Raw genomic sequence first — 121,896 nt, 5'->3', positions numbered from 1 at the left:
AAATGCAAACACGTCACACAGCTGCTGTGGTCAAAGCTACAGAAGCTGTGTGAGGTTTGTATAAAAAAAGGAAGCACAGAGAGGCCACAGCCAGAAGAAGCTGAGAGCTCTGCTCTTGTCTGTATTAAATGCAGCTTCTCATCATTCTGCATTTTTTATTTATAATAAATATAATTTATATTAAGTAAACAGTCAGATTGAGATTGGCGAGGATCCAAGTGGGGCACGGCTAGATTTGAAGATGGGATACACTTTGCACTGCATAACGGGCTTATTATTGTGTAAGTACATTTCTAGCTTCGTTTGAATGGCACTAGTTAATAAAAAAAAAGCTTCTAATCTGTGAGCATTATAGTCTATAACTGGTTAAAACGGTTTAATTTTATGATCCTTAAGGAAAATGTTGCTGGTGCCTTTGCTCAGTTTAATCTGGAGCATTATGTTGGATACATGGTTGTTTTTCATTGCTTGTCTTGTTTGATTTTCTGACAGTTTGATTCTGATGTTTCAATCTTTATTTTAGTGCTCAGTACACTCTTCTACATAAATACTGATGGTGAGAAATTTATTTTTCTTTGCTTTGCATTTATAGAATATGCATGACATTGCTTTCCAGATTCACACCCCCTGTACCACTCTAAATTATTTCTTAACACATTTTTTAACAGTTTATATAACATTTTAAAATACTAAAATCTGATGCAGTTGCAAAAATTGTCAGGAAAAAAGACTATACATAAGATGGACAGATAACAAATAATATTAAATACAAATTTTCATTATGTTAAAATGTTGGAACACTTTAAACGTCCAGAACCAATTAAATTCCCTTTTCAACAGGCTCATAAATATTACATATTTAACTTTTCTTGTGCAGTGTTGTTTCGGTATTTTCTTTAGTTGTGGGGAAATAAATAAAACACATAACACACAGATAAATAAATACAAGCAACAAAGTTTTTATGCTTCTATTTGGATTTGTAACTGAATATTTTTATGTGAACATTTGCTGTAAGGAGAATTTTGTTATAGAAATTATCACACATTCACTCAGTGATTTGTTTGGTGCTTCTGGCACATTAGACTGAGTGTCTTCATACAAAACTACACTACAGATTCCCTCTAATTTATTCTTCGTCTATTCATAGACCACTTAAATCAATTCAGCTCAGTTAACAGTCAGTAAGGTAAAGACCCTAGAATAATAGAAAGTCTAACTAATTTGATGACACAGAAAACTGACTTTAAGATCAACATTGCTTTCTAATCCACCAATGTCAGCTTGTAGTACACCTGTTGGATAGAGCAGTAACACTGATGGTCACATGCTCTACCAATAACAGAAATAGTACCTACAGTGTTCTGAATCTCCCTGTTTTCAAACAGTGTGTGAAATACTGTTTTTGTATTTTATGTGATGTTACTGTCATTTCCATATGACAAAGGCAAAGGGAGAGTAGGCTCTGTGTAAATATGATGCAGCCCCCACAGGAATAACAGACACCATTCAGTGTCATGTTACCTTTGAGTGTTATTAAAGGATAATGTAGAGAGGACACAAAACATCTAAAAGTAATTTGTTTGTGCAGCATTTGTCTTTGAATAGATGAAGAATAAATCAGAGGGAATCTGTAGTTTTTGCATGAAGACATGTGTCACATGCAAGTAAATATTTTCTATTTGGTGCTAGAAGCTAAATGACTGAGTGAATGTGTAAAGTGTGATCTTTTCTCAGAATACTCAGAGCTGACTCTTGTTTTCTCAACATTCTTGTCCTTTTGGATGTGAGCTCAGCCTTCGACACTATCTCTCACGCCATCCTTCTAAACAGACTTTCCTCTCTTGGCATCTCTGACACACTTATTCTCACTCAATATTGATGACTCCACATTTTCCCTTCACCTCAAGTTAAGAGCCTTGGTGTCATCCTAGACAGTTTATTATCTTATAAATCTCACATCAATAATCTCACTTGTTCTGCCCATTTCCATCTACGCAACATTAACCGATTATGTCCTATGTCCTATGTCCGGATAGTAAACAAAATTCTTCTGCTCACCTTCAAGGCCCGTCATAACCTCGCTCCTCCCTAACTTTCTAACCTGATAAGCACCACCTCTTCTGCCTGCTCACATCCAACTTGTTGTGCCTTCTTTCCATCTCAGCACCATGGAAACCAGAGCTTTCAGTTGATCTGCTCCCAGGGTGTGGGAATCTCTCTGTCTCGAAGTTGTTCTTCATTTTGTCATTGTTCTATTATGTGTTTTATTCTATTGTTGTGTTGTTGGGTATTTGAAAGGCACTTTTAAAAAGAAGTTATTATTATTATTTCTATAACAAAGTTCTTCCTGAAGCAAGTGAAAATCTGATATTTCTCTTTTCCTGTAACCTCAACAGCAAGTAAATGCAGAGCCACACTGACAGCACAAAGTTCAGTCATACCAGCAGGGGGCAGTGTGACACTGAACTGCTCTGTGGAGGGCTCTGCTGGCTGGAATGTTTATTGGTTCAGAAGTGATTCAGTCTCCTCTGAAATCCAGCTCATAAGAGAAGGTGAAACAAACAGAGTTATTAGTGTCTCACAAGGAGGTCTGTACCACTGCAGAGGAGGGAGAGGAGATCCAGTTTACTTCACAGAAGAGAGCAATGAAGTCACCATTACTGAAACCGGTAATTTCCAAAAGTAACAAACTGAAAGACCTGAATCTGTTTGTTCTGTTTCTAGAGTGGCCTGAGTTGAATTTTTAGTTTTCTGTTAAACTGAAATGGATCATTATGTGATCTGTGCTAACAACATTCTCTGTAAACTGTGAGTTTGTCTGATAAGAGAGACCCTGGGTTTCTGTTCCAGAAAGACAGTTAACTTACCCTAACTCTGAGTTAGGTTACCAAGTTACCATGGTAACAGGCTTCTGACAGGTTTTCTTTAACAAACTCAGAGTTTCTCCCTGACTCATCCTCTTCTGCTCCAGTTGAACCAGCTGACTAACACTGGGTTTCAGTTCCTCATTCACAAAATCAAACCTCAGAGTGGAGCCAGTTAATCTGCAGTAGTTTGTGTTTTTAAAAGCGTGAAAATCAGAATTCAATATTAGTTTGCCATTTTGTGTACTTATTAAGTGCTTTTACATTAATTCAGAATCTGAACATGTTTTCACTGAAAATCATCTATATCAGTGTCTCAACCCAGATAACTGTGACACTGATCCAGGTCTGTCTGAAGGTGTTATAGGCTCTGTAATGGAACAGAAAACTGGGTCTGCATCACAATGGAAAGGGCCTTCTTTTAACACGTTTGTCTGATGCAAATTTGCATTAAGACTTGGAAAGCTGCACTTTTGAGCTAAATGTGAAAGTTACTATCTGTGAACTCTGACTATTAATGGTAACTTTGTTCTTATTATTATTATTATTATTATTATTATTATTATTATTATTATTATTATTATTATTATTATACAAATATATAAATAAATACATGGGTCTGCATCAGATGCTATTCACAAGGCAGGAAAAATCCAACACAGGACACAAAATATCTAAAAGCAATTTGTTTGTGCAACATTTGTATTTTGTGATGTACTGATGTACTTTTTCCTGTCACCTCAACAGCAAGTAAAGCCAAAGCCAAACTGACAGCACAAAGTTTAATCATACCAGTAGGGGGCAGTGTGACACTGAGCTGCTCTGTGAACCCATCATCATCATCTGGATGGAAATACTACTGGTACAGAGATGAGAAATCCTCTGAAGCCCTGACCACACAAGATGCAGTTTTCCACTCAAATGGACAAATCAGTGTCTCACAGGAAGGACTCTACAGGTGCAGAGGAGGAAGAGGAAACCCAGTTTACTACACAGAGGACAGCCAGTCAGTCAGGATTAGGAAAACTGGTCAGTTTGTATTCACCAACAATGTTAAATAGATTGATGACTGAGGATTACTATGAAGGAAAAACAAAATTATATTTCACGGTAACGGCTCTTATTGGAAATTGTTGAACACGAACAGTCATGTAAAATGTAGAGTCCATGGGAACTGACTAAAAGTGCTCTCTAGTCAAGTAAAATATATTAATTTTCACAAGAATACAAATATGAAACATAAATATCACAGATTAACAGAACATAAAAAAGGAAAACATATTGGGGGAAAAAAACACTGAGAAAAGCATTGAGAAAAAACGGAGAGTGAGCCTGACGAAATAATATTCATTACTTTCCAACAGGATCTGTCCTCACTGTGTCTCCATCATGGCTGAGTCCTGGAGCCTCAGTAACTCTGAACTGTGAGGTTGAACATCCGTCTGCAGGATGGAGCTTCTACTGGTATAAAGCTGTTCCTGATCTATCAGAGAAATCCTCCAGTTATGAGCTGCTACCTGATGGCAGTGGGACTGCACAGGACTCCTACATCATTCATGGACAGATACACACAGCAGGATATGTGTGCAGAGCTGGAAGAGGAGACCCAGAGTATCACACTGATCACAGTCGACCAAAGTTTGTCTGGTCTGCAGGTCAGTTTGATTCTGTCTAATAAGTTGTGTCATCACTGTAATCCACGAAGGTTCAGCTCATTATTTTTTTTCTAATACTAATTTGACATTTTTTGTTCCTAACATCTGTGAGCTTTGTCTCTTCACTGCATGTCATTTCCAGATGTTCATTCAGCAGCGTCTCTCACAGTGAGTCCTGACAGAGTGCAACACTTCACCTCTGACTCTGTCTCACTGACCTGTGAGGGAAAGTTCGCTGAGTGGAGAGTGAGAAAGTTCTCTGAGGACGGCCGACTCTCTGACTGTAGCAGAATGACTGGATCCACATGTGACATCAACACATCAAAGTCAGATACTGCAGTGTACTGGTGTGAGTCTGGATCAGGAGAGTTCAGCAGTGCAGTCAACATCACTGTACAGAGTATGTTATTATACACTTACTACTTGGATTTGGATGATTTAGATGTCACATGAACATTTGTCCCAGCTTTGCTGTATGTGAAGTCATTTCATGTGGGAAAAATAAAACACATACAGCAGTTTTAAATACACAAGATCAGATCTTCATGATGAACATTTGTACAATCTGTTCTTATTATTGTTTGTCAGCTTTTTCTAAAAGTGTGCACCAGCTGATGTGACTGAAACAATTGTGTGTGATTGTGTCACAGATGATGGTAATGGTCCTATCCTGGTGAGTCCTGTTCATCCTGTGACTGAGGGAGCTTCTGTTAGTCTGAGCTGCAGTTTGAGAACACAAAAAATACTTTCCAATGTGTTTTTCTATCACAATGACAAACTTATTCAAAATGATCCCCGAGGGGAGCTGAAGATCTCTGCAGTGTCAAAGTCTGATGAAGGTTTCTACAAGTGTCAGTACTCAGGAAGAGAGTCAGCACAGAGCTGGATGTCAGTTAAAGGTGAGCAGGATCAAAACATGTGATGGATTTTTATAAACCAATGACTGAGAAGGAACGTTAGATTGTCTGATTTAAGTCTCAAAGTCACTTGGCTCCATTTTATGAATGTATTTATTTATAAGATTATAATCTATTAATTAATTTCTGTTTTTTGTTACGTAACTGTGTCAGGAGCTGACAGCTCTTCATCTCCTGTGTGGTTGATGGTTGGACTGGTTTGTGGAGTCTCTCTCATTATTATTCTCCTGCTCTTGTTGTATCGCTGCAGACAGTCCAAGTGTAAGAGCCTCTTCTTTTCATGCTGTATTACAGAGTTTATTTACTACACACACTTTAATTATTCACACATATACTAATACTACTGTTATCTTTATGTAATCACACAAGTTGAATACAGTGAAATTGGTGTACTCCAGTTTGAAAAGCACGCAACACCTAGATATGAAAAAGGTGTGAAATTTAAGAAGACTATCTCGTGATATGTTTATAAACATTTAACTTTTTCTTTGTCTTTTCTTTTTTTTATTGCAGTTCCAGATGAAACCCGAGATGTCACATATTCTCTCATTAAGCTTAAAGATTTTGAAAAGAGGAGTATGCAAAGCACACATTGTGTGGGGGAAAAAATTGTATTAATTATTTTCTTTTGTGAATTAATCTGATCATCTTAACAGGGAAGCATCACAAACCAGAAGAGTGTGTTATTTACTCTGAGGTGAAGACGGGAGCTGCAGGTACAGTCACAACAGTCTCATTCAGTGTTTGTACTTGAATGTGTCATCACATCATTATATTGCAGGTAATTATAGGTCAACATGGAGTTTAGTTATTCACTTACTGATCAGTGTTTCAGCTTTACTGAATCACAGCATCCACAGATTCTGACTCAGACCTCAATCACAAAACACACACATGCAAAGCTGAAGTGTCACAGGCAACAAATGATTTCACTTAGATTTCTTTCACTGTAGTTGCAAAAAGTTTAAATTCCATGTGTATCCAACATGTTTGTATCATATATGTGCTGAACAAATGTGTCCTGAGCTCTGACGTCTCTTTTAGAGGACAGTCTGATGTATGCTGAGGTCAAACAGCCCAAAAAAGAAAAAGCCAAGAAAAACAAAGGTGAGCAAAGTCTGCCATCATCTCCACTGAATATTGTTCAACATGTTTATCTGCTCTTACAATGTAAATCTGTTTATTTTACAGTTTATATTTATGTATTCACAATTCATCAGCTGATTAAAATCTATCATACTCAATTGTCTTTGCATCAGTGGAGACATCCAGTTTCCTCCTGGTTAATGATATTATTGTTTTCAATGATCTTCTCTTCATTCACAGGAAAATCAAGTCCTGCAGCTGATGCAGCAGTTTATTCTGAAGTCACATCAGAAAGTTCTCTCAGTAATTCTGCTGCCATGCAGGCTGATTTATTCTTCACATTATTAAATGTCTTCAGCTCATAATATCTTTACATGTTGGAAATCACTTTGTCTCTTTGTGCTTGTCTTACAGGTCAGTGAGGAGAGCTGTAGCAGCAAAGCCAAGAAGAAGCTTGTTATGAAGCCACTCTTGCTCCTCTGATATTTTTTATTTAAATCTATGCTCTCATTTTTATGAAGATTATATATATATATATATATATATATATATATATTCATTGTTAAAGGTTTTGTATAAAACTTTGAATGTATCCTGTTCCAACAGCTGCAAAAAAAAAATAGTTTGAAATATGTGATCATATATTTAGTTTCTTATATAGCGCAACTTAAAGTCAGAGTTGTTTGCCATGACTTTTGTTGCCATGAAAACAGGATACTGCTGGACTTCAAGCTTGCTCTGTCCATTTTACTTTAGTTATTTTGTTTGTCCTGTCTTAGTTTTATTATATCTATTTGAGAGGGATTTATCTTTTAGCTCTTTTTAGAGTCATTTTATATATTGTGAATAAAATAAATGTTTTTATTTGCTACTCTTTTGGGTGTAAAAGGCCTTTATTGGCTACTTTCTATTTTGCCTCTGGCTTATTTTTATCAACCGAAAAGCCTCATGATTTCCCCAAAATGGGGAAACTAAGCATGTGGTTTCAACGAAAAGCCTTCTGTTTATGAGATGTCTTTTTTCATGGTATCAGCACATAGCAGAGAGTAAACAAGGAGTTCAGACAAAAAGCACAGTGGAAAAATCACTTTGATAATTATCACTGTTACATTTAAGAATGCATGACACTGTGAAAAGCAATGAAAAATAATTGTGGTCATTGTGGTGCTGAGACATGGAAGGTGGAAAAAAAGCAACAAAAAATGTGACATGTCGTAAAACTGAAATTCCTCACACTGAAACAGCCTGTATGAGTCTGTTTAAAAAAATAAAAATAAATCTGGTCTTTTCAATATTTTCCCCATGTTTTTTTTTCAAACCTTTATATGTCAAAGCCACCCTGCTGAATAGCTATTGAAACTTGTATAGGCAGTATATAAACAACAAATAATATACCATAAACAGCAGGTTACATTAGTGTATTTCCCCATTTCTATTGTTGCCAACAAACAAACTCAAACATCACCAACAGCAAAAATCAGTCTTTGGAAAATCTGTATGTTTCCCTCCCTCCCCTACTTGCTGGCAGCTGGATTGCAGGTTGTGTCAGATAGCTCAGCTATTATTATGCCAGCAAGACAGCATTTAAGTCATTTTGAATTTGTGTTTGAAAAGGACAAAGAAGAACACCACAGTGAAATGCAAACTGAATCTATCTTATATGAAGTGTCTCTACTTTTAACCTGGAAAATTTCCTGTTAATACAATCATACTGTGATTTTCATGCCAGATTTCAGTCTTGTCCTTGTATGCAGTTTCTATAGTCTTTGTGAATATTTAGACATTATGTATTTTTATGATCATATATTCACAGTCTTCACAATTTTAAGCTGACAAAAATTATTCTGGAATGGTTCTGCGTTTTGTAGATATAGTTTTCTGCAAGTTGGTGAAACTCTGCCACTTAAATATTCTCTAAATATTCTCCCTTAATGCATATCTAAGGAGACAAGAAGTAAAAGTCAAAAACAGCTTTACTGCTGAGCTCCTTAATAAATACAACAAACAGCAGGTCAGGTCCAAATAATCTGAAACTACACCTCTTGCAACAAAACACAAACACAAGGACAGACACAAACATAAAAGAGAACATGGCAAAGGATAAGGAAGACAGGTGGGAGGACAGCTAAAACCAATCACAGATGACAAGATGGGGAAGTAGAACTAAACACAAAGCACTATGGACACAAGAGATCAAAATAAGACAGGAAGATAAGATGAGACCAGAAAAAGACATACAAGCTTGGCATAGAGACAGAAGATAAACAAACAAGGAGACAAGACTGGAGGGACAGAATGGGAATGCTAAAGGGGATAAACAATCATTTAAATAAAGAAGTCAAGGAACTAAAGGCACTGATAACAAACTCATAAGGAAAGCACCCCCCCCCCCCCCCCAAAAAAAAAAAACAACAACTATCATTATAAACTAAAGACTATCAATATATCTATCATGCAGAACATAGTACCATTATACAAAGATTATAAAAAATACAAAACTAGATGAACCATAAAAATCCTATGAAAATCTAAACCCTGTGTCCAAGACATAGAGATCATAACAAATATTTGAACAACATAGTAAAATTAAATGAAATATATCACTTTAAACAACTAAACATTTAAGCATGCTTGTTTGTAAATAATATATGGATTTATAAGATTTTCAAATCACAATTCTCTCTTTTTTTGAATTTACATTCCATGCAGCATTCCTTTTTTTTTTTTTGCAGATGAGTCTGTAAAACTGAATCTCCTTATTCACTTAAATTTAGCACATGCCTTAGAAGTGTGATGACCCCTTGGCCTTTTGTGCCCTCAGTCTTAGATTTATGTTGTTTGTATTGTGCTTTGTTCTGCTGGAGGCTAACTACCTGCATGAGCTGCACCTGGACCCAGTGAGCTTGGCTATGAAGGCTTCTCTCTGTCCTGACTTTGGCATCCACATCCTTACTTGATCTTGCTTAACTGCAGCATGATTTCTTTGATGAGTTATTTTGCTATTTTTACACTCTGCCACACATACATGCATGCTTTACACTACTCACCTGCTGGCAAACATGTTTTCTTTATTTATATTGCCATTAATCTATTCTTACTTAGTTATCACCTCGGTCAGTCTCCCTCTCTTGTTGGCAGGGTTGCCAGGGTTTCCATGGCAACAAAAGTCATACATGCTCTAGAAACCATCATAGCAATACAGTAAGCATGTACTCTGTCTTTTATCAGCCGTAGCTCACACATCAGCCTGGCTCTGTGTGTGGTTAGTAGAAAGTTCTGAGTTTATTTAAGCTGCTATAGTGAGTGATGAATTACTGTTGTGGTGAATAAGCTTTATTTTGCTTGTGATTATAATCAGTCTGTTTGTAGCACATCTCCCACTGTACACACATACAGTCTCAGACAGTTTCCTTCCAGAAATCACACACATATCAGTTCCAGGCCTGCTACTGTGTAAAACAGGATAGAATATTAGTGGATGCCTAGCAGTTGTGCTGGTCAGCCTCCTCTGGCATTCCCCCTGAACCCACTGCACCACCCCTTCCCTGCAGCTGAACCACAAACCACACCCAACCACCACGGACTGAAACTTTGCTACCACTTATTCCACTGAACATAATTGTTGGCTGAGGAATTTTATAAATGAATGTGCTTATTTGGTACAGGCCTTTCACAGAGTTATTATGCCTGTGAAAATAAATTCAAGTGCAACTTAAAGTAATTGTGTATTGTGTATCTGCTAAGTAAAAAACACAGTGACTTTATCATTTTTTCTCTGGCCTACTAAACCAAAAAGAGGAAGAACAGTTTGAGCTGAATTTGTACAGCCTTCCAAAGAACACGATTGAGCCCTGACAGCTGATAGCAGAGATAGATCATAGGCAGAACTCAAGATACCACGTTTTTAAAACTCCACTCTCATCTGTCATCACATTGCTGCAGACATTAATTACTGACTAGCCACTCCCTTTTTTCTGTTTTATTTTGCAAATGATGTGCTTTAGTTACTATATATAATAATAATAATAATAATGGATTGGATTTACATAGCACTTTTCAAGGCACCCAAAGCGCTTTACAATGCTACTATTCATTCACTCTCGCATTCACACACTGGTGGAGGCAAGCTACGGTTGTAGCTGCCCTGGGGCAGACTGACAGAAGCGAGGCTGCCATATCGCGCCATCGGCCCCTCTGGCCAACACCAGTAGGCAGTAGGGTAAAGTGTCTTGCCCAAGGACACAACGACTAGGACAGAGAGCCCAGGGATCGAACCGGCAACCTTGAACCTGAGCCACGGTCGCCCCAAATAATGCCAATAATGTCTGCTATATAATTCAAAATAAAAACTGATTGCACATGCACTAAACACATTTGTCGTCTGCTCGCACATAACCCCTAGTGAGTATATGGTGGCATCTTATCCCTGACATATCACATCTTTTTTTTTGTGTAAAGGGGAACAGAAAATTCAGTCAACCATTTAGCATAATGAGGCAACTCATCTGGGACTCTCCTCAGCTCTTACTGGGACAGTGGCGCGGCTGCCCCTCTGTTGGTCTTCCATGGTCTCTTGTGTTCTGGGGGCCTCTGGATGTCTGGAGTTTTGATCTCCTCCATACCCGCTTCACACCCTGGAGGACGGGGCTGTGGCCCCCCCACACTCCCTAGCAGATCATTACATGGAGAAACCTTTGGAATGCAAGCATGCTGATCCACACAGGTATGCACACATGGGTATTCACAGACGCGGACTAAAGCTTTCTTGGCTGCTGCCTCAAAGCACACTGTGCGCTGTCTATCTTGCGTGCTGCACAATATCGTTTATTACTTAGTAAATACTGATATCTATGACTAGCTAGTTTATTGTGATGGTGCTTTGTTTTCTCTATTATTATGTTGCTCTTTGTTGTTTGCTGTCTCCTCTGTTTGTTTTTGTTTGTTTGTTTGTTTGTTTGTTTTCTCCATACAGGTGACCCAGGAGTTTTTTTTTTTTTTTTTTGTCTCTCTTCCCCCCCCTTCTCACCGTCTCTTCTCCCCTTTGGTTTTCTTTCTTTCTCTCCCCCTCTCTCTCTCATTCATTCCCCCTGTCCTATTTATTAAAAAAAAAAAAAAAAAAAAAAAGCATAATGAGGCAATACATGGTTTTTGCTTTGTGTATTTCTCAATATGCTTTCAACTTTTAAAGTTAGTACTGCTATAAAATTCAAAAACATACTATTCAATAAATTGTTAATAAAGTTCAAATCTTTTAATAGTGTTGGATCTATAAGATCCTGATTTTTGGTGGCTGCTTTAGAGTCGAGAACCTGGTACTAGAAACTACCTTAGAAGTGCAAACAAGGAACACGTGAACACATGGTACATGGTAGAATAGCAAAGAAGCATGGCAATGGCTTACTTTACTGAGTGCCATGCTTTGTTTTCAGTTAAGAAATATATAGTTTTTGGCACAAAGATATTGATTAGTGTGTTTTGGTATTTTATTTGGCACATTTACCCACCAAATAAGGTCTGTGTGCATCTGTACCGTTGCAATTTAGCAAGCAAGAAAATGAATTTGTGCGTTGGTTCATTTATTCCTCTGGTTTGTAAAAACTGCATCTCATTTCCATCAGTTCAGCCACATAAATAATCCGGTCACAACCACCTTCTAACCAAAATTCAACCACAAGATGAAAACATTTACATATCAAAGCAGAAGTGAAAGGATGTTTTCCATTGTAATAGTCCAAAAAACAAGCTAAAAGTCTATTTTTTTCCTGCAACTTAAAAGGGAGTATCTTAACCTTGTTCCCTGTTATAGGCATATTCTTTGGTCTAATTATGTCAAAGCAAGTTTGTTCACCTTAACTATGGCCCAGCATGTTTTGCATGAACCTGCTCAGGACTGGCAGAAATAAATGATATGCTGCCATCCGGCCACTGACAGTCTCAAAAACCCAGACAAATATTCCAGAATTATAGCAATCCAAATGTATGGGGTTGTATGACTTTTTTTGTATGGGAAAAAAGTGAGTTTCTAAAGAAGACAGAAGTAAAACTAAACCTAAATGAAAGCTTTGCCTGACTTGAAGTAACAGAACCGTTACTTTATAATGCAGAGAACAAGCTTGAATGTTCTGAATGGACAGGAAACGTAAACACTGATGCGGTTGAAGTTATAGCAGATGGTTGAGCTCAGAGTAAAAGGGAAGGAAGCATGGAAGCCACTGAGAAGAAGAAGTTATGGTCTCATCTATATTAAGCACAGCATCTCTTTCTTCTGCTTATTTGTGAAAGTAAAACACTGAAAGCTTAGCTGTGCATCAGAGAGCTGCAGAGCTGGAGGTGAGGATGAAGCGCTCTTTGCTCTGCATGCTGGAGTTATTCTGTAAGTACATCACTGACTTTCTCTTGTGACCAATTTAAGAAACTATATTGGTGTAAATTAAAGTGTATGAGGTGGTTAACAAGTCTCTGAGAATTCGAATGGTATTACCTTGTGTCCATTTAAATCAGGGTATTGCGTTGGAAACACTGCTGTTTTACATTACTAGTTTAGAGCATATAAGCAAAGAAATTTGAGGATGAGTCTCTGATCTGAAAATTTACTTTAACCTCCTAATTTTATGACAGTATGTTTGCACTGAAGCACCGCAGCAATTTCCTAATGTTGTAAACCTGCTCAGCATTTGGCAATAAAACCCTTTCTGATTCTGATTCTGATTCTGATTCTAAGACCCGAACTCTTCCACAGCATGCATTTTAAAGTTCTCTTTGATATTTGGTTACATTGGGGCCAGATGAATGTAAAAACAAAGAATTACCAGATTTTTTTTAACTTATTTTTGTTTTTAATAAAAATAAGAGCCACTTATGAGGATATTAGTTTAAAATTTTGGTAGAACAGTAGCAGTATAATATCGTAAGTGAATATCAGGCCCTTGTAGAGCAAAATTGAGTATTTTGGTCTAAATAACCCAAAATGTGATGGGTTATTTAGACCCATCACATTTTGTGGACGCCAGGTCCTAGGAGGTTAAAAAATGTTTTAGTTCATAGTGAGTTGATTTGCTGCTGTTTTGATGATGTTTCAATCTTGATTTCAGTGCTCAGTACACTTTTCGATGTAAATGCTGAAGGTACGACAGTTTTTTTTCTTCCTGTTTACAAAGTATGAACAGCATTGATGTATCTCCTGTATCTTTCTGTTTATGTGTTGTCACGGCTGAATCAAAATCCAGACACAGACAAGAACTGACAAACTTATCAGGAGTTTACTTTCACAGACATCAGTAGCTGAGAGAAACAGGTGTCTATGGTAAATGTAGGGGGCTGATTATCCATCAGGAGAGAACCAGCTTTCTGATTTGGTGAACAAAGCCAGGAACAGGGTGAGTTAGAATTGATTTCAGTTGACTGACAGGAAGCAGGAGCGAGCGCTGCCCAGCACATGATGATAGAAGAATATCCAGGAAAACAGAGATAAGGCTCAGTGAGAGCCAGAGAGAATCAGATACACCTGAATCTGTCATGTGGCAGTGTGGAGATACAGGTTCCCAGTATTTGGGGCTGAAACTCCAGTGGCCCCAGCACATCTGAAGCTGTACCTGTACTGGAGGATGGATGGGGCTTAGGGAGCTGAACTAGCAAATGTAAAATATATTTAAAATTTCCTAACACATTTCAGTCTTAGAAATGCCAGGTAAGAGCCAAAGAGTGTGATTAACTGATACAAATGTGTATCTTTCTGTGCATTTGTTTCATCACCTTTACAAATAAAATTAGTGATCCAGCAGAATCCACTCAACAAGGATTAAACACCATGGGTTAATACTATTTCAAACAAGAAATAGTATTAACCCTTTCTACTTTAGCTATATGAAACATTTTAAACTAATTAATTACCATTTCTGTTTTGCAATGGTTACAGTATTGCAACCATAAATTATGACTACTTAACTTATTTTGTATATTCAATCATGTACTAACCCATATTCCAATATAAATTATCTTCACAAATGTATTTTATGGTGTGTGTGAACACACATGACCTCTCATACACACAAGAAAACATTTATTTTACTTTACTGAAACATCTTTACAAACATAAAAAATACAATGGTACAGCAATAACTTCTTACACGCAAACCAAGCTGAGCTATAGCTCACACTTAAGACAAAAATGTCCTAAACAATTAAATATATTCCCTTTATGAAAAGTAATAAAAATAAACATCTCCATCACAGCAGTAGCATATTCAAATTCCATCAGGTGAAAACACACACACACACACACACACACACACACACACACACACACACACACACACACACACACACACACACACACACACACACACAGTTTCAACCCAATTGTTACACGAGGAACAATTTTCTCCTTTTGTTGTATTTCTAACTTACAGAACATGACAAGGCTGTTGTGATAGCAAACAACAGAACGATACCAACAGGGGGCAGTGTGACACTGACCTGTGATGTGAAGAACTCTGCCAACTTAAAATATGAGTGGTTCAGAGAAACCTCATCCGAAAAACCGTCAGCAATGTCTAATGTTTCAGAGAGAGTTATCTCTGTCTTGAAAGGAGGAAACTACACCTGCAAACCTTCAGGGGAAAATGTCATCATAACAGAAAGTGACTCAGTCACCATTCAGGAAACTGGTGAGTTTGAATATTTAAACAGAATAAAATAACAAATTATTTTTTACACATTTACACATGTAACAGCAGTGTGTGGCGTATTTATTAACCATTTCTAAATCATGTCTCAAGAAGTGTAATCAGTGGGTAAATGATTACTAATGTTCTTCATCTCAATATGAAAGCAAATATAAAACATACTAATTGCAGATAGCCACATCTGTTTTTAAGATCCCAAGTTTAAATATTAAAACTCTTTTAATTTTCAATCAGTTGGCTGAGACACCAACACAGATTCAAGACTGTTATATTATATTGATATTTGAGTTATCTTAGATTCCTGCAAACAAAAAAGAACATTTGTTCACCTGCTACTGAAAAGAGTGATGGTTTTCTTTTTCAGTTAGTAACAGGATCACAGTGACGCTGCAGCACAGCTGGTCTCAAGTGTTCAATGGTGACACAATCACTCTCAGATGTGAGATTCAGGGAGGTGAAGGAAAGGTGTGGAAATATGAATGGACAGCACCCAACACAAACAGCCCTCCAACATCCAGTGAATACAGGATCAGCAGAGTTTCAGTGTCCCACAGTGGAGACTACAGATGTCAGGGTAGCAGTGACTATCTCTTAACAGGATGGAGTGATGCCTTCAGACTGACAGTTTCATGTGAGTTGGACCATGATTCATGCTGACATTTAATGTTTTCATGTTTACATCTGTCTTAACAGGAAAACTCCAACAATGATCCAGCTGTCTGCAGGCAGCTCAGGACAACAGTTTTTCTCACTGTGCAAACAGAAAGGAGAGACACCATGGAGGCTCTTAAAATATCAGCAATGTAAAGAGGAATGTACAGAGATGACAGTTTGATAAGAGAATGATAAATCAGTGAAACCTATAGTGACGTTTTGTAGGCAGTGTAATGTGGAATAGGCAGAGTAATTTCTAATTTCCTTTTTGGTGTTTGTAGATAAATTATTAAAAAACTGTTTAGAGTGTGATCAGCACTTAAATTAGGTCCTGAGACAAGTGAAGATTTAACGTTTTACTTTTTTTCTGTAAACTCAACAGCAAGTAAACCCAGAGCCACACTGACAGCACAACGTTCAATCATACCAGCAGGGGGCAGTGTGACACTGAGCTGCTCTGTGGAGGGCTCTGCTGGCTGGAAGTTTGACTGGTTCAGACGTGATTCACAGTTTTCTGGAGCTCAGAAAATAGGAGCTGGAACATCAGAGCACACGATCAGTATTTCAGAAGAAGGCATCTATTACTGCAGAGGAGGGAGAGGAGATCCAGTTTTCTCCACAGAGGACAGTGCTGCAGTTACAATTCAGAAACAAGGTGAATGTTTATAGTTTTTTTCTGAAATGCAACAAATTCATGTTTAAATTAAAGTAAGACTTAATATATTTAAATGTATTTTTGCTCCCACATGATTTGTTTCTGTTTATTTGTTTGTTGAACAGTTCGGGTTGCTGTGAAACTGCAGCACAGCTGGTCTCAGATATTCACTGGTGAGACAATCACTCTCAGATGTGAGATTCAGGGAGGTGAAGGAAAAGTGTGGAAATATGAATGGACAGCACCCAACAAAAAAAGGCCTCCAACATCCAGTGAATACAGGATCAGCAGAGTTTCAGTGTCCCACAGTGGAGACTACAGATGTCGGGGTAGCAGTGACTATCTCTTAACAGGATGGAGTGATGCCTTCAGACTGACAGTTTCATGTGAGTTGGACCATGATTCATGCTGACATTTAATGTTTTCATGTTTACATCTGTCTTAACAGGAAAACTCCAACAATGATCCAGCTGTCTGCAGGCAGCTCAGGACAACAGTTTTTCTCACTGTGCAAACAGAAAGGAGAGACACCATGGAGGCTCTTAAAATATCAGCAATGTAAAGAGGAATGTACAGAGATGACAGTTTGATAAGAGAATGATAAATCAGTGAAACCTATAGTGACGTTTTGTAGGCAGTGTAATGTGGAATAGGCAGAGTAATTTCTAATTTCCTTTTTGGTGTTTGTAGATAAATTATTAAAAAACTGTTTAGAGTGTGATCAGCACTTAAACTAGGTCCTGAGACAAGTGAAGATTTAACGTTTTACTTTTTTTCTGTAAACTCAACAGCAAGTAAACCCAGAGCCACACTGACAGCACAACGTTCAATCATACCAGCAGGGGGCAGTGTGACACTGAGCTGCTCTGTGGAGGGCTCTGCTGGCTGGAAGTTTGACTGGTTCAGACGTGATTCACAGTTTTCTGGAGCTCAGAAAATAGGAGCTGGAACATCAGAGCACACGATCAGTATTTCAGAAGAAGGCATCTATTACTGCAGAGGAGGGAGAGGAGATCCAGTTTTCTCCACAGAGGACAGTGCTGCAGTTACAATTCAGAAACAAGGTGAATGTTTATAGTTTTTTTCTGAAATGCAACAAATTCATGTTTAAATTAAAGTAAGACTTAATATATTTAAATGTATTTTTGCTCCCACATGATTTGTTTCTGTTTATTTGTTTGTTGAACAGTTCGGGTTGCTGTGAAACTGCAGCACAGCTGGTCTCAGATATTCACTGGTGAGACAATCACTCTCAGATGTGAGATTCAGGGAGGTGAAGGAAAAGTGTGGAAATATGAATGGACAGCACCCAACAAAAAAAGGCCTCCAACATCCAGTGAATACAGGATCAGCAGAGTTTCAGTGTCCCACAGTGGAGACTACAGATGTCGGGGTAGCAGTGACTATCTCTTAACAGGATGGAGTGATGCCTTCAGACTGACAGTTTCATGTGAGTTGGACCATGATTCATGCTGACATTTAATGTTTTCATGTTTACATCTGTCTTAACAGGAAAACTCCAACAATGATCCAGCTGTCTGCAGGCAGCTCAGGACAACAGTTTTTCTCACTGTGCAAACAGAAAGGAGAGACACCATGGAGGCTCTTAAAATATCAGCAATTTAAAGAGGAATGTACAGAGATGACAGTTTGATAAGAGAATGATAAATCAGTGAAATCTTTAGTTTGTTAAACAGTCTAATGTGTCACATGCAGGGAAACTAATTAATTTTTGTGTTTGTAGATAAATTAATCTGTGAATGTTTAAAGTGTGATTAGTGCTGTAAGAAATGTATTTTTTATGATGATTTAATTTTTTTAATGGTTTTGTTTCTTCAACAGCAAGTAAACCCAGAGCCACACTGACAGCACAAAGTTCAGTCATACCAGCAGGGGGCAGTGTGACACTGAGCTGCTCTGTGGAGGGCTCTGCTGGCTGGAAGTTTGACTGGTCCAGACGTGATCCAGTCTCTTCTAAAGCTCAGCTCATGAGAGGAAATGAAGCAAACAGAGTTATTAGTGTCTCACAAGGAGGTCTGTACCACTGCAGAGGAGGGAGAGGAGATCCAGTTTACTACACAGAGGACAGCAGTGACGTCGCAGTTCAGCAAACTCGTGAGTTCCCTCTATTATTTCAATGACTGAAAGATCACCCTCTTTGTTTCTGCATCTGTTAAATGAACACTTTGTTTTTCTTTAATGTGAAAGTAAAATTTTGTGGATCGTCTTCAAATTTCACAACAATGTATTGGCGTTGTGGGACATAGGTTGGCTAAGCACTTGAGTTTGAAATTCATTTTTGGGCCCAATGTCAAAGTTGTCCTTAATATATAAATAAAAAATAATCTAGAAACCATTTTTAGTAACATATAATATGAAACAGCATTGAGACAGCTGTACAACACACTATAATTTTTTTTAATACAACACCCTGTTACCACCCCATACATTTTTGCAGCTTCACATGCTGCATGAATATATCTTTAAATCTCAAGTTTTTACAGAAGCCACAGACTTCAGCCAATTCTGCTGCAGTTATTTGGGTAAAGAATAATACACAATTTTCTGTATAATGCATCAAGGTCAAAGGTCAGGGTCCCACTTTTCTTTTTCAATACAACATAATATGACGTCACAATGGCACAACAATATATTTATATGCTACACTATATTTCCATATTACTAATGCTGACATCAGCATAAAACGTTAAAGTTTTAGTACAACTCTTGCCCTTCAGAGGGAGCTGTGATCTCCAAGTGCTCTTATTATTATATGAAACAGAAATCATGATGCACTTCTCTTGACTTTGATTCTTGTCAATGGATATTTTTCTGTGAACAGTTCCCAGTAAGCCCACTGTGACCCTGAAGCCATCCTGGACTCAGATATACAGCGGTGAGACAGTCACTGTCAGATGTGAGATTCAGGGAGGTGAAGGAGCTCAGTGGACGTATGAATGGAGAGCAGCCAAGTTAAACACACCTCCAACATCCAATGAATACAGAATCATCAGAGCTACTGAGTCTGACAGTGGAGGATACAGCTGCCGGGGCAGAAGGGACTATTTCTTCTCAGAGTGGAGTGATATCATCACACTGACTGTATCATGTAAGTTGAACACATATGAATTCATAACAAATGAATCTGTGAAGTGTATTGTGATAATATCCTTTGTCTTTCAACAATACTGCAGCTTTTGTTTTGTTTTTTAGCTTACAAATAGCTTTGAATGTGGTTCCAAAAACAACAACACTTACAATGAAACATCTGGAAAAGGAAAAGAAAACCAATCTGTAATTTAAGGAGAAGTCAGATTATCTCAGATCTTCACCTATATATTTATTTATTTATTTATAAAAGTTGGTACAGATAGATGAAGGTGATGAGTTTTCAATGTAAAATGTTATTTGGTCGTTGTTGCAAGTCTATGAATTATTTAAAATGGAAACATTAAATCACTGTAAATACCTTCTTTGTCACTGATGACCAGTGTTGGGTAAGTTACTTTAAATTAGTAACTTAGTTACATTACTAGTTACTTCTATCAAAAGTAACTCAGTTACTTCAAGTTAATCGTTACTTTCAGAGTAACTAGTTACTAGGGAGAGTAACTTTGGTTTTACTCAGAATTCTCTTGTTAATGTGTTGCTTCCATAACTGGATACCCAGCAAGAGTGCCAGTCTTCTAGCTTGCTTACTTGCCACAAGTGCACTGTGCCACCTACCAATAGAAAGGAAAAGATAATGTGCACATTTCCACGAGAGAAATCCCACACCTGATTCTATCCTAGCCTGCTTTTTACATCCAACACAAAAACTGCAGTCGTGGTGCTTTCGATTGTACTCAGAACTCGGAAATTCTGCCTTCCGAATGGGAAGATGTAGGTAACACCAGACTGCAGATGAGCTGCATACAGGGCTGGACTGGGACAAAAAAATCATCCTGGGCATTTTGACTAGAGACCGGCCCACCATTATAGGAAAAATCATAAAGCCTTTGAATGAAAACAAACACTGTTATGACAGTGATGTACACTGTTCTGATGGTATATATGCATCAATCTATCAATTGTTTGTTGTAAGACTCAGATAATTATTTTTTTAAAAGTGAGACATTTTAAATGAGAATAAGAAAGTATTTCCTTGTGCCCCCCTTTCCCTTTTAATGCCCTACATGGACCCCTGGCAACACTTTGCTAGATCCGCCCCTGCACAGTTACCAGCTGTCAGCTACTTAGAAAAGGATCCTGGTGTTATTTGTCTCTCAGAAACAGTTCATAACTTCCCTTCAACTCATTCATGTCACCTAAAAGGTAAACCTGTTTCTCCATCACCTGTTCAGCTCTGATGATTCAGAACCATATCATGACCAGCAGCTTTACAGCTGTGGCTCCAGCAAACATCAGCTGATACTAGAAATTAATATTAAATAAATTCTAACAACAGCTGATCAAGCTTAAAAGTGCTGCTGTTGTTTGCATCCGCTGGTTTCCTGTTTCTGGCGCAAAGTGGGCGACAAATAAACAAGAGAGAAAAGCCGATCAGCTGATCATTGATCAGTTTCATGATTGAAGTAGAAACAGGAGAGGGAGGGTGAGAAAATGAGAGAAGAAGAGGCAGCTGTGCAGCGTAAAGACGCAGAAAAACTCCAGCTTTGTGTCTTTTTCCATTCTAGCTGAAGTCCAGGACAAACTGTGTTCCTTTCACCTCAATACGAAACGTGTAATATTTTCTCTGAATACGAGACGATTCCGTTTTTTACGGTTGGCAACTCTAATAATTAACCTTATGAACAAAGTAAAGTTCAACATCAGTAACATAGCACCCACCCAGCTGTATAGAAACTCCGTCATGCTAGCTAGCATGCATTACGAAAAAGTCAGCATAACGAAAATAAACTCCATCTAAACTTGGTTCATATCTGACCCAGATGGACTGCAGGTTATAACTTCTTACCTGAAGTTCAGTTCACCTGACACTCTCGAACCAGCGGCCGCTTCAGGTCTCTCCTCTTGCCTCCCTTTTCCTTCATCCACCTGCTGGCTTCCACCACTTGCTAATGTTATTGAATCTGTGGAAGCTCCGCGATAGCCACCACACGAAGTAACGAATAACGAGCCTATCTAAATCCCAGTAACGAGTAACGCGTTCCTGATTTTGGCATAATAACTAGTTACCGTGCTCGTTACCACAATAATAACGTAGTTACTTAATAATGCGTTAGTCCCAGCACTGCTGATGACTGACAATCGGTGTTTAGTGCAAGGCTTGTTATCTTCCATTCCCAAACAATCACAGGGTATTTAGTTTGTAATAGTTGTTGTAGAAAAATGACTTTATAAACTCTGATGAGGACAAATAGTCTGGGTGTAAGAATAATGACACTCTCCCACGCCAGCAGAAAGAAAAGAAGCAATTCTGTGCATTGTGATGATTAAAATATGAATCAAAAGGAAACTGAGATGATGCAGTATTCAAAACTGTTTTATTTGATATTTGTCTTTCGGTCAACGAATAATAAACCACAGGAGTAATTAGTCCTGATAAATTACTCAGCGAGTGTTTAAAGTTTAATCACTACTATAAGAAATTTTCTTCGTGAAAAAAGTGATGATCTAATGTTTTACTTTTACTCTAAACTCAACAGTAAGTAAACCCAGAGCCACACTGACAGCACACAGTCCAGTCATACCAGCAGGGGGCAGTGTGACACTGAGCTGCTCTGTGGAGGGCTCTGCTGGCTGGAAGTTTGACTGGTTCAGACGTGATTCAGAGTTTTCTGGAGCTCAGAAAATAGGAGCTGGAACATCAGAGCACACGATCAGTATTTCAGAAGGAGGCATCTATTACTGCAGAGGTGGGAGAGGAGATCCAGTTTTCTCCACAGACGACAGCAATGACATCATACTTCAGCGAACTGGTGAGTTTAAAATTTTAATTTGGAACAAAACAACAATGTCTGCGCAGGCATAGAGTAAGGAGTTCATTCTTCTTCTTCTTCTTCTAATTAATATTACAGTGTTTGAAAAATGTGATTACCAAAAATGTGAGTGCTTGTTATTGAAAATTATTAAATCATGTGTCATGCAGTCTAATCACTGGAGAAATTATGTCAAAAGTTATTGATCTGATCAGAAAAGTAAAATTACAATTAAGATTTTAGGTTGGATTTTAAAAGAAACTTTCTTTTTTTTCATTCATTTTGCGAGGGAACCAAAGCAGAGTCAGCTACAGAGGTCTATCAAAATGTTTAAGTACTTGGGTCAAACGGCTGAGTGTCTGCACACTGAATGAATCATTATATAATATTATATTATATTATATTATGCAAATACTATATAATATTTTAGTTGCTTTTAAACATTCCTGCACAACAAATCAGCATTCAAATAATTACGATAAAAACCTGCTGCTGCATGTTTTTCTTTGTTAGTTCGTAACAGGATCACAGTGACCCTGTATCACAGCTGGTCTCAGATATTCACTGGTGACACAATCACTCTCAGATGTGAGATTCAGGGAGGTGAAGGAAAGGTGTGGAAATATGAATGGACAGCACCCAACACAAACAGCCCTCCAACATCCAGTGAATATAGGATCAGCAGAGTTTCAGTGTCCCACAGTGGAGACTACAGATGTCGGGGTAGCAGTGACTATCTCTTAACAGGATGGAGTGATGCCTTCAGACTGACAGTTTCATGTGAGTTGGACCATGATTCATGCTGACATTTCATGTTTTAATGTTTACATTTACATCAGCTGATTTAAAAACTCAAGCACAGCCTGTAATATTGATTGATAATACTTTATTCATCCCAAGGGAAATTGGGTTAAGGCTGTCAGCCTTGCCAGTGCCATCTCACCCTTCCAACCATACATACATTGCACAAACATCACGGGGAAGACAGGTCAGAGAGGTATAACAATGGAAAATGCACAACATGGTGATAGACGAGGAGAAAAAAGAACTCCCCCCAGACTGAGCTCCAACAGGGAGAACAGTTTGAGAACAGAAAAAACACCTCAGCACAAAGCATATGAATCATCACATCTCACAACATAGAAGACATAAGGTTTGAAGGTGTTTGGAGGGGTGGGGTTGAGTGTAGGTCTGTGTCAGTGTACATGCTTATGTGTGTGTGTTCCGTATTCAGCCGAGAGAAAGTGTCCCTTCACTCAGTCAGGCAAAAGTCAACAATCTTGTGTCGACGTAGGTAGTGTTGAAGGAGGGGGGAGAAAGTCACAACAACAGTCTTGTTATCTAAGTAGAATTTTTGTTATTCCCATCAGCTTTTGCCTTGAGCATCCAATTGCGCTGGGGGGGCGCATGAGATGAAGGTGATAGTTGTTTTGGTTAGTGCGAACAAACTGCATCCAATTTTACAGTTGGTCTAATGTCCATCACTTAGGGCTGCACAATTAATCGTTAGAAAATCGCGATCTCAATTCATACTTACGTGCAATCTCATTTCCAAATGACAACGATTTAAAAAAAGAAAAAGAAAAGATGACGATTGACGATAACCGCATTTTGATCCGGGACATATTCTGCATGACAACAAGCGCTCACTCTTCCTGCTCAACAAATGACAGGAGCGGAGCCTTATACCACGTGATACAGAAGCCAGCTGGCAGGGTAAAAACAACGGAGAGCACGTGAGAGATCACGAAGCTGGAAAGGCCAAGGAAGTCACAGGAGAAAATCCGTCCTGGTCAACCACCCAAACATCAATAACAAGAACCTTATACAGCGCTTCCCCATACCCGTTGAACTCCCGCAGGCACAAAGAAATTACGGAGGCTATCACTTATCACCCGGCTAAAGATATGGCTCCCATCAACACTGTGCAAAACGAGGGATTTGGGAAAATGATCAACACCCTAGTTAAACGCTACACAGTGTCGTCCCGCAGCTATTTTTCAAATGTTGCACTACCTGCTCTATACACGCAGCGTCGAGCAACTGTGGAGGCGGAATTACAAGCATTACAACATTTTGCGGCAACAACGAAATGTGAGACATTTATTTTTATGTTCATTTATTGTTTTTATGTTCAGTCTCAACTGTTACGAAATTGATGTGCAGTTAATAAGTGCAATAAATATTTATATTGGAAAAGAAAATCGTGAGAGAATCGTGATCTCAATTCTAAGCCAAAAAATCGTGATTCTCATTTCATGCAAAATCGTGCAGTCCTACCATCACTGGTCACCAGGTGTCTCAATTCCCATTCTTCTTCTCCAAGATCTTATCCATATTGTGTTCAATAAACACAGTCTCACAGTACTCACAGCCCTGCCCATCATGTCAGCCAGCCTTGTGGGATTTTGAACAGCTGTGAACAGTGTGTGAATGTGTGTGTGAATGGGTGGGTGACTGGATGTGTAAAGCGCTTTGGGGTCCTTAGGGACTAGTAAAGCGCTATACAAATACAGGCCATCTACCATTTACCATAGCTGTAGCCACTTCTTGTTCTTCGCTAATTCCAGGTCCGAGCCAGCTCCAATCAGCCAGAACTCTATAATCGTGGTTCCGAATTGGTAGATGTCGCTCAATGTCCTCTATCGAGAGTGGCAAACCTGTTCTGGGCCACCAAAGGGCCGTCATTCTTTGCGGTATGTGGGCCATGTGCAGCACTGGACTGGGACAAAAAATCGGCTCCGGCATTTTGACTAGAGACTGGCCCACCAGGTATTATAGGAAAAACCATAAAGCCTTTGAATGAAAACAAACGCTGTTGTCACAGTGATGTACACTGTCTTGTTGGTACATATGTATCAATCTAATAAACTTAAACCTACACCATCCTCCCTATTCTGGTATTCTAAACAGTACTTAGCCGAAACCCAAAGAGTTGGTCGAGTTAACCTCCTGAACTATCTACAACACATGGTGGAAACCTAAAATTAAGCCAGAGAAGACTAGAGGTGAGACATGATCATTACTGAATATTAAAAATAATAAATGACAGACTTAGTGATATTTTCATAAATTATTCATTTACCACATCAATAAACAGCATGGCAGGGCAAAATATTTTGTCTAACATGTGTAGCTGTTGCTGTTCTGTGAGTCTATCGTGCAAGTGGTGTGATATGCCCATGTAGAAAGGACGGCACTGCAACGCTGGACTTGCCCTTACTCTGGGCTCCCTCTTTATTCTGGCAACTGGTACAAAGTAAACAGCACACAGTCGTCATTAACAGTGTGCAAAGCAACTGCAACATTCAGTTCACCAGCTTGGGAGTATTTTCCTTTTTCTTTCCAAACATAACACTTAACAAGATATATTTAAAGAACACAACATCAACAAAGTCTTTCTTTTAAAAGTTCTAGCTGAAACCAAACCTGTGATTGTATAGTAGCAGTATTATTTATTTATTTTTCTCCTTGTGGTAAATGAGTGATAAGAGACATTATATCTCCTTTTTCCTAACCAACAACAACAACAACAATAACATATAAAAACAGCTTTTCTATTATAAAACAATCATCATTGTTCATCTTTTTTTTTCCTATACAACAGCATCAATTAAAACTTATACTTAACAGTGCCTACCTGGTACAAAGAAAACAGCACACAGTCGTCATTAACAGTGTGCAAAGCAACTGCAACATTCAGTTCTGTTGAAAAGAATTAGAACAATGACAATCTCATAGAGAAACATTAAAGCTGAGTGCAAGTCAAAAAGCTAACGAGTACTAGCTTAGCATGCTAACTAAAAATGCTACTCGTGAATAAAGTTAGTACCCATGCATCAAAATGCCTGTAGCTTTCAGGTTACATGCTAGTACTGCTTACAATCAAAATACACATTGACAATTACCACTATAAGAATGTTTTCATTAATACACATACAAAACTGACAACAGTATCGCTCACAAGCATCCCCCCACAGAGCGACAAAAGGACCCCCTGATGATCCTCTAATCCTTTTGTCCCTCTGTGGGGGGATACTCCCACTAGGTTTATATCTGGGACTCTCCACCATTTGACCTTAGAACTGAAGAAGCTTCTCGGATGAGAGGTGAAACGTCTTCAAGTAACTTAAAGAAGTCCAGACGCTTTTCTTTGCAAGCTCCTTTGACTACGATGACCTGGATGACTGAGAACCTTCACAGACATACTACTATTAAATTGTACTATTTTAACCCCTGGGGCATCCTAGAAAAATGCATACTATATTAAAATAGAACTATTAATAGTAGTGTTTTATTATTTTTAACTACTATCAAAAACGTTTTTAAAATAATTGTTTGGGAAAAGGAAGATAAACCACGTTGCATTGAACACTTATGGTCGGCCATCAGTGGCAAAATTCCCACATTGAAACTGACTGGAAGTTATTTACGTTGATTTAATGTTTCCATTTTAAATCATTCATAGACGCGCAACAACTGCTAAATAACATTTTACATTGAAAATTCATGATAACACTCACCAGACTCCAACAGAAATAAAGGTTGTTGTTTAGTGCACTGAAACTATTAAAATATTAATGAAAAGGGAAACAGGTATGATGAGAAATTTAAAGCTGTTATATCCGATATTTCTCTTTCAATAAATAATAAATCAGAGCGAGTTTGATTTTGTAACATAGTCCAATATGTCACATGCAGAGTAATTAGTCATTTCTACTAAAAGTGAATATTTAAAGTGTGATCAGTGCTGTAAGAAATTTCTTCCTGAGACAAGTGACAATCTATTCTACTTTTTCCTGTAAATTACTTGCAGATCAACCCAGGGCCACACTGACAGCAGGAACAACCATCATACCAGTAGGGGGCAGTGTGACACTGACCTGCTCTGTGCAGAGCTCTGATGGATGGAAATATGAGTGGTTCAGACGAACCCAAACAACCTCTGAAGGTAAAATCAGAGGTCAACAAAACAGAGATATCAGAGTATCTCAAGGAGGAATCTACCGCTGCAGAGGAACAAGAGGAAACCCAGTTTACTACACTGATAGAAGTGATGATGTCACCATTGAGATAACCTGTGAGTTCAGTCATTTAGTTTGAAATATACATTCACTCATGATTATCAAACATACAATGTGAAGTTTTCTGTGTTGATTTCATGTTTCTGTTTGTATCTCAACTGTTAATATGTGTAAACAGTTTCCAATAAAGTTGTTGTAAAACAACAACCCAACTGGCCTCAGATATTCAGAGGTGAGACGATCACTCTGACATGTGAGGTGCAGGAAGGAGGTGAAACCACTGAGTGGTGGTATGGATGGAGAGGACCCAGCACACCCACACAGTGGACACACAATAATGATGTGACATTCAGAGTTTCTGAGTCCAGCAGTGAAGACTACATGTGTAAGAGTCGACGCAGAGATGACTCATATTCTTCAACAGAGTGGAGTGAAGCCTTCACATTGTCAGCATCAAGTAAGTCATGTTTGTTGTGTGATCTCCATTTGACAAATGTCATCATGGTCAGCACAGGATGAATTCAATGGTCTACAAAGCATGTTACATTGTTAGTCAGACAAAGAGCTGCAGCTGATAGTAGCCTCATTGTAGACAGTTTGTCACCACTTTGTGTCACGAACTTTCAACTGGTATAGAGACGCCAATGCTGACCTGCTGCTCCATCACCTGAGGACACTAATGATATAAACAGGATGAAAATATAGTATAGTATCTGCACGTTATGTACAACTGGCAGATAGAGGAAGTGGCTGACATCCAGAAATCCTACCAGTGGCTGGACAAAGTTGGACTGAAAGACAGCACAGAGGCACTAAGCATGGCAGCACAGGAACAAACTCTGAACACAAAATCCATAGAGACTGGGCTCTACCACATCAGGCAAGACCCCAGGGGCAGGCTATGTAAAGATGCTCCTGAGTAGAGCTGGGCGATAGAACAATAACGATATGTATCGCGATATAACTTTTACTCGATAGAGAAATTAAGCTATCGCGATAGACCTCGCCGCTCTTGTCCTCTTAAAGAAAGAAAAAAAAAAGGTCAGCCAATCCAAATTAAGTAGCGCAGAGCCGAACCAATCACAGCCGCAGCGTCACATCACGTGACTTGTTACGTACAGCACAAGTGCCAAGCTGCACGTGTGTTTGTTTGGGAAGCAGCCAGCGGGTAATGGAGCCAGCGCGTAATGGAGCCAGCGCGTAATGGAGGAAATGAGTGTGCCGACTAGAAAATTCAACCGAGCGTGACCGAAGAAAAACCAGATGATGGTTCCAATGCCGGAGAGATTGTCGAACGGAAGAGCCATAGAAGTTCCGTAGTGTGAAGGTATTTCGGCTATTTCAAGTCTGACAAAACCAGAGTAGCGTGCACTGTAAATTGTGTCGAAAGCAAGTCTGGAAATACAATAAACTGGTGCATGCGTCACACTGTGCGCCACGTTATTGTTTCGGTGAAATGAATTTCTACAATACTGTTACTGTTAATTCTACTCTCTGCAGTGTTTAAATGCTTACATATACACACAGTTACTGTCCGTCGACACATACGACTCTGTTCTGCTTCTATGCCCCAGCTTTGTTTACTTTTTCCCACCGAGGCTTCTAGACTTCTGATTGGCCAACATTTCTGCACAGTTAGGAATCTAGCTCCACCTGCTGCTTTGGCATGTTCATAGCAGCGTCTTCCTTCATTTCTGCCTTTATGTGTGGACGGGATTATTTTTTAAAACGAAAACGGAAAATCTCCGTTTTCAAAAACACCCGTGTACGTGTGGACGTAGCCTCAGTCTCTGACTGGAAGCGCTAATTCGTCATTCGGCTTTTGTCAGACTAAAGTAACTGTTAAAACTGTTTGAAAAGCTAAGCTATACAACAAGGAGAGATTGAGAATTTCCTTTTAGTTCTCAGTTTATTTGATATTGACAAAAGTTAGTCAGTTTTGTCTGTTCTTCTGTAAAACAAACTAAGATTTATTTTTAGAATTAATATTTTGTTTCTAAGTGGAATTGACAATTTAGTCTGTTTCGTTTGTTCTATTTTGAAACTCAAACGCTTTAGCGGCTGCCTTTTGTGTAGTTTGCAATATTTGCCTTTATTTATCTGAAAAAGTCTCATGTTCCTGAAGTACCCTGTTGAACTTATTATGGTAAATAAATATTTAAATAAAAACAAGCTGCTGATTATTTCACATTTTACTTGTGAGCAACGGCACATTTAAATCTTACAAATATAGTTATTTGGCTTATATCGTGATAGATATCGTTATCGTCTGAAATGAAAAAAACATATCGTGATATGAAAAAATCTCATATCGCCCAGCTCTACTCCTGAGACAATCCAGCACATAACAGCGAGGTGCAAGATGTTAGCAGGCAGGGCACACATGAAATGCTATAACCAAGTGGCCGGCATAGTATACAGAAACATCTGCGCCAAGTATGGCCTGGAAGCCCTGAGGTCAAAATGGGAAACCACCAATGTTCCCTCTAAGCTGCACGCGTGCACAATTGCGCACTGCTGGCCCGGTCTCTGCACACAGAAAAGCTGCGTTGCACACAAAAAAAAAAAATCGAATCTAAATTGAAATTAAAATAAATACGTTAACAATTCATTCTCTTTTGCAGTGTGAGTCAGAAAGTGACCGGTGACTGGCTGCTCCAGTCAATGATGCGATTCACATTCGTATATATGCAGCTAATCAATGTCGCTGACAGGCTATGACAGCGTCTCTATGTGCCGACACCGGTGTTTTAGCTAGCAAAGCGGCGTGGCTGATGTGGAGTGAAGCCACGTTAATGACAACGTGTACAAGCATTGGGGATGCGAGGAGGACAGACAGAACAATTGACCGTCAAAGTGTGGACTTTATACCAGTTTTTAAATTCTGTTAATAGGTCACGTAAAAGCAGAGTTATAATAAAAAATATATGCAATGTTCGTTTTTTTTCCTGAATACTATTGTTGTTCATATTTACTGCGGGAAGAAATGCTAAAAACAGAGTTTTATAAGAAAAATGCTCGAAAGCACTCTCCGCCTGTGAGCAAAAAATCCCCCTAAAAACCCCACCCTTTCCTATTGGTGGAAAAATGGACCATGTCGACCCATCAAAAAATGATACGGCAACATGGCATTTAATTGTATAGGAAGTTGGTAATTTTTAGGAGTGACGGTGGTGTTTTGAGATGTGAGAGATTTGCGACGTTTAGTGTGTTTGGAGTCTAAAGTTAGTGTGTAGTGTAGTCAATAAGATAAGATAAGATAAGATAGAACTTTATTAATCCCTCGGGTGGGTTCCTCTGGGAAATTCGACTTCCAAAAAAAGCACAGCAACGACCAAAGTTACAGTTACAGAACTGTTATATATATATATATATACACACACACACACACACACACACACACACACACACACACACACATATATAAATACAGAGACAAATATAAATAAAATATACAAAGGGGATAAATAGAATAAATAGGAATAAAAAATAAAAATACAAGTGAATTGCACATCTCAAGTATTGAGTCTATTGCACTGTTGACTATTTACAAAAAGTATTGCACAAGGTATTGTACAGTGAGGTGAAGAGGCACTACAGCTTAGTTGTTCCCCCCTCCTTTGTCCTCCTGTTTCCCCTCCCTCTCCCCTCCAGAGAGAAGTTAAACAGTCTGATGGCGTGTGGGACAAAGGAGTTTTTAAGTCTGTTAGTTCTTGTCTTGGGGAGAAGCAACCTGTCACTGAACAGACTCTTCTGGTTGTTTATGGCCGTGTGCAGAGGATGCCCAGCATTGTTCATAATGTCCATCAGTTTCTTTAATGTCCTTTTCTCTGCCACTGTCACCAGAGTGTCCAGCTTCATGCCGACCACAGAGCTAGCCCTCCTGATCAGTTTCTCCAGCCTGGATGAGTCCTTCTTTGCTGTGCTGCTCCCCCAGCACACCACAGCATAGAAAAGTACTCCAGCAACCACTGACTGGTAAAACATCCTCAGGAGCTTCCTGCAGATGTTAAAAGACCTCAGCCTCCTGAGGAAGTACAGTCGGCTTTGGGCTTTTTTATACAGGTGCTCTGTGTTGCATGACCAGTCCAGTTTATTGTCCACCCACAGCCCGAGGTACTTGTACTTGTTGACCACCTCCACCTCCTCCCCCTCTATCTGAACTGGCAGTGGACCTGCTCTAGACCTCCCGAAGTCCACAACCAGTTCCTTAGTCTTTGAGGTGTTGAGTTGCAGGTGGTTTGTGTGACTCCATGCGACAAAGTTCCTCACCAGACTTCTGTACTCCTCTTCCTGATCATCCCAGATACACCCCATGATGGCCGTGTCATCTGCAAACTTCTGAATATGGCATAATTCAGAGTTGTAGCAGAAGTCAGAGGTGTACAGGGTGAAGAGAAGAGGGGACAGCACAGTTCCCTGTGGTGCTCCTGTGCTGCTGACCACTGTGTCAGACGTGATGTCCTTCAGCCTGACGTACTGTGGTCTGTCGGTGAGGTAGTCGGAGATCCAAGCCACCAGGCAGGGGTCCACCTCCATCCTGTTCAGTTTTTCCTGAAGCATACAGGGCCGGATGGTATTAAAGGCACTGGAAAAGTCAAGAAACAGGATCCTGACCGTGCCTTTTCCCCCATCCAGGTGTGAGTGGGCTCTGTGTAGGAGGTACAGGATGGCATCCTCCACTCCGACACCCACCTTGTATGCAAACTGTAGTGGGTCCTGGGCATGTTGTACCTGTGGTCGGAGGAGGTTGAGGAAGAGCCGCTCTAGAGTCTTCATAAGATGTGACGTCAGTGCCACCGGTCGGAAGTCATTCAGCTCATTGGGCCGGTTCTTTTTGGGGACCGGGACGATGCAGGATGTCTTCCATAGGGCGGGCACTCTCCCCAGTCGCAGACTGAGGTTGAAGACTCGTTGTAGCGGCTCCCCAAGTTCAGCAGCACACGCCTTAAGCATCCTAGGACACACCTTGTCTGGGCCTGCTGCCTTTCTGGGGCGAAGCTTCCTCAGTTGCCTCCTGACCTGATCCACTGTGACACTGGGAGATGTTTGGGAGGAGGGGAGGGGGGGAGATGTCTTGCTGCTGAGAGAGGGATTGGAGGAGGGGGGGTGTCATGGTGTCAGGAAGGGGGGGAAGCGAGGGAGGCAGGAGAGTGGGGAGAGGACTCTGTAGTGAAGGTGAGGGTGAGGGTGGGGGGGTTGTGGGCTGGTCAAACCTGTTGAAGAAGTTGTTGAGTTCGTTTGCCTTCCCCACAGTCCCCCCCACTGTGCTTTTCTTGGTGTTGTGGCCTGTGATGGTTTTCACACCATTCCAGACCTCCCTCATATTGTTCCTCTCCAACTTCTGCTCCACCTTCCTCCTGTAGGTGTCCTTTGCTTCCCTCAATAGTTTTGTTGTGTGTGTCAGAACAATGAGGCAACTGCTGAATGTTACAGGTGTTACAGGAGTGATACAGCTCCAGTTGTCAGGCCTGCAGGTATCAGGCTGTTGTTCTCCTTTATCTCATAGTGGACAGAAATTATTTTTGGAGTGGCACAAATAATTTGTGTGGCATCAAATTTGATGCAGAACACCTGATTGTTCTGTAAATTGTTTTAAATGTTTGTTTTAAAAACTACCTTGGCTGCATTTTTAGGTAAACAGCTGCAAAAAACTTTGGTGTTTGCAAAACTCAGTTACTTTTTTGAAGAAGTAACTATATAATTAATTGCCCAACATTGGTCATTATGTAATGTATTTTGCATACGGAGAGTTACAGGACTCTCTCCCAGACCACAAACTCATACTCATATTACAAGTCAGAGCTTTATAAAAAAAAGAAAAAGAAAGTTGTGTTTTCAAAATTGGTGTTCAAGTTATTTTTGGGCGAACCAAATTTTGGTGGACCAGGGTCTGCGTGCAGCCCGTGTCCATCAAAGCATGGCGAATACACCCTTGACATCTTACCGGCATGCAGTACGTCCCTCCTGGACCAGGGGCGGGCGCTGGAGCGCCGGCAACACGGAACACCTGCCCGGACATTCTAAGCGCAGGTGCCCCAGCCACCCACACTTCCAGCAGTCCGGCCCCGACGTCTGTGTGGCTCCCCGTGGCTCCGGGGCAACCTCGGTGGCCGCCGGGGTTCCGGCGGACAGCAGCGGCCGGAACGGGTTCCTGGGGCTCCGTTCCCACAGGGCCGCCGTCCCTCTGCTGTGACTACAGGCGCTCCGCCGTACCTCCTCATGGCTGGGTCCCAGGTTGGCCGCCAGATAATCGCCGCTGTCAGATCTGCCGGGCGGTGGCAGCGGACCCAACGAGCCATAGCCTCAGGCAGGCCCCCCACGAACTGCTTGAGGACGATCAGATTTAGCAGCCGAGCCTCCCCAGCTGAGGGGCCCGGTCGCAGCCACCTCGCTGCCGTATCCTCCAGCTGCCGAGCCCATCCAAATGGCCGCTCCCCTCCCGTCATCGTGCTGGCCCGGAATTGCTGACGGTAATCCTCCGGGGAGAGGCCCAGACAATCCAGCACCACCTAGCACACATCCTCAAACACCCCCTGTGAGCCGGGGGGCAAGCTCAGAGCCGCCGTCTGGGCCTCGCCCGACAGAAGCGGCAGCAGCCAGGCGGCCCGTTCCTCCTCCGGCCAGTGACAGGCCACCGCCGTGGCCTGGAAAGCCTCGATGAACACCAGCGGGTCCTCCCCATCCCTCATCCGGTGCAACATCACCGACAGTGGAGGGAGGGCCGCAGTCCCCAGCAGCTGCCCCAGAGCTGCGGTCTGCTGCTCCGATTGCTGGTGAAGCAACGCCAGCTGGTGGTCCTGCGTGGCAGCCTGATGAGCCGCCATCGCCGCCATGTCCAACATCATCTGGCCCAAGATCTGCAGCGGTTGGGCGGGTGGCTGAGCGGACAGCGGAGCCGCCGGGAGAGCAGGTGGAGCAGGCTGGGGATTGGACATCACGCCAGGGTTTTGGCACCAGTGTAACGTTTGTCCTGTAAAGCATCCACGGGACACAGGTGTGGGGACAGCAATACTGAAACTGTACTGAAACTATTAAAATATTAATGAAAAGGGAAACAGGTATGATGAGAAATTTAAAGCTGTTATATCTGATATTTCTCTTTCAATAAATAATAAATCAGAGCGAGTTTGATTTTGTAACATAGTCCAATATGTCACATGCAGAGTAATTAGTCATTTCTACTAAAAGTGAATATTTAAAGTGTGATCAGTGCTGTAAGAAATTTCTTCCTGAGACAAGTGACAATCTATTCTACTTTTTCCTGTAAATTACTTGCAGATCAACCCAGGGCCACACTGACAGCAGGAACAACAATCATACCAGTAGGGGGCAGTGTGACACTGACCTGCTCTGTGCAGAGCTCTGATGGATGGAAATATGAGTGGTTCAGACGAACCCAAACAACCTATGAAGGTAAAATCAGAGATAAACAAAACAGAGATATCAGAGTATCTCAAGGAGGAATCTACCGCTGCAGAGGAACAAGAGGAAACCCAGTTTACTACACTTATATAAGTTATGATGTCACCATTGAGAAAACCAGTGAGTTCAGTAATTTAGTTTGAAATATACATTCACTCATGATTATCAAACATACAATGTGAAGTTTTCTGTGTTGATTTCGTGTTTCTGTTTGTATCTCAACTGTTAATATGTGTAAACAGTTTCCAATAAAGTTGTTGTAAAACAACAACCCAACTGGCCTCAGATATTCAGAGGTGAGATGATCACTCTGACATGTGAGGTGCAGGAAGGAGGTGAAACCACTGAGTGGTGGTATGAATGGAGAGGACCCAGGACACCCACACAGTGGACACACAATAATGATGTGACATTCAGAGTTTCTGAGTCCAGCAGTGGAGACTACATGTGTAAGAGTCGACGCAGAGATGACTCATATTCTTCAACAGAGTGGAGTGAAGCCTTCACATTGTCAGCATCAAGTAAGTCATGTTTGTTGTGTGATCTCCATTTGACAAATGTCATCATGGTCAGCACAGGATGAATTCAATGGTCTACAAAGCATGTTACATTGTTAGTCAGACAGAACTGTAGATTCAAACAATTGAAGATATGGAAGTTATGAAGCAAGGTATATGGAATTCAAAGAAAAAAAATCATAAAAAACTCTAAATATGTTTTATATTTTAGATTCCTCAAAGTAGCCACCCCTTGCTTTGTTTACAGCGCTCCAAACCCTTGGCCTTCTCTCAATGAGCTTCATGATGTTGTCACCTGAAATGGTTTTTACTTCACAGCTGTGCCTTGTCAGGGTTTATTTGTGGAATTTCTTGCCTTCTTAATGGGGTTGGGACCATCAGTTGTGCAGAAATCAGGTTGGTACACAGCTGACAGGAGCCCGGAGTCCAGATAAATGCCACGCAGAGTTTCAGTAGCAGACACATCTCTATATCAACTGTTCAGAGGAGACTGCGCAAATCGGTCTTTCATGGTCAAATATCTGCTAAGAAACCACAACTAGGGAAAAGCAACAAGCAGAACAGATTTGTTTGGACAATGAAACTCAAGGAATGGACATTAGACCAGTGGGAATCTGTGCTTTGGTTTGATGAGTCAGAATTTGAGATGTTTGGTTCGACCTGTCGTGTCTTTGTGCGACTCAGGAAAGGTAAAAAGATGGTCTCTACATGCATGGTTCCCACCATGAAGCATAGAGGAGGAGGTGTGATAGTGTGGGGCTTTGTTGGTGACACTGTTGGGGATTTATTCAAAATTGAAGACACGCTGAACCAGCATGGTTATCACAGAGTTGTGCAGCGATGTGCTATCCCATCCGGCTTGTGTTTCTTGTGTTTGACAGAAATATGCAGTAATGCGTTACTTGTAACGCTTTACTGTAATCGATTACTTTTTTCAAGTAATGAGTAAAGTAAGGGATTACTATTGCAAAAACGGTAATTAGATTACCGTTACTTTCCCGTAGGAACGCTGCGTTACTGCGTTACTAAAACCGTGATTTTTTTGCGAGAATGTCTCATGACATTGACGTAAGCGAGTGCGACGTTCGTGACAACAGCTGTGTGCAGATCAACAATGGATCACATATCGAGTTCGGGAGAGAGTATGAGCGTGCAGCGGTTAAAGCGTGGAAGTACTGACCTTATTTTGAGTTTGATTCCATAAAAAGTGACAAAAACATTAGTGTCCGTTGTGAGTGGGAAGAAAACTTCTTTTTACAGCGAAAAAAAACCCCTAAACTTCCAAGCAAGCACCAAGTGCACAACGACATAATGGGAAACTCACAGAGAAACTTGCGGATTCTTCCACTGACCGCTGCGGCACACCTGCACCAGGGTAAACCTCCGCCTACCCCACTCCTACTTTACAGGTGAAAATAGAGCAACAGGACCGCTAGTCTTTGATTTTATTTATTTTCTGCTGTGTTTTACTTGCATCTATTTGAAAGAGTGAGTGTTAACACACAAAAAAAAATATTTTATGTGCTGCAATGTGTAGAAAATAGGTTTAAATATTAAACAAATTTCTTCCAGCCAGAGAATGTTGCATATAATTAAATTTTTGCTTGATGCATAAAGTTAAAAGATTAAAACTAATAAAACAAGTTTTAAAAAGGGACTTTTCCATTTGATTACATTTTGTATGATGGGTTATGCAGAAAAAGTACAATTGGGCTGAAAGATCTATCGCTTTATCACCTCTTCAGGTTGTAAATCGTGTTTTTAAAAAGTAACTAAGTAAATAATTACTTTTGAAAATATGTAATAAGTAAAGTAACGGGATTACTTTTTTGGGGAAGTAATCAGTAATTAGTTACTGATTACTTTTTTCAAGTAACTTGACCAAAACTGGTGTTTGATTGTTTGATATTTCTCATCATCTCTGTGAACTCCTTCAAGACTGTTGGAAAACCATTTCAGGTGACAACATCAGGTCATTGAGATAATGAGTGTGTAAAGCAGTTATTGAAGCGAGGGGTGGCTATGTCTTGTGAGAATCTACAGTGTAAATAGTCATGAAAATAAAGAAAAAACCTTTAAATAAGAACATGTGTCCAACTTTTTGTCTGGTAGTATATGTGTGTGTATGTATGTATTGTCACGGTCCTGGGTCTCCTGACCCAGCGTTTTTAGTTCTTTGTGATTTTTGTATTATTGTACTTGTGTGAGTTATTCTATGGTTTCTAGTTTCGATCCCTTGCCCTTCATGTTTCTCTGTGTCCCCTCTGTTCTGTGTAAGTCTGTGTCTGCATGTTTGAGTTCCCCTCTGTGTCCTCTGCCTTATGGTTTATGTCTCTGTGTTTCTTAGTTGCGGTCTCCACTGTGTCAAGTTCGCGTCTCTGTGTCCTACTTTGCTTGTCTCGTCAGTCCTGATTTCTCCCAGCTGTGCCCTCCTTCTGTGTCTCATTCCCCTCATTACTTCCCAGTGTATTTAAACCCTTTGTTTCTCTGAGTCAGTGTCGCGTTGTCCCTCATGCTGTGTGGATCTCCCTGTGTCTCTCTGTGAGTGCTTAGGTTGTTGTTTCCCCAGTTTAGTTTAGTTTGTATGTTTGTCTTACCAGCAAATAAAGCTGTGATTTTTGAGTTCATCCCCTGAGTCCGTGAGTCTTGCATTTTAGGTCCAACTCCTGCCTGCCGCACAGCGATTCATGACATGTATATGTCCTTTTCATAAGAGCAGATAAACCCACAGCCACAGTGGCACCAGAAAAGGCAGTCATATAGTCATACAGTCTCTCCTCACGGTCTCACTGTTTTTCTCCATCTGTTAAATGAACAGAAAATGATCTTTTTATTTTTGTGCAGGTCCATTCCTAACTATAAAACAACAAATTTACCATTATTATGAAATACATATCTTAATATTTCTCTGTTGATTTTGTTTCTATTTTATGAATATTTTTCTGTGAACAGTTCTCAGTAAGCCCACTGTGACCCTGCAGCCATCCTGGACTCAGATATACAGCGGTGAGACAGTCACTGTCAGATGTGAGATTCAGGGAGGTGAAGGAGCTCAGTGGACATATGAATGGAGAGCAGCCAAGTTAAACACACCTCCAACATCCAATGAATACAGAATCATCAGAGCTACTGAGTCTGACAGTGGAGGATACAGCTGCCGGGGCAGGAGGGACTATTTCTTCTCAGAGTGGAGTGATATCATCACACTGACTGTATTGTGTAAGTTCGAGATGTTTCATCTATAATAGGTAAAAAAAAAAAAAAAAAAGGCTTATTCTATGATACAGCTTTCTAGCTATCTTAGTGCTGCTCAACTTTCAGATGGCAATAAAAGTAGTTTTTTTTCTTTGTTGAATAATAGTATTCACAGTGAAAGATCCAGTACAGAACAATGTCTATCACAGCATCATCTTTCTTATCTGCCCTGTCAACATCTACTGTACAGATGGTGAACCTGTCTTAGCACATCCACTAAGAAAAAAATAATTATTTGTCTTAATTTATTATTTATTTCTTCTTCCTTTTATTCTTCTTCTCCTCCATTTCTATATTCACTGGTTTGTCTTCTGAGTATCTGAGAATTTTTCCTGTGGCTCCACATGTGGAGTTTTACCTATTCCAGCAACTTACTGTATTATGGTGTAGTTAGTTCAGTTTGTTTTAGTCTAAATTTATTTTTAAATGGATTGCTAGACACACTTTTTTTTAAATAGAAAATTTGGAAAAAGTCTAGCTGTGATTTAAAACTGTAAAATGGCCTAATTTTATTTAAAGATTTGGCTGGTGCTGATATGATTTATCATTTTTCTCCATTTACATTATTATTATTATTATTATTGACATTAACTCTTAGACGAAATCAAAGTACATAAAATGTATCCACTAAATGTATTTAGGATTAGAAAGTGTTCATTTCTCTGCAGTAGAACATCTGATTCTTCTAGAGTGTGATCAGTAAATTATGTCACACTTCAAGTATAACATTTACTATTATTATAACAAATATATTCCTAAAACAGTGAATTAAATATAAACAATTCACATTGGAGGTCACACTGACTGATCTTTGTGAGTCATGATAGAATTACTTGTAATGAGACTTGAAATCCTTTAAGCCTTGCAATTTTCAACTCGAGTGGACAAAACAGTGTGTCACGGGAAGGTCTCTTCCTTCATGCAGAGAAGGAAGAGGATAACCCATTTTACCACACAGAGTACAACAGGGAATAAGTGAAGTTTTGATTTGGGGTTTAAAGAACAATGTAGAATAAATTCACGATCGTGCTGAATTCGCGATTCAGCATTTAGATGAAGACACAACAGCATAATATTTCTTTAACCTGTTTGGCATTATTATTATGTGTGTGTGTGTGTGTGTATATATGTAAATATGTATATGTGTGTGTGTATGTATGTATATATATATATATATATATAATATATATAAGGGGTGCAACGATACACAAAATTCACGGTTCGGTTCGATACTTTGGTGTCACGGTTCGATATTTTTTTCGATACAAAAAAAATGTTCATGCCTTTTTAATTTGTCATTTATTAAAATTATAAATATATATTTTAACTCAAAAGTACAGTTTTTAAATTTAACCCTAACCCTTGTGCGTGTTTTTTTATTTTGACAGCGAATGCGCACCTGCAGACCACTTATGTGCAGCCCTGGTTATTTAGCTCGTCATATTGCAGCCACAGAAATTATTTTGTCCATGAAACCATAAAGCTGCACTTTCTTTTTGCCTTATAGTCTGATTTGTCATTACTTTTCCGTTTTGTGGTAAGCTTTTCTTTGGCTGTCACTTCTTCACCCTGACCTGTCTTATTTGGCTCAGCAGAACTGAAATATATATCCTGCTGCTTTTACACACGCACTCACATAAGCTCAGCGATTCTCTGCGCGATCAACCTCTCACATGTTTAAGCTTGCTGCGGGAGATTTCACTTGTCATGTTTGCATAGTAAGCTAACGATTAATAAGACGATGTCAGAGGAATTGGTGCACAAATTATCATCACTCACAGATCAGTGCTGTCGCTCTCTATACACAGTTCGCGCGATTGCAAAGTGAAAGCAAAAAAATAAGCGCAAATTCAAACGCGATTTCAATATGTCACATATTGACAGTGGCTCACCGATGCCAATGACATAATTACCCAGCTACATTTCTGAAACAATGCAAAAGCATTGACATATATTTTTCCTTCCTACAATAGCCCGATGGGCAGGGAAGAGATAGATTTTGGTAGCCCGACTGGAAAAATCGCTAGCCCCGGGACGTCGGGCTAGCGATATTGCAAGCCCTGTATCTGATTGAGGAATCACTCATCTTTGGAAAAGAGAGTTTATTACAGAGAAATGTCTCTTTCCAAAATAAAAGCTATACTATCCGCTTCTTCTGGGCTATATTCTCAGCAGCATATTAAACATATCAGGTCCCCATAAGGAGAAGCATGTGCTAACAGCTGTCTAAATGACTCGGCTAAAGTTAGTAGCATGCTTGCTTGTTTTTGTCTGCTTCCACTTGTCTTTGCACTAGGATGATATCGGCTTAAATGTGCAGTCATATTCGTTGTGTTCCCACTTGTGCTTTCAGGTTAATCTCGTTGAAATGACCTTAACGCCACAACACGGCAAATCTCCGTTAACGAGTTACCCCTGATCACCCCGTGCATGGGGCTAGACGGCCAACACGTTAACGAGCTAACTGCGCTAACACACTAGTTCCCACCCATGTAATTGAGCATTGCGTGGCACATCCAACATACTGTTTTACTTTAGTCCATGACTCGCTTACCTTCAGGGTCATACGTCACATGAAAACCAAAATAATTCCAAACGCCAGATCTGAATGAGGGTGGGGGAGGTTCAATTTGCCATGTTGCAAGGAGAGCTTAACTTCTGTCTCGCTAGCTTGCCCTGCGCTCTTCCTTCTGACGATGCTGTCTGTGTTGAGCGCTCAGTGGATCTGCGCTCGACAGTGCAGCCTAGGCGGAGTAGTCCAACGCAGATTCACTGAGCGCTCAACACAGACAGCATCGTCAGAAGGAAAGTTGATAAAATAAATTACAAATTTTGTATTGTTCGATACATATGCGTACCGAACCGAAAACACTGTATCGAACGGTTCAATATCGATACGAATATCGTTGCACCCCTAGTATATATATGTGTGTATGTATATATGGTGAAAAGTTGAATTCAGTCTTAAGAAATGCTACTAGACATGTTTTCTGAGAAAATTGTTTTTCAACAGATAAACCCTGTCCTGTCCTCACTGTGTCTCCATCATGGCTGAGTCCTGGAGCCTCAGTAACTCTGAACTGTGAGGTTGAACATCCGTCTGCAGGATGGAGCTTCTACTGGTATAAAGCTGTTCCTGATCTATCACAGAAATCCTCCAGTTATGAGCTGCTACCTGATGGCAATGGGACTGCAAACAACTCCTACATCATTCATGGACAGACACACACAGCAGGATATGTGTGCAGAGCTGGAAGAGGAGACCCAGAGTATCACACTGATTACAGTCAACCAAAATTTGTCTGGTCTGCAGGTCAGTTTGATTCTGTTTATCATCACAATAAACCAATTTTATGTCAACTCTTTTCACCAAATATCAGCTCATTAAAATTCAATAATGACAATTAAATGTCTGTGTATATTGAATATTTCCATTTTTATTTATGATCAAACTGATTTTGTTTCTTTTCATTATTTTTGCACTTGTATAATGTGATAATATGGAAACAACTATTTTTTTAATTAGTTTTTTTCTTTGCAATGAGTATTTTTATTTTGGATATTTAAATTCATTTTATTTACATAGTCATTATTTCTTACATAGGATTTGGATAAACAAAGTACATTTTCATCACGATATTTTGAATCCTAACATCTGTGAGCTTTGTGTCTTCACTGCATGTTGTTTCCAGATGTTCATTCAGCAGCGTCTCTCACAGTGAGTCCTGACAGAGTGCAACACTTCACCTCTGACTCTGTCTCACTGACCTGTGAGGGAAAGTTCGCTGAGTGGAGAGTGAGAAAGTTCTCTGAGGACGGCCGACTCTCTGACTGTAGCAGAATGACTGGATCCACATGTGACATCAACACATCAAAGTCAGATACTGCAGTGTACTGGTGTGAGTCTGGATCAGGAGAGTTCAGCAGTGCAGTCAACATCACTGTTCATGGTATGTTTTTACACACATTTCCTTAACTGCTTTTTTTTTTTCATTTCAACCATTTAGAAGACACATATTGTGAATATTTATCCAATTTTCCCTCTGAATGTAACAGAATTCTGCGTGACAAAATGGCAGTTTTAGTTATATCTACAAAGTAATTTTATTGATTGAAACAAATTACATCCAAATTTTAGCCAGTGCCAGATTTTACATTTTCAAGATTTTTTCATCTTTTAACATACAATAATGTTTCATTCACCATTTTTACACAACTTTTCAGCCCTTTAGCATGTCATATAAAACCCGAATTTAAATGGTTTAGTCTTACTTAATAATAAGGTTACATAATATATGTTTCACAGCATTTTTTGTAAGCAAAGACATGTTTCCTTAAAAAGACTCTTTTTACCCTATAAACAAAAAAATGTGACCTTCCCAAAAACTGCTGTAAAAATATTGTACAGTAATATTTTTTTTCCACTTTAAATGACTCAGTCTTTTAAAATTACTTTAGCTTAAAATATACATTTAAAAAAATAATTGCAATTCTTTTTATTTAAACTCTAAAGTATGTTTATTTAGGTCCACTGTTTTTTTTTATTTTTATCAAAAAACAAAAAAAAAACAAAAACAAAATAATTTCTATAAACTAAGGAGCTTGGAAAGAAAAGCTTCTAGACTTCTTTAAGTTGATTGAAGACTGTTAAGGGTTAAAATATTGAGGAGGGATACAGAAACAACACTGATCCAGGAGGGTTAGGTCAAACGAAGATTTTAATGAACACATGCGTGGAGAGATGAACACTGTTACACAATCAGCATCGATCTCTCTCTAACAATACACAAGCAATTGTTTTTATATCGTCAGGGAAATTTATGACGCCCCCTCATGCGTCATCACATGCATAAGTTTCAAAACCACAAATGTTCTGGTGACGACTTTTGACACAATAAAAAAGAACATCACCTCCGTCTCCGCGGCAGGTGCTTCCTGTCGCTGCCGGACGCCCACTTATCATCTGGAACATCAGGCACACATTCTGCAACAAACTGTTCTTTTGCAGGCACAATTTTGCAGTCACAAGCAAACTATAATTAAACTTTCACCTATAAATGAGTCCATCTACTGTGTGGGTGTGTGTGGCTCGACCTCACACGAACTTTGTCTTACAGTGGGGCAAAAAAGTATTTAGTCAGCCACCGATTGTGCAAGTTCCCCCACCTAAAATGATGACAGAGGTCAGTAATTTGCACCAGAGGTACACGTCAACTGTGAGAGACAGAATGTGAAAAAAAAGTCCATGAATTCACATGGTAGGATTTGTAAAGAATTTATTCGTAAATCAGGGTGGCAAATAAGTATTTGATCAATAACAAAAATACAACTCAATACTTTGTAACATAACCTTTGTTGGCAATAACAGAGGTCAAACGTTTACTATAGGTCTTTACCAGGTTTGCACACACAGTAGCTGGTATTTTGGCCCATTCCTCCATGCAGATCTTCTCGAGAGCAGTGATGTTTTGGGGCTGTCGCCGAGCAACACGGACTTTCAACTCCTGCCACAGATTTTCTATGGGGTTGAGGTCTGGAGACTGGCTAGGCCACTCCAGGACTTTCAAATGCTTCTTACGGAGCCACTCCTTTGTTGCCCGGGCGGTGTGTTTTGGATCATTGTCATGTTGGAAGACCCAGCCTCGTTTCATCTTCAAAGTTCTCACTGATGGAAGGAGGTTTTGGCTCAAAATCTCACGATACATGGCCCCATTCATTCTGTCCTTAACACGGATCAGTCGTCCTGTCCCCTTGGCAGAAAAACAGCCCCATAGCATGATGTTTCCACCCCCATGCTTCACAGTAGGTATGGTGTTCTTGGGATGCAACTCAGTATTCTTCTTCCTCCAAACACGACGAGTTGAGTTTATACCAAAAAGTTCTACTTTGGTTTCATCTGACCACATGACATTCTCCCAATCCTCTGCTGTATCATCCATGTGCTCTCTGGCAAACTTCAGACGGGCCTGGACATGCACTGGGTTCAGCAGCGGAACACGTCTGGCACTGCGGGATTTGATTCACTGCCGTTTTAGTGTGTTACTGATGGTGACCTTTGTTACTTTGGTCCCAGCTCTCTGCAGGTCATTCACCAGGTCCCCCCGTGTGGTTCTGGGATCTTTGCTCACCGTTCTCATGATCATTTTGACCCCACGGGATGAGATCTTGCGTGGAGCCCCAGATCGTGGGAGATTATCAGTGGTCTTGTATGTCTTCCATTTTCTGATGATTGCTCCCACAGTTGGTTTCTTCACACCAAGCTGCTTGCCTATTGTAGATTCACTCTTCCCAGTCTGGTGCAGGTCTACAATACTTTTCCTGGTGTCCTTCGAGAGCTCTTTGGTCTTGGCCATGGCGGAGTTTGGAGTCTGACTGTTTGAGGCTGTGGAGAGGTGTCTTTTATACAGATGATGAGTTCAAACAGGTGCCATTCATACAGGTAACGAGTGGGGGACGGAAAAGTGTCTTACAGAAGACGTTACAGGTCTGTGAGAGCCAGAGATTTTCCATGTTTGAGGTGACCAAATACTTATTTGCCACCCTGATTTACGGATAAATTCTTTACAAATCCTACCATGTGAATTCATGGATTTTTTTTTTTTCACATTCTGTCTCTCACAGTTGACGTGTACCTCTGGTGCAAATTACTGACCTCTGTCATCATTTTAAGTGGGGGAACTTGCACAATCGGTGGCTGACTAAATACTTTTTTGCCCCACTGTATGAGAAGAGAGGCCAATTCTCATGTGCATAATAACCTAACTGAAACTATATCTGTAATATGTTGAATAAATGTTTTAATCAAGAACCTCTACTAAAAGCTTAATCAAAAGATATAAATGAATAAAAGACAATAATGAATAACCTGGTTATTCAAATAGCATCCTCCCAACAGCTCCTCAAAGTAACTTACACTTAGACTCTGCTTTAGTTTCACCTTCACAAGCACGCTCTGCAAAAGCCTGCGCTTCCTGTCTACTTTGGCACAGAGTGTACTCAGTTAGGCCTTTCTTTTATAATGCAATGTAATCTACATATAAACATTTAAGATTATAAAAAGCATTCCAAAGCATTTAAGATTATAGATTTAACTCAACAGTTTAAAGTGGTTATAACTGCACCTGTAATAAAGGCTATTTGGGTGCCAATATGTTTAAACATCTGAATACAATATCAATGCTGTAGATTATATTATTAATGTTATTAATGCAATGGTAATGATGATGACTATGAATAATAGCAGTAAAATATTTCTCTGATCTCCACAAGACGTTTCACCTGTCATCCGAGAAGCTTCTACAGTTCTAGGGTCAAATGGTGGAGAGTCCCACCATCCCATGTCTTCAAGCAACTTAAAGAAGTCCAGACGCTTTTCTTTCCAAGCTTAGACTACGATGACCTGGATGACTGAGAACCTTCATAGACATATTCTATAAACTACATTTCAAGAAGTCTTTGGTTATTATTTTCATTAGGTCCTAAGTTGGCTGAATGATTGGCAACAACATTGACCCATTTATGTTTTCTGTAACGTCAGATTTTGTATTTTTTTTTTTTTAATTGACATTCGTGATCCTAAAGGCCTAAAGATCCTAAAAACAGCTGTAAAAATTATTTTATAGTAATGTGGAGGTAAACAAACATGACATAAGAGACCTCACTTCTCACTCCAACTTTATTCTTCGCCTGAGAACTGACAAAACTGACTGCTTTCCCGGTGGGGGACAAGACTGGCATGGGCGGTCAGGACAAGCTGAAGACAACTTGAGCTCCACCGGGTAGGGGTCGGTGCTCCTGGAGGAAAAAGCAGAGTCTGTCAGCCCAGAGTATCAAAATCTTTGTCTGTGTAAAACAAAAATGTTACTTCCTTAAAATCTAGAAATACCAGTATTCAATGGCCATAATGCATATGAAATCAAAATTCTCAAAATACTACTCTAACACGTTAGTAAATCTGTAGATTAATATAACGCCATTTTAGTGCAGCAATTCTCACACAATTTTCTCCTTTTTGTATGTATTGTGACTTCCTTTTTAGCTTCTATTTAATCAGCGATTATGATCATAAAACAGCAACAATATCTGTTTCAATATAGCTCTTACATGTGTGTTTAGCTTTAAATTCTGGCGTAAATGACAGTGCATCACTTGGTACATCTAGTGTTATGATTTAAAACATAGGTGTCAAACTCTGGCCCGCGGGCCAAATTTGGCCCGCAGCCTAATTACATTTGGCCCGCGAAGCCATACCAAATTACTATTAGAGCTGGCCTACTGGTATTAAACAGCTAATATATATATTGTTTGGTATTAAGCTTTGCTTGTTCCATATTCAGTTTTCCAGCAAAACTTATTTGAGTCCATAAGAAAAGATTCATTCCTATATCTGGAGGAAGATTTTTTTTTTAGATAAATATTAATGTTAGCCCGCGACTTTGTTCCAGTTTTGAATTTTGGCCCACTGTGTATTTGAGTTTGACACCCCTGATTTAAAATATCTTTAACCATGACTTACAATTAACAAAGTATTTATAAAACCTCTCTTAACCTTTAGAGTTTTGCTCAACCAACTGGTAGAGTACATTTTCAGGCCCTATATCTAACGGAGGCTTTCACTGAAATTGACCTACCTTATTGAATCTTTTCTACCAATTGGTTTACATCTGTAATGCCAAAAAATCCACCAGAAGACACTGTGAATGTAAACGGTTGGCTCTTCTTATCGCTCTCCCAACCAGGAAGTCAGAAACAAAAAATCATCCAACATATTTTGAGTGTTTTTGATGAAACTAAGGAAGGAAGATATAATTTTTTGATATATGATAGTGTTAGAGGACTTACTAAACAGATGTATGTCACTTGACAGCATTAAAAATGTGAAATTAAATGTTTAATCATTTAAACATGATTGCCCAACCAAACGGCTGATTTGTCACTTTATGGTGCTAATGCTAACAAAACTTAATGTTATTATATTCATTATTTGCCATAATATCAGACCACTAGACCCATTTTGTTTATCCATTGCTGTTGATAAATCCCATTAAGTGTTAGCACAGCAAGAATATGCTGAAATAATTTCCTCAGTAAGTAATTTTTGTAACTTCCTGAGTTAATATTAGTAAATACTGTAAAAATCAAGAATAACATGTGGAAATCACAAATATCACAACTAATTACCCTTTAACCAAAGTACAGTAACTGGTAAATTAATTTTTCTAAGTAGTCAAAATTATAATTTCATGTTTAATAAGTACTATATGGACGCTAAACAATTATATGGCTAAAAATCACATGGTCCTGTGGCATGACACTCATGATACCATCCACCTTCAACCACAGTGTGGTGAAAAACTACAGGGTCTATTGAAAAAAAATATTGATTGTGGTTATTACTCACCCAAGTCAATAAGAAATGCAAAGAAAAATGTTTTTCCATTGCTTTTTTTCTTGGTGTGGACCTCAAAGGGTTAACACACTCGCAACTATTTTAACTATTAAAAACTACTATTATAACCTAACCCAATTAATTTGTACTGGTTTGTGAAAATAGTTTTTAAATATTCAGGATTGGAAATCAGAGATTGATTTTAAAAGCCATTTGTAGCATTTGTGCAATCTATTCTTATCTCTTACTATATTATATGTCTTCTTTTTTTTTTTTTTCTCAAAGTGTGCACCAGCTGATGTGACTGAAACAATTGTGTGTGATTGTTTCACAGATGATGGTAATGGTCCTATCCTGGTGAGTCCTGTTCATCCTGTGACTGAGGGAGCTTCTGTTAGTCTGAGCTGCAGTTTGAGAACACAAAAAATACTTTCCAATGTGTTTTTCTATCACAATGACAAACTTATTCAAAATGATACCCGAGGGGAGCTGAAGATCTCTGCAGTGTCAAAGTCTGATGAAGGTTTCTACAAGTGTCAGTACTCAGGAAGAGAGTCAGCACAGAGCTGGATGTCAGTTAAAGGTGAGCAGGATCAAGACATGTGACGCATGTTTTTTTGTAAACCATTTTGATATTTGAGAACTAGCATGATTATCATTAAGTACAGTCATCATAAAGAATAAAGTGATGTGCTGTCCATAAAGAATTTTGGGTGTTTTGAAGTTTGAAGTCATTTGATTCTACTTTTGCAATTATCTTTGCAGTAGGTGTGTTATGTCCTGAAAGCTCTTCTTTGCCTGTGTGGTTGATTGTTGGATTGGCTTGTGGAATCTCTGTCTTTATTATTGTCCTAATCTCGTTTTATCACTATAGAAAAAAAAAGGGTGAGACCTTTTCCTTGTTTCAAATTTCAAAATTTAAATGTAACGATAACTGTGACATTTATAACAGGGAATTGTATTTACATTAACAGCGAAACAATTGTCTTTTTTACAGATTCAGGCTTCATCAGGTTGGTATTTTTTTATTGTAGTAAATATATTTATTAACCTGCAGTGCATGCGTTTATCAGACTTTTTGCATGTAATTGTTATGTTTTTATTATGCCATACAGTCCAATGACCACCACCAATCATGTAGTCAACCAGAGTGAAATTCACAAACACAACTGTCTTGACCATGGTCAGTTCTTCTTTAAGTTTTCATTTACCCTAACTGTAATTCTTTGCTTCAGTTTTTGGTCATCTGTTTTCAAAAGAATGTTATTTAAAATATATATTTAAAAATCAAAAGCTGTGAGAATGAAACTTTTTCAGTTGAACTTAAAGTAAAATGACAATAACAGATCGGAGTTAAACCAGATTTTTTTTATACCTGATTGTATCCTTTATTACTTGATTGAAAGAATCTACAAATGTTATTGTTGTATATTAATTACACATACTACAACATCATTATGACTTCAATGGATGAAAATTTATTTTTATTTATACAGTATGAATCTAAAATCTTCATTAATCTCTAAAAAAGGCCTCAGGATTTTCTATCTTTGTAATTACCTTTAAAAACAACTGATATCTGCTTGGCACAAAATAACTCTTGGCTTGTTATTTTATTTTATTTTATTTTTTTTAATTTAGGTACTGCTAAGCTCTATGAATCAGTAACCCATGTGGGAAAAAAAACTGGAGATGATTTAATATATACAGTAGTTACAAATAAAGCTATTTTCTTGTTGTTAGTATTTTTATTTTTGTTTTTTGTTTTTAATTTAAGGAAACTAATTCTGTGTGATATGTTGGCATTTCAGGTGCAGGTGAAATACAAGATATTACATACTCTGTAATTCAGCTTAAACATGTTGGAAAAAAGAGTGAGTATGTAAAAAAACATTGAACATGAATATATAATTTTTCATAATTGAGAAAGTTCAAATTATTAAAGTTTTTCATATGATTATCTAAACAGGGAAGCATCATAAATCACAGGAGCATACTATTTACTCAGAGGTGAAGGTGGGAGTTGAAGGTAAAGTCATAACAGTCTCATTGTTTGCATTGCATGCAGTTTCAGGTCAGCTTAGCAGTTACCAAGCTTGGCTACTTTCATAGGATTAATAAATATTACCAGAGTTGAATCTTGCACACATCGAAGATCATTTGGATATTTTGGATATTATTACATTTGCCTGCTTTATATACAGTATTTTTAAACCAATTTGTGATTTATAGTTGCTTTCCATTTGTTTCTTAGATATATGCATGACAGATAAATTGCTTTTTCCTATGTTTTCACTCTCTATTCATATTCCATATTCATATTCCACCATTCAGGTTGTACATGAACTCATACATACTGTATGCTCTCTCTATATATATATATATATATATATATATATATATATATATATTAGGGGTGCAACGATACACAAAATTCGGTTCGGTTTGATACTTTGGTGTCACGGTTCGATATTTGCGTGGCACATCCGACATGCTGTTTTACTTTAGTCCATGACGTGCTTACCTTCAGGGTCATGCTTCACATGAAAACCAAAATAGTTCCAAACCCACATCTGAATGAGGGTGGGGGAGGTTCAATTTGCCATGTTGCAAGGAGAGCTTAACTTCTGTCTCGCTAGCTTGCCCTGCGCTCAGTGAATCTGCATTCGACTGCTCTGCCTAGGCTGCACTGTCGAGCGCAGATCCACTGAACGCTCAACACAGACAGCATCGTCAGAAGGAAAGTTGACGAAATAAATTACAAATTTTGTATTGTTCGATACATATGCGTACCGAACCGAAAGCACTGTATCGAATGGTTCAATATTGATACGAGTACCGTTGCACCCCTAATATATATATATATATATATATATATATATATATATATATATATATATATATATATATATATATGATACGAATATCGTTGCACCCCTAAAATATATATATATATATATATATATATATATATATATATATATATATATATATATATATATATATATATATATTTTTTTTTTTTTTAGGGGTGCAACGATATTTGTATCGTATATAATATCGAGATATATATATATATATATATATATATATATATATATATATATATATATATATATATATATATATATGAGAAAAAAAGAGGACGTTTTTATGTGGTTGATTATTTTTTGTTGTAAAAGGCTTCTTGGCAATTAATTCTGCTAAATGGTCCCTTAGATGGTACCACATTTGTAAGGAAATTGCATTTGAGCAATAAAGCTGAGTATGCTGGTTGTGCCCATGAAAAACTACAACAGGGGCTGGCAGTCCGGTGACTGAGTGGGGCCTGATTAGTAGCGCCTGTGAGGATAGACTGCTACAGCTGTCAGTTGGTATCTGCACCAAGCATGTCACATTTGACTGATATTGCCCATGCAATAGGTCAACTTCAAGCTGGAGTTCCACAAAATGTTCCAGTGTTATTCAGATTTGGCCCTGGTACCATCTCCAAATTGAAGAGGAAGATCCTTGTAATGGAGGATGTCTTCCCAAAAAGATCACACCACAAGAAGACCGTTTCCTCACCCTGTCAGCACTCAGGAAACATCTTCTACATATTTGCAGTTAAGGTTTGCAGAATGATATAGCTGATAGCTCATTGTACCCAAAATAAATTTCACAGACCAAATCTCCAGTCTCGTGGAGCTGCCAGGAGGCCCTGCCATAATTGTTCTTCACAATCAGGCCCACTTATACTGGTGTCAGCAACTTGTGCACTAGAACCTGAACATATGGAGGAAAGTTGTGTTCAGCAATGAGTCAAGATTCTACTTATGGATTATAGAGTCAAAGTGTGGAGAAGACACTAAGAGCACTATGCTATATGCTGGACTGACAGGGTAGAGCTAGTATGACGGTTTGGGAGCAACCTCTCCCTCAATGGAAAAACAAGTCTTTTCATCATTGGCGGTCATTTCACTGAAGAGAGATATCAAGATTAGAATGTGCAACTAGTACCTATCCTTTGCGCTCCGATGCATTCATCGGAGTATGAATGTGTGAATGAATGTAGGAAGCACTGAGTTTAGAGAAAGTGCTTGTGAGAATGGGTGTGATTGGGTGATGTGGCATGTTATAAAGAGTGCTTACTCCTGGAGAGTAGAAAAGCGCTATATAAGAGTCAGTCCATTTACCATTACACTGGCAGAGAACATTTGGCATGGATTTTTTTCATGGACGCAGGCCACATACTCAACTAAATGGTAAATTGACTGGTTCTTATATAGCACTTTTCTACTCTCACTGAGCACTCAAAGCACTTTATACAACTCGTGCATTCTAAGCTGCATTCTAACCCAATCATACAAGCGCGTTATCTAAGGTTTTTAGTGTTTCTATCAAACATTCACTCGCATTCACACTCCGATGGATGCATCAGAGGGCAAAATGGGGTTAATATCTTGCCCAAGGATATTTGGCATGTAGACTTAAGGAGCCTGGGATCAAACCACCAACCTTCCGGTGAGTAGGTGACCCGCTCCACCACCTGAGCTACAGCCACCCCAGCTCTGCTGCTGCTCAACTCACAAATACATTTTCCTTACAAATGTGACACCATTAAAGGAGAAATAAACAGGATTCACAATGGTATAATATTTATTGCTGAGAATTATTTTTACAAAGAAATCTTTTGTTACATTGTTTTATCTTATATATAAAATCAATAAGCATGCATTAGCTGCGGTGTCAGTGACAAAAAGCTGATTTTCTTTTCAGTGTCTTAAAAATAGTTTTAGTCCACCTCTGAATCTGTCTATTAATTCAACAGCTCTGTATCACATTTTGGATGAAAAAAATCTGACTTTTTTTTTTTAATATGAGTCTGATTTATGTTGAGGTCACACACCACCCAAAAAAGTAAAGAAAGGAAATAACTGGCAACATCTGTCATCAGTCCCACTGAATATTTTTCAATATGCTTATCTTTTCTTGAAAATATAAATCTTTTTATGCATTTTTGTGTCTGTAGTCACAGTTTACGTCAAGATTTGTAAATCAGTTGATGCTATCATACTCCTTCTTTCTTTTCCTTAGTAGAGATATCAATTGTCTTCTTTTCAAGTACATTATAATTGGTAATCATAACACTGCAGATCAGTGCTTTAAATGATCTTCTCTCCATTCACAGAAAAATCAAGTCCTGCAGCATCTAATGAGGAACTTTACTCCGAAGTCAGATTAGAAAGCAGTCTCGGTAATAAATATATAAGTCTATATAAAAATCTATAAGTTATAGAAGTGCATTCACATTTAATCACATACATATAAACATACATACATGTATTTAAACACATACACATATAGCTGTGGTCAAAAGTTTACATACACTCATCAAGGGCATGAGTATCATGGTAGTTCTCAGCTTTTATTAATTTCTTTTGACACAGTTAAGTGTAGTCAACATATTTTCAATTGGGCTAATGTCAGAACTTTGAGCTTCTGGAATGAACTTTCCAATGGGACAGTCCTAAACAACTGTATGTAAGTACAAGTTATTCAAATTTCTCACCACCTTGCCAAGGTCTGGAAGTGGTTAGAATAATGAAAGGAGGACTACCTCTAAATTCTTAAACGTCACCCTTACTCAGTAGCTAGAGGGTTTAAACTAGGGCACAACTGAGTGTTTCAACAGGACAATGATAACAACCACAGATCAAAGATATTTTTTTAATCGATAAAGCAGGCTAAAAGTAAACTTCTGGAATGGCTTTCCCAAAAGCCTGATCTCAAAAATTAATCCAGAAGCTTGCTTATTGTGACCCAAAGCACTTGATCAAGGTGCAACTTGCTGAAGGACCTCTTACCAAATTATTTGTAAGAGTGTATGTATACTTTTGACCCCATATGTACACATTTGTGTAAACTGGGGAAAATCCCAAACAAAACAAAACTCTTTATTTAAAGGCCCAAAAGAAAAAAGAAGAAAAAAAAAGATTAAATCATCATGTGCTGAGTCTGGGGCGAGGGGGATTACTCACCCATCACTGGAGGCGGAGTCAGTAGTTAAACAGGTCCTTGGTGGCAGGTTCCCTGAGATGGATGAGATTCACCTTGAGTTCCTTGAGGAACATCAATGTTGTAGGGCTGTCTTCGTTGACATTCCTTTGCAACATTGCATGGACATCAGGGGCATTGCCTCTGAACTGGGACCCTCACTGTTGGTGGTTCCCCTTTCTAAGAAAGGGGGCCAGAGGGTGTGCTACAAGGGAATCAAAATTCTTAGTAAGCCAGTGAGGCACTGATAGAAATATATTCTCAAATCTCCTTTCTTATTATAGAAGACATTCCAACATATGCCGAGATCAACCGTCACAATAAAGCAAAAGCTAAGGAAAACCAGGGTAAGTAAAGCCTGCTATAATCTCCAGTGTTGAACTTGATAATTATTATAAAAATAATAATTTCTGATTAAAAATGAAGTCTTTTTTCTTATTTGTGTATGCATTTCAGTTTATATTAATAATTTACTGTCATAATTAATGATTGTGAATTCTAAAATTGTGAATCTATTTTACTTTTTTGTTTGTATGTACTCACAGTTTAAATCACTAACAAAAGCTGTGATATTGATGTTTGCTTGGCTTTGTCAATTGCCTGATCCTTTTTCTGTTGTGGATGTGTGTTGTTTTTTTGTTTAGGGTTTTTTTTCCTTTCAATTTTTGGCCAACTGTATGCATCAGTTCCTTCTGAGTCTCAAAGAGATTTGTTTGGTAGTTTCTCTTCTATCTGTACCTTACACAAAGAGTTGGTGCACCCATAGATTGTCTTATAGTCCATCTTCTGCATTATCTAGTGTCTGTACTGTCCTGTTCTAGGAAGCAGGGTTAGCTAACAGCTCTGAGTTGTAATGAGTGAAACTGGGGTTTTCTGTTCCAGAAAGAGTGTTAACTTCAACTCTTAGTCGGTTTCTGGGGTGACAGTCTCTGTAAACCTAACCTGCTCACTGGCAGGTTTTCTTCTATAAACTCTGAGTTTCTCTGACTCCTCCCCTCCTTCTAGACTTGAACCAGCTGACTGACGCATTCATTTCCTCATTCATAAAGATGCATTGACAAGTAAATTAATTTGCAGAAGTTTATGTTTTAACAAGAACTGAAATCCTAGACTTGAATTAGTTTGCTATTTTGTGTACTTACCATGACTGCTTCCACATTCATTTAGTTAGTACCAAGTATAGGTGCATTTTTTGAATTTTTGTGTTCCAGGTGCTGTATGTTCATTTTTCTTACTGGTGTGGCAGTCGGTGATACATTGTGCAATTCTATTTGTACTCTTTCCTTTTATTAGGTCCCCCTCCCCTGCCCGGCTGTCCTGTCTTAGACATTGTCATATTGTGTACCATATACAATGTAATAATTGAAATAACATGGATAAAAGTGACAAAATAAACAGATAAACCCTGAAAAGGAAGCGCCCATAGCAAATTTATAGAGCTGATCTTGAAAAACCAAAATGTGTTTGGAACAACAGTTTATCACATTTAGTTAGGAACTGGACCCAAATGCAGGACTTTCCTGGTTGCAGCAGTGAATTTATTTACAGTGTTAGAACAAACAGTGCAATTTCTTCCGTGGCAAAATTCCCGACTCTTGTGCAGTGCTCTCCTCCCGATCCGTAGTGCAAGATTAATCCAAAATGACTTATTTACAGCAGTGCTCACTCCCTGCACTGAGCCACTTAGGACAGGTCAACTGTTGAGGACATGACATTGATTGCAAACGCTGCCAGACAGGATAGGCTTAAGAAAAAAATATATATACTGTTGTCTTCTTTTCTGTTTTTAAAGATTGACATTCATATTGTGAATATCAATCTCTTGTCATATCTTATTTCTTGGTCCTCTGTATTAAAATGAATGGTCTGCTATTTTTTTTACCCATTGGCATGTTGAATTGCAGTATTGGGGATCCACTGATGATTGCTTTTTTCTCTGCTCATGTATCGGGTGAACATATTCAGATTTGACTGAACTAACTCTGATCAGCTGTTCTGGAACAGAAGACACAGAGTTGCCAATTTCAGAGTTAATCAACTTATTGTTTGTTTTTAAAGTCAGAGTTTGATGAATATGCTTCCTGGAATGGTGCCACACAGGGGGGTTTAAACAAACAAACAAACAAACACACAGCTTTGTGTAATAATAATAATAGTAAAGAATATTATGAAATTCATACGATTTATGTCAACTTCTAAGGCTGTCCACAAGTTCAGCAGCTGTATATCATTGTTTTCTGCGGCATAAATGCATCCTGAGATCTCATTTATTTTTTAGAAGACAGTCCAACGTATGCCCAGGTCAACCGTCACAATAAAAGAGCATCCAAGAACAACCAGCGTAAGTAAAGCCTGCCATCCTCTCCAGTGATGATCTTAAAATTTGACTGGAATAAATAACATGAAAATCTTCTTTACTTATTTTTTTACTTGAATACATTTTAGTTTGTATCACTAATATGTCATACTCTGTATTTGTCTCAGATACAATTGAGAACTAACTTAATTGACCTGTGAGTTAAAGACTTACTTTTTATTATGAGTTTACAGCTAAGCCTTTTAAATAATATTCTCTCCAGTCACAGTAAACTCGAGTCATGCATCAGCTGATGAAGCAGTTTATTCTGAAGTTAAATTAGGAAGTGCCCTCTGTAATTAAGCTAACATGACTGTTATATTTAGTGATTTATTTGTACTCTTTAGCTCATAATATTGTTACTAAATGATAATCCCTATGTCCTTTTTGTGGCTGTTTAACAGGTCATTGAACCGAATTGTAGCAGTAAAACCAACCTCAAGCTTCTTATACAGAAATGTCTGTAGCTTGTTCAGTATTTTGTACAGTTTTTTTAGTGATAGTCATCATCATTATAATATACAGTATACAATATATATAATATATGGTACAGACAAGGTGTTTTCATTTAGTGTTCATATTATCTGTATTCATTTAATAATAAAACATGATTTAAAGTTAGCTTTTGCAGTGTAACATAAGATCTATGGGTATAAAGAAATACTATAAATGCATGTATTGAAAGTTTTTGAACATTACCTAAAAGAGGACTGATGTAATACTGTATGGATTTAAATGTGTGAATAAATGCATTTCTTCATGGAAATTGTATGTAGTTATAGTTTGGGTTTTTATCTTTTTTTTATTTTGGCCTGAGCAGTGTTTTTGTTCTATCATGATATAGCTCTACAATATAATTGTAAAAATGTAAAGGATTTATCTTTTGTAACTTTCAACTAGATGAACATGTATACAATATGAATATCAAATCACAGAGACAGCTTAAAGTTAATAGACATTTAGTACTGGGGTTCTATTATTTTTGAAAAATGAGTGTTTAGAAAATCCAATCAGAGTAAATTCTCCGCTATAAAAATTTTCCTCTATATTGGACCTAATAATTTGCTCATGCACCATTTTTCTTCCGATCTTCACTGAAAATGGGAAAATACTATTTTCAAACAAAGACTCAAAATCTCAAAATTTTGGCAATCTGGGTTGGTCAAAAATCAACCAAGCAACTTTTTTTTTTTTTTTTTTTTTTCGCAATTTTGAGACCAACTGAACAGCTTTATCCTTTCATCTCTGCATATAATGTTGGAACACCTGGGCTTGAGGTACCCCTGTTCTGAGTGAGCTTGGTTATGAAAGTGCCCTCCTTTCTGCAGTCACACCTCTCCATTGCTCTCTGTCTGGATTTTTGTTTAAAGCCTTCTGACTTGGACAAGCCAGGATGTAGCATGATTTCTTGAGTCATTTTTTGTTGCTTTCTACATGCTTTGCTATGCATCTTGCATTAACGATGGGCAACAACATTTTGGTATTGATCCAATGTAGTGTGCACTTTATGTAGTCCTGTATTGATTTACTGTTTTATGTAGCACCAAGGTCTTGGAGGAATGCTGTCTCGTTTCACTGTGTACTGAACCACTGTATATGGTTGACATGACAATAAAGCCACTTGACTTGAGTTTATATGTCTGTAATTGTTAGATGTATTTTTTTAGGCTGTAAGCTGTAATCATCAAAATTGTAAAAAATGTAAACAATGAAATATTTAACTTTACACGCAATTCAATTCAGTTTTACTTTTAAAGCATCAAAATCACAAAAATAATAATACAGGAACAAAAAAAAGTCAGACCACCCCCTCCAGAAAAACTCCTTTTTAATAGGAAGAAATCTCCGAAATATAAACCTAAAACATAAATAAATCACTCACTCTACTCGACTATACAGCTCTAGCTCTTTGTCCCATATTTCCTACGTCAATCTTATAACACAAAGCACAGTACAATGATGGACTGTGTTTACAGCAGATAGGCACTAGAGGGTGATATTATGTCATTTATAATTTATTGAATCTATGTTAACCTTTGGTAGAAATGGTTCCAAGACCTATCAGTCAGTGTTTGACTGCAACCTGTCTGCTAAACCCTGCAGTATCACAGTAACAGCTTAGTACAAATTGCATCTTTTGTAATCCTAAATAGGGACTAAAAATAGCAATCAAAACTACTGTTTCATACATATTCCTACATATATTATGTAGAAATGTATTTCATAAATACGGTATATTATTCATTTTGCTCTAACATGTTTTCTCTACACAGACAATGTCCTGAAAATGTCATTAGTTTAATTGCAGAAAACATTAGTTTAACCCTTTAAAGTTATTCTCATGACTTATTCTAATAACAGCCACAATAATTACCAAGCCAAAAATGACACATGAAATAAAATGTAAACCCTCATGCAGCTGTCAAGTCACTATTCATGAGTTACTATTTATCATTATTGTGTTGACAGGGGACATGTTCAAAACTGAAGTATTTGTGGTTCCTCATAACGAAGTGGGAATTTCAATATAACTGCAGTTGTGAGAGCTTTATTTAAAACAGGAAAGGGAGGAGAGATGGTGTGGCCTGAGAAAAGGACTCCGCAGAAAGCAAGTGTGCTCACGCTGATAAGAGATATAGCTTCCTTTCACCCACACTTCTCTTTTTATCTTGTTCATATGCATCAGAGCATCAAAGTGGAAACATTTCTCACAAGTACAGAGACATTTTCACCATTTTCAGTGTTGAATGTCAGGATGGGACATGCTTTCTTCTGTGCATCTGGGTTGGTTTGTAAGTATACAGAATATTTACATTATGCAATGTCTATTTTTATATTAGTTTCTTTAAGAGCGCAGACAGTATGGTATTTTTATCCACTTCACTTTGATCACCTTTTAGTTAATGCAGGGTAGCTGGCACAGGTCTAACTTAACTTAGTAGTGACATTGTTAATTACACACAATACTGTCATCAGTAAACCACCAGGAAGTTTTAAATGCAAGGTTAATTTTAAGTTTTATAAGTATTAACTTCTATTTCAGTGCTGAACACACTTCTGTCTTGCGGACAAACTGAAGGTGATTGAATGCTTTTTCTTTTGTTTCTGTTGCATCACTTCAGATAGATATATATCACATAAATACCATCAACCATATTTTATTTGCAGAATTACTGCCAGTTTAGGCAGTAATTCTGCAAAATCTTATTTCTTTAACACAAACACTACTTATGCGTGCTGTGATTACTCATCTTTGCTACTTGAGCAGTTTCTTTGACAATGTATTACGGACAAGGAACACAAAACTAACATAGTTACTAAAGATTGTGTAAGAAAATGACAAAAATATCTTGAAGAACTGCTGAGTATTGTTTGCTTTACTTACGTGGACATGCATGTGTTCCTTCTGAAAGATAAACCCAAACCTAATCTCAGTGTGTCTTCATCATGGCTGAGTCCTGGGGCATCAGTGACTCTACACTGCAGTGTTAGAAATCACTCTGCAGAATGGAGGTTCTACTGGTATCAGGCTTTTTTCAAAAATTCAAGCAAGGGCTACTACTTTGAGCTGCTACCAGGTGGTAAAAATGGAACTGCACAAAATTCCTACATTGTTCATGGACAGAAACAGACGGCAGGATATGCATGTAGAGCTGGAAGACAACAGCCAGAGCATTTCACTTCGGACAGCAAACCTGTATTTGTTTGGTCTGCAGGTAAGTGTGAATGTAATATCATTGCCATGATGCATAACAATACAGCTTCTGTTAATACAGTTACTTCAAGAAACACTTAGATTCCTAATTTCATAATATCTCAGTGGCTGTTTTGATCCCACATTACATGTTTCTAAGATTCTAGTTCAGCAACTGCAACTGTCAAAGTGACTCCTGACAGAGTGCAGCACTTCTCTGAAGAGTCTGTCTCACTGCGCTGTGAGGGGAAACCTTCTGAGTGGAGAGTGATGAGGCTGAGTGAAGCAGGCTACCTTGCAAACTGTTCTGCCTGGGGAACAATGAGTGGATCCACCTGCACGATCAAAAATGCTACAACCAAACCAGCCGTGTACTGGTGTGAGTCTAAACTGGGTGGCTTCAGCAATGCTGTCAACAACACAGTGCAAAGTAAGTATTTTTACATCCTTTTTTTCTTTTTTTTTCTTTTTTGTTTGTTTGTTTGTTTGTTTTCCTGTATGACTCTGCAGGTTCTGCCCACATTGTGTCACAGTAAGCATCCTTTCAGTCAATAAGATTATACTTTTGAAAGTGTTAGAGTTATGTTTCTGTAAATATAAAAATGCAACATACTCATTCCTCACCTTTATCTTATTATTTTTTATTCAATTTGTCATTAATGTGAAAACATGCCTCCAGTAAGTCATCAGACCTTTCTGTTACCTTACATTACCACAGGCCCCAATCTTTCTGCCTGAGTTTTGAATTTTTGTATTTACCTTTTATGTTTAATTGTTCTGAGTTTTTGAGTTTTGAATTTTATTTATTTCTGGTTTGGTTCTTTATGGATATCTGCTCAATTTTGTCTTTAGACTTTTGCAAATTTCATTGGTTTCAATTCTCCTTGCCTCCCTGTATTAAATCTGTTATTAAATCTCTGTCCCTGTCAATCGGCCGAGGTTAACCCAAAACCTTTCCAAGCTCTTTAGATTCCTGTCTTAGGTGCTTCTTTGTTTAGTCACTTCCTGTTTTATTTTAGTAGTCTCCTGTTCCTGTCATGGTCCTGTGTCTCCAACACAGTATTTTAAGTTTTCTGTAGTATTTGGTTTCTTGTGTTTAAGTGTTGTTGTTTTTTTATTTCTTTGCAATATTAGTACATTGTTATGGTCTCTGTTAGCCACTTCCTGTTCTGCTCTGACAGTCCCTCTTTTCATGTGACGTGATGTTCAATTTACTTCCTCTGTCTTGTCAGTTACATTCAGCAGTGTCAAATCGTCAACAGATTCGACACTGCAGTTAATGCTCACCCTTCTACTCACTTAGCTGTAGTCAGCCTGCAACCCACAGCCATGCAACTTTCTCCCGTCTCCTCACTGCACCATAATCTAGTATGAAAGAACAGACACCTCTCCCCCACCTTTCACTTTCACTCACAACCAGGTTCAGAGACAAATAGTAAGACTCCACTTGGGGAAGTCTACTGGACAGATGGGGCGAGTCCCTGCCTCATCAAGGGCTGTGCCTCCATCATCGACCAGCTCCGATCTATAGACAGGCCACATTAGGAACCTCTTCACTTATCTTAGTAGCTCCACTTCGGACATCAGCAGATGTCATCATCTAACTTCTCAATTGTGTTTATGCCGATCTGGACCAGCCAGCAAGCACTGTGAGGGTCACACTTTTTGACTTTTACAGTGCATTCAATACCATCAGGCCAGCCCTCCTGGGTGATAAGCTGACAGTAATGCAGATGGATGCTTCTCTTGTGTCCTGGTACCTTTACACCACAGACTTCAGCCACTGCACTGAGACCTGCCATCTTCAGATGATTTCTGATAACTCTGTGAAGGGTGAATTCATCGGTGGGGATGATGAGACAGAGTATCAGGCTGTGGTTCACTCTTTGTCTCGTGGTGGGAGCAGAATAATCTGCAGCTCAATGTGACAAAAACCAAGGAAGTGACTGTGGACTTTAGGAGGACCAGGAAACCAGTAAACCCTGTTTTATGCAGGGGGTCGACAGTGTAGACAGTGTGGAGAACAATAAATACCTCGGAGTACACACTGACAATAAACTGGACTGGGTTAAAAGCACAACTCCACTCTACAGGATGGACCAGAGCTCTCTCTATTTTGTGAGGCAACTGAGGTCTTTTAACATCTGTCAGACAATGCTCTGAATTTTCTACAAGTCTTTTGTAACCAGGGCCGTCCTCTAGTACGTATTCTGATGTGACATTGTCTGACTGTTTTACAGAAAGCAATATAATACTTGTGAGCCCGGTCCACCCAGTTACTGAGGGAGAAGCTGTTACGCTCCACTGCAAACTGAGGAACAAAACTTTAAAATCCTCTGTGCTTTTCTTTCGAAATGATAACCTCATCAGCAATGACACCAGAGGGAGGCTGAATATCCCTGCAGTGTCAAAATCAGATGAAGGCTTTTACAAGTGTCAATATTCAGAAAAACAGTCACCACAGAGCTGGATGTCAGTAAAGGGTAAGTTTGTTTAAAACTCTTCTTCAGCCCTTCTTTTTGCAAATACTCCCTGCAACAACACTTTTGGTGTTTTTATGTAAATATGGATCATTTTAAATCACATTAATGTACTAATAGTAGTGAGTATTCATACTTTGTGAAAACAACTGAACATAAAACTTAAAAATAAAATGTATTTGTTTTTTATTGTAGCGGTATCCAGGCCTTTAAAGTCTTCATTTACTGCGCAGATGATTATTGGATTTGTTTGTGGGATTTTACTGATTGCTATCCTACTCGTGATTTATCTGAAAGTCAAAGGGTGAGGCCTTTTCAATTGATTAAAATCTGATTCTGCCTTCAGTTTCAAATGCAAAATAATATATTTTCCTTATAAAAGTTATTGAGTAATCATCTTAAAGAGCATACATGTTTTTTAGTTATCAATTATTTCTATTCACTTTTTTATTCAATATTCTTAACATTATTTTCTTTCAATTATTTTACTACATTTTACAGAACACAGTGCAAACAAACCCATGTTGATTCTGCAGTTTCTGAGGTTAGCCAGAATGCATGTCAGCTTGAAGCGCTCTACTCTGAAGTCCATGGTCAGTTTTGATTAACTAACCCAAATCTTCAAAAGTTTTTAAAAGATGCTGACAAAAAACCTTTAAAATGTCCCTTTTTTAAATGTACGGACATATTTTTCAAATTAGATTCCACTTTTGCAGCATTTCAGTTTCTGAAATATCATTAAACTGTCTGTTTTCTGTCATCTTTTAGATGATAATCTGCTGTATGCCCTGGTAATGCACAAAAACAAAGGTGAAACCCAGAACAATGCAGGTATTTTAAATTAGCATTCAATTCAATTTCAGTTTTCTGTTCATGTTAGTTAAACTTGATTGATTGTTTTTGTAATTTATGTAACATCTAACACACATAATCTGGACCTTAACTGGTTTCTCCATTTACAGGTAGACCATCACAGGCAGCAGCGGATGGCGCTATCTATTCTGAAGTCAGACTACAGGAAAACAGCTCTTGGTAATATAGGCACATATTAAGTCTGTTGTCTGTCTGTCTGTGTGTGTGTGTGTGTCTGTAGGTGTGTGTGCGTGCGTGTGTGTGTGTGTGTGTGTGTGTGTGTGTGTGTGTGTGTGTGTGTGTGTGTGTGTGTGTTTCATCTATGTACAATATACATCATCTGTATATATATTTTCATCCAAGTTCATAGAAAGAAGCTTCAGCTTTACAGCAAGAATTTCCTGAGTTTGAATCGACCTAGTTGGACCTTTCTGTGTGCAGCTTGCATTTTATTTGTGCCTGTGTGGGTTCTCTCAGAGTACTCTGCTTCCTCCTACAGTCCAAAGACATGCATGTTAGGTTAACTGTGTTTGTGAATGTCCAAAGTCATCTGACTGTGTTAGCCAAAATGTTCAGGGTGTATCCCACCTTTTTCCCTGTGACAGCTGGGAGAGGGTCCAGGAAGATTTTCTCTGTAATTGAACATATTTTGCATCTGTAGCCCTTACAGTTGTCTGGATTGGTGTTAAAGCTGCTTCTTTCATTTTTTTTTTATACTTTTGCACTTTTCCACTTGAATTCTGCTTGTCCTTCAGTCTTGTCCACACTTCCACTTAAAATCTAAAGGTGAGAGGTCTTTCTCTGAGTCTCCCCTCTTTTGTAAAGTCCCCCTCCTGTTTGGAAATTGTTTAATCAATCTTGAAGACCTAGCTATTTTCACAGGCTTTTGGGTCCCTTTGAAACCGGCTATGGGTCTGTTCTGTCTTAGTTTATCTTGGTTCTTTGTGTTATTTGTGCACGTATGTGTATATGTATATATGTACACATGCACACGTGAGTATCTGTGTGTATATACTGTACATGTTCCCTTTCAGCACATGATGCGATAAATAGTAACTCAGGAATGGTGAATGGTGATTTGACTGCTACAGGAGACTTTACATTTCATTTCATGTGTCATTTTTGGCTTGATAGCTATTGTGGTGGTTATTAAAGAAGTCATTACCATGATTTTAAATGTTTTCTGCAATTTAAAATAACTACACTTTCAGTACATTATCTGTGTAAAGAACAGTGTGCAGAAAATTTAATGATAATAAACATAAAGAAAGAAGAAATACGCCTGGCATGACTGTATGAAATTTATTTCCTCTTTTGTCATCATATACTGTTCAAACCTGCCAAACTGTCAATAAATGTGTCACTGTTAATTTCTGTGCCTTTTTAGCACCACATAAAGAATATATATAAATATCACATGTGGTGATGTGCTATACAAATAAACCTTACTTGATTTGACGAATAAAAAAAAATGTGGTCATCATTAACAAAATGCATGTGTAATAGTGTGCTCCAGAAAATTTTCATTTAACGTTACTACTACTGCTAAAATGTGATCTTTGCATAATTTTTTAATCACATTGGGGAGTGAGAGGGGGACTCAAGGTTAAGACTGCATTCATCAGCACTACTCAAGGGAGGATCATTCTACACTAGGGAAATATTGCTCACCACAAAGCCAAATTATGTGATTTGGTGAATTTGAAATTTAATTTACTGATTAAGTAGTAAATTAAATATGAAATTTGCCTTCAGTTTTTACATTTTGTTGCAGTTATGTATGTTGTTAACTTGCCTGAATAGAGAGCAGCCAAGTTAAACACACCTCCAACATCCAATGAATACAGAATCATCAGAGCTACTGAGTCTGACAGTGGAGGATACAGCTGCCGGGGCAGCAGGGACTATTTCTTCTCAGAGTGGAGTGATATCATCACACTGACTGTGTCATGTGAGTTAGCAAGAGCACTACCTGTTGCAGCAACATATGATAAGGATGGCGCCAGTGTCCGGCAGCCTCGCCTCTGTCAGTGCACCCCAGGGCAGCTATGGCTACAATGTAGCTTGCCATCACCAGTGTGTGAATGTGTGTGTGAATGTGTGTGTGAATGCGTGTGTGAATGGGTGTGTGAATGGGTGGATGACTAAATGTAGTGTAAAGTGCTTTGGGGTCCTTAGGGACTAAATATAGTGCTATACAAATACAGGCCATTTACCATTTAATTCTGTTGTTTTTAGTGTGTATTAAATGGAGATTTCATTTTTGTGCATTTTTGTGGGTGAATTTATGACCAAACCACAATTTCTTCATAATGGAAAAACACGTTAAAAGAGTCTGCATTGATGTAATGGGATACCTCACATTAGTGAAGTTCAGCTTTATCAGTTAACATGAAAAATTTCACTTTTTTAGACACACATTTCACTGTTGTGAAAGTGCCAGGATCAATAACACGTGAAAATTTAGCCCGGGTATGTATGGCACCTCTCTTTATCAGTATAATTTGATACGTTATTCATCTATTAATGATTTTTTAAAGTGCTTATAAAACTTGATTTCGTTTGTTGCAGTCTCTCCCAGCTGTCTTCAAGTCAAGTCAAGTGACTTTTATTGTCTCAGCCATGTACACTTGTACAGTACAGAGTGAAATGAGACTGCATTCCTCCGAGACCCTGCTGCTCAAATATAACGGACAAACACAGAACTATGTAAAGTGCAGTGTAAACAAAAATAAACAAGACAAGACAGTGCAACACTAGACAGAGCAGGATGATACAGACACAAGACAGTGCAATGGAAGAAAGCAAAATGCTGAGTATTGTGCAAAAGTAACTTGGTGTCTGTAGGTGTGTGTGTGTGTGTGAGAAACTGCAGATAAGTGCTTGGTATTGACGCGTATTTAAGTGTGCATGTGTGTGTCAGTCCAATCACTGAGTGTTCAGGAGTCTGATGGCTTGGGGGAAGAAACTGTTCTGTAGTCTGGTAGTGAGGGCCCGGATGTCTTAATGTGAAAAGTACTGTGTACACCCTGTTACTTTGTTACAAAGTACTTTGAGATTACTTTGTATACTCTAAAAGGAAATAAAAGTATAAAGGTGCATTTATTAATCAAGCAGTTTAATATTTTTCTTTAGTGTGTCATCAACGGTTTGTAGCCCTCAGCAATGAGTGTACAGTAGTTATGCCTACAATCACCAATGATGGTTGTGAGAGTAATTATTATTGCTGGTAAACCTTGTACCAAACCTAACATGCAGACAAGTAGCAAAGACAACAAAATGTTCTCAGTGAAGTTTTCAGAGAGATAATAGTGCATTTCAAAGGTTTTGTCTGGCCTTAAAGTTCGATATGTTAAAACCCTTAACTATAACTAACAAAGAAAAAGAGTCCATCGATGAGACTCTCAGCAGCCGTAATAATCACATTACTAACTTATAACATTATAACTTGGTGTTAGCTTGATATTTGTTAATAATTTGAAGACACATGAGTCTACAGGAAAAAAATAAAAACTTTTCACAAACTTACTGTCATGGTCCTGGGCCATGTGGGCCCAGTATTCTTAGTTCCTTGTATTTTTGTATTTCGTTCCTTATTTAGGCCATGTTTCCTGAGTTGCCCTGTTGTGTTGTTCCCTAAGTGTTTTCCCTTCATGGCTTTTACCCCCTGTGTGCCCCTCTGTGTATCTGTGAGCCCTCGTCTCTCCTTATGTTTTATTCCATGTTTCCCCTGCCCGTTATGTCTAAGTTCTCCCCGTGCTCTCTCTCCTCCTGTCTGAACCTCTGTGCACTTCCTGTTTACTTTGTGACTCTCACGCCTGTACATGTCATGTTCAGTTCACCCCGCCCTGTCTCGTTATGATTATCAGTGTCACCTGTGTTCCCACTTTCCTCGTTAACCCTCTGTGTATTTCTGTCTGCGTCTCCCTCTGTTCGGCGTCGCGTTCTCCCTCATGTTGTGTGGATCTTCCTGTGTCTTCCTGCGAGTGTTAGTTTACTTTTTCCCAGTTAGTTTTGTATTTCCTGTATTCTGCCGTGCCAGCATTAAAGCTGTGTTCTTTAAGTTTATCCCCGTGTCTGTGAGTCTGCATCTTGGGTCCTTCTCCTGCCTGCCACACAACGAATCATGACACTTACGTCTGCCTGTTCCTCATCTCCCAGCATGCTTAAATTAATTTACAGGGATCACGAATATCTTTTATAAGTTCCAGTAGAGTAACAGCATGCAGGTAGAACAGAGTTGGGTTTTTTTTACTGTTTAGATATTTGTTGGTATTTACTACTTTTTTTCCCCAAAGAGTTTTGCAATAAAGTTCTCAAACTTTTACACGAAAAGCATCCAATTTTGTTTCCTGTAAATTGCATCTATTCAAAACCCTGCAAGAATACCGCAGACCTTGTGTGTTAACGTTAAATACATGGCGTTCCTCTGCTACAACCTGCCCCATTACTGGCGTGTGTTGTAACACATGCTACAGAGAATTGTAACAATTAGAAAAAAGAAGCAAAAACTGAATCCACACCAGAGAAAGTACACAAGAAGTGGTTTAGTGGAATAAAGGTTTTTGTGTTTATTTCCCTACGACTGACCATAATCCAAATTCACTCTTTTGTGTGGGTGTGCAAATTAGTTTAACAGAAAAAACTTTCACAACACCGCAAATACTTAATAAATATTTTTTTTATTATTAGTCCCATGCGAAAAAGATAAGTTTCTGTGATGGGGTGTGGTCTGCAGTGTGGCTGCAGGGGATGGGTGGACCAGTGGGTTCAGGCTGTAGTGTCACTGGAGGTCACTGGATCCTATCATTATGATCATGCATCCCCTATTTTTACGGTAGCTGCCAGGGCTGGAAGTGGAGACCGGTAGCTGAGCATGGGTCATACTTGCTACAGTCTCATTTAAAGCTTATATATTATCTGTATCAAAAATACAATAGCAGTGTGCATGTATAGTGCAGCCTTGGTGTGCCCAATGACTGCACAAATTTTACCCAAACTTCCTCCGGCTTTGGGCTGCCAAATGGCTCCATACAGACAAAGGTTTTTATCATCTGAGGTCAGAGTCTTTAGCGTTAGTTTTCATTTCTTTAACAGGTTTCTCTTTCTTTTTCGTCTGATTGCCTTCAGTTTTTCCTAAGACATTCTTTTTGCATTTTTTTCTGTGACTCTGTCAGCCTTTGCAATGATTTGTAGAATTAGCTCAGTGTTATGTGGCAGATCACATGTTCTTTAGTCACTGATTTAACTGACTCGCCCTTCTTTGAGACCTCATCAGATGCTTTTTTGTTTTAAATATCAGCAGGCACACCTCAATCATTCTTTCTTTTCCACTTTCTAGGTATGCTGTAAAAGTATAAGTATATGCAAAATTAATAAACTATTCATACTTTGGGGAAGGGGGTGTTGGAACACTTTTATAACATACGTTAGAACCCACCCCACCCTTGTCAGTCATTGTTTAACTAAATGTATTTGCGTAGTGCATTAAAATAAGCAGGGGGAAAAAGCATCACAGTTTAATGTAAGTCATTTTATCTGTAGCTGTTTAATTACTTAACAAGGTTTAGTGCTGGTCAAAAAAAAAAAAACTTTCGTAATGCAAATTATCATCGGTGTATTTGTATTGTTTAGTTTCACTATATTTGTATGACAGGTCATTTGATAAAAACTGCTTGATAAGTTTGTGCAGCACCAGGACAGTATAAACATGTCACAGTACGCTGTGGCCAGATCTTGTTAAGGTGTGTTAGTTCTGTTGAAAAAGGGAAGGAAGCAGAAAGAAGAAGTGTTAAAAACTCTTTTTTCCTTCACAGCTCTTTGGTATCTGCTGTGCTGCTGCTTCACTCTCTCTCTTTACAGAAAGTTGTAGAAGTTTTCAGACGTGTCACTGCTGGATGTGAGGATGGGAGCCACTTTGCTCTGTGAGCTGGGCCTATTCTGTGAGTACATCACTGACTCCTATTGTTTGATTCATACTGATCCATAAACATGTTTTAGTAAGAAGAACAGAGCATCAGTCATTTGTACCATTGCAGGTCATGTGATCAGAGGACTCTCATGTTTGTTACCAACATGGTTGTTTGTAGACTGGATTAGATTTTAGTGCACTGACTCAGATCAGAGTGGAGCTGGTTTAGTTTATCTAAGAAAGGTTTGTTTCTCCATCAGTGATAATTTGATGCATTTAAAATCATAATATAAAATGTAATCAATCATAGTAGACACTAGTAAAACCCCAAGTGTGCCATACTAGATTATTTGAACCAATGTCTGAAGTTTCTGTCTTTATTGTAGTGCTCTGTACGCTCCTCTGCACTGGACACACTCAAGGTGACTGAACAGTTGTTTTATTTTATTTATGATTTTTTTATCTCCACATACTGCATCACTCTTTAGCATTTTATCTTTCTGTAATTCTGTATTTATTTATTTAGAACTGACATTTTAACTAAAAAAACATTTTATGAACACAAACACAGATTGTTTCATGCATAAAAGTGTTTCAGATTTCTAATGGTGTGATTGTGTTGGATTCTAGCTGCTGTGCTAACTATTGAACCCAACTGGTCCAGTTTTGTTATTCAAGAGTTTGTTACCTTCATATGTGACATGAATGAAGGTGAAGACGCTGACTGGGAATACAAAATCAACAAGGATGGGCGAGAATTTATCCCCTACAACACACACAAAGACTATACATTAGAAATTAGCTCTAAGGGTGACAGTGGTGAATATCAGTGCTCTGGTCGCAAAAAGAGCTCACATAAAACAAAGAACAGTAATACTGTCTCTATAACTGCATTAGGTAAGTCCTCTGTGAACAATAGCATGAATTGTTCTGTTCAAATTCTCATCTGAATAATAATGTAGATTTAATTAATGTTGCTACTGAAACTTTTTTCCTGATGCATGAAATGTGAAGCTTCAAACAGGACCACCGTATTTACCGGTTATTTTGCCCATGCAATGATAACATAATGCTAAATACTCCCTCACTGTTTAATCCATCATCACTAGATGTACCATTGTGGGTACAAATAATGGAATCTTCACGAATCAGTGTATCATTCAGCATTAGATTATAGTGGGACTTCTTCGGGCCAGAAAATAGACAAACAGTTATACTGATCTTATTAAGAGATCTGGAACTTGAAATGCAGAACATTAAAACATAGTTTAAATCTAGATATTTTTTTTTATTTTTTTAATGGATCAAAATGCATATTTCCTTCCCTTCTTTTTGATAACAGCATATAGACCCTGGGCCACACTGACAGCAGGAACAACAATCATACCAGTAGGGGGCAGTGTGACACTGACCTGCTCTGTGCAGAGCTCTGATGGATGGAAATATGAGTGGTTCAGACGAACCCAAACAACCTCTGAAGGTAAAATCAGAGATCAACAAAACAGAGATATCAGAGTATCTCAAGGAGGAATCTACCGCTGCAGAGGAACAAGAGGAAACCCAGTTTACTACACTTATAGAAGTGATGATGTCACCATTGAGATAACCTGCGAGTTCAGTCATTTAGTTTGAAATATACATTCACTCATGATTATCAAACATACAATGTGAAGTTTTCTGTGTTGATTTCATGTTTCTGTTTGTATCTCAACTGTTAATATGTGTAAACAGTTTCCAATAAAGTTGTTGTAAAACAACAACCCAACTGGCCTCAGATATTCAGAGGTGAGACGATCACTCTGACATGTGAGGTGCAGGAAGGAGGTGAAACCACTGAGTGGTGGTATGAATGGAGAGGACCCAGGACACCCACACAGTGGACACACAATAATGATGTGACATTCAGAGTTTCTGAGTCCAGCAGTGGAGACTACATGTGTAAGAGTCGACGCAGAGATGACTCATATTCTTCAACAGAGTGGAGTGAAGCCTTCACATTGTCAGCATCAAGTAAGTTTGTGTGTGTATATACAATATTATTATTATTATTATTATTGTAGTATTTTAAGGCAATTGGATTTAGTGAGTTGAACCACCTAACTATATAAGCTAAAATATTTTATATTTGGAAGTATTGAAAGTCATGATTTTCTTCTGAAAACCTTCCAGTATTCATTATTGACAAAGCTTCACTCATTTAAATTTCAATACTCCCATCCATCCATCTTCTTCCGGCCCTGGATAAATGGAAGAAGATGGATGGATGGGAGTATTGAAATTTAAATAAGTGAAGTTTTGTCAATAATGAATACTGGAAGGTTTATCCAGAAGGAAAACCACGACTTGTATTTTTGAAAAAGGGTCCAAAGCTGGGCCCAACTCAATCCAACCGTAACATAAGATCTAAAAGCCTAAAAAGAACAAAGTGTTGCACTTTGCAGAGAATTTAAAGACATAAAAATACTTAATTAAATATCATAAAGAAAATCATAAAGAAACCATAACGTCATAAATTGCTGTTAATGTGTTTTTGTTTCTACTGGATGAAACATCATGTGCGTCTTCTTCTTCTGTATTAATACATATGCTATAATTATTGAATTATGTGGCTACTTACTAGATAATAAAAAAGACAGAAATGATGAAAGCCTGAGTTGACGTAAAGCCATCATTGTTAAAGCTGCTCGGAACCTTTAACTGTGTGGTCACAGGAAATGGAAGTAATACTGCTAGAGTATCATGCACTGAAGAAAAGGTCAAGGTCTAATTTAAAGGCAGATAATAGCCTTGCATGCCTCAGGTAGCACAGACCAGGGCAGTGTGATCCTGACCTGTAAATTGTGATGTTGAATAATATGTCTTTTTTTTCCTGCCTTTGTTCTACATACAACAGCAGTTAAACCAAAGGCCCAACTGACTACTAACAGCAGAGACGTTCCAGTAGCAGGCAAAGTGACTCTGAACTGCTCAGTGAACCTGTCATCTGAATGGAAATACTTCTGGTACAGAGGTAATAAATCCTCTAAACCCCTGACTACACAAGATGCTGCTCCTTCAGACGGACAAATCAGTGTCTCACAGGAAGGACTCTACAGGTGCAGAGCAGGAAGGGGAAACCCAGTTTACTACACAGAGTACAGTGATCCAGTCAGCATTGATAAAAACAGTGAGTTTGACTGAAAGTTAATGAGTATACAACCTTCAAAAGATTGTTGTGAGCCTTTCAATTTGACAATATTCAATATGATATTTGTATAATATTTAAAGTTTGAATAGCTCTTGTTTACCACTGGGTCATTGTTACAAATTGACTTTAGCTGCGTAGAAATACCATAGTTTTTGAAAACATCAACATTATTTAAAGGTTAAAAGGTTCAGTACTACAGAGCCATCTTTAAAGTATAACTATGCAATAATATATATTTTTTTCTCTAAGGCTGATTTTTAGTGCATGTAATTTTTCTAATTGTTGACAGAAGTTACACCATCACATCGACATATTGTGGTTTAAGTAAGATGTTTTTGGTCAGTGGAGACCTAACAGCACAAAAGCACAGCTCCATCCTGTATTGTATTAACAGTCCAGGATACTGGTGGTTGTGTAATAGTGCGAGAGATATTCTTAGTACACCTTTGTCCCCTTTGTACTAAGTGAGCATTGTCTAAATACCACAGAATACTACTGCAGAAAACAGTACTAAGTATTGTTTTTGACCATGTCCATCCACCTTTATGACCATAGTGTACCCATCTTCTAATTAATGCTTCCAGCAGGTTAACGTGCCGTGTCACAAAACTAAAGTCATTACAAACTGCTTTTTCGAACATGACAATGAGTTCTCTGTGTACTCACAGCCACCAGATCTCAATCCAGTGGGGCACCTTATGGATATGGTTGAACAGGAGATTTACATCATGCATGTGACGATAACAAATCTGCAGCATCTACCCCCCCCCCCCCCCCCCCCCCCCCCCAGACACACACACACACACACACACACACACACACACACACACACACGCACACACACACACAAAGTAAAGGAGAGGAAATGATGATTCCTGCCATGCAGTGACATAATTATATGAAGATTTCCATAGGTGTCAATATACAGGACAAGAATGTTGGGTTCTAGCATATGTTTGTAACCTTCAGGTTTATACAGAAATACTGTAATTGGGATTATTTGTGTTGTTCTTGTGCCATTAAAGAACCCTAAATCATTTTGGAGAATCTTTATACATAAATTTAATTAGAACCTAACATTTATTGCAGCAGAGCCTGGGCCTGAAAACTATTAGTTTCTCACTCCTTTGATTGTTGGACTTGTTTGTGGAATTTTACTGATTATTCTTCTTCTGCTGTTGTGTCGCTTCAAACTGTCAAAGGGTGAGGCCATTTCCATCTTGTTTTTGCCTTATTATGTGATCTAAGTATTCATGCATCTAGTCTGAAGTAGATGTACTGTCATTGCACCAGAGCAGTTTGAAATTATTTTCTTTTTCGTTTTCTTACAGATTCATGCTTTAAGAGGTTGGTTCAACCCTTCCCACCCCTTTTTCAACCTTCTGAAATTGTTACATTTACAAATTTATGTTATATTTTTATTCCTCCAGGCCTCAGAGCAAAAATCAGCACTCTGCTACAAACCACATGACCAAGCAAGATGAAACTCAACACATTTCTCCTGTTCAAGGTCAGCCTTCACCCTGCATTGTTTTCTTGACAAACTGTAAACTCTGAGCTTAATACAATAAGTCCTGATTAGATGTATTAGAAGATGCTCAAATTGCTATATATGACTATTTATTTTGTATTATTTATTTAACCATTGGCTTGATTTTACTCTGTATGTGATTCTTTTTTCTACAAATCAAATAAAGACATCAATGACACAGAAAAAGGCACAGTATGTACCATGGAAAATAAAAATGAGTAGGACTTTTAATAATCTTTTTTTTTTTTTGTGTGTGTGTCCCGTTTGGATCTTTAGCCATCAGAATTGTTGTCTTGAGGCCAAGAAAGATGCCAAGCGGATTTATTTTACCAAGTGGATCATCATGGCCTTGCCATATTGGTCCATTTGATTGACCTTTATTATAATTATGAATTTATTTTATTTTCAGTTGCTACAAACGGGACAGACATGACTGGGGGATAGGACAGGGGGAAAGAATGAAAGAAAGTGAGGGAGAGAAAGAAAACCAAAGGGGAGAAGAGACGGTGAGAAGGGGGGGAAGAAAACAAACAAACAAACAAACAAAACAAAACTCCTGGGGCCCGTTCTTCGTACGTCGCTCACTACATCCAAGATCAAATGACACATCCAAGACCAAACCATCGCGCTAACCGTGAGCTCGCTAATCCGGTTCCCCGAACCCACCTGTTGTTGACGATTAGTACAGCTGGACGCAGTAATGTGACATCACTGGTTGTCGTAAAAGGGGCTACGCATCGATAGTAGAAACATTGATAGGCAACCCGCTGATTGGTCGGCGAAAATGTCGAAGGGGCGCGCTCGGTATTTTCCGGCAGCAGAGCAAGAACTCTTGAGTGCGGGATTTCAGGAGTTTCAGAGTTTAATTAAAACGCAAGGGAACACTGCAAAGGCTGCAAAAGCAAGGAGAGAGGGCTGGCAGAAAGTTGCTGACAAATCAAACTCGTAAGTAATTTAATAATAACAATAATAATGGAGTGGGTTTATATAGCGCTTTTCAAGGCACCCAAAGCGCATGACAATACCACTATTCAGTCACTTTATTATTTAGCCTATTTATAGATTTATTATATTACACTATATTATCCAATATTATATTACATTATATTATATTGTCATATTATATCCCCTTTCACATTAGAGCCACAACAGGACCCACTAGAACATGGGAACAAGTAAAAGTGAAATATAAGAATATTCTACAGAATGGTAATATTTACCACTTATATTGCTTTTCGTCTCTTGGAAAGAGACCCTGAAATAATCTGTTTGTTTGTTCATAACAGCAACCAAGAAAAGGGCAGAGCAAAAAAAGACAGGTGGTGGTCCTGCACCCCCTCGTCAACAAGTTGGTTAAGTGAATAATACCCTCACGGGAAAATCGATATCTCTCAATGAGCACACTGTCGCGCTGAGCTAAAGGATCCTGTCTGTCCCGCAATATACGCTGAATTCGGAGGACTCTCCTTATCAATCTTGCACCTTCCACAATGGGTGGCTCGCGTATACGGACAGGACATGGCTGCGGCAGGCTTCCCAAATCCACCTTCGCTTTTATAGCAGTGGTCTCTCATCTTGATTACACGAAGTAATTTACAATTACTACTCTGAAATATGAATTACATCTGTAATAATCACATACATGTAATAGAATGTTAATAGTACATTTCCCTTTTTTAGGAAATGACCTGTACGTATCTGTGTGAAATCAATAAATGGATCAGGTGCTGCATTATCTTTAGTTACATTGATGTTATTTATTTATGGTGAAACAGTGGTGGAATATCGCTGTTGCTTTCGTGTAAATGAAGCGGACATACCTGAGTGGCCGCGATCTAATCCTGTTTACATAAAGTAAACCTGCTCCCGAGCAGGTTTACGCTTACGGCTCTGTTGCTATGACAGCAAGTCCCGGATGAGCTTCGGGGAACCGAACGATCCAAGATCACGCGAAATCATCAACAATCTAATCCAGCTAACTTACTTAGTGAGGTACGAAGAACAGGCCCCTGGATCACCTGTATGGAGAAAAAAAAAAGAAGAGAAAGCAAACAAAAAAAAGAGCAACATAATAAAAAAACAGCACCATCACAATAAACTAGCTAGCAGTAGATAACAGTAGATACTAAATAATAAACGATATTGTGCAGCACGCAAGATAGACAGCGCACAATGTGCTTTGAGGCAGCAGCCAAGAAAAGTGTAGTCCGCGTCTGTGAACACCCATGTGTACACCTGTGTGCATACCTGTGTGGATCAGCATGCTTGTATTCCGAAGGTTTCTCCATGTAACGATCTGCTAGAGAGTGTGGGGAGTCACAGCCCCGTCCTCCAGGGTATGAAGCAGGTATGGAGGAGATCCAGGCCCCAGATATCCAGAGGCGCCAGAGTACAAGGACCCGAGGAGGACCACCAAAGGGGGGAGAACCGTGCCACCCTCCTGGGAAGAGCTGAGTAGAGCCCCAAAGGAGAGGTCACCCCGCAGCTACGGAGCAGAGGCCAGAGGGGTTGCAGTGGCGTGCCCGCGGGCTCTGCCGGCAGCCAGCTGTGCCAGAGAGTACCGAGCTTCAGGCCCAGAGGCCAGAGGCCTGAGGGCACCCCACCCCCCGGAAGGAGCCGAGCCGGGCCACAGGCGCCAGGCCCCGCCAATCAGCCACCAGGAGTGAGCCGGTACATACATGAGCGCCCAGCCCCAGACGACAAGGACCACCAACACACCAACGTCTGAGGGCATCAGCCACCGGCAGGGAGTGTGGTGAGGGGAGATAGGCCTCCGTACTTTAGAGGGCCTGAGATACCCAGAGAGGTTGAGTCTAAGACCCAACCTGACATATAGACACAGACGAACAGGCACACGCGGACACAAACGTGCATTCCCACCCCATATGCACAACCAAATACTCGGCACTCACCCAAGTGTAGACAGACACAAATAGACACTGCACAGACAGTCGCACTCCCCAAACTCTATATCCCAGGTCCAGGTACCCCCGCCCGGACCTTTAATAATCTATTAATTAATGGATAACTGTTTCACTATTTCAGTTGAATCAGAGGATGTCACATATTCTTTGGTGGAGCTTAAAAACACCACTCCAAGGAGTAAGTACTTTATGTTGGAAACATTTAGGGGTTTAGATGTTTTTAAAGCGAGCAATATTTAAAGAAAATAAAGAAAATTATTCTGGAGTCAAACCGGGAAAATAACTTGGTGACTGTACAGCAGTAAAATAGCACATTGAGATTTTTCACTGTAATTATGTACTTTTAGACACATAAACAAAATAAATATATCTGCAAGTTACCATTAATTACTGAGGAATTTTTTGGCTTTTTCTCCAGCTCAATAAAAAGTTCTGTATAAACAAAATCAAGGGGAATGATGACAAAAGAGCAACTAAACCCTAACCAATTTAATCCAGAATATCCCCCAAACCTAAAAATACCCCAAATTAAGTGGCAGTGGTAAACTTTTAAAACTATCAGTCCCTTTTTTTTCTTTTCATGTTTGTAATATAGTGTGCACTTTGGGGAGAGGGACTCTGGATCGGTGAACTGGGGTGGTGGTCCCCCTCTTCAATAATAGGGACTGAAGCATTTCAGTGGATCATGCTCCTCAGTTTCCACTATAAGTCTACAGGGAGTGCAGAATTATTAGGCAAGTTGTATTTTTGAGGAATAATGTTATTATTGAACAACAACCATGTTCTCAATGAACCCAAAAAACTCATTAATATCAAAGCTGAATGTTTTTGGAAGTAGTTTTTAGTTTGTTTTTAGTTTTAGCTATTTTAGGGGGATATCTGTGTGTGCAGGTGACTATTACTGTGCATAATTATTAGGCAACTTAACAAAAAACAAATATATACCCATTTCAATTATTTATTTTTACCAGTGAAACCAATATAGCATCTCCACATTCACAAATATACATTTCTGACATTCAAAAACAAAACAAAAACAAATCAGCGACCAATATAGCCACCTTTCTTTGCAAGGACACTCAAAAGCCTGCCATCCATGGATTCTGTCAGTGTTTTGATCTGTTCACCATCAACATTGCGTGCAGCAGCAACCACAGCCTCCCAGACACTGTTCAGAGAGGTGTACTGTTTTCCCTCCTTGTAAATCTCACATTTGATGATGGACCACAGGTTCTCAATGGGGTTCAGATCAGGTGAACAAGGAGGCCATGTCATTAGTTTTTCTTCTTTTATACCCTTTCTTGCCAGCCACGCTGTGGAGTACTTGGACGCGTGTGATGGAGCATTGTCCTGCATGAAAATCATGTTTTTCTTGAAGGATGCAGACTTCTTCCTGTACCACTGCTTGAAGAAGGTGTCTTCCAGAAACTGGCAGTAGGACTGGGAGTTGAGCTTGACTCCATCCTCAACCCGAAAAGGCCCCACAAGCTCATCTTTGGTGATACCAGCCCAAACCAGTACTCCACCTCCACCTTGCTGGCGTCTGAGTCGGACTGGAGCTCTCTGCCCTTTACCAATCCAGCCACGGGCCCATCCATCTGGCCCATCAAGACTCACTCTCATTTCATCAGTCCATAAAACCTTAGAAAAATCAGTCTTGAGATATTCTTGGCCCAGTCTTGACATTTCAGCTTGTGTGTCTTGTTCAGTGGTGGTCGTCTTTCAGCCTTTCTTACCTTGGCCATGTCTCTGAGTATTGCACACCTTGTGCTTTTGGGAACTCCAGTGATGTTGCAGCTCTGAAATATGGCCAAACTGGTGGCAAGTGGCATCTTGGCAGCTGCACGCTTGACTTTTCTCAGTTCATGGGCAGTTATTTTGCGCCTTTGGTTTTTTTCCACACGCTTCTTGCAACCCTGTTGACTATTTTGAATGAAACGCTTGATTGCTCGATGATCACGCTTCAGAAGCTTTGCAATTTTGAGACTGCTGCATCCCTCTGCAAGATATCTCACTATTTTTGACTTTTCTGAGCCTGTCAAGTTCTTCTTTTGACCCATTTTGCCAAAGGAAAGGACGTTGCCTAATAATTATGCACACCTGATATAGGGTGTTGATGTCATTAGACCACACCCCTTCTCATTACAGAGATGCACATCACCTAATATGCTTAATTGGTAGTAGGCTTTCGAGCCTATACAGCTTGGAGTAAGACAACATGCATGAAGAGGATGATGTGGACAAAATACTCATTTGCCTAATAATTCTGCACTCCCTGTATATACCATCAAAACAGTGTACATCACTGTCACAACAGTGTTTGTTTTCATTCAAAGGCTTAATGATTTTTGCTATAATGGTGGGCCGGTCTCTAGCCAAAATGCCCAGTCCAGTCCTGCATACAGTCCAGCTCTGTATGCAGCTCATCTGCAGTCTGGTGTTACCTATATCTTTCTATTCAGAAGGCAGAATTTCTGAGTTCTGAGTACAATCAAAAGCACCATGACTGCAGTTTTTGTGTTGGATGTAAAAAGCGCACATGACGCTATGACGTAGGCTAGAGTCATGGCGGCGGTCAACGACGGTCCAGGTGTGGGATTTCTTTCGTGGAAATATGCACATTATCTTTTCCTTTGGTAGTTGGCACAGTGCACTTGTGGCAAGTAAGCAAGCTAGAAGACTGGCAAAGTTATGGAAGCAACACATTAACAAGAGAATTCTGAGTAAAACCAAAGTCACTTTCCCTAGTAACTAGTTACTTTGAAAGTAACGAGTAACTTGAAGTAACTGAGTTACTTTTGATGGAAGTAACTAGTAATGTAACTAAGTTACTAATTTAAAGTAACATACCCAACACTGCTCATAACTCAGACGCCCTCTACAGGAAAGGGCAGAGCAGGCTGTAACTGCTGCGGAGACTCAGGTCGTTTGGAGTGGAGGGCCCACTCCTGAAGACCTTCTATGACTCTGTGGTGGCCTCTGCTATCTTTTATGGTGTGGTCTGCTGGGGTGGCAGCATCTCTGCTGGGGACAGGAAGAGACTGAACAGGCTGATCCGAAGGGCCAGTTCTAGGATGCCCTCTGGACCCAGTGGAGGTGGTGAGTGACAGGAGAATGGCGGCTAAGCTGTCATCCCTGTTGGACAACATGTCCCACCCCATGCAGGACACTCTGACAGCACTGAGCAGCTCCTTCAGTGGGAGACTGCGGCACCCATGGTGTGGGACGGAGAGATTTTGCAGGTCTTTCCTCCCCACTGCTGTCAGACTCCACAACAAAGACTTTAACTGATCAAACACACACATCCACAAATGTGCAATAACACTATATGTGCAATAATCTTTTCTGGCATCGTTGTATTTTTACTCAGTTGTCTATAGCATTTGTATTTTATTTTTATCTTATTGTGGAGGTTGGCTTACTGGTGTCTGCAGGTGGGTGAATGTGAGAAGGGCATGCAACTGCCAACCTGTTTTTCCAGATGTACCAGAAACCAGTAGGCAGGAGGACAGGCAGGTGAGTGTTCCAAAGCATGAGATCAGTGGCCGAGGCAGAGGTAAGTAACTCAGGCTATGTCCACACTAGCCCGGATAGATTTGAAAACGTTGTTTTTGTCTGAAAACGCTCCGCGTCCACACTAGCGTTTTCAGTCGTTTTCACAGAGTTGTGCGTCCACATTGAAACGGCCGAAAACGCTTAAGTTCTAGTCCTACACATGCGTGAAACGCAAGAAGATTCAGCCTGCCTCATTTATGTCTGCCATTTATTTACTTTCCGGCTCTTTGAAGCACCGCGGCAAAATGTCGAGGAAAAGCAATGAGGCAAAAACGGAGAGAAAACAATGCGTTTTCAAGTGAAAACGCATTACTGTGAACGTAGCCTCAGCTGACATGGGCTCGTGGTGTGGCTACTCGTTGGGAAAAGAGATTAAAGTTAATTTCAGTGAAAAACATGGAACATAGGGAGTTCTTAATAAAAACTGCATTCCTGTAGTTGAGTGATGTATGGAACACAGGAAATGTATGAACATGTACATGAACACTCCTACTTTGCTTAAGTTCACCACAGTATAAAAGATAATTAGCAAAGCCAAAAACAGGCAGACCAATAAAAGAGGTCAACTTAATAAACTAAACTAAACTCAAAATAACAACTAACAAAACTAGTGAAGCGCGAATCATGAACGAATCGTTCAATACTCGAGAATCACTTTACTGACTCATGAATCATGATTCACAAGCCCAACTGACTCACTGACTCATCCCTGTTGCTTTTAGCAGCAATGTATCTAGCTTATAATTAAAATTGTGGAGAAAAACACAACATCCAGTATCGTAACAAAAAAATTTCTGCTCTGAACTGGAAGAAAAAACCCTGAGTAGAAGCTCACATCAAGAAAATAGCTCCTCGGTTCATAGTAGCATCGCTCTGCTAACATGCTAACAGCACATTTGAGCTACTCACCCCCTCCCTTCCTGTGCTGAATCGTAAGCCTAAGCGAATCACTCAGGACTCACTAACCCCCTCCCTCCTGTGCTGAATCATATGACTCAGTGAATCAAATGACTCAAAAAATCCGATTCACTTTGGTGAGTGACTCATTAAAACTCGATTCAGTAAAAAGAATCAAATTTACCATCACTAATCAAACAAAATGAAACACCCCCCAGGCAATGAACCATGTGGTTTAGTCCAATGAGCCTATCAGCAGCCTTTTGCCAACCAGGAAGGAGAAGCCAAACCTCCAAGTAACTCAAACAAAGAAAGATGTATAAAGCCGGTCGGAGCGGGCTTTGTTTTGCACAACTATTTTTAAATCCCGGTAGCACTACAACCACATAAGCTAGTGCAATATTTTTTTTTCATATGAAACCAGAGCAGTTGTACTTACATCTTATGCCATCAGCTTGTCCTAAGTCACAGTTTCCTTCCACATATAGCTTTGCAAAAACTGCATAAAAAGCGCTTGCAGCAACAAAAACATAATATTCCAGAAACACGCTTTGCCGATCCGATCAGCTGTTTGTAACACTTCCTACGTCCATCAGCACGAACTATCGCATGTCCGCCATGACCTGCCCGAAACTGGAAGTGATGTCATTTTCGCGGAAATGTAGTTTTTTTTTACCATCAAGGCCTCATGAGCTTATGCTGGTGTTTTTAAAAGTTATGTTTGACTTTATGACTTTCTGTGTCGTTTCTGGGATGCTTAGGACTCAAATTGCACTGCTGGAAATAGTTTATTTTGATGCATAAGCTGCTTTTTTGCAAATTTGCACTATAATATTTATTTTCGTTTTTCCAGCAGTGTATAGAAATTGGTGTATTTCAAAAATAAAACTATGAAGACGCTCAAAATTAATTTCCTGTGGTGGGAAACTATTTTGTGCAACTTTTTTGTATTTACAGTTTTGAGGGATAAGCCTCTTAAATTTCTCTAACTAGAAATATATGTTAAAAAACAAAAACGATTTTCAAATTTTTTGTAGTTTATTGAACTTTTTTGCAATTTATGTAATTACTATGCACTTAATGCATGCATATTATTAAAATGTAAGCTGTAGTGGTTGTATTGATGTATAGCAACTTGAAATGCTCCCAAAAATGGCACTACAACATGTAAAAATATAATATAAACTCTGGCGGACTTGGTTCTATGGTAGGTCTTAAAGGGTTAAAGGGTTAATATAACAAAACAGAAATTTGATAATATATGTGTGCACTCCATATAAACAATGTAAGGTGTGATGGAAAAAGTAAACTAATTAAATAAAGAAAGAATGTATTGGACAATAAGTAAACAATAGTTAAAGTAGCAACTGCAAAGTAAACTAAAGTGAAGAAAACGAGTGGAGAGGTGTGGAGCTTACCATGTGTGGCTTGCCATCACAGAGTGTATTAAATACATCTAGTCTACCTTGATTCTGGCTTTTGGGGGGGGGGGGGGGGGGGGGACTAAACAGCCACTTCATAAACGCATGGCACAACATAGAAGAGTCACCTCCACGGGACAAGACTCGGCTGACCATCTGCATCTAAAGGTCAAAGGTCACTCTTTCGAGGATGCCAGTGTTCAAATTTTGAACAGAGAAGAAAGATGGTTTGAAAGAGGAGTGAAAAAAGCCACCTATGTCCACTGTGAGCAACCATCTTTAAACAGAGGCGGTGGCTTACAACAACAGCTGTCTGCCATCTATAATCCAGTTCTGACATCCCTTCCCAGACGCCTTAACACCCGCTCACATCATGGGCCACCTGACCTCAGGAAATCACATGAAAGGGTGGGGCTAGGTTTCACAATGAGCTCACCCGAAACCTTGGTTGAATGTGGCCTACACCTGTTAGGTGTAGGCCACATTCACCTTGGCTCATGTGATTAGTTAGAGGATCATTGGGGGGTCCATTGTCCCTCTTGGGGGGATACTCCCACAGGGCTTAAGACTGTGACTCTCCACCATTTGACCCTAGAACCGAAGAAGCTTCTTGGGTGAGAGGTGAAACGCCTTCAAACAACTTCAAGAAGTCCAGACTCTTTTTTTTCCAAGCTCGTTAAGCTTCAATGACCCGGATGACTGAGAACCTTCAAAGACAGACAAACTGGTCAGAATTGCTTTGCATCACTTATTTGGGAATATTACTCTGGCGGGGAGTGATCACTGGTGACACAGCAGGGAAGGCAGATGCACCTGTGCTGCATCACAATCATGCCGCGCTAGCTGTGTAAGGTTCTGTGTTTGTGGTTGTTGTTGATGTGTGTGGCTGGCAGTGGCATAGCTGCAGCTGAGTGCGTACAGCAAGAATGCACACCCGAGTCTGCTGTGGCTTTCACATGAAGTTCATAAGAAACACACGCAACAAAAAGTAACACTGTATAAAATTCATGTGCATGCAGTCTACATGTGTTTTACACAGATAAACCACACTTAGTTTCAGTTTGCTAGCATTTTCACTCGTCTGTCACATTCACATGACATGACACTGTGCAGCATTTACAGCAATTCAGGTATTTGAGTACCTTCATTATTGTAACTTTAAGTTTAAATTCTAGTTAAGTCTGAATCTAAAATCTAGTTGTAAATTCTGGTGTTATTTGTCTCTCAGAAACAGTTCATGACTTTCCTTCAACTCATTCATGTCACCTAAAAGGTAAACCTGTTTCTCCATCACCTGTTCAGCTCTGATGATTCAGTAAGGACATCTCCTGGTTTCATCTTCATGTTTCCCTCTCACCAGATAACCAAACCATATCATGACCAGCAGTTTTACAGCTGTGGCTCCAACAAACATCAGCTGATACTAGAAATTAATATTAAATAAATTCTAACAACAGATGATCAAGCTTAAACGTGCTGCTGTTGTTTAGCGCGACATCCGCCTGTTTCCTGTTTCTGGCGCAAAGTGGGCGATAAATAAACAAGAGAGAAAAGCCGATCAGCTGATCATTGATCAGTTTCATGATTGAATGAGAGAAGAAGAGACAGCTGACAGCATAAAGAAAGAATAACTCCACCTTTGTTTTTTTTTTCCTTTCTAGCTGAAGTACGGGACAAACTGTGTTCCTTTTCAGCTCAATACGAAACGCGTAATATTTTCTCTGAATACGGGACGATTCCATTTTTACGGGTCAGTTGGCAACTCTACTAACTAACCTTATGAATAAAATAAAGTTCACTATCAGTAACATCATAGCACCCACCCAGTTGTATATAAACTCCGTCATGCTAGCTAGTACGCAGTACGAGTTATTGTAACTGACTGTAAAAAGTCAGCACAACGAAAATAAACTCCACCTAAAATTGATTTCTATCTGACCCAGATAGACTGCAGGTCATAACTTCTTACCTGAAGTTCAGTTCACCGCCTCGGGTCTCTGCTCCTCCTGCCTCCCCTTTCCCTTACCCACCTGCTGGCCTCTGTGGAAGCTCCGCCATAGCCACCACCAAACAACTGAGTTATTTCTACACATCTGCCAGCATCTGGCCAATCCATCACCTTTCATTGTTCATACTGTTACAAAAAAAAAAAAAAATCATCAGCCCATAAAAACGAAAAATCACCATTGGCCCACTGGGCCAGTCCAGCTATGGTCATGCCATCAGTTAACCCTTCGCATGCCAGCTGTGGCACGCATGCCCAGGGTTGCCGCCCCCCTGATATAAACCCAAATTCAGCCACAGCTATAAAATCTTAAAAGCAGCTCTTATATTGTGCTTAAATTGAAGTAAAGAATAAAAAATAAAATAATAATTCAAGGCACGTCAAGTGGGAAGGAGTGCACAGGTCAATTTAAGAAGGAACAAATGAAAGACAGCATTACAGAAACTCACTCAGAGCTAATGTGAAGAGTGGAACCAGCACATGATACAATGCAACAAATTTTTGCAACAATATCTACTGCCTCACTTGTACGTATGGAAGCGAAGTGATAAAAGGACACTACGGTTTCATCTGGATCCAGGGATAGTTTATGGACCTTGTTGGTGAAGGCAGTTTTAGATGTGATGTGGTGTGTCCCCCACAAGAGGCACTAGGATGCTGGTGAGCTTCTTGGCAATATTTTAGGTTCCTGAGTTTATGCTGCTAACAATGGTTCTTTTGCCATCAGAATTATTGTCTAAAGGCAAAGAAAGATGCTCAACAGATTTACTTTACCAAATGGACCATCCCAGCCTTGCCGTATTGGTCTATTTGATTCACCTTTGCTTTTATTGTTTATTTTATTTTCACTTGTTAAATACGGGACAGACTTGACTGGGGAAAAGAAAGGGGAGAAAGAAAGAGGGAAAGAAAAAGAGCGGGGAAGAGGGACGGTGATAAAGGGCAAAAACCAAAAACCAACAAAACAAACTGTGTGGAATTTTGTTTGATTCTCAGTTGTGTTTAGAACAACAGTGCACCTCCCCGTCGTCAGCTGGTGATATGGTGATTTACGGTGTTTTGGTGTTTGCTCAGGGATTTGAAGGGCTTCTTTTCTTGTGTTGTGAGGTTAGATGGAGGATTTTTTATTTTTTTTGCATTAGAGAGGGTGGCCGAAATCTTTATCCTGATAGCTCTGCTACAGGTTGTGTTCATTTGTTAGTTCCTATCCTAATCGCTGTTGCTGCTGCTGGGGCAGACCCAAGCGCAGACAAAGGTGAGGAGACAAAACTGGACTTAACAAAAAGCGAGCCTTTATTTAGGGCAGAAAACTCACAAAAATACAAAAAGGCAAAACCGAAGGAAAACCTGAACATAAACTGAGAAACTATGACTAGGACTCACGGTGAATTTATACTATGGATTGCTAACCAAGATAACAACTGTGAGTTACTGTGACCTGACTGGGAAACTGTGACAATGGGTAGGAGAGATGACACAGATGACGCGACACCGAACACAGGAAGACTGAGGACTTAAATACACACATAAGGTGATCAGGGGAAGTGGAGACACATAAGGACACAGCTGACTAGAATGACACATAATGACACAGGGGAGAGTAAAGCTAACCACATGAACAAGACCCTTTCCAAAATAAAACAGGAAACATGAAGATTTAGACACGACAACACACGCTTAACAGACCTAACACACATGACAGACTAGACAAGGAACCAAACACAGAAACCAAGGAGACAGATGATAAAAAAATCACTAACCTAACATGAAAACTTAAACTCAAAATCAAACTCAAAACGCTGGGTCAGAGACCCAGCCTGTGACACTATGGGCAGCTATTGTAAAGAAATAGCAACATTGAGTCCTTTGGCCAGCACCTTCTTTTCAGGTTCAGTGAGGTTCCTGTCTGAAAAGTTCTTCACCCATTCATTCTGACTGTCCTTGGCTGTGGTGTCTTCCTGTTTTTGCCTCTACTGTCTAGGCATCAACTGGGAAATATAAATTTTCATTCGAAATGTATGGAATTTTAAATGTTGTCTTTGAGACTTGTGGTATTGTTTGTCTTTTGGTATTTCCATATTGGGTTCCTGCCTGTCTTTTTGTTTGTGTTATTGGTGTCTTGGTTTAATAGTGTAATATTTGTGGAGTTTCTTATTTGAGTTTTATACATTGTGCTTTCTTCACTGTGTTTTTTGTTCTGAGCATTTTCTCCTCTCATTGTATTTAGTTCCCAGCGGCTTACTTAACAGATTGCATTTTTTTTTACGTCCTAATGATTTCCTGTGGTTATACTTTAGTTACTTTCTGCTTGGTGGTTTGTTGACCTAAATAATAATTGTAGATGCTTCTGTGAGTGCAAGCAAGAGTGCTCCATTAATCTATGTATGGGTACAATGTGAATAGCAACATATCATTCGAAAAACAATGCATTTGCAGGTGTTGTTTTGGTCTTTTTGTGATAATGTGAGCGCATTTTGCAGAAATCAATAATTACAATAAATATAACTTGGTGGAAACTTTATTGCAAGATATATTGATATACATGATTCAACTCTGCACTGAAGCATTATCTTTAAAAGGATTTTTAGAGTGCGTATTAAACATATCTAGTCTGTCTTGGTTCTGTTTCTTTAATGACTGACTGGTCACAATTGCTTTGCTCAGTTAGAATTGCTCAGGACTGCATCACATATAACCAAATGTGTTTTAGATTTCATCGTTTCAGCAGTCAAACAGTTTGTTTTGCTGAAGGATCAACTTTAAAATGAAGCTAACGATGAATGTAAAAACATAAAACATGGAAACACTTCACTTGTCGATTAAGATTTCAGTTAAAAAAATATAGATGTCTCTATGAACTGGTAACCAAACCATATGGCTGTCACAGTTTTGTGAGGTGTTCCTTTAAGTAAATAAGAGACACAAAAAGTAACAGTGTACGTAGGTAACATACATGCATCGCGCAGGTGTTTTACACAGAAAAACCACACAGAGTTTCAAACTGCTAGTGTTCTCTCACTTCCGTCACATTAACATGACAAGAGACCAGTGAAACCACGGCGCTGTTGGCTGATGAAACTGTGCAGCAGTGATAGCAGTTCAGGTATTTGAGTCCCTTCATTATTGTCACTTTTAGTTTAGATTCTAGTCAGGTCTGAATCTAAAATCTAAATCTAAATTGATCAGTAATCAGCAGTTACACATCAATATAACTATTTATAACTATATTGTATTGACAAGCCTGATAAACTGCTCTGACTTTACTTTATATATTTTACAGATGAATGGTGACCTAAAGGCTAATCTTTTATTTTTATATAAGTGTAACTGTGGTGACTATATATATATATATATATATATATATATATATATATATATATATATATATATATATATATATATATATACATGCAGATTTTTATGAATTTTACAATGCTTCTTTATACTGAATGAGTTTTGCCCTTACTATCTTCTGCCTGCCCACTGGATGTGACAGCTGTGTGGACTATATGCTCTCTGATCAGAAGTGAACAGCATTCATTTCTGTGAAATCTCTCAGCTTTACAACTTCAGCAGATGTGAACAGAAACTGAATGTGGGCAGAAGGAAAACTCAAAAGTGACTTTTAAAAACTTTTTTTTCTTTTTCTAACTCTTCAAAGCTACATCATGATCACAAGGTAGGATGCTCCAGTGTTTTATTCTGAATACCTGGGGGGTTTTTTTACGCATGGTTTGGTTAAATTAACACTATTTATAAATGAGGTGCTTCAAAACCATTGTACAGATCAGCCACTGATTTATTTTTAAATGCTCTACTTTCCACTTCTATAAAGGTTTCTTTCTATGAGTTTTACTGTTATCAGACACCATTGAAAGTTAGACTCCCCACCAAGCAGCTGCTGGGGATTCTGCATCTGATGTTGTGCTGCGTTGTAGCCCCTCTGATGCTTATTGAATATCCCGTTGATAATTTCCACCTGTTTATATTTGATTGTAAATTTTACAACTACTTCTAGAGTATATCTACTAGCTTGCATGCTTTTGCGCTCTTTTGTCTCCTTTACTGTGGCCACAGAGCAAAAAATCGAACAGTGATAGCACAGTCATTTAGTGGTTGACCGCTATAGATCTAAAGATAGGTGAACTGCAGCTTGTGAATGTCAGAGAGGAAAGCTGTGAACAAGTTTTGAGTGCTCTTAGTAATTTATCTGTGATTAACACAGAGTAATTTGGTCTGTATTATTATTCTTTTTTTTTTTTATTATTATTATTATTATTATTATTTGCCATATGCACAGGTTGTGGACAAAGTCTTGTGCTTCATGATATTTAAAAAATATGTGCTTCCTGTTCAGTATCAATCAAAGTACAGCTGCTGCTAACACATATGGATCAGGCAGGTCTGACTTTTCTTCTGTTTCTTATATAAACAGTTTAAGTGTCTTACTTTACATCATGTTCTTCCTGTTTGTAAACTGCTGTGAGTGCTGCAAGACCCATTCTGTAGTCACTATTTAATATTCAAGCAGAATAGAATGAATACCTGAATTATCAACTGCCTTTTTCCTCACATCTATTAATGAATCATATCATTAATTATGTTCATTTGCAGATTAACTTAAAGTATTAGAATTCTGCAGTAGCCCTGGTTCACAACTGTTACTGCAAAACAGTTCAATAGCTGTCAGTTATGACATTACAGAGCTTTACAGCGTTATCTGCTAACACAGGGCAGGACGGCAGGATGGTGTAGATGTGTCTCATTTATGTACCGTTTTTTGTTTTTTTTTCGGACCATAAGGCATACTGTCGATGAACAGGTCAGTTTTCATACATAAGGTGCACAGAATGATAAGGCGCATTAAGCGAAACAAAACAGTCAGATTAGTCAAACTTTACGCAACTCATTCTTCTTGCTTCCTCCACTTCTGTACCATTGATTCAATAATGATGAATTCTCTCACAGCTGCTCTATTCCCATGTTGTTGCACTATATTAATGACTAACCTCATATTGTGGATGGATTATCTCAGTTGTTCTTCTGACTGAAGTTTGGTCTGTTTACAGCATCCTGCCATGCGACTGCATTTGTCCCTAACCATCGGGAACCCTCAAGTTAACTTTATAGAGTGGAAAAAAGTTAGAATTCATCCTCGAGCTTTAGTGTTTATGTTATGCTTACGTAGCTGTTTTGCTAGCGATCACATAGGACATCAATATATACCAGCTAGCCCATCTTCAGTAACCCTACCAACGTCACTGCTGTTTATTTTTCTGTCTTAATTTATTTTGGAAGTGATAACAGAGCTATACGTTTTAGTTTTTTCAGAAATCTCTCAGTCAGAACATGGCATCCGGTCTTAAGTCTGACGTCATTAGCCATGTCTGGATCCAAACTCCGCTGCAGATCCCAAAGCCAAACCATCATTGCCGAAAGAGGCTGACAGTGATCACTGACTGTTTGTTGAGATTAAACAGAACAAGATACAGTGGGGCAAAAAAGTATTTAGTCAGCCACCGATTGTGCAAGTTCCCCCACTTAAAATGATGACAGAGGTCAGTAATTTGCACCAGAGGTACACTTCAACTGTGAGAGACAGAATGTGGAAAAAAAATCCATGAATTCACATGGTAGGATTTGTAAAGAATTTATCCGTAAATCAGGGTGGAAAATAAGTATTTGGTCACCTCAAACATGGAAAATCTCTGGCTCCCACAGACCTGTAACGTCTTCTGTAAGACGCTTTTCTGTCCCCCACTCGTTACCTGTATGAATGGCACCTGTTTGAACTCATCATCTGTATAAAAGACACATGTCCACAGCCTCAAACAGTCAGACTCCAAACTCCGCCATGGCCAAGACCAAAGAGCTTTCGAAGGACACCAGGAAAAGTATTGTAGACCTGCACCAGACTGGGAAGAGTGAATCTACAATAGGCAAGCAGCTTGGTGTGAAAAAATCAACTGTGGGAGCAATCATCAGAGAATGGAAGACATACAAGACCACTGATAATCTCCCACGATCTGGGGCTCCACGCAAGATCTCATCCCGTGGGGTCAAAATGATCATGAGAACGGTGAGCAAAGATCCCAGAACCACACGGGGGGACCTGGTGAATGACCTGCAGAGAGCTGGGACCAAAGTAACAAAGGTCACCATCAGTAAAACACTACAACGGCAGGGAATCAAATCCCGCAGTGCCAGACGTGTTCCGCTGCTGAAGCCAGTGCATGTCCAGGCCCGTCTGAAGTTTGCCAGAGAGCACATGGATGATACAGCAGAGGATTGGGAGAATGTCATGTGGTCAGATGAAACCAAAGTAGAACTTTTTGGTATAAACTCAACTCATCGTGTTTGGAGGACGAAGAATACTGATTTGCATCCCAAGAACACCATACCTACTGTGAAGCATGGGGGTGGAAACATCGTGATATGGGGCTGTTTTTCTGCCAAGGGGACAGGACGACTGATCGGTGTTAAGGACAGAATGAATGGGGCCATGTATCGTGAGATTTTGAGCCAAAACCTCCTTCCATCAGTGAGAACTTTGAAGATGAAACGAGGCTGGGTCTTCCAACATGACAATGATCCAAAACACACCGCCCGGGCAACAAAGGAGTGGCTCCGTAAAAAGCATTTGAAAGTCCTGCAGTGGCCTAGCCAGTCTCCAGACCTCAACCCCATAGAAAATCTGTGGCGGGAGTTGAAAGTCCGTGTTGCTCGGCGACAGCCCCAAAACATCACTGCTCTCGAGAAGATCTGCATGGAGGAATGGGCCAAAATACCAGCTACTGTGTGTGCAAACCTGGTAAAGACCTATAGTAAACGTTTGACCTCTGTTATTGCCAACAAAGGTTATGTTACAAAGTATTGAGTTGTATTTTTGTTATTGACCAAATACTTATTTTCCACCCTGATTTACGAATAAATTCTTTACAAATCCTACCATGTGAATTCATGGATTTTTTTTTCACATTCTGTCTCTCACAGTTGAAGTGTACCTCTGGTGCAAATTACTGACCTCTGTCATCATTTTAGGTGGGGGAACTTGCACAATCGGTGGCTGACTAAATACTTTTTTGCCCCACTGTACAAAGTATTAAAACAAGTTAAAAACACAACAGCCTTATTAAATGGAGAATAGTTTGGGCCCGAAAGCAAGATTCATCACGTCTTCACTTAAAGTCTAGTTATCATGTTTTGGTGGAAGCTAGCGAGCTAACTTCCATCTAACTACTAACATCTAGTTTGTGAAACAAAGAAATCCCTCGCAGTTTAACCATCACAGGTAGTTTTTTCCTGTGCCTGTGTTCACGATAAAGCTCTGAACCACAGAGTAAGATTATTTATAGCTCTGTGCTGAGGCTGAGCTGCAAGATCAGACTGCACATCTGACAGTGTGATGTTAAAAAGATGGAAATCAGATCAACCGCCAACTAAAAGTCAGCTGAAACAGACTCTACAGTAATTAGAAAGCAGGCTACATTATGAGTTTTAGTACTGCTAATTAGAGCCGTCCTTTTAAAATGATGCCATCAAAGTTCACTTCACTGCTGAAAAACAGATAGTGACCTCAGTCTCACAGGGGTTATCAATGACACACTGTTCCTTTTGCTTCTGTCATCTAGAGCGGGTCAGCTACTAATACAAGGTTGCTGGTTCAATCCCTAGCTGCTCCAGGCTTCATGTTCCAGTATCCTTGGGCAAGATACTGGTCCAGAGTTGCTCCTGATGCTTTCATCATTGTGTCAATGTTAGACTGAAAACACTTTGCAACACAGTTACACAACTAAGGATGTAGTAGACACACAGTTCTACATGTGGATGTCACACGTTTTATGGATGTAATAGGTTGCAGTAAACTGCAGTGCCAGCAGAGGGAGACATTTTATTTCAAGCCAACATGAAAACAGTCATGGAAAACATTTAAAGAAACATTATTAACAGATTTAGATCTGCCGCCTAGCTCAATCATTTCTGGCATCTGGTATGTACTTCATACCTTCCTTGGTCATTTGCAACTGTGTCTGAATAATTGAGACTTGCTGTATAAAGTGTTTTGAGTCCTCAGGTAGAATAGAGCAGAGTTTTATAAGAACCAATGCATTTACATTTGACTTGTAGCCTGAGTCATTATGACATGCAATGTGGACTGATTGTTGTACAGCCATCTCTGCTAGACTTGAGCACCCAAAATGCTTAATATACAGAATTTAATGAGCAGGCTTCAAAATGTTTAACTTATTTAGACTAATTTCATTAATAATCCATTTTCCAGTTCCATTTACTCCAATATTTTAAAAACCATAACACTGGTTCACAGACCCATGATCATGACAATAACTCCAGGACCCTTGGTACACTGTTCACTTTACATCAAGGACATGCTGGCAGGTGAGAGTGGAGTGGGATCTCAAATTTAATTTACATTAACTGTGATTTCTCTTTCTTCAAAGTAGAACATCTGTGGATGAGAGAGCTGCAGGACTGTGATGATGGGGAATACTTTGCTGGCATTATTCTGTAAGTACACTGATTTTCTCTGTTTGTGTGCCACTAACTGAGAAAAAAAAATCTTTCTGTTACTTTGAGAGTTTGATTAGATCCAGTTGGTTTTTTTTTGTTTTGTTGTTATTGATTTAAACATTTTTTAAAGTTACTTTGAGTTGAGTTTCTTTTACTTCTTCATTATTTTACAAATTACAAAAAGTCAATTATGTTTTTGTGATGTTTCGAGCCTGTTTATTATCACATAATATATGGGTACAAATATGTTGATGGGGCATCTGAAAAATCTGTTTATGATTGATAAAGTGTGGATATTAATCTTTATTCTAGTGTTCAGTACATTCTTCTCAGGAAATGCTGAAGGTGAGAAATTGTTTTCTTTGTTTTCCATTTGTGTGATGTGTTTAGTACTTACTTTTTTGCAGCTCCTTTTTTTCTTATATTTGATAAAATTATATAGTTTTATATACTTAATTATGTGTGTAACATTGGGATATTACATACATGTTGTTAAACTCACCCATGAGGCTAATTCTCTGGTTTTGTAGTTTGTTGCCTTCATGCAGATCAGTTTTCTTTTTGTGAATTCATCTGGTTGTCTCAGCAGATTCCTATAGTAATCCAGAAGAAGCCACTGTTGAGAATATGAGAACAACCACAAACACAGACAGTTTCATATTCTTCTTTGTAGTGATTATCTCACAAACTCACTTTTAAAAGTCTCTGAAACTTAAATGAAAATTTTTAGATTAATATGTGAAACTATAGCCTCCATATACATCCATGTGTTGTAATCTCATGACTCTAGTGTGAGTCATGTTTTAATTTGGATGAGATATTCTGCAACATTCATTTTATTTCTTTTAACTCAACAGCAGATAAACCTAGAGCCACACTGAGAGCACACAGTTCAGTCATACCAGCAGGGGGCAGTGTGACACTGAGCTGCTCTGTGGAGGGCTCTGCTGGCTGGAAGTTTGACTGGTTCAGACGTGATTCACAGTTTTATGGAGCTCAGATAATAGGAGCTGGAACATCAGAGCACACTATCAGTATTTCAGAAGGAGGCATCTATTACTGCATTGGAGGGAGAGGAGATCCAGTTTTCTACACAGAGTACAGTGCTCCAGTTACAATTCAGAAACAACGTGAGGGTGAAATTTTGTTGTGAAACACAGTAAAACAAAAATTCATGATTAAATTAAAGTAGAACTTTGTAACTTAGATTTTATTTCGTTCACTGTTGGTTTGTTCATAAATATTTGTGTTTATTTGTTTGTTGAACAGTTTTAGCTGATGTGACGCTGCAGCACAGCTGGTCTCAGATATTCACTGGTGAGACAATCACTCTCAGATGTGAGATTCAGGGAGGTGAAGGAAAGGTGTGGAAATATGAATGGACAGCACCCAACACAAACAGCCCTCCAACATCCAGTGAATACAGGATCAGCAGAGTTTCAGTGTCCCACAGTGGAGACTACAGATGTCGGGGTAGCAGTGACTATCTCTTAACAGGATGGAGTGATGCCTTCAGACTGACAGTTTCATGTGAGTTGGACCATGATTCATGCTGACATTTCATGTTTTCATGTTTACATCTGTCTACTACTCTTTGGTGTTCATTCGAAACTGAACTGGTATTTGAAGTTTGAATATTTATTTTGTTGTTAATTAATTAATTTTGTTATTGTTATTTTCCCCAAAGTAAATGATAACATGATGTATGTTTTCCTGTATCTTCAACAGCAAGTAAACCCAGAGCCACACTGACAGCACAAAGCTCAATCCTACCAGCAGGGGGCAGTGTGACACTGAGCTGCTCTGTGGAGGGCTCTGCTGGCTGGAAGTTTGACTGGTTCAGACGTGATTCAGTCTCTTCTAAAGCTCAGCTCATGAGAGGAAATGAAGCAAACAGAGTTATTAGTGTCTCACAAGGAGGTCTGTACCACTGCAGAGGAGGGAGAGGAGATCCAGTTTACTACACAGAGGACAGCAGTGACGTCACAGTTGTGGAGATTTGTGAGTTTTAAACTTTCTGTTATTTAAGTTTCTCATGTGTTTCATACAAATGTAGAAATAAACATTGTGGCATCAACTCCAAAAAAAAAAACCTGCATATTTATCGCTCATTAGCTGCTGTTAGTCTTTAAATTGTGTTTAATATTTGTATTAAATATTTTTGGCCTCTCTTTCTAAATGCTTCTTTATCCTAAACTGACTTTAAGTGGATATGAAAGACTACATTTATTAAGCCACAGAGCCATTAAACAAATAAACAAACAAACAAACAAACAAACAAAAATAAAGGTTAATCCTGAACATGTTGCCATCCGAGGTCATCAACAGCTCAGCTAACATCAGGTCAGATCAGGGTCGGTAACCCGCGGCTCTTCCGCCCCTCAGCTGTGGCTCCCGCAAGCTTTGGGTGAAAAAATGAAAAATAAAAGTCCCACACAACATCCCCAACATCTGCAGGAGGAAGTTTACAGAGTGAGAAAAAGAAAAGTGTGTTTATAGCAGCAGCTACTGCAGCCAGAGAGAGTCTGACAGGCCCAGCTGTGAGCCACATGTTAGTATCCAGCTGTTCACTGTGTTCACCGCCTCCAGAGGAAGAAAGTGTGCTGCTGTGACCTTCCCTTGCCTCTCTCCATCTCTGCACTTTGCCATAAGTTGACCCAGAGCAGAAAGCTAGTTAGCAGCTACGAGGCAAACTCAGAACACTGAGCATCAGCCAGAGGTCTCCGTGGGTCAGAGCCGTGGATCTGGAGATAAACCTGCCGTTCTGACACTCATGTCAACACGACAAAGTCTGCTTTCCATAAGGAGACAAATTTGTGTTGAAAGTATTACAAACACACACAACATGATCAACAAGCAATGATTTGTGACTTGAAAGCAGCTCACATTTGTGGATCTGTGTGAAGCTGGCAGTTAAATTAGACTCAAAACCCCACGTGGGCACGAGACGTGATCTGTGGTGTCAGGTGATTCGTCCACATGTATTTAAGCTGTTGTGAGCTGTGTATTATCACCAGATATGCTGTTATTGTGCAATAAATATCTTTATGTTTTCGACCCTGAGCTGATGTATTTTATACTCAGGGCTGCCCGTGGCTGCATGAAAACAACAGAAGATGATCGCTCATTGAAACGGACTGAAGACATAATTATATACAAATAGTTTTCATGATTATTCTTCTTATTTTACAATTATTGGACCACAGCTACATTTTATTTACTTATTCTGAACTCAAACAGACCTGCAGAATGATGCTTTATTTAAAGTAGGCCTGCACAGGCCTGTGCTGTTTTTCTCCTCTTTAAAGTTTTTGTTCAAAAGTTCTTAAAAGGTAAAAAAGCTCTTCTTCTTATTAAGACATCTTGTATTGTATTAAGTATATTTATTATCATCCTGAATTATGGACGATGAATTTTAAAGAAAGAAATCTGAAAAACAATCTGGACGTTAAAATTTGTGCCTCAATGATCAGCAGTTACTCAGGTTTGTGTCGACACATTTGTACAATAGTTTGTGTGAACTGGAGACCTGAAAAGTTGCACACAGATCACTGCACACATCTGTAAATCTTACTTTCTGCTTGTGAATCATATTATACACAGTTGTACCACTTTCAAGGTAAATTTGTTGCCATAAAAACAAGGATATACTGTCCACCTTCACTCCCTGTCTCTGTAGCTGTAAGTGGTTCTTCAAAGGGAAAATGCAGCTGTTAGCTGTAATGTTAGGATTTGTAGATCACTTTATAAATGTGGAGTGTGTGGAGAACAGGCTGTGTGAGTCAGATACACCGGTGGGCCACCACACACGTGTACCACACGGTAAATAAATGTAAACACTGACTTTTAAATCCAACTTCATTTACAGTCAAAGTGTCACCAGGATGCAGTAAATCTTTCTCCTCTGAACAACAGCAAAAAGAAAGTCAGGCTTCAAAATGACTTCATGTTTCTATTTGTCTCTAACTGGATATTTTTCTGTGAACAGTTCCCAGTAAGCCCACTGTGACCCTGCAGCCACCCTGGACTCAGATATACAGCGGTGAGACAGTCACTGTCAGATGTGAGATTCAGGGAGGTGAAGGAGCTCAGTGGACGTATGAATGGAGAGCAGCCAAGTTAAACACACCTCCAACATCCAATGAATACAGAATCATCAGAGCTACTGAGTCTGACAGTGGAGGATACAGCTGCTGGGGCAGGAGGGACTATTTCTTCTCAGAGTGGAGTGATATCATCACACTGACTGTGTCATGTAAGTTTCATCTAAAGGAGGGAAAAATAAACATTTACTTTTATTGCTGTCTTTAATGCAACTTTTTCTAAACTGAACTGCAGATAAACCAAAGGCCAAACTGAGAGCTGATAACACAGCTGTTCCAGTACGGGGCAGTGTGACCCTGACCTGCTCTGTGAGCCCATCATCATCATCTGGATGGAAATACTACTGGTACAGAGATGAGAAATCCTCTGAAGCCCTGACCACACAAGATGCAGTTTTCCACTCAAATGGACAAATCCGTGTCTCCCAGGAAGGACTCTACAGGTGCAGAGGAGGAAGAGGAAACCCAGTTTACTACACAGAGGACAGCCAGTCAGTCAGGATTGGGAAAACTGGTCAGTTTAACATGAAGTCAGATAAATTCCTGATTAAGGAGGAAGATGAAGAACAAAAGGCATTAACATTTTTGACATTCACGTGTTTTTATTGTACTTTCTTGAACAGTAACAGCCTCAAACAGGCCTGTTGTGACTCTGTATCCAAACTGGTCTGAGATATACAGAGGAGAGACGATCACTGTCAGATGTGAGATCCATGGAGGAGACACTGAGTGGGATTATGAGTGGGAAACAAACAGCATGATAAAAGCTCCAAATCAAAATGAATACAGGATTAGATCTGCTTCATCATCCAACAGTGGAAACTATCGCTGTAAGGGCAGAGTGAAAAGTTCACAGCATGAAACAACAGAGTGGAGTGATTCAGTCACACTGACAGTTTCTGACAGTAAGTAGAGTCATAGTTCATTTAACCTGGAAATAGAAACAGTTTGTAAAAATGTGTTTTTATTAGTACATGTTGAGTCAAAGTCCTTCGTGAAACAATCTGACAATCTGATGAACTTTTTCCTGTAACTACAACAGCAAGTAAACCCAGAGCCACACTGACAGCACAAAGTTCAGTCATACCAGCAGGGGGCAGTGTGACACTGAGCTGCTCTGTGGAGGGCTCTGCTGGCTGGAAGTTTGACTGGTTCAGACGTGATTCAGTCTCTTCTAAAGCTCAGCTCATGAGAGGAAATGAAGCAAACAGAGTTATTAGTGTCTCACAAGGAGGTCTGTACCACTGCAGAGGAGGGAGAGGAGATCCAGTTTACTACACAGAGGACAGCAGTGACGTCACAGTTAGAGAAACTCGTGAGATTAATAATTTTATTGCTGCCAAACTGAGAGATGTTATTTTGTGTTCTGTGCTAACAATTTCATTCAACAACTGAGTTTATTAATCCTGACAAATAGAAGAATTTATTCCATCTTATTTTTTTATCTTCATGTTTGTATTTGTCTCTAACTGGATATTTTTCTGTGAACAGTTCCCAGTAAGCCCACTGTGACCCTGCAGCCATCCTGGACTCAGATATACAGCGGTGAGACAGTCACTGTCAGATGTGAGATTCAGGGAGGTGAAGGAGCTCAGTGGACGTATGAATGGAGAGCAGCCAAGTTAAACACACCTCCAACATCCAATGAATACAGAATCATCAGAGCTACTGAGTCTGACAGTGGAGGATACAGCTGCCGGGGCAGAAGGGACTATTTCTTCTCAGAGTGGAGTGATATCATCACACTGACTGTATCATGTAAGATCTTTCATCCAGAGTATCTAAATAAGGAAAACGCACTTCTTCTTTCTTACAGCTTTATAACTGTCTTTCATGTTGGTCAGTAAAATGTTTAGTTTTTATTCCAACAACAAAAACCTGAACAGCAGCTTTTTATTCACAGTGAAGAGAACAAAACATATGAGAGTAACTTCTCTGCTGTGCAGCTCTAATACATGAAAGATGAAATGCAGAAAATTAAATATGAAAGATTAGTGCTGTATTTGTGTGATAGTTGTACAGTTTGTTGCAGCTTCACCATTAAAGTTATGTGATATTTATTATTTCCATATTTCCACCAAGTTATTTCAACTGGTTTGATTCAGTCATTGACTTTTGTTCTTTTTCTAAACTGAACTGCAGATAAACCAAAGGCCAAACTGAGAGCTGATAACACAGCTGTTCCAGTAGGGGGCAGTGTGACCCTGACCTGCTCTGTGAGCCCATCATCATCATCATCTGGATGGAAATACTACTGGTACAGAGATGAGAAATCCTCTGAAGCCCTGACCACACAAGATGCAGTTTTCCACTCAAATGGACAAATCAGTGTCTCACAGGAAGGACTCTACAGGTGCAGAGGAGGAAGAGGAAACCCAGTTTACTACACAGAGGACAGCCAGTCAGTCAGGATTGGGAAAACTGGTGAGTTCAAAGTTAATGAACCCCAAATCACTACATTTGATGGAAATTGACCCATTTTATCACTCATTTACTCATTTTGTTTTTATTAGTACATGTTGAGATATTTGACATGTTTAGATAGTCTCACTCTTAAAGTTCATCATAAATATTTGTGAGTCAACATTTTAGTGACATTGAATTCAGAGTTAAGAGACGAAAGATTGAGAGAAAATCTTTGTTGAACAGATGAACCCCGTCCTGTCCTCACTGTGTCTCCATCATGGCTGAGTCCTGGAGCCTCAGTAACTCTGAACTGTGAGGTTGAACATCCGTCTGCAGGGTGGAGCTTCTACTGGTATAAAGCTGTTCCTGATCTATCAGAGAAATCCTCCAGTTATGAGCTGCTACCTGATGGCAGTGGGACTGCACAGGACTCCTACATCATTCATGGACAGACACACACAGCAGGATATGTGTGCAGAGCTGGAAGAGGAGACCCAGAGTATCACACTGATCACAGTCAACCAAAATTTGTCTGGTCTGCAGGTCAGCTTGGTTCTCTCTAATAAGTTGTGTCATCACTTTCATTCACCTTTCCCCCTCAACAATCTTGTTTTATAATCCTAACATCTGTGAGTTTTGTATCTTCACTGCATGTTGTTTCCAGATGTTCATTCAGCAGCGTCTCTCACAGTGAGTCCTGACAGAGTGCAACACTTCACCTCTGACTCTGTCTCACTGACCTGTGAGGGAAACTTCACTGAGTGGAGAGTGAGGAAGTTCTCTGAGGACGGCCAACTCTCTGACTGTAGGAGAATGACTGGATCCACATGTGACATCAACACATCAAAGTCAGATACTACAGTGTACTGGTGTGAGTCTGGATCAGGAGAGTTCAGCAGTGCAGTCAACATCACTGTACAGAGTATGTTATTATACATTCATCATGTTCTTTTGGTCATTTTTTCCCCGTTTATGTTATTTATTAGCTCATAGTGTTTCCCCACTACGGTGCTGTTTGAAAGTAAATCTGTCAAAAAGAGTCAAAAAGTGGGACATTTAGGCAATTGTAAGTCTTATTTTAGCTCGACCCTTATCAGTGAATAAGCAGTAAATGTCATGAAAAAAAGAAAAATTGTTTTCATAATTCTGCTAGAGGTGGGGTCGCCGCTGCATAGAGTTTTCAGAGTACCAAATATTCCTTTTTAACATATATACTAAAAAAAAAAATTAATAAAAAGAAAATCATAAACTCAACAGAAACCCATCAAATCAGAGTACATCTAAAATAACACCTCATGTTCCTCTTTTCTTGTGTGGCTGTGTTTGATATGTGCTACTGCATAAACAAGCAGCTGGTGAGTAGACAGATTTGATTTGGAATGTCTTATGAGATTAACGTTTGGTGTCTAAGGCACTATATATTTTATAGGTCATATGTATATTTGGTAAAAAAAAAAAAAAAAGTTCCTTTTAGGAAATGTACAGTAGTTCTTCAACACATCACAACCCTAACCTTCAGAAAACCTTCAAAAAGCTGAAGTTGCCAAAATAACATGATGATGTGATTTTTGTGACCTTCAGCTTTTTTTTTCTCAAGGTTACCCACTGACTAACAGGAACATCATTCATTATTTCACAGATAATTATTATGGTCCTATCCTGGTGAGTCCTGTTCATCCTGTGACTGAGGGAGCTTCTGTTAGTCTGAGCTGCAGTTTGAGAAAAACACAAAAAATACTTTCTAATGTGTTTTTCTATCACAATTACAAACTTATTCAAAATGATACCCGAGGAGAGCTGAAGATCTCTGCAGTGTCAAAGTCTGATGAAGGTTTCTACAAGTGTCAGTACTCAGGAAGAGAGTCAGCACAGAGCTGGATGTCAGTTAAAGGTGAGCAGGATCAAAACATTTGATGGATTTCTGAAAATGATTAACATAGCCACCATAGAGTATATTAATGAGTATGTGTTTGTCTTTCTTTCACCTGACTCTACTTTCGTAAGAACATTTTTAGAAAGATTTCTCAAGTCTCTAAATGTTTACTGCTAATGTTTACAGTCACAGTAGCTCCATCAGGATCTAAAAGGACTTCATGTCCTGTGTGGTTGGTTGTTGGACTTGTTTGTGGAGTCTCTCTTCTTCTTATTTTCCTGCTTGTAATGTATCGCTATAGAAAGGCAAAGGGTGAGACATTTTTACAAATACATCAACATATGATGATGTCATGGCACAAAATAGAAGTAAAATAATTTGCACTGAGAGAAACAATACTTTTTTTTTCTCTTTTAACAGATTTATGCTTCACTGGGTTGGTATAAAACTTTATATTCCTATTTTCACTCTAAACATTCAGCAGTGTTTTCTTTTACTGTTCTGAATTTTCTGCACAATGTTATTATCTGTGCATTTGTTATGTTTTCATTAGGCCGATCCAGTCAGACATCAACAGTCAAGACTCCACCAGAAATCCTGGAGTCAATCAGAATGAAACCCATGTATACAAATCTCTTCACCCTGGTCAGTCATAAACCCAAGGTTTAGCATTAATAATTAGTCTTCATAAAGTTCTGGTCAACTTTTTTTCAAAGACCATCAATCAAGGGCAAAAATCCAGAACACAAAAAGTTAGGGGGAAAAAAATCAAGTTAAATTAATTTGGTGTCTTTGCACAAAAATATTTAATTGCTGTAATGCATTAAACTCTAACATGATACTCTGACCTTGGCTTTTTAAGGTGAATATGAACTCTATGAAACAGCCCATCACTCAGAAGACACTGCAAATGGTAAATGGGATCTTTTGAATAGCACACAGCAGTTTGAAATATAAATAATTATTTTAAATGTATTGAAATGAAACTCTGATTCTGATTTTATTATCTTTGTCAAGGTGATCATCACATCTATGAAACAATCCAAGACTTGGAAGATACTGCAAAAGGTACACATTATCTTTTGAATATCATAGAGTTAATGTACCTGCTGCTCTTTGTGGATTTGAATTCAACAAGATGTGTTATTACTGCTAATTTCTATCCTTTACACTGTTTATGCTTTCTAATATTATACACTATACAACCATCATCTGCTTAATTTCAAATTCATCTTTAATACCCTTTATGCAACCTCTCTGATAATGAGCACCAGTCGCACACTGTTCTTTACTATAAATCCATCACAATACACCAAACTAACCTGTTTAATCTGCACTAAACTGCAGTGGATTTTCATGCAACCTTTAAGAAACACAGTTAGTGTTAGTTTTACAGTTACCTCAGTTTGTTTGAAGCAGGTTTCACAATCTGAATAACATAACTTCATATGTACAGACCTGATGTCTGATTTAAAAACAATAAGACTTACATGGAAGCTTTAAATTTCCAGTTTATTAAAATTTCACTGAGCAGTCCCTACCTTTAAATCTAACCCTTCTTCCGATAAATACGATTCATTTGAAATTATCTGACACTTAAAAACGTCTGACAAAGTGCCTGAAAAACCCATTAAAAAACAGCCTACTGTAACCCCCGACTATTACACATGGTTTTGCCTCTTAAAAAATGCAATAATAATAATAATCATCATCATCATCATCATCATCATCATCATCATCATCATCATCATAATACATTTTATTTATTTAAAAGCACCTTTCAAAACACCCAAGGATACTGTACAGCAAATAAAAACAGGCATAAAAAACATGAAATACACACAATAATAAGAATAGCAGATAGAAAGTTTAATATCAGGGATAGGTTATGAGGAGTAGGCAATTTTAAACAGGTGGGTTTTGAGGTTGGACTTAAAAAGAGGGAATGAGGTGATGTTTCTGAGGTCAGGGGATAAGGAATTCCAAAGTCGGGGTGCACAGTGGCTAAAAGCCCTGCCCCCCATAGAAACAAGACGAGAGGAAGGAACAGAAAGAGAAAGGGAGCAGGATTATCTGAGAGTGAGTTACAGTAGTCAATCCAAGAGGTAACGAGGCTATGGACGAGGATAGCAGTGGCATGTGGAGAGAGGAAGGGGCGGAGGAGATTGATGTTACGGAGTTGGAAATATGCTGGGTGAGTGACATTACTGATTTGAGAGTTAAAGGATAATGTACAAAAACAGGATTTCCTTTCATGTGTTACTGTGAAGAAGCGCAGTGATGAAATAATAACTCCCCATAAATGCACAAAACCATAAGTAACAAACCTGTTTTGAAAATGGGAGTGGGAAGTACAGATGATTGTTTAAAAAGTGGGAAGTAAAAGAAAAAAGTTGTCAGAAAAAAAATACAAATACAGATGAAAATTGCACAATGATGAAGTATTTGTACTTTGTTACTTCTGGTGGTTAAAGATGTATAAACATTTGAATTAAAAACACTAATCCAGATGATCATTTTTTATAATCCTCTAACTAAAAAAAATTACATTTCAGAGGAAGATGAATCACCTGAAGCCACATACTCTCTTATAGAGGTTAAAGACTTTGGGATGGAGAGTGAGTATCTAACATGTGCAATTTAAAATTACAAAAAAAAAAAATTAAAATACATTTAAAAATCTAGTTAAGAAAGGTTTTCACCTCCAGCACTGAAATGCACATTAATTATTTTCTTTTGCTCATTCATCTGATTATCTCAGCAGGGAAGAATCATAAACCACATAAGAGTATTATTTACACTGATGTGAATATGGGAACTGCAGGTAAACTCACAACAGTCATGCACTGAAATGTCTGATTACATTGACAATATGCCTTGACAAGATTAAATGGCCTCACCACATAACATCCTTACTTTTTGTCTTTTGTGTTTGCCTTACAGGTCAGTGAAGAGAGCAACAGCAGCAAAGCCAAAGAGAAGCATAATGTAATCATACTATAATGATCAGATCATATGCATGCCATATGTCTTCCTTGCATCCTCTGAGTGAGACAATCTTGATAAAACTTTCCATAAGCACTGCATAGGGCACTGTGAGTGGCCCATGCAATGCATAAATATTTTACAAAAGTCTCAGAATCATATAGAATTGTGTATTTGACAGTTCAACTGAGCAATAATGGAATATCAGATTAGAGTGGCGTGTCTGATTTAATGTATTTTAGCATCATATTATAGCATATATCATAGCATCTTGTATATCATAGTATATAAATATTTCTAGTCCCTATCTCCAGTGCAGGGTACACGGATTTGCTAGTATGTAATAATATAGACCCAATACTCTGTTTTTACACAAGGGCAACAATACATTTTTGTGCAGTATAATGAATTATACATTATATTAACATAAATAAATAGTGTGACTGATACTGTATGGAGTTGAATTTTGTCCAGTTTTGAAAAGCTTATACTTCTATGGATTTTTTTTTTCTTAATTTCCATTCTGTCAGCAGTATTTTTGTTGCATCATGCTGCTGTATATCGTATTTATGAACTATAACTGTGAAACCCTATAAGACTGAGGTTTATATTTATGATAAATCCTTAGAGTAACAGCCATCACTAGGGGGTGGTCAATTGTTAATCATGAGATTTCCAAATGGACTGTGCTCTATTGAAATGCTTGTGCAGTGGTGTGTTTTGGTTTTCTATCCCCCATTAGCGGGAAGTAAATGCGAGGTGCGCCTGTTTCTTGCCCACAGGGAGGAGAGGGGGGGGGGGGGGGGGGGGGGGGTTCTGGTTGGCTGGAGCGGCATCTAATAACCAGCTCGCAAAAGAACAAAACAAAATTAAAATAAACCAACAAAATCTAAAACACCAGACATTGTGATACAGACTTATAATCTTCACCAATGTTTTTTTCTGAATTCTATCACACACATATACGCGTGAGCGTGAGGGCCCTCGGTGCGCCTGCTTGCTGCCGCTTCAGTGCTGAAGTCTCACAAACAACCTGTCAAAAGGGGAAGGAGTCCGGCTGCTTCCAAATAGAGCACATTTTATTCATAATATTGTCAATCCAAGCCCATTATATATTCATGATTTTTTCCTGGGTTGGGCGAAATCCCAGAACTAAACCCTAGACAAACCAGATCTGTGCACTAAGGTGTAGGTCTGTTAGGTTATGTTGTGGTGATCCTCGGGTTGGGGGATGGGTGTTCATGGTTGATCTGATATCCTCGTGTTGGTGTTGTTCCCAGATCATCATACTAAATGTTGTTCCAGGATCAACATTGCAAGTGACCAATCAGAATGTTGTGACGTCATACTTTTGCGACTTCGGGAAAAACCGGCGTAAAACAAAAAGCTGTACTAAAGCTGCATGAAACCGCCTCTGTCCGCCGATCAACTGACCCTGACCCTGACCCTAACCCTAACCCTTTAATAAACAGTAAGCAGAATTGATATTGTCCTTGCAACATTGGAATTTCATAAATGCACGAATGGCTTGGTGCGCAAAAGTATAACGTCACAACAATGTGATTGGTCACTTGCAATGTTGAACCTGGAACAACATTTTCATGATGGTCTGGGAACAACACCAACACGAGGATATCAGATCATCCGGGTGTTCATACTGGAGTGCAAAATTAAAACCAATGGAAGATGGACGAGAAAGGTTCAAAGCCATCAGGCGCTCAGTTTAGGAAAAAAAAGTTTTTACAGTGCAGTTGCAGTGTTTACAGTGTATTAGATGGAGGAGTTGTACAGGGAGATGGCCACAGGCAGGAATGATTTCCTGTGTCGTTCAGTGGTGCTTTTTGGTAATCTCAGTCTCTCACTGAGCGTGCTCCTGTGACTAGCCAGCACGTCATTGAGTGGGTTTGAGGTATTATCCAGCATTGTCCTCATTTTGGATGATATCTGCCTCTGTTCGCCCAAGGCACCAAATAGGCTAGGACTGCCCCTGACTGCTTGCATACCTTTATTGCTGCTTTCAGTTTTACTTAAATGTCAAACATGTAGCATAGATCCTATAAGAAACTATTAACTCTAGCATGGCACAATTAACTCTTTTCTTGCTACAACTGAATATGTATAAAAAAGATTGATGATGAAACTACATTCTTGTTTATTCACCACTTACCTAACCCAAACTGCTGTTTGCGGCTTTGCTCTGTTCTCCAAAAACGAGAAATTTGCAGATGTTCGTATGTGACTTGTTAAAAGAATTACAAAATCTGGTTACTACAGATGTGTTCTCAGTGGAAACTATTTTTTTCTGAAATAGATGTTGGATTTCATTTAAAATGACACTTTATGTCTGATCTCAGTGAATCTCACTATATACTAAAACTAATTTCCTGAACTTTAAACAGCTTATTATGTTGAGATTGTTTAACTTTGAACTCTTCCCATGAGCCTCGGGAACTGGCCCAATGTGAGGTAACTGAAAGCTTAAAGAGAACAAATTTATGTGAATACACCCTCAGAGCTACTTTTAAGGACACATGTTAGCTCAAAGAGGAAGCAGGACCTCATCTTGCCTCACATGCACTTCTGTTTCAAAACGCTATTTCTCCTTTCCTCAAGCTCACCCACATCCTGCACACCATCATGACCAACCTTAAAATCAGAATTTCACCACATGGATGAGATGTCAAAAAGATTCGCTGTGGTTGTAAAATCAAAAACCTAAACACAAACTCTTAAAGCAAACTGCAAAAAGCACTGTTATTTCCGCTGGCCCAAGCCAAAATGACCAAAACCAAAATCTTTACAAAAACTCCAATAATAAAGCAGGAAACTCCTGAATGTGGGAAGACACACATTCTGCAACAAGTGGCAATCCCTTATCACTGAGACCAAACTCTATCATCTAAAATGACAATGCTCACTTTCACACAAAGAGTTTATCAAAGTACCTCCAGAATTTGGGAGTGGAGAGGATGAAATGGCAGTCTTGACTCAACCCCACTGAATACTTGTGGGGTCAGCTTAGGGAAAATATTCTGTGGACTGTGGCATTAAAATAACACATAACTTCATAAAGAAACATCATACCAAAGGTCAAACATAATGGCAACAGTGTGATTATCTGAAACTGGTTTACTACTTCAGGACCTGGATGACTTTCCTTTACTGATGGAACAATGACTGCTGCAATCTAGTTGTACTGTTCAAAATTATACATGTGCAAGACACTGTTAATACTCTCAATAATGGATTTAAAGCTGCAGATTTCATTGTTAAAAGTGCACAAAATGGGATATTAAAAAGCATGTGATCGCTAACAACAACAGAGTGTCATGGTCCGCGGCCCGGCGTCCGAGAAGCTGATAGGATGCCCACGCCCACGGGCGTGGCTGTTGACTCCACACCTGCACCCCATCCCAGGCGATCATCAGGTGGACTATTTGATCCAGCCCAGCCTGCTGCTCCACGCCAGTCCGTTAGTCGTCTCACAGTGGTAACGTACACCTGTGGGAAAGCGATTGTGAGAACTCATCTGTCTGAACGAGCGCTAATTCTGTCCTGTGCACTCAGATAAACAACTCGGCGTGTTTTTTGAGCCACCTGCCCGTCTGGAATTTGGATCGCCTTCAGTACTCGCCACCTCGACTTTCTTGGAGCTCCCCCGCGGACCCTCACCCCTCCCTCCGGCTCCCACGGCCCCGCTGTCACCGTAAGACTCATACTCTTCCCCCACGTATGCTGCTATTTCCCCGCGCCCCAATAATTATTGTCCTTTTTCTGTTGCAGCCTCACACAGTCTCATTTTCGGCGTTCCTGCGCGACTCATCTCCCGGTCCCTTGGTTTCTCGAGTTTCACGCGTGTTTTCCTTCTACCCTCCCGGGACACCTTCAGTTAAAATAAAGTTTATTTTCTCGTACTCCTGTGTGTGTTGGCTCTGCTTCTGGGTCCAGCTTGTGTGCTGAACTTCGGTTCATGACACAGAGGTGTTTGTTTTGAAATGCTTTCATTTATTACAACCTCAATGTGGTGACTCAGAGGAGAACTAATGTAATGTAAACCCAAATTTAGCCACCGCTATAAAATCTTAAAAACAGCTCTTTATCTTGCTTTTAAATTAAAGTAAAAAATGAAATATAATCATAATTCACAGCCCTTTAAGTGAAAGTGAGTCCACAGTGCAACTTGAGAATGAACGAATAAAAGACACCGGTATATAAAATCACTGAGGGCTAATTTGAAGAGTGGAACCTGCATTGAAAAAAATGATGAATGGGAGGAAGTGGGCTAAATGCAAGGCACAAGAGACAAAATACTATCAAAATAAAACAGGATGTGAACCATATCATATGCAGCAACAATAACTGAACAAGAACAGAAGACATATGAGGATGAAATGATGACCCAGCCAACTAGGTGGTGAGTTGGATGCTGCAGTTTTTTTTTTTTGTTTTGTTTTTTTTTGTTTTTTTTGCTTAACTTATGTCTGACTTTTGTTCCTGTTAATTTAGAAATGCAGGTTTTGAGTTTAGTTTGATAGTTTATTATTTATTCTAGGTTCCTTTTGTTTATCAATATTATTAATCTTCCTAGAATCAGTTGTATAACATGGTTTTTGAGATTTGTCGTATTGTTTATCTTTTGGTGTTTCCTTATTGGGTTCCTGTTTGAGTCTTTTAGCTCTTGTTAGTTTGATATCTTGGTTTGGCAGTCTAATATTTGTGGAGTTTTTTATTTGAGTTTCATACATTGTTTGTTCTTCACTTGTTTTTTGTTCTGTGGGTTTTGTGCTCTTGTTGTATTGAGTTCCCAGTGACTTACTTAAAATGTTGCATGTTTTAACCTCCTTATGGTTTCCTGTGGTTTTCCTTTAGTTATTTTCTGCTTGGTGGTTTGTTGACCTAAATAATTATTCTAGATGCTTCTGTGAGTGTAAGCAAGAGTGGCCATTTAACCTATGTACCAGTACAATGTTAATAGCAACATATCTGTGGAAGAATATACTTTGGAGATGTTGTTTCTGTGTTATTGATAAAATACGAACACATTTCGCAGACTTCTTATTTCAAATATAGAATGAATATAAATTGGTGGAAACTTTATTGCAAAAAATATATTGATATTCGTTTTTCAACTCTTTTGGGCATTTATTTAAAATGATTATCAGAGAGGGTACTAAAGACATCTAGATTGTCTTGGTTCTGATTCTTTAATGACTGACTGGTCAGAATCGCTTTGCTCAGTTAGAATTGCTCAGGACTGCGTCAATTATTTGTAAATATAAACCAAACTGGTTTTAAATTACATGGTTTCAGCAGTCAAACAGTGGGTTTTTCTGAATGATCAACTTTATAAAGAAAGTACCAATGACTGTAAAAACATAAAACATGGAATCGGTGAACTTGTCGATTAAGATTTCAGTTAAAAAACTGTAGACTTCTCTATAAAGCTGTAACCAAACTGTGTGACTGTCACATTTTTATGAGGTGTTCCTTTAAGTTCATAAAAAAAGGTTACACTATATGTAGTTCTAACACGTTCTCATCCCAAAACGTAGCATTATACGCTATGTGATAAATCGTCGGTATGTTACGCGTCCGGAATGAGAACAATCTCGTTGTTCACATACAGGCAGTCTGCAGGCGTTTTACACAGAAACACCACACTGAGTTTCAATTTGGTAGTATTCTCGACATCTTCCATCACATAAACATGACAAGAGACCAGTTAAACCACAGCACTGTTAGCTGATGAAACTGTGCAGCAGGGGCAGCAGCAGTTCAGGTATTTGAGTCCCCTCATTATTGTCACTCTTAGTTTGGATTCTAGCACAGATGTGAATATAAAATCTAAATCTAAATTGATCAGTAGTTAGCAGTTTTAGAAATATTTATATTGATGTGTAACTACAGTTTACTGACAAGCCTGATAAACTACCGTGAGTATACTTTATATATGTATAATCCTTTTTTAGCAGCTCTAAACTAAACCAAGGCTTATGCTAAGGCTAACCTTTTATACTTGCATATGTGTCACTGTGTGGATATTTTTCGTACGTTATCCTCCTCCTTGTGTTTAATGCATTGGACAACGTGGACGTGCTGTTACCAAATGTGTGTGTGTGTGTGTGTGTGTATGTATATATATATATATATATATATATATATATATATATATATATATATATATATATGATTTCACAATATAGCTTTATAAAGAATGAACTTTGACCCTACTATCTTCTGCCTGCCCACTGGATGCAACAGCTGTGGACTGTACGCTCTCTGGTCAAAATGGTTTTCTGTGGAATGTTTCAGCAGTACAAATTCAGCAGCAGCAGAAGGAAAACTCAAAAGTGATTTTTAACTTATTTTCATTTCGTTACGAAACGCAATCAGGAACATGATCGCAAGGTACGATGAATGCCTGTTTTTGAAGTATGGTTTGGTTAATTTAACACTTTATTTTTGAGATGCTGCAAAAGGATTTTGCAGATCAGCTACTAATTTGTTTTTAAAACCTTGAATTTTTTGTGTGACACTTTTCTCTCTGTGAGTTTTGCTGTTATCAGACACCATTGAAAGTTAGACCCCCACCAAACAGCTGTGGGGATTTTGCATCTGATGTTGTGCTGCGTTGTAGCCCCATTGATGGTTGTTGAATATCCCATTGATCATTTCCACTGATTTATATATCTATTGGCTTGAATGCTTTTGCGCTCTCTTGTCTCTTCACTGTGGCCACAGAACAAAAAAAAGCAAAAAAGCTAATCAAAAAATCGAACACTGGTAGCACATTCATTTTGTGGTTGACCATTGTAGATCAAAAGACAGGTGAACTGCAGCTTGTAAATGTCAGAGCAGAACGTTGTGAAAAGGTTTAGACTGTTTTTTAGTGTTTAATAAGCATATGCTTCCTGTTCAGTATCAGAATGAAATTACATCTGGTGCTAACAGACAGGGATCAGGCAAGTCTTATTATTTTTTCTTCTGTCTGTCAACCCTGCAGTAGCCCAGGTTCACAGCTGTTAACTGTAGAACAGTTCAACAGATGTCAGTTATGACATTACACCTGAGTTTTACAGCTCATTACTTACAAACAAAGAAATTCCTCGCTTCAGTTTAACCATACAGAGAGTTGTTTCCTGTGTCTGTGTTCACGACAAAGCTCAGAACCGCAGATTAAGATTATTTATAGATCTGTGCTGATTATGAGCTGCAAGATCAGAGTCAAGCAAAAAAAGTGTTTCTGAAACATGATAAAAATAAAGGGAAACAAGAAAGAAAAGAAAGAAAAAGGCTGTGTCTATCTGCACATCTGACAGTGTGATGTTAAAAAGATGGAAATCAGTTGCAAACTGAAAACACACTCTACAAGCAGTCATTAGAAGGCAGGCAACATTATGAGTTTTAGTGCTGGTTATTAGAGCCGTCCTCTTAAAATGATGCCAAGAACGATGCCATCAAAGTGCCCTTGACTGCTGAAAAACAGATAGTGAACTCAGTCTTGTTACAGGGCTTATAAATGGCATCTGTCATTTATGGATTTGTCATCTAGAGCGGGTCAGCTACTAATGCAAGGTTGCTGGTTCAACCCCTGGCTGCTCCAGGCTTCATGTTCCAGTATCCTTGGGCAAGATACTGGTCCAGAGTTGCTCCTGATGCTTTCATCATTGTTGATAGAAAACACTTTGCAACTCGACTAAGCATGTAGTAATAATAATAATAATGATGGATTGCATTTATATAGCGCTTTACAATACCACTATTCATTCACTCTCACATTCATACACTGGTGAAGGCAAGCTACAGTTGTAGCCACAGCTGCCCTGGGGCGCACTGACAGAGGCGAGGCTGCTATATCGCGCCATCGGCCCCTCTGGTCATCACCTGTAGGCGGTAGGTGAAGTGTCTTGCCCAAGGACACAACGACCGAGACTGTCCAAGCCAGGGCTCAAACCAGCAACCTTCCGATTACAAGGCGAACACCCAACTCTTGAGCCACGATCGCCCTGTATGCATTAGCCATACTCATCTACATGTGGATGTCACACTTTTATGGATGTAATAGGTTGCATTAAACTGCGGTACCAGCAGATGGAGACATTCTATTTCAAGCCAACATGAAAACAGTCATGGAAAACATTTAGAGAAACATTATTAACACATTGTAATTATAGTCAAATACATATCAGCCACCTAGCTTAATCATTTCACAAAAAAAAAAAAAAAAAAAAAAAAATCATTTCTGGCGTAGTAGGAGTCTGGTATGTATTTCATACCTTCCTTGGTCACTCGCCACCCGTTGACTTTAAATCTATATTCCCTCTGCTGGTACTGCAGCTTTTGCATTTGTCTGCATTTCACGCTCAGGAGAGGCAAATCGTCACATTGCTGTCACATGCTTCGCTGCGATATCAGATGCACTTATTTGAATAAGTGTGTGAATAATTGAGACTTGTTGTACAAAGTGGTTTGTTTTCTCAGGTATAGAAAAAATATATATGAGAACCAATGCATTTACTATTTACATTTGATTTATTTCATTAATAATCCATTTTAAAATTTAATTGACTCCAATATTTTAAAAACAATAATAGTGGGTCACAGTGGCATCTCATTTTTATTAACAGTGACTTCTCTTTCTTCAAAGTAGCACACTTTGAAATTATCTTTGGAACAGAGAGCTGCAGGACTGTGATGATGGGGAATACTTTGCTGGCATTATTCTGTAAGTACATTGATTTTCTCCGTTTGTGTGCCACTAATTAAAGAAAAATATGTTTTGTTTGATTGGATTCAGTTTATGTTTTTGTTTGTTTGCTTGTTTTGTTTTCCTTAATTTTCTTTTTAAATCAGTATGATTGTTTATGTAAAATTGGTTCTTTGACTAAGTTTAGAAAAAGTAATTAAACTTACTGTAGTTATGTTTTTTTTAAGTTACCCTGTTAGTATTTCTTGTAATTCTTTCTTATTTCAAAAAATTCCTGTCAGTTATTTTTTGTCATGTTCCCAGCGTGTTTATGATCTCATAGTATATACGTACAAACAAACATTATTGATATTCTAGTCATCATTCTGATTTTCTGCCAGATTGATAATGTCTTGATATTAATATTTGTTCTAGTGTTCAGCACATTTTTCTGTGGAAATGCAGAAGGTGAGAAATAGTTGTCTTCGCCTTTCAATTTTGTGAAGTGTTTTATATTTCCCTTGACCCAGCACCTTCGTTGATATATTTGATAAAAAATTTTATACATTCTATATTGTAAGTAATATTTGGATGTTACATACAACATGTTAAATTCACCCGTGAGGTTGATTTTTTGTATTTTGTAGTTTGTTTCCTTCGTGCCGATCAGTTTTCTTCTTGTGAATGTATGTGATCATGTCAGCAGATTCCAATAGTAATCCAGCAAAAGCCACCACTGAGAAGACAAGAACAGCCACAAGCACAGGTAGTCATCATATTCTTCTTTGTAGTGATTATCCCACATAGTAACTTTTAAAAGTCTTGAATTGAAAATTATAGGTTAACCAACTAATATTACACATTTACCTTTTCTGAACCACGTTGTCTTTATTTTGCTGTTTAAGATGTTGCTCCCAGATGTGTTGTAATCTCATGACTCCAGTGTGAGTCATATTTTAGTTTGTATTAAATGTAAATTCAGGGTTTTTGTTTATTTTTTTGTGTCTTTGCATTACCAAATGACAGAACTTGAAATCAAGGCCACTCTCAGAGCAGACAACACAACCATACCAGCAGGGGGCAATGTAACACTGACCTGTGATCTGAAGCACTCTGGTGACTTTGAATATCAGTGGTTCAGAGAAACCTCATCCAAAAGCAGGTCCACATTAGAAGTTGGATCGGATAGACAGATCAGTATCTCTAAAGGAGCATCTACACCTGCAGAGGAAGGAGCAAGAAAAATTCACTCACAATAGAAAGCGATCCAGTCACCATTGAGGAAAATGGTGAACTTTATATTTCTTTTGGAATACAAAGTTTTGATTGTGTGTGAAAGTGAAAATTTTGTACCAAATTTTTTAGACCAGTATTTGAAGTCATAAAAATTCGAACATAATATTTGAATGATGTAACTTCAGTAGCTTCTCTCTAGAGATGGGGATTGATAAGAATTTAGCAATCCCAATTCGCTTTTGATTCTCATTGGCTCCATTTTGAGAGTCACTGCCATCTCTAAGCATCATAACAAAGACATCACATTCATGCAAATTAATTACAGGCTGTGGATGAAATGTTTGTGGATGGCAGAGTTATTTCAGGTCTTTATTGTGATCAGTGCTGGGGTTGTTACTCAAAAAAGTAATGTATTACACAGAACATTTTTATTAAAAGTAATGCAGGACATTACTGATTACTCCAAGAAGTAGGTCATGTGTTGCACTCTTTGTTACATTACTATTGCATTTCCCTGTAAAATGACCTCAAACACATTGTCACGTAATTACCATTTAGCAATATAACACTTAGGCTACAGCCCCACACACCAACACAAATCCCTATCCTAATGAGGACCAGTGTTGCCAACTCCTCAGTAAGGAAAATCACTATTGGCTATCCTAAAAGTCAGTAGAAGTCGCTAAATAACGTCATCTCCTAATTTGCATAATTGATCATGTTTATGTAATTGTAACCTGTAACATGTTGTAGGAGAGAGAAATAACATTGTGGAAGAGACAAAGCGAGTAAAAAACATCCTAAGTGCATTTATAATACATTTACAACTACAAATTAAATTCTTTTAGCTATCACATTTCCATCTCCCTTACTCGGTCTTGGTGCCGGCAAAAGTGACCCGAAATGGGCACTCTGGTGGAGTTACTTTGTGTGTGTGTGTTTATGGAGTTTTAAACCTTGTGATTCACAAAAAATAAGAGTAAAAGAAGGGCGGGAGCAGTGGCTTTGTTCATGCGCGATTCATTTTCAGTTTGGACTAGGGATGGGTATCATTTAGGTTTTATCCTATACCAGAACCAAACCGGTACTTTTGAAACGGTGCTGGTGCTTAAACCGTGCTCGAAGCGGTGCTTAAAGAATGGAGAACACACACGTTGTCCAAAAACCTCTCATGTTTAGCTGTTTTTTCTAAAAAGATAACAATGTTAGCCTTTTCTGCAGCTATAGGGCATATATGGTATCACTCTTGGCTGGAAGCAGTGCTTAAACAATGGAAAAAACACAAATTTTGTCCAAAAACCTCTCATGTTGAGCTGTTTTCCACTTTTTTCTTTGGTCATTTTAGCCTTTTTGGCCAGGGTGAAGGGAGCATCTGCCATCAAACAAGAAGACAGCCGCATGTAACTACGACGGTGTTTGCTAGTTCACCTTACATGCGTTAATTTAATAACGTGGTTAGCCTACTCAACGTAAATTACACACGAACAACATTAAGCTACTCATGCAGAGAAGAACAGCTGCTGCTGCCATCATCAACCGTCATCATTTCTGCTACACTGGCAGGGCTAGGGGCCAGGACTCTCCTCTTCGGGTTCTTGGGGGATGTTGCTAACTCCGGGTCAGATAACAGGCAACTCACCCGCAGTAGATGTGCTCTGTGTGAGGTCTCGCAGCAAGCTATCAAATACGGTGCATTTATCGGCTTTTAAAAAAACGCTATGCGTCGCCAGGTGTTTCATCAGATTCGAGGTGTTACCTTCTTTGTACAGTATCAGCTTGAAGCACTTGTTGCAGGCTGCTGAGTTTGCATCTTTTGCTGTGAAGTACAGCCAGACTTTTGACCCTTCGCCTTGGGCATTTTTAATCTGTAGCTCTCCTCTAAAAGAACGTACGTACCTGGGCCCACCTACTACGCTTGCAAAGGTAAAATGATTGGCTAGAATCCAAAGTGTATGACATTTCAGGGACATTTCACATCGAAATGTGTGCTGCTTTTTGGTCTGGTTACTACCGTTTATGTCAGAACCACCGGTACCCATCCCTAGTTTGGACACGTAGAGGCCAGCATCTCTGACAGCAGCTGGGGGCGACTGCTGAGTGAGGATGATCTGCCGTCTGTGAGCGCTTTGGCATGGGCAAAGTGCGCAGGGCAGCGCCCGCTGCTTCTTGAGAGTAAGAGCGAGCTTTCAGTCAAAGAGTGGTCATAATTTCCTAATAACACCAGCAAAAGTCACCAGATTTGTCGCTAGTCGCTTTTTAGAAAAAAGTCACTAAGGGGTCTGAAAAAGATAGCGAAAAAGTTGCTAAGTTGGCAACACTGATGAAGGCATACATATGATCTTTTTCTTAGTATTTAGGTATGAACACAAAGCAAAAATAAAAACCAGAACAAACAGACTTTAAAGTGATCTCCAATGTAATTCTACTTTAGAAGCATGAACAGGATTGTATTGTTGTAGGGTCTTTACCCAACAAAATAAAGCACCTTGAGACAACTGTAGATGAGATTTGCCGCTAAATAATTACATGAAAAAAAAAAAACAGGTAGAAATAGAGACTGCAGTCTGACTGCTCATCCATTTGTTACCTGAAAAAGTTTATCAGCAGCTGGCTTCACTACAGCTTACTTGACTGGGTTGGGTCAAGCGGGGTCTGCATTTATTCAGCTTTAGCGTCACTCTGGGCTCTTGGCTAGCTTAGCGTTAGCATTCTATGTGTGCAGGTGCTTGCAAAGATCTAAAGTTGTGTTAGCTACATAATGCAACTGTTTTTGTCCTGGAAGCAGTTTGAATTTACCATTGTGACCTTATCTTATTGTGCAAAAAAAAAAGTAGTTATGTCTATATCCACTTTGGAAACTGCCCTGCTAACTCACTGACTTGCGCAGGTAACAAAGACAGTGATGAGCACTCAAGCGTAGAGCATTGCATTGCATTCTCCATACCTGTGTATATTTGAACTGTTGCTTTGAAGTGTTTTTGTGCTGGTTTTCAACTTTGCTTTCTTGTGCTGACTTTCTGGTGGTGTTGGCAGTAGTAGTGATTGTTATATCACCTGTTCGCTTATCGAGGGAATTTTTGAATGAGTGGATGATGGGAGAATGCGACTTTTGCTGACCGCTCAAGCCTTGAATGTTGTGATAACTGTTGTTTTGGATAAATTACTTTATCCAAAACAAAGTTACTTTCTCAGATGAGTAATTACAAAAAGTATATGAATATATGTGTAATGCATTTTTTTTTAATAATAACCAGTAATGACATCAAGTAAAAACAAAGTGTTCAGATGCAAGTATTCCTACTGTTTCTGTGTGGACACAGACCTATTCACAGTTCTACTGTGTTTTTCTCCTAAAAATGTGTTTGTCCACCTGAAACTAACAAAAACACAGTCAATTATAGATTATAAATAAAAGCTTGTAGCTGTGGCTGCATGATGTAGATGCTGGTTTATATATTGTCTGACAAGGCAATGAGTTCAGTGCTGGGAGGAGACACCGAATCCTGGATTGTGTCAGGAAGAGCATTTTCCAAACAAAACGTGTAGCTCTTTATTTTATGTGAATAAAGGAGCAGCTGAAAGTAACCAAGTAATGCATACCAAGTAAATTTTAAACATTTACAATTTAAAAGCTGTTGAAATGATGATACATGATAACATTACATTGTGTATTCAGCAGAGCTGCTGAGTCTGACAGTGGAGTGTAGAGATGCTGGTGTGCCAAACAGTTTATCTGTGACACAAATGTCTGTTTTACAGTCATCTTACTGTAATTACATCATATGTATGTATGTATGTATGTATATACCCAGTTCCTTAACAAGTGTGATAATCTCAACAAATCTTTGCACAAAGATCATCACACATACAAAAGCTATTAACTATACATTTTAGTAATAAGCATCCATTTATTAATCCCATTTCTTTTGATTTTTGTATTCATCATCCCCTGAAAATGTTACATTATCTGTTTTGTTAGTTTCATGTGTCACATTCAAGGTTTGTTGCCTGTGAATAACTTAATGGTCACAAAATTTTGTGTCGTTGACTGATTTTTTTTTTCTAGATCTACTCTAATTTTACTTGTTGTTGTTTATGCTTTTCTGTGAACAGTTTCCAATAAGCCCAATGTGACCCTGCAGCCATCCTGGACTCAGATATACAGTGGTGAGACGATCACTGTCAGATGTGAGATCCATGGAGGAGACACTGAGTGGGATTATGAGTGGGAAACAAACAGCATGATAAAAGCTCCAAATCAAAATGAATACAGGATTAGATCTGCTTCATCATCCAACAGTGGAAACTATCGCTGTAAGGGCAGAATGAAAAGTTCACAGCATGAAACAACAGAGTGGAGTGTTTCAGTCACACTGACAGTTTCTGACAGTAAGTAGAGTCATAGTTCATTTAACCTGGAAATAGAAACAGTTTGTAAAAATGTGTTTTTATTAGTACATGTTGAGATATTTGACATGTTTAGATAGTCTCACTCTTAAAGTTCATCATAAATATTTGTGAGTCAACATTTTAGTGACATTGAATTCAGAGTTAAGAGATGAAACATTGAGAGAAAATCTTTGTTGAACAGATGAACCCCGCCCTGTCCTCACTGTGTCTCCATCATGGCTGAGTCCTGGAGCCTCAGTAACTCTGAACTGTGAGGTTGAACATCCGTCTGCAGGATGGAGCTTCTACTGGTATAAAGCTGTTCCTGATCTATCAGAGAAATCCTCCAGTTATGAGCTGCTACCTGATGGCAGTGGGACTGCACAGGACTCCTACATCATTCATGGACAGACACACACAGCAGGATATGTGTGCAGAGCTGGAAGAGGAGACCCAGAGTATCACACTGATCACAGTCAACCAAAGTTTGTCTGGTCTGCAGGTCAGTTTGATTCTCTTGTAACCAGTGCAGCTGTTATTTACCTTTAAAGGTCCCCCAAAGAATAAATGATTTTTTTTTCATTTGTGATATTGGTATATATCTTTGCCTAACAAGCACATGTGCAGTTGTAATTGCTATTTCACGTTCTCCTCTCTGCATGTTGTTTTCAGGTGTTCATTCAGCAGCAACTCTCAAAGTGAGTCCTGACAGTGTGCAAAATCCGATGTATGCCTCTGTCTCACTGACCTGTGAGGGAAACTTCACTGAGTGGAGAGTGAAGCGGTTCCCCAACGATGGCCCCCTGTTCTATTCCAACTGTGTGAGAACGACTGGATCCACATGTAACATCAGTTACATATTAAAGTCACCTACTGCAGTGTACTGGTGTGAGTCTGGATCAGGAGATTTCAGCAATGCAGTCAACATCACTGTACAGAGTATGTTATTATACATTCTTCATGTTCTTTTGGTCGTTTTTTCCCCCTTTATGTTAATCATTACCTCACAGTTTTTCCCCACTACACTGCTGTATGAAAGTAAATCTGTTAAAAATGGACAAAATGTGGGACATTTAGGCAATTTTCAGTCTTATTTTAGCTCAACCCTTATCAGTGAATAAGCAGTAAATGTCTGAGTATGTTATTATACGTATGTTTTTGTGGGTTCTCCACAGAGTGCTCAAACCACTAAGTTTTACTTTTTAACATATTTACAACAAGCAAACAAACAAAAACTGCAAAACCCAGCAAAGCAGAGTACAGTACAGTGGTCCCTCACTATAATGCGATTCACCTTTCGTGGCCTCGCTGTTTTGCAAATTTTTTTTCGTGCGATTTTGCATGGTTTTTGGGTTGTTGTTTTTTTTACAGCGCATTGTGTTCTGCATCCTGGTTGGCTGTAGACCATTGCCAATCAATCTCGTGCTGTCTCCTGTCGTGTACAGAATGCGTTCAGTTTGTCAAATTTACATAAATCTTCTATCACTCTGAAGTGCTGAACTGCATGTTTGTAAGTTTTCTCCCCAACAAACACAACAATGTTGAGGAAACATTTTGCACTGTCAAAGGCACCTGTGGTTGCAACCAAAAGGCAGAGGAAGATTCTAGCCATTGCACAAAAAGTTGGACTTTTGGACTTGCTAAAGGAAAGTAGAAGTTACTGTATTTTTTGGACCATAGGTGGATTATAAGGCGCATTAAGCAAAACAAAATAGTCAGATAAGTCAAACTTTACTCAACTTATTCTTCTTGCTTCCTCTACTTCCGTACCATTGATTCTCATGTTCTGGACCTGAAAACAGGGTTTGATCTTTGGTTTCATTCTATAATACTGGACTTATTTTTCTACGAAGGTTTGAACTTTGAGAATGTTTAAACAAGAATGAAAAGTGTGAAAATGTTGATGCCTGTCTGAGAAAAGTGTATAAAGTGTGTGGTGAGGGGTTTTACAGCTTTAAAACATCTATAATAATTGTAAAAAATAAAGTTGGCTACTTTGCAGATTTCAGGTTATTTTTAGAATGTAACACCCGTGATTAACGAGGGACCACTGTACACTTAAAGTAAGACCTCATGTTCCTCTTTTCCTGTGTGGCTGTGTTTGTTATGTGCCACTGCATAAACAAGCAGCTGGTGAGTTGTTTTCATTAATGCTGCATCAAATCAGCTCAACATTACATTACAACACAAGTCTCACTCTGAAGACAAGGACAATTCCCATATTTCAAAATACCTCCAACTGTCAACCTAGAGCCCAAAGTCTTTTAGCTGTTACTAACTGATATATGGAAATAGCCCAAGTCTCATGAGATTAACATTTCATGTCTAAGGCACTCTACATTTTATAGGTCAGCTGTCCATTTGGTAAAAAAAAGTTAGTGTACAGTAGTTCTTATACACAGAACAGTAGGTATCACATCATCATGTAACTTTGGTGCCCTTCAGCTTTTTTTCTGATCTAACAGGACCACCATTGATTGTTTCACAGATAATTATTATGATCCTATCCTGGTGAGTCCTGTTCATCCTGTGACTGAGGGAGCTTCTGTTAGTCTGAGCTGCAGTTTGAGAACACAACAAATACTTTCCAATGTGTTTTTCTATCACAATGACAAACTTCTTCAAAATGATCCCCGAGGGGAGCTGAAGATCTCTGCAGTGTCAAAGTCTGATGAAGGTTTCTACAAGTGTCAGTACTCAGGAAGAGAGTCAGCACAGAGCTGGATGTCAGTTAAAGGTGAGCAGGATCAAAACAGTTGATGGATTTTTTTTTTTTTTTAATAGAGTACTCAT

At 38.9% G+C, this 121,896-nt stretch overlaps 6 protein-coding genes and 1 long non-coding RNA gene across 7 annotated transcripts; all 7 read left to right on the top strand.

Annotated features, from left to right (window-relative positions):
- The first annotated feature begins 207 nt into the window (after nt 1-207).
- On the top strand, nt 208-3,870 carry LOC143416468 (uncharacterized). The gene is made up of 4 exons (XR_013096837.1): nt 208-281; nt 524-556; nt 2,398-2,670; nt 3,613-3,870. It is a non-coding gene; the product is annotated as an uncharacterized LOC143416468 (long non-coding RNA).
- Nucleotides 3,871-4,437: 567 nt separating this feature from the next.
- LOC101471851 (uncharacterized) lies at nt 4,438-7,023 on the top strand. Its single transcript, XM_076881693.1, has 9 exons — nt 4,438-4,520; nt 4,663-4,920; nt 5,171-5,419; nt 5,591-5,698; nt 5,951-6,013; nt 6,094-6,153; nt 6,482-6,544; nt 6,764-6,826; nt 6,938-7,023. The coding sequence occupies exons 2-9, from the start codon at nt 4,812-4,814 to the stop codon at nt 6,943-6,945; spliced, it is 723 nt and encodes a 240-aa protein (XP_076737808.1). The 5' UTR covers nt 4,438-4,520; nt 4,663-4,811; the 3' UTR covers nt 6,946-7,023.
- Nucleotides 7,024-12,811: 5,788 nt separating this feature from the next.
- LOC143416720 (putative high affinity immunoglobulin gamma Fc receptor IC) lies at nt 12,812-16,530 on the top strand. Its single transcript, XM_076882204.1, has 5 exons — nt 12,812-12,896; nt 13,615-13,647; nt 14,932-15,189; nt 15,572-15,838; nt 16,244-16,530. Exons 1-5 carry the CDS (start codon nt 12,860-12,862, stop codon nt 16,528-16,530), a joined length of 882 nt encoding a protein of 293 aa, XP_076738319.1. The 5' UTR covers nt 12,812-12,859.
- A 1,179-nt stretch (nt 16,531-17,709) lies between these two features.
- On the top strand, nt 17,710-58,069 carry LOC106675852 (Fc receptor-like protein 5). Its single transcript, XM_076881692.1, has 22 exons — nt 17,710-17,966; nt 18,359-18,631; nt 19,359-19,625; nt 22,165-22,437; nt 22,951-23,217; nt 27,254-27,517; nt 27,640-27,918; nt 34,743-35,006; nt 35,129-35,407; nt 38,357-38,623; nt 41,673-41,972; nt 42,352-42,609; nt 48,382-48,630; nt 48,813-48,932; nt 49,045-49,060; nt 49,163-49,230; nt 49,859-49,921; nt 50,017-50,076; nt 53,218-53,283; nt 54,368-54,430; nt 56,362-56,424; nt 56,844-58,069. Exons 2-22 carry the CDS (start codon nt 18,505-18,507, stop codon nt 56,849-56,851), a joined length of 3,621 nt encoding a protein of 1,206 aa, XP_076737807.1. The 5' UTR covers nt 17,710-17,966; nt 18,359-18,504; the 3' UTR covers nt 56,852-58,069.
- Nucleotides 58,070-59,121: 1,052 nt separating this feature from the next.
- Nucleotides 59,122-64,903, top strand: LOC112432370 (uncharacterized). Its single transcript, XM_024800914.2, has 10 exons — nt 59,122-59,231; nt 59,483-59,518; nt 59,853-60,155; nt 60,294-60,563; nt 62,374-62,616; nt 62,809-62,917; nt 63,115-63,206; nt 63,382-63,444; nt 63,576-63,645; nt 63,829-64,903. The coding sequence occupies exons 1-10, from the start codon at nt 59,195-59,197 to the stop codon at nt 63,833-63,835; spliced, it is 1,230 nt and encodes a 409-aa protein (XP_024656682.1). The 5' UTR covers nt 59,122-59,194; the 3' UTR covers nt 63,836-64,903.
- Nucleotides 64,904-97,916: 33,013 nt separating this feature from the next.
- On the top strand, nt 97,917-100,002 carry LOC112432369 (low affinity immunoglobulin gamma Fc region receptor III-A-like). The gene is made up of 4 exons (XM_076882203.1): nt 97,917-97,971; nt 98,152-98,433; nt 99,020-99,279; nt 99,745-100,002. Exons 1-4 carry the CDS (start codon nt 97,917-97,919, stop codon nt 100,000-100,002), a joined length of 855 nt encoding a protein of 284 aa, XP_076738318.1.
- Nucleotides 100,003-100,463: 461 nt separating this feature from the next.
- Nucleotides 100,464-105,181, top strand: LOC143416467 (high affinity immunoglobulin gamma Fc receptor I-like). The gene is made up of 11 exons (XM_076881691.1): nt 100,464-100,477; nt 100,599-100,856; nt 101,574-101,825; nt 101,994-102,119; nt 102,228-102,243; nt 102,361-102,452; nt 102,670-102,720; nt 102,825-102,875; nt 104,363-104,425; nt 104,572-104,631; nt 104,751-105,181. Exons 2-11 carry the CDS (start codon nt 100,748-100,750, stop codon nt 104,756-104,758), a joined length of 828 nt encoding a protein of 275 aa, XP_076737806.1. The 5' UTR covers nt 100,464-100,477; nt 100,599-100,747; the 3' UTR covers nt 104,759-105,181.
- Nucleotides 105,182-121,896: the final 16,715 nt, after the last annotated feature.

This window comes from Maylandia zebra, linkage group LG3 (genome assembly GCF_041146795.1).
Source record: "Maylandia zebra isolate NMK-2024a linkage group LG3, Mzebra_GT3a, whole genome shotgun sequence".
Lineage (NCBI taxonomy): Eukaryota > Metazoa > Chordata > Actinopteri > Cichliformes > Cichlidae > Maylandia > Maylandia zebra.
The sequence above is the reverse complement of the archived record's forward strand: the minus strand, read 5'-3'. Positions and strand labels throughout refer to the sequence as shown.

What these genes read in the sequence shown, in the direction of transcription:
- LOC101471851 (XM_076881693.1), top strand. Translation starts at nt 4,812, where the DNA reads ATGACTGGATCCACATGTGACATCAACACATCAAAGTCAGATACTGCA. An exon ending in AGTCAACATCACTGTACAGA is followed by an intron (nt 4,921 to 5,170) that starts GTATGTTATTAT and finishes ATTGTGTCACAG; the next exon opens with ATGATGGTAATGGTCCTATC. An exon ending in GGTGAAGACGGGAGCTGCAG is followed by an intron (nt 6,154 to 6,481) that starts GTACAGTCACAA and finishes CGTCTCTTTTAG; the next exon opens with AGGACAGTCTGATGTATGCT.
- LOC143416720 (XM_076882204.1), top strand. Translation starts at nt 12,860, where the DNA reads ATGAAGCGCTCTTTGCTCTGCATGCTGGAGTTATTCT. An exon ending in TTTCGATGTAAATGCTGAAG is followed by an intron (nt 13,648 to 14,931) that starts GTACGACAGTTT and finishes TCTAACTTACAG; the next exon opens with AACATGACAAGGCTGTTGTG. An exon ending in AGTCACCATTCAGGAAACTG is followed by an intron (nt 15,190 to 15,571) that starts GTGAGTTTGAAT and finishes TTTCTTTTTCAG; the next exon opens with TTAGTAACAGGATCACAGTG.
- LOC106675852 (XM_076881692.1), top strand. Translation starts at nt 18,505, where the DNA reads ATGAGAGGAAATGAAGCAAACAGAGTTATTAGTGTCTCACAAGGAGGT. An exon ending in CTTCACATTGTCAGCATCAA is followed by an intron (nt 27,919 to 34,742) that starts GTAAGTCATGTT and finishes AATTACTTGCAG; the next exon opens with ATCAACCCAGGGCCACACTG. An exon ending in AAAATTTGTCTGGTCTGCAG is followed by an intron (nt 41,973 to 42,351) that starts GTCAGTTTGATT and finishes TGTTGTTTCCAG; the next exon opens with ATGTTCATTCAGCAGCGTCT.
- LOC112432370 (XM_024800914.2), top strand. Translation starts at nt 59,195, where the DNA reads ATGGGACATGCTTTCTTCTGTGCATCTGGGTTGGTTT. An exon ending in TGTCAACAACACAGTGCAAA is followed by an intron (nt 60,564 to 62,373) that starts GTAAGTATTTTT and finishes ACTGTTTTACAG; the next exon opens with AAAGCAATATAATACTTGTG. An exon ending in ATTTATCTGAAAGTCAAAGG is followed by an intron (nt 62,918 to 63,114) that starts GTGAGGCCTTTT and finishes TACATTTTACAG; the next exon opens with AACACAGTGCAAACAAACCC.
- LOC112432369 (XM_076882203.1), top strand. Translation starts at nt 97,917, where the DNA reads ATGCAGTTTTCCACTCAAATGGACAAATCCGTGTCTCCCAGGAAGGAC. An exon ending in CACACTGACAGTTTCTGACA is followed by an intron (nt 98,434 to 99,019) that starts GTAAGTAGAGTC and finishes TTCTGTGAACAG; the next exon opens with TTCCCAGTAAGCCCACTGTG. An exon ending in GTGATATCATCACACTGACT is followed by an intron (nt 99,280 to 99,744) that starts GTATCATGTAAG and finishes CTGACCTGCTCT; the next exon opens with GTGAGCCCATCATCATCATC.
- LOC143416467 (XM_076881691.1), top strand. Translation starts at nt 100,748, where the DNA reads ATGACTGGATCCACATGTGACATCAACACATCAAAGTCAGATACTACA. An exon ending in GAGCTGGATGTCAGTTAAAG is followed by an intron (nt 101,826 to 101,993) that starts GTGAGCAGGATC and finishes TAATGTTTACAG; the next exon opens with TCACAGTAGCTCCATCAGGA. An exon ending in ATACAAATCTCTTCACCCTG is followed by an intron (nt 102,453 to 102,669) that starts GTCAGTCATAAA and finishes TGGCTTTTTAAG; the next exon opens with GTGAATATGAACTCTATGAA.